At 43.3% G+C, this 121,256-nt stretch overlaps 4 protein-coding genes across 4 annotated transcripts; 2 read left to right on the forward strand and 2 right to left on the reverse strand.

The window, feature by feature from the left end:
- Positions 1–9,732: 9,732 nt before the first annotated feature.
- On the forward strand, positions 9,733–23,602 carry nme4 (NME/NM23 nucleoside diphosphate kinase 4). Its single transcript, XM_080524350.1, has 5 exons — positions 9,733–10,035; positions 11,082–11,203; positions 17,227–17,328; positions 18,817–18,929; positions 23,140–23,602. Exons 1-5 carry the CDS (start codon positions 9,888–9,890, stop codon positions 23,255–23,257), a joined length of 603 nt encoding a protein of 200 aa, XP_080380476.1. The 5' UTR covers positions 9,733–9,887; the 3' UTR covers positions 23,258–23,602.
- A 2,465-nt stretch (positions 23,603–26,067) lies between these two features.
- Positions 26,068–57,343, reverse strand: LOC308150160 (putative RNA-binding protein Luc7-like 1). Its single transcript, XM_080523021.1, has 10 exons — positions 57,134–57,343; positions 52,769–52,863; positions 46,676–46,774; positions 42,224–42,334; positions 30,283–30,426; positions 28,452–28,628; positions 28,170–28,262; positions 27,933–27,976; positions 27,695–27,889; positions 26,068–26,897 (listed from the first exon to the last, which is right to left on the reverse strand). The coding sequence occupies exons 1-10, from the start codon at positions 57,192–57,194 to the stop codon at positions 26,804–26,806; spliced, it is 1,113 nt and encodes a 370-aa protein (XP_080379147.1). The 5' UTR covers positions 57,195–57,343; the 3' UTR covers positions 26,068–26,803.
- Positions 57,344–57,955: 612 nt separating this feature from the next.
- LOC308149468 (piggyBac transposable element-derived protein 4-like) lies at positions 57,956–59,398 on the forward strand. Its single transcript, XM_080522325.1, has 3 exons — positions 57,956–58,068; positions 58,548–58,768; positions 58,929–59,398. The coding sequence occupies exons 2-3, from the start codon at positions 58,613–58,615 to the stop codon at positions 59,196–59,198; spliced, it is 426 nt and encodes a 141-aa protein (XP_080378451.1). The 5' UTR covers positions 57,956–58,068; positions 58,548–58,612; the 3' UTR covers positions 59,199–59,398.
- A 7,488-nt stretch (positions 59,399–66,886) lies between these two features.
- Positions 66,887–109,400, reverse strand: LOC308150162 (epidermal growth factor receptor kinase substrate 8-like protein 1; the record flags this gene model as incomplete). The annotated part of the gene is made up of 14 exons (XM_080523022.1): positions 66,887–66,955; positions 70,682–70,814; positions 74,159–74,324; positions 78,762–78,885; positions 78,959–79,099; positions 79,722–79,830; positions 80,546–80,598; positions 82,711–82,855; positions 83,002–83,150; positions 96,091–96,165; positions 97,796–97,884; positions 107,947–108,094; positions 108,567–108,625; positions 109,298–109,400. The coding sequence occupies 14 exons, from the start codon at positions 109,398–109,400 to the stop codon at positions 66,887–66,889; spliced, it is 1,563 nt and encodes a 520-aa protein (XP_080379148.1).
- Positions 109,401–121,256: the final 11,856 nt, after the last annotated feature.

A 121,256-nucleotide genomic window follows, 5' to 3' on the forward strand; every position in this document is an offset into this window, starting at 1 on the left:
TACGAACGACAGACGTCGAATCCTGACGTCTGCCGTGTGAGACCAGGTTGTGCTATGACACTCTTAAAGTGTGCTCAAATGCAAAAATGGCTTCATCATGACAATGATGTTGTCCCATCCACTGCTTTTTCCACTCCGCCATTCAACTTTTTAGATTTCTGTAAGTCTCCCCAGGCCCCAGGGTAGCATTTCTGAACAGTTCTGTTCTCTTTGTGAGAATTGTATGGGTTTCTATTGGACAAATCACCAATACTATGAATCCTTGGGCATTTAGAGGGACAGAGTGTCACAGAGTGGCAAGGGAGGCAGCCAGGGGGGGTAGTTCATTGGTTGATTATGATGTTATTGGCCTAGTTTGCATGTGTAACAGAGTTGGGAATGTATGTTTAGTTGTGGTGAATGTAGATGAGTTTCGCCGTGCTTGAGCAGCCCTGGTTGTTGTTGGAGCCCCCCATTGGAGTTTGGGTGTACTGCAGGTCTGCGCGTTCTTTTGTCCTTCTCTTGTTGCCGTACTTACGGTGGTACTAGAACATGGCCGCCATCTTCATGGGTATGTGCGCTATGTAAAATGCTCCTCGTGTTTTGTTGTTTGTATGGAGAATCTTGTAATGTAGGGTGAAAATGTTGGTGTAGTACTGTGCTGTTTGTTTTTACATGTATTGTGATGATGTGAAACAGAACATTTATTGTATGTTATTTTGAACGCGCAGATTCACAAGAGTTGCAGAACAGAGAAGAATTGTGTTTTATATGTCTTCTCTGCAGGTATGTCGCTCCACATGTTGTTTGTAATTGTTATTTGTAATGTTTGAGGGAAATTTGTGTTCGTTCTGTAAACAAATTATCCTGACGTGAAATATACATAGACGGTGGTACTAGAACATGGCCGCCATCTTCATGGATTCACAAGAGTTGCAGAACAGAGAAGAATTGTGTTTTATATGTCTTCTCTGCAGGTCAAATAAAAGAATTGAATGAAAGAAGTTTGGCTGTTTGACCATCGTTACACTGGTGCCGTGACACGTCGATCTCAAGATCAGCTGAACGCCGATCTCCGTGGATGCTGCGTGGATGCCAGGTCTTAGTGTGATAGATCAAGTGTGGTCAGAGTATTATAGTAAATGGTCATTCAGTCTGAGGTCTGTGATTATATCAGTTTAAAAAGTGCTTTGATTGTTTTGGTTTTTATGTCCTGCTGTAACTTTATATTTTTTTTAAACATTATTATTATTATTATTTTTTTCATTCAGTAATATTACACAACGCAAGTCTGTACCACTATGGCTCAGAGGCCAGGTTTTAATGATGAGATTTTTGCCAGTCCAGTGTTGCCTATGGGGAGGGGTGCATGGGGGGCATGTCAGAGCAGAGCAGACAGTGCTGTCATAGACATTGACAGTGACAGTGACATTGACATTGACAGTGCTGTCAATAGTAGGGAGGTGGGGTGTTCCCAGTTGTTTATTGACAGTGGTAGAGGCACAGGGTCAGGTCAGGACCCAGGTTGTGCTGCTGTCGGACAGTTTACAGGGGAGGCTCCTCCCACATCCACACCCAGTGTTAATGACACTGAAGCTCTTCATCACCTTTCAGACATGATGGGTCAGCTAGGTGCTCAGATTGGCGAGTCCATTGTAACCAAGTTAATTTCAGCTGGTGTAGTTCACTCAAGTAGTATGAGCAGTGCACACCTCAACTGCACATCGCCTCCAGATCCTGTAACTGATCCTAATGTTGTTAGACAGGAGGTTCCGCGCGTTACTGTGAATGTAAAATCAGACAGGGAACCACCAATGTTCCGAGGTGATAGTTCTGATAAGTGTTCAGTCCAGGACTGGATTGACATGTCTAAAGCTTATCTGAGAAAGCAGAAATGTCCAATGCATGAACAGGCTGAGGAGATACTGGCAAGGCTGATGGGTAAGGCAAAGGATGTCGTGAGGGTTGGTTTGCGTAGCGATCAGACACTTGATGTGAAGCAGAACCCTGATCTCATCTATGATATCCTTCTCAAGTACTTCAGTGATGTGTCATCATGCCTCCCGTTGTCAGATTTCTATGCCACTCTACCCAGACCCAATGAGAACCCTGTAGACTACTGGTTGAGGATCAACAAAGCAGCTGATGTAGCTGGTGAGGGCCTTCGCAGACAAGGTAGGAGGATGGAGAACATAGGTGAAGAGGTAGCACGGATGTTTGTCAGGCATTGCCCGGACTCTGGACTATCCCGTATTCTGGAATGCAAGGCTATTGAGGAGTGGAGCTCACGAGACATACAGTTGAAGATTGATAATTACCAGAGAGAGCTGAGAGCCTCTGGCAGGACCGGTAGTTCTGTGCCATTGAAGAGCCATGCCACCGCCCTCCACACTGTGCAGTCTCATCCAGAGCCTTCGATTCAGTCTGTGTCTGAGCAGTGTTCCACCCAGTACCCCCCTGCTCCTGCCCATAGTCCAGTGTACCACACACAGTGTCTGCCTTCTACCCTCATTCCTTCCCAGGACCATGCTTTAGGCCAGCTTCCGTGCCCCTCCTCCGCGACTGCTGTGGCCCAGAACACTCAGCAATCTGAAGACAGGATTCTTGCTCGCATTATGGAGAGGCTGGAGCAGATGATGGGGAAAGTGCAGCAGCGTGACAGTGCTCCTCGTGGCGGAAGATACCAGGGTGGCGCCCGTGAGAAGGCCTGCCGAGTCTGTGATGACAGTAGACACACTACCATCTCACACTGCATGTCAGAGAGGCTGTGCTTTGTCTGTTTAGCCCCAGGTCACACAAAAGTTGAGTGTCCCACCAGGTCGTCCCGAGCACCTCAGCCTCAGGGAAACTAGGTGGCCTGTATTCAGAGGGAGAAAGTATAGGTCGCCAAGTAAACTCCCATTGTGAGGACGAATCTAGTGCTGAGACAGTGTATATAGCTCTCAAAAGCTCAAGTGATAACTCTGAAGATATTGTTTATCAGAATACGCATACAATTAGTGGTAGTGACAGCCTTTTCTACACACCTGTGACAGTTGGTAATACAGTGACTCTAAATGCTATGCTAGACAGTGGGTCTATGGCTTGTACAATGAGTAAGACGGCAGAGGGAAAGCTTAGAGAGGTTGGAGTTGCTACAGAGCATAACCAGTTCAGTTCAAATGTGGTGCTTGTTGGCTGTGGTGGTCGCCGTGTCAAGCCTGAGTCAGCTTTCAACGTGGAAATGGAGGTGTATGGCTGTAGGATTATGGTTCCCACTCTGGTAGTTGAAGGCCAGCATGATGAGTTGATACTAGGCACCAATGTTATTAAATATATCCTCCGGCAGTATAAGCAATGTGATGGCTACTGGAAGGCTGTGTCTACGCCCTGTCCTGCTGGCGATCCAGAATCTGAACAGTTTCTCTCGATGCTCGCTGGTCTGAACCGTTGGCGAGGTGACGTCATACCTGACAAGATAGGCACAGTCAGGTGCAACTCAGCCGTGTGTCTTGAGCCTGGTCGGGAGTACCTGATGTGGGGCAAGCTACCCAAGTCCACTATTGTGTCTCCTGGTAGCGCTGTGATGACAGAGCCCACATCGTGTCGCTCAGCTCCAAGAGGGGTTCTGGTGGCCAGAGTTGTTACTCCTTTGTGGGGAGACGGATGGGTTCCATTGAAGCTGATCAACTCGTCCGACAGGCCCGTCTTGGTAAGACGCAATGCTAAATTGGCCGACGTCTTCTCCTGCATTGCGCTCGAGGACATGGATGAGACCGGACCTGCTGAGGTCCCACTACTCAGTTGCTGTCAAGTAACCCCGTCCAGTGAAAATGCGGCCCGCACTGTTGATGAGGAACTGAAGTACATGGGATTGAGTGGGCTCGACATACACTCCTGTGACGTGTCTGAACAGTGTAGAAGCAAGATGGCTGACCTGGTTGTGCGCTACAAGGACATCTTCTCACGCCATCACCTGGATTGTGGAGAGGCAAAGGGCTTCATACATCGCATTCACCTCTCAGATCACAGGCCATTCCGGCTCCCATTCAGACGAGTGCCCCCCAGTCAGTATCAGAAGTTGCGCCAAGTACTGAGTGAGATGGAGGAGAAAGATATAATCAGGAAGTCAACCAGTGAATATGCATCTCCGTTGGTTCTTGTATGGAAAAAGAACGGAGATCTCCGTATCTGTACAGACTTTCGCTGGCTGAACAAGAGGACCCTGAAGGATGCTCACCCTCTCCCTCACCAGGCCGACTGCTTAGCTGCACTTGGAGGTAACTCCTTGTTTAGTACTATGGATCTAACCTCAGGGTTTTATAACATGCCACTACACGAGGATGACAGAAAGTACTCTGCCTTTACAACACCTATGGGCTTGTATGAGTATAATCGCCTCCCGCAGGGCCTCTGTAATAGTCCTGGGAGCTTCATGCGTATGATGACTAGCATTTTCGGAGACCAGAACTATCTGAGCTTACTGGTTTATCTGGATGATTTATTGGTGTACGCCCCTGATGAGAGGACAGCTCTGGAACGCTTGGAGATGGTGTTCAGTAGACTGCGTGGTCATAACCTGAAATTGGCCCCCAAGAAGTGTTTTTTTCTCCGGAAATCCGTCAAATTCCTCGGCCACATAATTAATGACAACGGTGTGTTGACTGATCCCAGCAAAGTTGAGAGCATCGCAAAGATGACAAGTGCTGACCTGATGGAAGCGGACGGTGTAACCCCCTCACAGAAACGAATCAGATCTTTCTTGGGGATGATCAATTATTACCAGCACTTTGTGCCTAGCTTCTCCGCTATTGCAAAGCCTCTCTTCTCTCTGTTGACGGGCCAGAAGAGAAAAGGGAAGGTGAAACAGTCCAAACAAAGGTCACAAAGCAGGAAGTTGAAGGTTACTGACTGGACCCCCGAAACGGAGCAGGCTTTCCAGAAGCTGAAAACGGCGCTGGTTGAGACGGCTGTCCTGGCTCACCCTGATTTCAGCCGTCCCTTCATGCTGTCAACGGACGCGTCCCTTGATGGCATCGGTGCTGTCCTGTCGCAGATCCAAGAGGGTGAAGACCGAGCGAGGCCAATCGCATTCGCCAGCAAGTCCCTCTCTCAGTCTCAGAGAAACTACCCAGCCCATCGGTTGGAATTCCTAGCCTTGAAGTGGAGTGTCTGTGACAAGTTTAGCCATTGGTTGAAGGGGCATGATTTCACTGTTTGGACGGACAATAATCCATTGACTCATATCATGACGAAGCCCAAGCTGGACTGCTGCGAGCAACGATGGGTGGCTAAGTTAGCGAGCTATAACTTCGACATCAAGTACGTGCCAGGCCCACAGAATGTTGTCGCTGATGCCTTGAGTCGTGTGCCTTTCGTCAAGCAGAGAGTCAGTCACAGATTACTTGAAGAGCCCTACAAGAATCTCCTCTCCGAAGTCCAGGATGTGTCGAGTGCTTCTGTACAGGACGCCTTCCGGTCGTCCAATGATAGTGGTGACACTCCACGCCAGGCAGAGAGTTACGCTCAAAGTGTCCCATCACCTCTGCATGTCCACGCTCAGTCTATGGAGATGGATGAAGTGTCTGTTGTTCTACAGTCGTATGACGATCTGTGGGAGGTCGGAGCAAGAACGCGTGCTGTAGCAGTCTTGCACCATTTGCCTCAGTTAGTCCCAGGTGGTCAGGACTCACTTCCTGCTTACAGTGAGAAGGAACTCCGGGATGAACAGCTCAGAGACAGAACTCTCTCTCGAGTCTTGTACTATGTGGAGAGACATCGGAGACCCTCCAGGAGAGAGAGAGATAAGGAATCAGTCACAGTCATGAGGTACCTGAAGCACTGGGAGAAACTTGTTGTGAGCAATGGGATACTCTACAGAGTCTCGAGGGATCAAGTCGTGAAGTCAAAACGCCGCCAGTATGTGGTTCCTGAGTCTAAGAAAGTTGAAGTTCTGAGAGGTGTTCATGACCATGCCGGCCATCAAGGTCAGTTCAGGAGTCTTGGCTTGGCCAGACAGAGGTTCTTCTGGCTCTGGCTCGACAGAGACGTAAGAGACTACGTCCGTAACTGCCAGCGGTGTATTGTCAGTAAGACTGTTGAACCTGCTGCGAGGGCGCCTTTGCAGAGTATCACATCAACCAGGCCACTTCAGCTGGTTTGCATTGATTTCTGGTCAGCGGAGGACTCAAGGAACAAGTCAGTTGATGTGTTAGTTGTTACTGACCATTTTACAAGAATGGCCCAGGCATTCCCCTGCAAAGATCAGTCAGCCAAACAGGTGGCGAGAGTTCTATGGGACAAGTTCTTCTGCGTCTTTGGGTTCCCAGAACGTATCCATAGCGACCAGGGAGCTAGCTTCGAGAGTCAACTAGTGAGTGAGCTGCTCAGAGTCTCCGGTGTCAGAAAGTCGCACACAACCCCGTATCACCCGATGGGTAACGGTAGTGTGGAACGTTTCAATAGAACTCTCGGTAACATGATCCGAGCGCTTGAACCAGAGGCAAAAATCAACTGGCCGAGCGTTTGCAAACTCTGACGTTCATGTACAATAGCACAGCGCATGAGTCAACTGGCTATGCACCTTTCTATCTGATGTTCGGGCGTACTCCTCGTCTCCCTGTCGATATACTCTTCCGGACAGTCCTGAATGATCCAGCTGTGGTCAGCTACGACAAGTATGTGATGTCTCTCACGAAGGATCTGAGAGAAGCTATGGTCATAGCCCAGGAACATGTCATAAAAGAACAGCACCGTCACACAGAGCTCTACAACAGACGAGTGAAAGGGCCCACCATTGATGTCGGAGACCGTGTGCTGTTGGCGAACAAGAGAGAGAGAGGAAAGAGAAAGGTGGCTGACCGTTGGGAGTCTACTGTATACACTGTGGTGGATAGGAACTCTGAGACTCACACATACAGGATACAAGACACTGTCACTGGACGAGAGAAGGTAGTCCACCGTAATCTATTGTTGTTGGTGAACTTTCTGCCGGTGTATGATACGAGTGTGATCTCTGACCCAGTTTCATCCCTGTCTGCTGTTCATACATCAAATGAGCCAAGTGACATGTCCGTGTCGGAAGTGGAACAGGATTCCTTGCCTGGGGAAGTGAGTAGAGGAACCGCGTTCGAGTCGGAGAGAGTGGATTCCTGTCCTGGGAGTGAGGGAGGGGAGGTTGAAGACATGGAGTATGGGGGAAGAGCTGTTCGGGAGAGGGATGTTCCCTTGACTGTTCCAGAGCCCAAGGATCCCAAGGGAAGAACCCTAGAGTGGGTCACCCAGTTACCATTCCCTGACCACTCACGGACAGAGGCTACTAACACTGTAGTGTCTTCAGTCTCGTTTGCCCCTCAGAGGGTCCCCGAGCAGATGGCTGAGGAGCAAATGGTAGATCAGTCCATTAACTCTGATTCTAGATTTGTGGTTAGCGCTGATGATTGTACTGATGTTTCTGGTAACACAAATCAGACAGATGATGCTAGTGACACACAGCGTACTGACACTCTAGCTTCTGTTACACAGTGTGAACATCCTAGTACAGTCACACAGGTCAAGTCCAAGTTTGGTCGCCTTATCAAACCAGTTGACAGATTGATTTATACTATGTCAGGACAAGACATTATCCAAGACACTAAGTCAAACATTCGAGCTGTTTGTAGGTCAGTGTTCCAGGCTTTCCACAGTTAGATAAGCCGAAGCTCAGTTCAGTGCATGTATACACTGTGCACACTGACATCCTATGACATATAGGTTTGTTCGGTATTCTGATTGTTTCATAAGAGGTTGTGGCCTCTTGAAGGCTAGTAATACACAGGAAAAAAAAAAATAGGGTCTTGTGGGGTGTAGAACGCATCCTACCGCCAGTAGTTGGTTGGAGAGGTAGTTTACCTCTCTTTCCACTTCATCCTTATAGGATACTTTTCAAGTTGGCTGTCCTGTCCTTTGGCGGCCCTATGTAATAGTGTAAAAAGTAAAAAGTAGTATTTAAATGTATAGTTGCTGCTCAAGGTTGGCGAAATTCAGGGGAGGTGGGTGTAACAGAGTTGGGAATGTATGTTTAGTTGTGGTGAATGTAGATGAGTTTCGCCGTGCTTGAGCAGCCCTGGTTGTTGTTGGAGCCCCCCATTGGAGTTTGGGTGTACTGCAGGTCTGCGCGTTCTTTTGTCCTTCTCTTGTTGCCGTACTTACGGTGGTACTAGAACATGGCCGCCATCTTCATGGGTATGTGCGCTATGTAAAATGCTCCTCGTGTTTTGTTGTTTGTATGGAGAATCTTGTAATGTAGGGTGAAAATGTTGGTGTAGTACTGTGCTGTTTGTTTTTACATGTATTGTGATGATGTGAAACAGAACATTTATTGTATGTTATTTTGAACGCGCAGATTCACAAGAGTTGCAGAACAGAGAAGAATTGTGTTTTATATGTCTTCTCTGCAGGTATGTCGCTCCACATGTTGTTTGTAATTGTTATTTGTAATGTTTGAGGGAAATTTGTGTTCGTTCTGTAAACAAATTATCCTGACGTGAAATATACATAGACGGTGGTACTAGAACATGGCCGCCATCTTCATGGATTCACAAGAGTTGCAGAACAGAGAAGAATTGTGTTTTATATGTCTTCTCTGCAGGTCAAATAAAAGAATTGAATGAAAGAAGTTTGGCTGTTTGACCATCGTTACACATGTATTTGAATGTCCACTCTCCACCCTTAAATGGCTGATAAATCTAGAGGATTAGGATTCCAATAAAGATTTTAAAACCTATATCTTATATGATCAAAATCTAATAGGATTCCAATAAAGATTTTAAAACCTATATCCTATATGATCAAAATCTAATAGGATTCCAATAAAGATTTTGGAACCGATATCCTGATAGGATAGGTTCCTAAATCTAACAGGATGTTTCACTCAAATTCATAACTGGTGCTATGGGTGCAGGGACTGGCAATCCATGACATTTTGAAGCTTTACATTGTTGTTTATAATAATTGTTATGTTTATTTTATAAGATGTAATTTCCAAACAATGGAGCAAAATAACCTTATTTGTTTGGTTATTTGTGTTAAGAATTTATAAATAATATTTTCAAGAACCATTTTTTTTTAAATTATTGTTGTTTTTGCTGTCATCTTAATGACCAGCTAGATAAGAAAGAACATTCTGGATTCTCTTTCAGGTACATGACCCTGCAAGTCTGATGAGGTGTATGCTGTTGTGTATTTGTTTAGCTTTCAAAAGGGGTGGGAACGGGACTCAAGGACAATTATTAACCTCATGAATTCTGCCTGTTGGTCTTCCTTATACATGTTTTGCTCACAATTACAGTATTAATAGTTAGTCATTTGACTTTCCCTCATCTCCTCTGATCTGATCTTGCTTTCACCTGTCCAGTTATTTCATTAGGGAAATGAAACCAGAAGAGATGAGAATAATGGTGGTGTATGGTTATACATAATAATAATAATAATAATAATAATAATAATACTTTACTAACTGCTGAATTATTCCCTGACTACATCGTTTTGAGACCCAACTCTTTAAAACGATCTTATCCGCAGTCCAGTGCTATTTTCAAACCATGCATATTAGATATAAATGTAATTACGTCCAACAGTGGCTATATTGCGTGATTCAGTCCTAAAACAGTGAAGGGTGAGGGCCGAGGTGATTTTGTATATAGGTTGGCAATACATTTTATAATGTAGCGCTAACATGAGAATCTAAAAAGAGGTGATCATGGAACTGTGTCCTATACTCGCCGGCATATTTGGAGTTAATCATGTTTGTTTCCTAAAATTGCGCTACACGCGGGGGTGGGACTCGTGATTGGTGTTGAAGATTTGACTCTATTAATGCTATACTACCGACTGATTTATCTCATTTCCAAAAAATCGACTTGCCCTCACCATTTTGGGGCGTTGAAATCATGGTACTCTATCAACGGTGTGTGTTTCAGAACTTTTTCCTACGGGGTCAAAAATATGCATTTCAGCCGACAAGGAAAACTCCTATACCACAGTTCGCGTTTACCCTGCGGCTTGGGTATCGAGGTGTTGGACACAATACCACATCAGGTATTTACATTCTTAAATGTTCCTAAATTGTTAATTGTATAGCCTAGGTCTTTGCGTTTATTAGAGGTGTTTGCACACCTTAGGTTTCTCGGTGCCTATAGAGAAGTAGCCTATTGTGGAGAATCAATAATATTGTTGTGTTCGTTGCCCCCATAAGATAAACCGTATGTGGCCAAAGGTCGCATTGGCTTACACTATTTGTTCAGCGGGTATCAGATCACCGTTTGATTTAATTCACAATAACCGCCAATAATCTGATTTGGCAAACATCGCTCAGACCAAACGCGATCATGTCTGGGTCATAGCGCCGCTGGAGACATACTATACTAGGACTTCACTTTTGCTTTAATTATTTAATCCAACAGACGCATTTGAATGAGTTATTATTAGACTACTTAAACGAGAGTTGATTAATTGTACGGAATCCAAGTCTTAAAGACGCTCATCTCAGTCTGTCCTCTAGGCGCTCCTACCGTGGGTGCATTTTTACGCACACGAGCCTTCACGTGCTCTTTAATGAGTTATGTTTAGTGAGTCGTCAGTCCATATATTAACTCAGACCATGTTCCCCAAATTAAAATATCATCTGGCCACTCCATATGGCCAGTTTGATGCATTAGGCCTAAACTGTGATATTATTTTACTGTCAGCATTCGATAGCGGTTTTTTTTAACTAACAGGATAAATGATGTATAAATTGGATGCATGGTAAAATCAAATGAACATATGACATCTCCAAAATAGTTGTGTGACTTGCTGGCCGGGCCGATGGCTATGAAATTCTGCGTATGAAAATTCTGATTGGAATTCATTTGCGCAAAATGAAACCAATCTGCTCCGTGTTTTTATGACTTGTTTAGATTAAGTAGTCTACCATCATGTGGTCACATGTGTTTAATTTCTCACGCTTGTACTGTATGTAGGTTGTGTATGGTATATCAGTGCTGAAGTGTGTGTTTGAGTGAGAGAGAGAGAGAGAGATTTATTTATTTATTTATTTATTCCATGGTTGTGTGATTGATGATGGGTCTATGTATGCATAATAGAGATAGGGGAACGGACTCTGATTGCTGTGAAACCAGATGGAGTCCAGCGCCGCCTAGTGGGGATAATCATGCAGCGTTTTGAGCAGAGAGGCTTCAAACTGGTGGGCCTGAAGATGCTACAGGTGAGAGAGTGCTTGTAAGGCACAAAGAAGAAATCTGCCCCAATTGGGTCAAGTGGCTAATATAACATTGTAGGGATGAATTGAAATACAAATTCAATTAGATCATTCAGGAATTCATCATGAATTGGAATTGAATTTTCAAGCAGCAGAATGTTATAGAGGGTAGATTCAGTTTACTAACAGATAAAACAAAACAAAACAGTTTTGCTCCATTTGCTGTGATTGTAAATTTCATTAATGTATGTTTATCGTTTGCCTCGAGGTTAACCACAGCTATCTCACTAGCTAAACATTCTAACATCTCCACTGAGTTGATGGACATTAACCCCTCTCCATGTATCATTGATTAATAGGCTTATTGGAATTGAATTAGAATGTAGACCTTGGTACTTGAATTACAGCCAGCCAGGAGCAGTAACAGGGGCCTTGCGGCCGAGTCATGAAGAAAAGGTACCCGATGCCTCCCACTCAGCATTGAGGGTTGGACTGGGGGGGGGTCACGTCTAGCCATGTCTAGTACAAAGTCATTTGGATTATGCATGTACAAGTTGGTACAGTAATATATATTAAAAAATATGTAATAGATTACAAGCTGCCCAAAATAAACGTATTAGAGTTGTTCTGAAGCTCCCCTCTCACACTGACCTGACGGCCCAACACTTTAAAACCCTTGGATGGCTCAAGGTGGAGGACAGAGTGGCCATGCTAAAACTCAGACTGGTCCATGGCATTTACCATGACTCTGCACCCAATTATTTTCGACGTTATTTTAAACGGACTTTGGACACCCATAACCATAGGACCAGGGCCAGTGTTCAAAATGTGAGCACCGTGGGTTTTAGGACATTGGTAGGGAAAAATACCTTTGCTTTCTCTTGAGCAGTGTGGTGTTATTGTTATTGTGTACAGGCCACCGTAGTGACATCAGGGCAGGTTGCCTAGGTTACGACAAGACAACAACAGACGGGTATTGTAGAGCTACGGAGCGAGTTAAAATAAAGACACTTACATTTAAATACAGAAGGACTCACGTGTATGTTTAGGAGAATAACACGACATGGTGTCAGAAGTCCTTTAAGTGAGTGTTAAGAGTTAGGTCGGCCGACAAGTGTCATTTGAGCTCGTGACGGTGAGAAGGGAGAAGAAAAGGATGGTTGATAATGCTAACGCGGGAGCAGCTGCAGCCCAGAGAGCGGCGCCAGTTTCAAGTGCTACGTTCAGCATCCAGCCTCCGGAGTCCTTCGACTTTTCAAAGCCGCAAGAGTGGGCCAAATGGATACGCAGGTTTGAAAGATTTCGTCTGGCAAGTAACCTGAATGTTAGCACTGAAGAGAATCAAGTCAACACACTAATATATTGTATGGGAGATGAGGCGGATGATATTTTACGTGGACTAAATCTGACTGATGCTCTAAGATGTACTTACCAAGGGGTGCGAGATGGATTACAGGGTTTCTTCGTAGTCAAGAAAAACGTTATCTACGAGCTTGCCAAATTTAACATGCGCAAGCAGGGAGAATGCGAGACGGTGGACTCATTTGTGACGGCACTATATGCGCTGGCGGAGCATTGTACATATGGAGTACTACATGACGAGCTGATTCGTGACAGGCTTGTCGTTGGACTGATGGATAAGCGGCTGTCCGAACGCATGCAGCTGGACCCGGACTTGACCCTGGAAAAGGCAATAAACATGGCGAGGCAGAGTGAAGAGGTGAAAAGACAGCAATCTTCTCTGCGAGGGGACACCAGGACAGAGGCAAGTGATGCTAAATCTGTAGACAGTGTTTAAGAGCAGTAGCAAGACATATGCTAAAAACAAACCTCAACAGGCTAACAGCTACCCAGCCAAGCCACACAGTGCCCAATACTCAAAGGGGAAAAATGTCCAGTGTCATAAATGCGGCAGCTCTCTGCCCCATTCACAGCGCTAATGAGGTGAAATGTCATTCATGTGGGAAGAAGGGGCATTACAAGCGTGTGTGTAAGTCATCCAAATCTGTACATGAGGTTGAAGAGGACTATTCCTGCTCCTGTGAAGAGGATGAGGACTGTATGTTCTTAGGCAGCATCACAGCTGATGGTGAGCCATGGATGGTCAACATAAACATCGATGACAGACGTGTGCCATTCAAAATAGACACCGGTGCTGATGTTACAGTGATGCCTCACACTGTTTTTCAAGAGATCTACAGAGACAAGGATCCACCTACCCTCCGGAAGTCAACTAAGCCACTGATGGGACCTGGGAGGAGTCCACTAGATGTTGTGGGCGTCGCCACTGATGGACAAGGTCAAGCAAGAACTGTCCCGCATGGAAAGCCTTGGAGTGATCAGCCGAATCGAGGAGCCAACTGACTGGTGTGCCGGCATCGTGGTGGTTCCCAAGAAGACAGGTGCTGTTCGCATCTGTGTTGATCTCACGAACCTCAATGAGTCAGTGTGCCGGGAAAAGTACACCCAACAGTGGAGGAAACACTGGGAATGCTGGCTGGAACCAGAATATTCAGCAAGTTGGACGCAAATATGGGATTTTGGCAAATACCTCTGACTGAAGATTCATCAAAGTACACCACCTTCATCACGCCCTTTGGCCGATATTACTTCAATCGTCTACCTTTCGGCATCGCCTCCGCCCCCGAACACTTCCAAAACAGAATGGTGACGGAGGTCACGGAAGGGCTGTAGGGTGTCGTCTGCCACATGGACGATGTGCTGGTGTGGGGCCGAACACAAGAGGAGCATGATGCTCTTCTGCACGTCGTGCTGGGGAGGATCGAGAAGGCCGGAATCACCCTGAACATCGATAAGTGCGACCTGTCGAAAGAAGAGGTGACCTTTCTAGGCCATATAATCTTCACCAGTGGCATTAGCCCCGACCCAAGTAAGACAGAGGCTGTGAGGAGGATGGAGGAGCCGACGAATGTGAGTGAGCTGAGAAGCTTTCTCGGCATGGTAAACCAGCTGGGGAAGTTTATCCCACAGCTGGTGGAGAGAGACAAGCCTCTGCGAGACCTTCTGTCAAAGAAGAACTGCTGGCTGTGGGGCTTCGAGCAGGCCAGGGCCTTTCAAGATTTGAAGGATGCACTAATATCCCCACCAGTGTTGGCCATGTACGACTCCAACAGGGAGTGCAAAGTCTTACGGCTTAGGGAGTGTGCTTCTCCAAAAATGGGATGGAGTGTGGAGACCTGTAGCCTACGTGTCGCGGTCTCTCACCCAAACTGAGCAGAGATACGCACAGGTTGAGAAGGAGGCCTTAGGCCTGACCTGGGCTTGCGAGCGGTTTCGCAACTTTCTCATCGGCAGACACTTCCAGCTAGAGACAGACCACAAGCCTCTCCTGAGTCTCCTGGGGTCTCAGCCGCTGGACACTCTCCCTCCACGGATTCTGCGCTTCCGGATGCGCCTGATGCGCTATTCCTACTCCATTGCTCATGTGCCAGGAAAGTGCCTGTGGACTGCCGATACACTCTCACGTGCTCCTGTGAAGAGGAGAGAGACACCGGATGAGGAGTTATTCGAGAATACTAACATCTACGTGGACATGATAATGGAGAACCTGCCAGCGAGCACCGCCTATCTGGACGAGCTGAGAGAGCAGCTGAAGGGGGACAGTGTGTGCACACGGGTGATGCAGCTGAGTGCAGAGGGATGGCCAGCACACAACAACAGTGAACCGGCTCTTAGGCTGTACTGGGCGGAACAGGCGCTACTCACAGTAGAGGATGGACTTTTGCTGAGGGGAAGCAGGCTCGTCATCCCTTCAACAATGAGAAATTAGGTGCTTGCCAGGCTGCATGAAGGCCACCAGGGGGTGGTAAAGTGCAGGGAGCGCGCAAGACAGTCTGTATGGTGGCCCGGGCTGAGCCAGCAGCTGAATGAATTAGTCCTCAACTGCCGAACATGCAGCGAAGAGAGACAGAACCAAAAGGAGCCGCTGATGCCATCTCAATACCCAGGGCGACCATGGCAGAAATTGGGAGCAGACCTGTTCATGCTGGAGAGCAAGACATACCTGCTGGTTGTGGATTATGCATCAAGATACGTGGAGATCGCTCTGCTGACCCCCACAAAATCAACTGATGTCATCCACCACCTCAAATCGATCTATGCACGGCACGGCATCCCAGAGGAACTGGTGACGGACAACGGGCCGCAGTTCTCCGGAATGGCCTTTGCGGCATTTGCAGCGTCCTACAGATGTCACAAGCAGCCCGAAATATCCTCAAAGTAATGGGGAAGCAGAACGGGCTGTCAAGACAGTAAAAGGTCTCCTGAAGAAGGCAGCCGACCCATACCGCGCTCTGCTGGCGTACAGAGCCACCCCGTTGCATAACGAATACAGTCCAGCTCAACTTCTGATGAGGAGGAGACTCCGCACGACGGTGCCTACGCTTCCTGCTCTACTGGTCCCTGCTCTTCCCGACAGTGAGGCGGTGGTCCTGAAAGAAGAGTTAAAGAGGAGGAGAGACACACAAAGCTACAACCGGCGTCATCGTGCAAGAAGTCTCGACAGACTCACTCCTGGAAAGGAAGTGTGGGTCACCGATCAAAATGCAACTCGAGTCGTGGTCAGGAACCACCCTACTCCGCGGTCGTACATCGTGGATGGACCTCATGGGACAGTACGGCGAAACCGGCGCCATCTCATCCCCATGGAGCCCTCACCGGCGCAGAGTGGCGGTGGTGCTACTGAGCAACCTCTGGGATGTGTCCCAAAGCAGAATTCGGCAGAACCAACGGACCGGAATGTCCCAGAACCACCAGCTACTCCTAGAACCAGGTCTGGGAGAGTTTTGGTGAAACCAAGTAGGTTGGACAAAAAAAAAAGAGAGAGACATTTCTGAAAGAGAATGAAGATGTTGAAAAAAAAGGTTATGTTTAAGAGATGTGTTCATGCTTTTTTTATGTTTGTATATATATATATATAGGGTTGTTAGTAGAATTGTTTATTTGATCAGGTTCAGATCAGACCTTTTAGTTATAGAGGCAGAATAATCCTCTAAGGTCTGATGAATCAATGGCAGTCTACCCATTGATTCTAGAAAGAGAGATGTGGTGTTATTGTTATTGTGTACAGGCTACCGTAGTGACATCAGGGCAGGTTGCCTAGGTTACGACGAGACAACAACAGACGGGTATTGTAGAGCTACGGAGCGAGTTAAAATAAAGACACTTCCATTTAAATACAGAAGGACTCACGTGTATGTTTAGGAGAATAACACGACAAGCAGTAGCATGGAATAATCTCCCAGCTTCTCTTAAATCTATTAGCCCTCTAAATCAGTTTAAAGTGGCAGTGAAAAGGTGGCTGTTGGCACACCTGGAGCAGTAGAGACCTTCCATGGCCTGCTTTTGTTTTCTGGATGCCCTGTTTAAAGTGCTTCATAATGTTTTATAGTGTTTTATAATGTTTCACATTGTGTTTTATATTGTTGTCTTGATTGTTGCCACTGTGTATGTTGATGCCTTGTCTGTCAGGTCTGTCATGTGGAAGAGGACCACAGTGGAAATAAGTCTCTGACTTTTCTGTGTTTTATCCTTGTAAGTTATTGAGTGTCACACTGTGATTTTATGTATGTGTCTCTTTTTAACTTTCAAATAAATCAAATCAAATCAAAATCAAAATGTCCAGGGAATGTACTTGTACATCAAGCCACCTCGAGCTATGGAAACAGGAGATAGGCTCCTGCCCCCTAAGGCCATTAGGCTCGATAGAACCATCGGTTCTCAAGGCTACTTATTTTACTTGAATTACACCAGTGATCTCTATTCTTACACTAAACTAGTTTTTTGTAATAAGGAGTTGGGACAGATACTCATTAATTTCCATGTAGGTCCATTCGTTTGGTACATTTTAGATGAGTTTATTAAAAGGTATACTCAACTGGTATTTATTAACTTACATAGTAGTATATTTTGCACTATTAATTAATAGGAAATTATGTTGAAATGACCTTTACTTATGTCATTTCCATAGCAACACCAGAAAAGTGAGTTGAGGGTTGTTTTCTGTGCAGGCCCCGGAGGAGTTACTCTCCCAACACTACCAGGACCTGAGGAAGAAGACCTTCTACCCAGGTCTGGTGCGTTACATGACCTCTGGCCCTGTGGTTGCCATGGTGAGTTCTCCTGCCCCAACTTAGAGAACCTGCCCAGTTTCTTACTTATTTGTATTTCCCGTTAAGATACCTACATAATGTTAAAAATCTTACAGGTGGATAACCTTTCACATTACAAAACGAGTAAAGGGTTCTATTACAATGTGCATGGCTTTCTCATTTGAGAGTTGACATTTACAAAACATACAGGGCCGGTTTCAGAGACAAGGCTTAAGCCTAGTCCTGGACTAAATCACACTTTCAATGTAAAATCTCCATTGAAGATGTTTTTTAGTCTAGGATTAGGCTTAAGCCTTGTCTGTGAAACCGGCCCACAGAGTAGTTAAAAAGCTAAGATTTAAGGTGGGCTTATTTTATAGGAATAGATTGTGCAATCAACTTTCATGCCAGTGCTTGATGATGGTGATGTCATCTATGGAAGTGCAGCAGCCGCTACTCTTAAACCTTTGGATGCCATCTACCATAGTGGCCTTCGCTTCATCACAGGTGATAGTTATAGCTTATTGCAAAAAGTTGTCTGGACCAAGATCTCTTCATTACTCGTAGGTCTATTCATCATAGAAAAGGTCCCCTTTTAAGCCCTACTGCATAAACCGCCGGCTTGCCTAACCTCATTATTGAAAAAACTAAAATAAATCTTTCTCAGGGTTGGTTAACTTTTGAGGTTCCTCAGGTTTCCACCGAACTGTGTAAAGCCGCTTTTATTTGGGTGCACCTCACTGCTGGAACAATACACAAAGTACAAGTGGTTGTTCAATTTAAAATATTGATTGAGGACTCAGAAAAAAAACGTGGTTGGTTTTCTTGATTGTGTTTTATAATGTTGCAATTTTGTATGATGCTTGGTTGTAAATTGTATGTATGCAGGGCTCCCTTGTAAAAGAGACCAGTTGTCCTCAATTTGTGATATACAGTTAGGTCCATATATATTTGGACACAGACAGAATGTTTATTATGTATGTAGCTCCCTCTTTTTCAAGGGATCAAAAGTAATTGGACAATTGACTCAAAAGCTGTTTCATGGGCCAGTGTGTGCTTTTCCTTCATTATTTCTTTATCAATTAAGCAGGTAAAAGGTCTGAGTTGATTCCAAGTGTGGCATTTGCATTTGGAAGCTGTTGCTGTATACGCACAACGTGCAGTCAACGGAGCTCTCAATGCAAGTGAAACAGGCCATCCTTAGGCTGCAAAAACAACCAAAATATCCATCAGAGAGATAGTGAGAACATTAGGAGTGGCCAAATGAACAGTTTGATATACAGTACATTCGCACAGTATGATATGAACTTCATTGCCTACATGTTTATTTGAGTTGCCTTATCATTTCAGCGTGCTTTTAAGTAATGACATGGCTTCAGTATATCCACCACCATGGCATGGATGAACTCTTAATTAATAAAAAATAAATAAATAAATAAAATAAAAATCGGAATATTTATTCCTGGGTTTGTGACATAGCCCTGTATTGTTCATCCTTCCGTTGTTAAGGTGTGGGAGGGGCCTGATGTTGTCCAGACATGTCGGATCATGGTGGGAGCCACCAACCCTGCCAAGGCCCAGCCAGGAACTGTCAGAGGGGACTTCAGCACTCATGTCAGCAGGTAAACATGAAGCAGAAGCAACACTGACCCAAATGAAAAGAAAGATGTAAAAACATAGTTGTAAAGGCTTAAGCATTATCATACATTCATGTTCAATGCTTGAAGCTGCCACCCTCGAGTGGGAATTACCTGGCAATGGGAATTGCAGTGACAATTGAAATTGTGTTGTCGTCTCTTTCCCTCCTTTGCTCAATGCAAACTGAAACAATCTGTCAATGATGTTCATCTTTTTATCCAGCGAATGTCTTGAATCTTGAAACTAGCAAAGGACTATGCGTGGTTGAATTGCAGTCTTATTTAGTTTGAAAATGATCCAGCCCGAATTTTCGAACAAATTCCCTCATTCTCCAAACAAAACTCAGACCGGAAGTTAACTATGAAAAATCATCAAAAGACATGTTACAAACCTATCTGCACACAAAGGCTTCCGTTACTTAGTTCGTCTTCCAGCACTGAGAAATGCAGCTCCTAGGGCAGTAGTAATAGGCAGTAAAGTAGGTAGCCAATGAGCCAGACACACAAGTCACAGATTATACTCCTCCAGCAAGTGGAATACGCTCAGAAACGTCCCGAACATAAAAAAAAAAAAATCTAGCTATCAATGAAAGAACTCCATGCTGCTATTGGCAAACAACAAACTGCACACCCGGGTGGAGCCTTTATTGTTGGAGGGGATTTCAACCACTCCAACCTGAGAACTGTACTCCCAAAATACCACCGACATGTCTCCTGCCCCGACTAGAGGAGACAACACTCTAGATCAAGTTTATACGAACATTGCTGACGCTTATAAAGCCATTCCCCTCCGCCACCTGGGACAGTCTGATCACCTCTTGTTGTTCCTACTCCTCAAGTACACACCACTCATCAAACGTGTAAAACCAACAGTGAGGACAGCCAAAGTCTGGACAGAGGGAGTGGACTCTACACTACAGCACCAGTTTCAACACACTGACTGGAGTATGTTCGTCAATCAGGCCACCCTGGACTCCCACACTGACATTGATTCATATGCTTCTTCCATTCTGGATTACATCAATACATATGTCAACAATGTCACCACCCACAAACAGAGAAGAACTTTCCCCAACCAGAAGCCTTGGGTGAGCAGTGAGGTCCGCTTACTGCTGGAGGCGCGTGATGCCGCTTTCAGATCTGTCGATGCAGAGGCCTACAGCTCATCCTGAGGCCTACAGCTCATCCTGAGGCCTACAGCTCATCCAGGGCTAACCTGAGGCCTACAGCTCATCCAGGGCTAACCTGAAGAGGGGCATCAGGGAGGTCAAACACAACCCCAAACTGCAGATTGAGGAGCACTTTCAGAACACCTCTGATCTCTGACGCCTGTGGCAGGGCATCCAGGCCATCACGGGCTACAAGCCCAAAAACACAGTCTCCCCAACCAGCCCTGCCTTCCTCCCCAACCAACCAACATGTCTAACCTGTCACTGGCCCAGGCAGCTGTCCCCACGGGAGGCTGTACAGGAGTCTAGGCTCACGAACAGCTTCTTCCCTGTAGCTGTCAAGCTGCTGAACTCAAAATCCCGGCGGTAGCCTTGCCCCCCAGCCCCCCCCCCCCGGTGGTAGCCTTCATGGGTGTTGTTTTAGTGATTTTTGTACAGTATATTAACATCATTCCTTCATTAGTAGAATTCTGTTTTAGCACTCCGTTAACACTTATGTATGGAATATGCTTAGAATTACTATTATCAATATTACCACTGAATGTCATAAATAACCATAATCCTACTCCTCCGCTTGTTCTTTCCCTTAGAGGAAGAGGAGGAGGAGGAGGAAGTAGAAGTGGAGGAGGGGTTTTTAAAAGTCATCTTTGTGTTCCCCTGACTTCTCTGACCTGACAGTGTTTTAGGACTAAACCAAACTCTGCTGTCAATCAAATCAAGCTATTGTAAAAAAAACAAATACAGATTCACATCAATGTGTTTGTTGGGGCACCAATACCAGAGGAAGGAGCCACTATCAAAGCCTAGTCCCACATCTAGACAGGATAGACATTTACATTTACATTTTTGGCATTTAGCAGACGCCTTATTCCAAAGCGACTTACAATCAATACATTTGAATACTAAGCATGTGAATCAGCAGTCCACTATTCGTTGCAGGAAGAGTACTCTAGCTCAGGCCCGGGGCCACTGATAGAAGGAAAAACCTTCTCCCTATTATCGCCTTCTACTACTTATTTTTATTTTTTTTTACTGGAGAAACTGAGAAACAGTACAAGGGGGGCAGTAGAAGTTCTTAGGGACACAGTAAAGGGGAAAGCGGGTGTCTTTAGGAGACGTAGTGGTGAGGGTCGGAAGATGTCTCAGGAGGAGCAGTTAAGATGTAACCTGAAGAGATGGGTCTTCAGTCTACGACGGAAGATGGGTAGTGACTCTGCCGTTCTGACAGTCGTGGGGAGCTCATTCCACCAGCGGGGAGCCAGTGTTGTGAAGAGACGTGATCGGGCAGCCCGACTGCTGTGTAGAGGAGGTGGGGCCAGTCGGCCAGCCGAGGTGGAGGAACGGAGTGAGCGGGCAGGGGTTTGGGGGGTTACCATTTCCTTCAGGTAGGCAGGGGCTGTCCCTTTAGCTGCCTGGTATGCAAGCACCAGGGTCTTGAATCTGATGCGAGCTGCTATCGGGAGCCAGTGCAGGGTGCGAAGGAGAGGGGTGACATGCGAGTATTTGGGGAGGTTGAATACCAGCCGGGCAGCAGCATTCTGGATGAGCTGCAGAGGTCTAATGGCTGAAGCGGGGAGCCCAGCCAGGAGTACATTGCAGTAATCCAGGCGGGAGATGACCAGTGCCTGGGTCAAGAGTTGCGCTGCCTCTCTAGTAAGGAATGGTCGTATCCTTCTGATGTTGTAGAGGAGGAATTTTCAGGAGCGAGCCGTTGCTGCAATGTTCTCCGCACAGGATAGTCGGTTATCCAGGATCACTCCAAGGTTCTTGGCTGTCAGGGAGGGGGTTACAGTAGAGTTCTCCACTGTGATGGAGAAGTCTTGGAGAGGGCAGGCTTTCCCGGGGATGAAGAGGAGCTCGGTCTTGTTAAGATTGAGCTTGAGATGGTGGTCAGCCATCCAAGTTGAAATGTCAGCGAGACATGCTGAGATACGGGTTGCCACGTGTACATCAGACGGGGGGAAGGACAGGAAGAGTTGAGTGTCATCTGCGTAGCTGTGGTAGGAGAGCCCATGTGAAGAGATTACCTAGACATCAGGCGCCATCATCAATCAAATAACATCGTTGGATTCAATCAAGCTACTAAATTTAATTGTTATCAAGACATCAGGGTAGGCTGGTGGTAGAGGCAGAAATTGGGGGACGGGCTCTTTGTAATGCATGGAATGGAATGAGGAATGGTGTTTCATCTAACCCATCCATTACAAAGAGCCCATCCTCCAGTTTCTACCTCCACCAGCCTCCCCCGGTTCACATCCCCATCCCCTTCACCGGCAGCTCAGAGCTGTACAAAAATACACTAACCGAGGTTGATCACACCCCATGGAGGTCTATTGTAATAATAATAATAATAATAATAATAATAATAATATTTTTGTTATTATTATTTAAATAAAGATGTAATTTAATAGCTCCTTTCTAGAACTTAAGGACACTGTACAGGAAAGAAGAAGAAAAAACAACAACAACATACATATACACTCACTTCACTGGCCACTTTATCAGGTACACCTTTTCAACTGCACGTTAACGCAAATATCTAATCAGCCAATCATGTATTGCTGACTCAATGCATTTAGGCATGTAGACATGGTCAAAATCTGAAGTTCAAACCAAGCATCAGAATGGGAAAGTGACTTTGAACGTGGCATGGGTGTTGGTGCCAGAAGGGCTGTTTTGAGTATTTCAGAAAGTGCTGATCTACTGGGAGGGGGAATGGTCAGAAAAAGAGAAAATATCCAGCGAGCGGCAGTTCTCTGGGCGAAAGTGTTGGTGGTGGTGTAATGGTGTGGGGGATATATTCTTGGCACAAATCTTCAGCAACTGTGTGATGTTATAATGTCAATATGGACCAAAATCTCTGAGGAATGTTTCCAGCACCTTGTTGAATCTATGCCACGAAGAGTTAAGGCAGTTCTGAAGGCAAAAAAGGGGGTCCAACCCGGTACTAGTAAGGTGTACATACAGTATAGAAGTGTTATTACCTAGAGTAAATGCCTTAAGAATTGTGTGCTTGTTTTCTTTAGAAATGTGGTCCATGCCAGTGATTCAGTGGAGGGGGCGCAGAGGGAAATCCAGCTGTGGTTTAATCGAAAGGAATTGATGGTTTGGACTGCTGCAACAGGACAGGACAGTAGCACCTAACCAGACGTAAGAGAGAGAATGGACTGAGTGTGCAAGGTAGAGCAATGGACAGGAAGTGCACTTTGCATAAAAACCTCACCATCCTCTACTGCTGTTGAGTTTGCACACTCACCACCTCGTCACTGTGATACTCTGTCTGCCCCTTAGCCCCATCTTGTGGGTCAACATCATATTGCTGTTATCCTCATATGTGACAGGGTCTGGTGAAAAAGTTCTCAATTAGGGAAAGGTAATTTTTCAGTTTCTTTCCAGATTAAAAAAAAGTGCAGATTGGAAGGAAGATAGGCTTATTTAAAAAAAAAAAAATACCAGAGAATCTCGCTCTGAATCAAAACACACGCAAAACAGTTGCTAGTAGCTAGCAGGTAAAAAGGAACATCAGTATGAACATCTAACTGCATGTTTAGCACATCACAACATGCTGATAGAACATCAACATGCTAAAAACACATAACTACACATAATTAGATGATTTTTTTTACATGCCATGTATCACTTACCCAGTAGAGTACGGCAGACGACACATAATTCACACATTATTAAGTATTTAGTGATCCTAAAACTGTTGTTTGTTATATCGAGTGGGCTCTTCAACACTTCAACTTTCGTAGCATGACTTGCGCGCCTTGAGAATTGCCGACATGCAGACCGTGTCACATATGCATGGTATTTTCAGCTGCTTTATATGAATGTCATGTATAGGCCTAGGTTTACTGTATACTGATGGATATAATTTGAACATAATTTATAACAGGGTTAGGGTTAGATGTGTAGAATATGTATTCTATCCCTATGGCCAAAGCCAGTTCTGCTTCCAGTGCACAGCACAAGGGATTGTTCATTTATTACAATGCAATTTATTACAAAATAACGGTTATTGCAAAAGATCCAATCCTGACAACCGAACATACTCTTGCTCCACACTTTCCATCTTCATTACATTTATATTTTAGGCATTTAACAGACGTCTTATTCCAAAGCGACTTACAACAAATACATTTGACTCAGTAAGTGAATCATCTATCCACCAGTGATTGCAGGAAACAGTAATCTATGCAGTATCCTTATAGTTATACCCTATAGCTATCCTTCTACCTGCCATAGTTTCTTTATTTTTTCATTAGACATTCACTCATATCCAACAAGGCACAGTAATCATCTCCATTTACCTTTCTGTCGAACATCTAGCCACCAATTCAACATTTGTTTTAGAGGTCCAAAAATCTGGAACACCTTGAGTTTGCCACTGAGATTAACATCTCGGTCGGTTTGAGAAAGCAACTGAAAGATTATTTAATTTCGTCATGAGCCGTTCATTTCATGTTGGTCCTGCGTAATATTCTTAACAGATTGTTTTTCTTTTCTTTCCTGTTTATTGCTCTTATTTTTGTCTTTCTTTTCTTGAAGTGTTCTGAGCAAGCCTATCCTTGTATCTTTTTCAGTTTTGTGCTATCCTACCGTTTTTCTGCATGGACCTGATTTTGTTTGTGTTTTCTCGTCTCATTTACATGTATTAAGTGTTTCTCTTGTCTCATTTACATGTATTAAGTGTTTCTCTTGTCTTATTTACATGTATTAAGTGTTCTTTGTGGTATATTGAACCTTGGCTATTGACGGGAGTGGAACTATGTACAAGCCTGAAGGGCTTCGTTCCGTCCTTGCAGTTTTTAAAAAATCATGTGCTAAATAAATCAACTAAACTAAACTATGCTCAGGCCAGGGGCCATTGGCAGTCATCGTGCTAGAAGAAGGACGATTTTTTCTTATTAAGAATCACCTGAATTGAATCAAGAAGCCTCAATACAACTTGTTAGATTGTTGTCAATTCATGAGTTTACATGCAATACAATAATAATAATAATAATACAATATGAGGGGATAAGGATTAGCCTGTGTACACAAACGCTGAAATAATAACTATGAAATAAAGCTACTGTCCTGAGCAGCGACAGTACAGCTGCTGCAATATTGAACAAGAAATGTTTCATGATTTCTTTGCCTACCAACATTCTCAATGGTGATGACAACTTCCTCCTGTTAAATGTGAACCTAATTTTCCTCATTGAGGACAATAAATTATCTGCCACCAAATGTTACTGCTGAAGAGAACACATTATACTGCTGAGAAAGTGTTTACACGTTCCAGTTACGTTGTCCTCTTCTGTACGTAACAGGCATAACACTGCACAACAGTTTGACATGTATTTGTAGATATTTGAAATGGACATCGACAGCCCTACTGCACATGCAGTTCTTTTGCTTGATCGATGATGAGCCCTTTGTGTGGGTCTGCTTCTTATCTGAGATTCCAAATGGCTAATCTGAATTAATTAATATCAGACCTGACAAAACACTGTTTGTAAATGCATTTATACAGGACAATAGCCAGATTTCCTATGTACATATTATTCATATAATATAGAATATATGCCATTTAGCTGACGCTTTTATCCAAAGCGACATGCATTGAAGTGAGTGCATACATTTTTCTGTATATTAAATGATTCCCAGCAGGAATCTAACCCACAACCTAAGTGTTGTTAGCGCCATGCTCTACCGACTGAGCTACAGAGGACCACAAAACTAAAACCTAAAATTCCTCTGACTTAGATTGAATCATGTAAATGTATCTGGGCTGAAACTGTGACCCAGCCAAGTGATTCAGTGTCCTTGATTTGGATTGAGGGGCAACCTTGACAAGTGATTTAAAAATAATTGTTTCGATAGCTGTGGGAACCCTGATGGACAGCAAATAACCCCAAAGACACACAGCATAAGTGATCCGATATCCAATCAGTTGATCTGTACTGTTATTTTATTCATTTCAGGTCAGTTACATAATAAAACCACTACATTTTACACTTTAAATACATGACAGTGTATAAATGTACAAACCAAAAAGAAATCAATGCTTGCAGACTTTGACATGGAGTTCCCTTGTGGTGATGTGACTACATAAGCGTGGAACAGAACTTTCTTTTTCATTATTTCGGATTGAATGAAGAAAAATATGGGATCAAAGTGGTGTTTCACTAGGCAGGATAAGGGAGTTAGGTAGTGGACTAACTTTGGTCAACATTCAGCCACAACTCAGGATAACCCATGTCACAAAGACTGTTCACCTTTTAGACAGATAAATGACTATAGCAACACATCCTGAAGCTAACATTATCCTGAAGGTTGTGCCTACCGCTACCCTACCGCATAGGACCTATGAAAATCCCTCCCATCCTTCCTTCTTGCAAAGAATGGTATATCCATTGCCATTCCCCTGCTTGCACAACATATTCCTAATAAAATAGCATACGGATCAAATATTATTATGTAAGCCAAAACATGATCAAATTCTCACTGATGCATCCTGAATTCGCAGCAGGTGGTGGGTCAGTGTCCAGATGTGTGATGTGGATGAAGCTCAAGTTATGAATATGGAGCTTTATGATGTGACATACCCACAAGAGCATCTCAACAGGCTTAAAACACAGGTCAATTTGAGTGGGGCAAAAAGAACATTCTAGCATCCTCCTTTTAAGCTGGGAAGCGTGGTTAGGCCTCTCCCCTCTCCCTGTCCTCTGAGCGACGAGGCCCTGATCTTCTGTTCCGCCAGTCGGAGGACGATGAGGACCTCTCCCGAGAGGAGCTGGGGCGGAGCGAGGGAGCGGCGTGGAGAGAGCAGGAAGCGGGGGAGAGAAAGAAATTGAGTTTTTAGTGCAACCGTCGACTTCCTTTCAAACTGTTATTGGGATGTAGCCATGCTCGTGTCGGGGGTGTCTGTTGTGGGTGTGATAGCTACGATTGAGGAGAGCAGGATCTGCTTTGAGGTGTTAAGATGTTTTTATTGTGTGGGCTAAGTAGTAGCTGTGTCTAGCTTTGCAAGATTAGATTCTGGGTTCCGAGATTAGCTCTTCACCAAACTTCTCTTCAGGCGTTTAGCTGTTAGCTGTTGCTAATCGTTTAGCTGTTGTTGCTAATCGTTTAGCTGCTGTTGCTAATCGTTTAGCTGTTGTTGCTAATCGTTTAGCTGTTGTTGCTAATCGTTTTGCTGCTGTTGCTAATCGTTTAGCTGTTGTTGCTAATCGTTTAGCTGTTGTTGTTATTCGTTTAGCTGCTGTTGCTAATAATTTTGCTGCTGTTGCTAATCGTTTAGCAGTTGTTGCTAATCGTTTTTGTTTGAACATGAATGCAGAGCACCTTAGAAATCACTCAGTTTTTCCAAACATAATAAAGTGTTAATCCGTCAGGAGGCAGACATGACCCTTTTTCTTTGCATACCGACGGAGGCGAAAGTGTTGAACATGATAATCAATCATGATAATCAATCTGATGTAATTGATGCAATGGAGACGACGTGACACACACAAGCCGTTGACTCATTTGAGCAGTGTGACCACTGACTAGAACTCAACCATCTTAAGGAGAGGGTATACACACTGATACCTGTGTTTGGAGCGACTCTCCTGCTCTCTGCTGCGTTCCCGGCTGTGCTGGTGGCTCTTGCTAGAGGAGCGGCTGCTCTTTCGCTCCCGCTCCCTCTCCCTTTCCCTCTCGCGATCCCGGGAGCGAGAACGGGAGCGGCACCTCTCGCGGGAGGGCGACTGGGAACGGCGCCTCCTGCGTTCTCCAGAGCGAGACCTGATGGGGGACCATGGGGGAGAGGACGGTCAACAACACAGACGCTTTTTTGGAACATGCCTTTTTAACCCTGGAGCCAGGGTTAGACTAAAATATTTTAGCACAATAATGAAAAAAGCTAATAGCCATTATTAATGGAAGCACTGCATTTGCTAGTAGATATTTTGACTGATAAGGACTTTTGATGATGTTAGATTTTGGATCTTAAACATTTAAAATCATTTTTATTAAGTGTATGTTATGCAATGTCCTTTGCTGATTAATTTTTGCTGAAATATACTTTCCTTTTCCTCATCTTCTCTTCCCTCTCCCTCTCCTCCCTCCTCTTCAGCCGATCCTGGTTTCTTTTCTCTTGCTTCGCCAAAACTGTTTTCTGAACATATTATTATATTATTATTTTTTTTTAAATCCTCAGAACATTTCAATACCAAATATAGAAAATCACAGCTTTTGGAAAAAGAACATAAACATATTCACACCAGACCTTGTTGTGACCAGGTACGTTGAGACACCCAGGTCTGCTTCACACACCCAGTTACACCGTTAATACAAACTAACACACCTTGAGCTGTTCCAACTTCTCTCTGATCTGAATGAATCCAAGGTGGAGCTTCCCTCCAAAGTGGTCGGCCAGGCGTCGGTCGTTGTCATGGAGCCCCAGGTAGGCCGAGCACACCTCACACACACGCAGCTTCTGCTGCTGAAAACTGGAGGCAGGCATCGAGTTCCTGTACTCATCCTGACAGAAAGATATTTAAAAAAGGTTTAAAGAAATGATTTTTATTAACTACCAAAATGAGGAAAGGGAAGGTTGTTAATCATCTGGATACTAAGCTGTGGTTTTCTTTGTCTTTTTCTTTTGTATTACATTGCGGATACTGACGGATGTTATTTATTTATTTTGTGTTGTTTCAGTATTAAGAATGGCAAATTATGTTTATTTATTTATTTTGTGTTGTTTCAATATTAAGAATGAAAAATTACTAGTACTGTTGATACTGTAATTTATGAATTAATTAACTGGATTATATAATGTAAGTATTATTGTTCTCACTTGAGAGTGACGGATAGGGGTAGGACATGATAAGCTTAGGCCTCATCCTACTCCCTTTCGAACAGTGATAGGTCTGTACTCTTCATATTAGTTATTTGTTATTTTATTATTTTAAATAAAAATAAGATTCATTCATTCAAAGAGAAAGAGAAACAGAGAGAGGGGGGGAATACGTTTTCTCATCCATTTTCTCCACCTTCTTTGCTCCTAAATGAGCTCAAATGCAAAATGTCCCTCGACAACTTCAACAAAAAGCCTAAAATGAGTCCATTCGAGTGCAATAATAATAGTTTGACACAATTTCAGAATGAATACCACTTCAATGAGCTGTGCGTAAGCCTGTTGGATATCTGACACGAAGTGAAATTCAGGTTGAAGTTCCAAACAACCCTGTGACGGGGCGTTGAAAGATAAACTAAAACAGGCTCCTAAATATATCCTGTGTTAAGAGACGAGACAATATTGTTTAAGAATCAAGATTAATTCCATTTTAGCCTTTTACTACTCCAAATGACTCCAATGCATTTCTATAGCATAGTACTACTTGAAACTTTGAGCATCCCAGCGATAAAATAGTGCCCTGCGTAAGTAATGGGACACCGAAGCATTTGTCTTCTTTTGGTTCTCCACCTCTGAAATCAAACAATTACTATGAGGTATTTACCAGGTTATATATAGAGAGTTATAGAGATATATAAAGATTATCAGGTATTTGACAGTATTATGATATGAATGACGAATGACAACCTACAGGATCGTTTCCCCAACTGTGGGGTAGCAGGAGGTGGTTGAAAACAATGAAAATAGCATACGGTTGGTCTACCAAAAACATACTCAAATGTATAAATCTGTTCAATAGGCAACACTGTATCAAAAGGTTGGATTTTGCACATAATTCTTTCTTTTTAAAGTATTCAAAAGATATCACCACCTTCTCCTCTTCCTTATTGGGATATACAGCATCTCTGTCCCCTCTGTGTTTCAAATTAACGTCACTACACTGGGTATATTTTCTGCTTTATAATAGATGTTAAGCTGAGTGGTAAATGTAAGCATATATGACAGGTTGTCTGTTTTGCTGGGGCAAGGCAGAGGGAACGCCGCCACGACCTGGCTCTTTTGGTCAATGATGATTTGCCATGGTTGCCATGGTTACCACTGGCCTGGATTAATGTGCTGTAGCCCTGGCCGAATCCAATGTCACATATGTTGAGAGCAAAACTATGTTGTGGCTTGAGTAGAAACCTTTTGAAACTGTAAGCCTGCAATACAGAGATCATATTGTCTGATAAAGTAATTTTTTATGACATGTTATAATGTGTTTCTGCCTTTTGGGTACCTCAGCATCTCTCTTCCTGTTGCGCACTTTCTCCACTTCCTGTAGCACCGTCTGAGCCTCGTCCACGTTGCCTTCTGCACCCAGCTGCTCCGCGTTCGCCAGCAGCTTCCCAATGTCCTCGTTGAGCTCATGCACCTTCTCTGCCTGTGTGGATGCGCACAAACAACATGAAACCTTCTCTGCCTGTGTGGACGCACACAAACAACATGAAACTCATGCACCTTCTCTGCCTGTGTGGACGCACACAAACAACATGAAACTCATGCACCTTCTCTGCCTGTGTGGACGCACACAAACAACATGAAACTCATGCACCTTCTCTGCCTGTGTGGACGCGCACAAACAACATGAAACTCATGCACCTTCTCTGCCTGTGTGGACGCACACAAACAACATGAAACTCATGCACCTTCTCTGCCTGTGTGGACGCGCACAAACATCATGAAACCTTCTCTGCCTGTGTGGACACGCACAAACAACATGAAACGGATCCAAATAAAATAAGACAAGATCATAATAAGGTTCATTCACACAAAGTCATGTGAAGAAATTAGGACACCCCATGAAATATTTGGTTATTTTTTTAAGAAATGTGGACATATTTGATCTTATTTCAAACAATATCTATAGATAACGGTGATGTAATTGAACCAAAAACAATGTAGTTCTGTTATCATTTATTTAACAAAGAAATTAACAAAGATGCCAATTCCTACCAAGGAAAAAGTTAGGATACCCTAGACCAGTTCTCAACCTTTTTTGGGCCAGCACCCCCCTGTCCATTATCCAGGTGTCTTACCGTCCCCCATCAAAAAAAAGTAGGCTTATTTTCTTCCCTGAATATTAATGTTGACTAATATTCTGTGTTATATCACAGAACAACAATAACACAGCAGCGATTTCACACATGTCCGGTGCAGAACAAACAGTAGGCTACAAAACGGTATATTACAACTAACATAGTTTGTTTTTTAAGTGTGCTGGTGTTGCATTTCGACAAATTGCTGTTTTATGATGCTAATATTTATTCATTTTTGATTGGACTTTGGGGGGGGGGGGGTGTGTGTCACAATATGGCGGCAAACGCTAGGGGGCTATTATTTTAATATTTTATTTAGTATTCTATGGTATTATTTTCATAAACTGACCACTTAGTTCGAATTTCTCATATCAAAACATAACAAAGTTCCAAAGTTCAGAGCTCTGCGCTCTGGGACCGCTCAGAGATGGGTGCTCTGACTGAAAACACTGACTGGTTTTGTCCGAGCGAACTGACCGTTCATGCATTTACGAACGTACCTGTAATAACACTGCTGACAGCTGATCAATCGCAAGCAGAGTAGTGGTTTCCTATAGCAACAAAAGACGCTGACAGCTGTTCGGAGTGCTTATGTGTTCGTTTCCAGGACATCAGAGGAGCAACATATCACAAAAAGTGATCGTATATTTTAGTTTGTAAACGTTAAGACGAACACATCGCAATGCTAACCTCAGAATGGCACTAGGGATAACATCCACAACAACACTTAACAGTAATACATTTATGTAATATACTGTAATGAACCTGCGAGGGGAGGGGACATTCGTAGCTGATTTCTCCAGGTTAGATTATTGGTAGGCTAAGCGACAGAGCCCTTTCCGGACTGGTTTATTACAATACGATCGCTTTTTTGAGATAGGTTGTTCCTGCTGTGATGTTCTGGTATGGTGGTATGGTATAAGGCAGGGGTGCCCACACTTTTTTGAACCAAGATCTACTTTTCAAGTAGCCAGTCTGCCAAGATCTACCAGTCTAGTTTAAACATCGCAAACGTACACGCACGTACTACAAACACACACACACACACACACACACACACACACACACACACACACACACACACAGTTCCCAGCCTGCATAGTACAATACACTTTCTCTCTCTCTGTCACACAGCCACACAGGAGAAGACCATCACAAACCCTCCCTCTTTGCTATTCTCACTCACACACACACACACACACACATTTTAATCATTTATTTCTGTCCACATAGAAACAAGTATACAGGGACACAAATACTGAAGGCACAGATGGGATGCATTCACAAACAGACATGGACAATGTCTTTCACATACAACAGGACAAGACTCACGGGTACAAGTAACACAGTCTCCGCCATATTTGGCGGCTGCCAATAATCGCAGAGACAGAGCAATACTTGCTGAGCCTTTTTGCTTCTCCCTTGGACATTCCCAGTAGACGTAGTCCTCTGACAACCAATCTGTGCACATGTCCAAGACTGCCAAATATAAAGACTAATAGCGTACACCTATAGCCTAGCTCTGAGATGGTGTCTACAAGCTGCTGGTATTTCATGACCTTAGTCATGAAGGCTTCCTCTAGGCTTATATCAAAGTTGCATGCTACCTCTAATACAGACACCTCTCTGGACTCTTCATTAACAACAACAACATCTGGTGTGTTAGCAGACAACTGTGAAAAGTGACATTGGTCATTACAGAAATTGAACATGGATGCATTGACACAAGCATGTGTATCAGGGTTTCCGTTAACCGGTAATTCCCGGACTTTGTCCGGTAAAAGTTGTTGAAGTCCGACAAATTGAAAACTCGTCGGACATAAATGTCCGGTGAAAATAATTCCCTCTAAGCACAATTTGAATACAATTCGCTAAAGTTCACATTCTGATTCCTTCTATTTTAAAAAAGACGAATATATAGGCTATGTATTTATTTTATTATGATATGATTTGACACCGGCATGATGATGACTCCTAATGTGTAGGCTGCCTATGCGAAACAGCGGTTGTTTCCGGTGTGCGCTATAACTCGTGCACAATCGAGTCGAGGCAGAGAGGAGGATAGCGATGTTTCTCTCTGTGATAGTGTGATTATGCAAGCCTTTTCTGAAAGGGATGAGAACCCGATTGTTTCAGCTTCTCCCAGGGAGAAAGTGGTAGAGTTACCATCCTCCCCGAGTCCTACCATACCATCCGCTGACAGCCTATCTCTGCCTGTAACCGGCGAGCGATTGCGTGTCGCTCAAGTAGCTGATCAGTCATTAAACAAATGTTTTTTACATGCAGCTAGTGAGGAATCTGAAATAGGGGGCAACGTAGTTTATTTCCTTAACGATGGGATATTAATGCGTAAATGGTCTCCTCCTAATGCAAATGGTTGTGAGTGGAATACTGTAAAACAAGTGGTTGTGCCTGTGGGTTATAGACAACAGGTGTTATCTGTAGCACATGAGAGCCAGTGGTCAGGACATTTAGGTATAACTAAAACTTATCAGCTGATATTGAAACATTTCTTTTGGCCCGGACTGAAGGCGGATGTTGCCAAGCACTGCCGCTGTTGCCATACTTGTCAGATGGCGGGTAAGCCTAATCAATCCATTCCACCCGCACCATTGCATCCCATTCCTGCTATAGGGGAGCCATTTGAACGTGTAATAATTGATTGTGTTGGACCTTTGCCTAGGACTAAAAGTGGAAGTCAGTATTTGCTTACTATTATGTGCGCTGCTACTCGTTTTCCCGAAGCTGTTCCGTTGCGTAACATATCAGCCAGCTCAGTGGTGAAAGCTTTAACAACGTTTTTTTCCACATTCGGTCTTCCTCTTGTTATACAATCTGACCAGGGCACTAACTTTCAGTCTAAGCTTTTCAAACAAACCCTAAGAACGTTAGGGGTACGATGTCACGCCAGAAGCCTACATGCTTGCACTGTTCAATAAAATGCGAAATGCCTTCCCAACCAGCGAGACCTGGTTATAGAAATGACGTTGTTTTATTGATTAAAAAAAAGGGTAAAACTGGAAAGAGAAAATAGAAAATTCACATTAATCCCAAACAATTTAACAAACTTCAGTTAACGTAATGTGGAGTCTGTTCATTGATCGATGCTGTCTGTTCAGTTCCCAGTGAGGCGCCCGTTCAGCGCTGGACATAATGGCATAGCGCGCATGCGAATCATGTTATATTATTATATATTATATAGCTCGCATCTAATCGTATCGGATGAGAAATAGACATTAAATGGCATATATAGGCCGCTACACAACAGTAATCACCGCGACAAACAGCTATATTAGTTTTTTTTTTTTTTTTTTTTTTTATATTTTAATATGATGACCGGAATATATCACGTTTGTCCGGTAAATCGGAATCTTCCCGGACACGATGTCCGGCGGCAATTTTTTCTAACGGAAACCCTGATGTGTATACATTTTCACTGTAACTGGGAAGTGGAGTGATATGTCCTTTACTATTAGGCTCACAATTCTGTCATGACGTGCTATATACATTCCTTTGTAAACATAACAGCCATTCAAGATATGTGAAAGTGTTTCTGTAACCTGTTCTGTGGTGTGGTGCAAGCAATGAGGAACCTGAGTGGAGGGAAACCAAATAGAGAGGTTGAGTCTGGTAGGAAGGACTTGTAATATGGCCTTGGTTGTGAATATGACAGTCCTCATCGAGTGCAGTGTTTTTTAGAAAAGAATGGGAAACAGAGTGATCAGCTGTGGGAAGACATGCCAGTTTTCCCTGGAGTTTCAGACCAGTCCAGTGTTGTTGTTGTTGATGTTGATGAAGGTCCATGAGAGTCCGTCTGGCCCCTCTAGATGTTAGCTGGTGGCTCTGTCCAGCAAAGGAGGCTGTTGCCCTGACCTGTGTGAGAGGGTCAGATATACAGTTCTCTGAGACCCGAACAGTCTCAGAGTCAGACCGCACCCACTCCAGGGACACCCCGGCTCGGACACAGAGGTCATTCAGGTCTGGCCAATCAGACCAGACTCCAAAACCAGCGGAATGAGTGTCCAATTTTCCGCTGGGTTTCCTCTTGAACCCAAGGAAGTGGGGCTCCGCCCCCCTGGCAACTGGGACCTTCCTTCTCCTCAGGTCCAGGAACATGGAGGAGCGGGCCAGCTCCCTGACGTCCTTGTCGTCGTTGTTAAGCATCCTGAGAAGATGGGAAATTCTCATGCTGGTGTAGATCCATTCTACATTGGGGACCCCTAGCCCTCCCTCCCATTGGGGATGAAAGATGATGTCACGGGTGCTGTGTGAATTGAGTCCAAGCCACCTGCGCACTACGCTCACAGTCTTGTTGTTCATTTCACACAGCACTTTCTGGGGGATGTGGACATTGGAGAAGAGGTGCTGAACTTTGGACAGGGCCACCTGCCTGATGGCTTCTAACTTCATAGTTAGTGGCAGAGGACAACTGTCTATCAAGTCCAGCCTGGAAGTGAACTCAGTCAGGATGTTATTGACTTGCTCCTTCCACTCTCCTGCGATGTTAATTTTATGTCCAAGATATGGGTGTCTCATGAAGAGAATTTACATGAATGGGCTGTGTTGCTAAAGAGATGCTAAAGAGAACACAGGGGGTGTGTCTGTTTTTGAGTGGTACCACCTGTTCCCCCCACTCCGCCTCTCATACAGGACAGCACATTTGCTGGCTTTGACCTCCAGGCCAGACCATTCCAGAAAACGATCCGTCCTGCAGAGCATGTTCTTGATGACGCTCTCTTCCCTGGAGGCCAGGACAACATCATCTGCGTAGCCCTGCACTGGGTTGGGGGAGATGACACCCTCAGGGGCACACTGACACAGCCACTTAATCCACTGGTTGATGGCAATTATGAAATTAACCGCGCTCCATGGACAGCCAGTTTTAATGCCTGTCTGAAGTGGTGTTGGGCGAGTGAGCTGCTTCCCACAGATTACTTGGATGGTGGAGCTTCGGTACACATCTCTCACAATGTCAATGAATAGCTGGGGTAGCTGTATCTCTTCCAGTGATCTAATCATTATATTGTGAGCTAATGTCCCAAAAGCATCTCTAAAATCAAGAAAGACTGTAAAGAGTTTACATGACTGATGTTTACATGACTGATGTTTAAAGTCATCTATCCCTGTCTTAAGGCAGAACACATGCTCATCCATACCCATCCTGCTGATGTAAGCCTTCTGTTTGGTGGACAAGATGTTAGCATCCTCCAACCAGGGCAGGACTCGGGCCAGTATGCACTTCATGAACACCTTATAGATGGTAGGGAGAAGAGAGATGTCCCTCCATGTTGTTGGATCTTCAGGGATATTGCCTTTCTTTGGGATGCGATGTATCAATGCTCCTTTCCATGAATCTGGAACTCGCTTATTCTCCAAACAGACATTAAAAACAGTTGTTAATGTCTGACAAGACTGTGTGGATTTCAGTGCCTCGTATGTCACCCCATCTGAGCCACTGGCCTTGTTGTTGGGAAGGCTGTGCAAAACACACTCCACCTCCTGGGCGGTGAAGTGTGAGGTGTCAGGGAGGAAAGGTGGATTGGGTGACGTCACCTCCCCATGCCAAGGCGGTGGTGGGAGGTCGCCACCTGACCGGTTGTTTTGACACTTTGTATCGTAATAGTTCTGTATGGCTGAACACACACACACACACACACACACACACAGTCACTTTCTCTCACTCACACACTGACAGCCAGTCTGCAGTACCATAGCCAACTACTGACCCAACAAACAGAAAAGTAAACCAGATACAAAACAGGTAGTTCCCTAGTTTGAAAGGAGGAAATAAATGCATTTCTCTACCTTAGTGGGAGACCTGGCACTGGGAGGAGGCAGCTAGTTTCTAGAAGTCAGGGCTGTAGGAGCTGGTTGCAAGGTGTAGGCAGGCTGCAAGGTGTCATCAGCCACTGTGGATCCAACCAGGGCAGGACTCGGGCCAGTATGCACTTCATGAACACCTTATAGATGGTAGGGAGAAGAGAGATGTCCCTCCATGTTGTTGGATCTTCAGGGATATTGCCTTTCTTTGGGATGCGATGCATCAATGCTCCTTTCCATGAATCTGGAACTCGCTTATTCTCCAAACAGACATTAAAAACAGTTGTTAATGTCTGACAAGACTGTGTGGATTTCAGTGCCTCGTATGTCACCCCATCTGAGCCACTGGCCTTGTTGTTGGGAAGGCTGTGCAAAACACACTCCACCTCCTGGGCGGTGAAGTGTGAGGTGTCAGGGAGGAAAGGTGGATTGGGTGACGTCACCTCCCCATGCCAAGGCGGTGGTGGGAGGTCGCCACCTGACCGGTTGTTTTGACACTTTGTATCGTAATAGTTCTGTATGGCTGAACACACACACACACACACACACACACAGTCACTTTCTCTCACTCACACACTGACAGCCAGTCTGCAGTACCATAGCCAACTACTGACCCAACAAACAGAAAAGTAAACCAGATACAAAACAGGTAGTTCCCTAGTTTGAAAGGAGGAAATAAATGCATTTCTCTACCTTAGTGGGAGACCTGGCACTGGGAGGAGGCAGCTAGTTTCTAGAAGTCAGGGCTGTAGGAGCTGGTTGCAAGGTGTAGGCAGGCTGCAAGGTGTCATCAGCCACTGTGGATCCAACCAGGGCAGGACTCGGGCCAGTATGCACTTCATGAACACCTTATAGATGGTAGGGAGAAGAGAGATGTCCCTCCATGTTGTTGGATCTTCAGGGATATTGCCTTTCTTTGGGATGCGATGCATCAATGCTCCTTTCCATGAATCTGGAACTCGCTTATTCTCCAAACAGACATTAAAAACAGTTGTTAATGTCTGACAAGACTGTGTGGATTTCAGTGCCTCGTATGTCACCCCATCTGAGCCACTGGCCTTGTTGTTGGGAAGGCTGTGCAAAACACACTCCACCTCCTGGGCGGTGAAGTGTGAGGTGTCAGGGAGGAAAGGTGGATTGGGTGACGTCACCTCCCCATGCCAAGGCGGTGGTGGGAGGTCGCCACCTGACCGGTTGTTTTGACACTTTGTATCGTAATAGTTCTGTATGGCTGAACACACACACACACACACACACACACACACACAGTCACTTTCTCTCACTCACACACTGACAGCCAGTCTGCAGTACCATAGCCAACTACTGACCCAACAAACAGAAAAGTAAACCAGATACAAAACAGGTAGTTCCCTAGTTTGAAAGGAGGAAATAAATGCATTTCTCTACCTTAGTGGGAGACCTGGCACTGGGAGGAGGCAGCTAGTTTCTAGAAGTCAGGGCTGTAGGAGCTGGTTGCAAGGTGTAGGCAGGCTGCAAGGTGTCATCAGCCACTGTGGATCTGTCATCGAAAAGGCAATCTGCAGCCTCGAGAAACGCTTTTTTCACAATTTCGCCGTCTTTGTTTTCTTCTTGTGTTTAACAAGAACGTGACTGACGCGATAAGAAGCTATCGTTGCAGCCGTACGTTTTCACTCTTTTGCCACATTTCCCTTCTTCCAAACAGCCATCATAGAGAAACAGCCATCATAGATCTGCAGATCAGACAGACGCACTTCCAATATCACATCGTGTAAAAAAGTCCCCCTCCCATTCTGGATGGAAGTTGTACGTTATTGTTTTTTTACTTGGTCCAGCTTCCCCACTCATTATATATACCCTTTCTTTAGTATTATATAGTAAATAGTAGAAATTGGAAGGCTAACTAGTTAATTAGTCTCGCCGGTATTTAGTATTCTGTAATTGGTGCTGTTGACTGCGCATGCGTGGTTCTGGATCTCGGACTTTTTCCTCCTGAAGTCTACGATGAATTTCTGGGTCTTTGACTTGTTTAGCAGCAGGTTGTTAACCTTGCACAGCTTGCTCAGTTGCTCTACCTCATCCCTGTACGCCGCCTCGTCCCCCCCCGAGATACATCCCACCACGGTGGTGTCGTCTGCAAACTTTACGATGTAGTTGCTGGGGTGGACGGGGGTGAAGTCGTGGGTGTAGAGGTTGTAGAGGATGGGGCTTAGCACGCAGCCCTGGGGGGACCCAGTGCTGAGGCTGAGGGCTGTGGGGGCCCACCCGCACCCTCTGGGGGCGGTCGGTCAGGAAGTTTTTGATCCACGCACATATAGAGTGTGATAGACCCAGGTCTAGTAGTTTGGTCACTAGCCTGTCTGGAAGGATGGTGTTGAAGGCGGAGCTGAAGTCCACGAAGAGCAGTCTCGCGTAGCTGTTTCCCCTCTCCAGGTGGGATAGAGTGGCGTGGAGAGTCGTCGCTATGGCGTCCTCTGTGGGCTCTGTAGGCGAACTGGTATGGATCCAGGTTGGGCGGGAGGCGTGTGAGTATGTGGGCCCGGACTAGTTTCTCGAAGCACTTCATGATGATTGGTGTGAGTGCCACCGGGCGGTAGTCGTTTAGGCAGCTCACCGTGCTTTTCTTCGGGACTGGGATGATAGTTGAGGTTTTCAGGCAGGGTGGGACGGTGGCCTGGGACAGGGACTGGTTAAAGATGTTGGTGAAAACCCCGGCCAGCTGGTCGGCGCAGTCTCTCAGCACCCGTCCCAGGACGCCATCCGGCCCCGAGGCTTTCCTGGGGTCCACCGCCTTCAGTACGCGTCTCACCTCATGCTCTGTGAGGGTGAGGCTGCTGAGAGCTGGAGAGAGTGGTGTTTGTGTTGCGGTTACCTCCGTTCGCCCCTCGTCGAACCGGGCGTAGAAGGTGTTCAGCTTTCCCGCCAGCAGGGGGTCGTCCTTGGCTCTGAAGTTTGTCATCTGCTGAACCCCCTGCCACATCCGCCTGGAGTCGTTGCTCAGGAGGCATTCCTCAATCTTCTCTCTGTGCTCTGCCTTGGCCGCTTTGATGCCGCGCTTTAGGTTGGCCCTGGTGGAGCTGTACAGCGGTGTGCTCTTCCCTGCGAAGAAGGCGTTGTCCCTCTCGTTGATCAGTTTTTGGACCTTCCCAGTCATCCATGGCTTCGTGTTGGGGTAGACCCGGACCCGTTTGTCCACGGTGACTGAGTTGGTGCAGTTCACTATGTGGTTCAGAACCGACGACGTGTACTGTTCCAGGTCCTCATGCTCATATTCCTGCCATAGGGTGTCATTTAGGCAGATCTGCAGTGGAGCGGACCCTTCTGGCCAGGTTCTGACAGTCTTAGTGGTGATGGGAGCACTTTTCCCCATTGTAGTGTATGCAGGAATCATTATAGTATTATCAGACATAATACATTATAGTATTATCAGTACAGTGTATCAATGCAGTCTGAGGTTTGGCAGTTAAGTGCAATTCTGACTGCATAGCTTGAGACTTTTTTACTTTTACAAATTAAGAGATTCTAATCTTATTCAGAAATAATCAAAACTAAGTTAAACTATGTTATAATAAAGTAAAAAAAAAAAAAACACTGATTCCTCTAACCAGTTTGTCATGCATTTCTTTATTCCAACACCACACATGTTTTTGTTTTATCTCCTCCCCCCCCCCAAAAATACAAGTAAATACGATTAATCAGATTAATTTCAGAATATTATTGTGATTAACTTGATTAAAAATTGTAATCGATTGACAGCACTTATATCTAATTTAAAAAGTTCTATCACGTCCATCTCTCAATATTATTAAAATGAAAATCAAATGTTCATATGTTTAAATATGTTGGAAAAGACTGGTTTTCATGCGTAATCATAACTTTTTCACATGTCTATATATCACTCCACTGCGATGCACCCAATTACATGGTGGACATGCTCATAAGATACACACCAGCTAGACCCCTAAGGTCTAGTGGCACGGAACTTTTAATAGTGCCAAAGGGTAGGACAAAGAGATTTGGAGGATCAGCTTTTAGCATACAGTGCCTTGCAAAAGTATTCACCCCCCTTGGCTTTTGACCTATTTTATTACATTACAACCTGTAATTTAAAAAAAAAATAATCAGAATTTTATTTTATGAATCTGCACAAAATAGTGTTAGTTTTTAAATGAAATGAGAAATATATATTAAAAAAGAATTTAAAAAAATAAAGAACTGAAAATTGCCATGTGCATATGTATTCACCCCCTTTGTTATGAAGCCCCTAAAAACTTCTGGTGCAACCAATTACCTTCAGAAGTCACATAATTAGTGAAATGAAGTCCACTTGTATGCAATCAAAGTGTCACATGATCTGTCAGTATATACACACCTTTTCTGAAAGGCCCCAGAGGCTGCAACACCTAAGCAAGAGGCACCACCAACCAAACACTGCCATGAAGACCAAGGAACTCTCCAAACAAGTCAGAGACAAAGTTGTTGAGAAGTACTCCCAGTAGCACCTAGAGCAGTACTGGAACCGGTACAAGGGTGTACCAGGACCACCATCAGGTTGTATTGCTGTCATCTTTATTGTGTTGTTGCATCATAACTGTGCTTAAGATTCTCTTTTGGCAGGACCTGTGCCCATGCTGGATGCAGAACGATGCAAATATAACACTAAATTTATGGACAGTGTGTACGCCGATAATATGCAAGGAACTTTTCCTGGATACATGGTGTACAGGTTTTTCGCCCTTGCTTGCTTGCTTTGTGCCGGTGGTCCTTGGCCTCCCCTTGGGGGCCCCCGGCTGCCCCGTGTGCCTGGTCTGTTCCGCCGCCGGGGCACCTGCTTGGCCGTCCTTGTGCGGGGCCTCTTTGGTCTGTGCTTGCTTGGCTGGGCCGGGTGTGCTGGTGGTGGGGCGGGCTGGGTGTGTGGGGCGGCGGGGGCTCCCCGGGGGGAGGGTGTGGGGGCCCACCGCTGGGTGCTGGTAGGCAAACTGGCTAGTAGTCGCTCTATGTGTAGAGGGCTGCAAGGGAATTTTCCTTGCTACATAGTGTACAGGTTTTTACTTTTGCCTGCTCGCGGCTCTGTCAGTATTGATTGATTGATTGACTGATTGACTGAAAATTTTCATTGTGTGAAGCGCATTGAGTTGCATCTTGTAAGAAATGCGCTATACAAATAAAATTTGATTTGATTTGACATGTACTTCCCAATAAATACAGTCACACATGAACACAAGCACTCCCAAACACACACACCCACACATGAACACAAGCCCTCCCAAACACACACCCCCACACATGAACACAAGCCCTCCCAAACACACACACACCCACACAGACGTCCAGTCCTCTCACCTTCTCAGCCACCTCTGCACTGATCTCCTCTTGAGTTTCAACAAGCCGCTTCTTGGCCAGTTCTGTTCGCCTGTCACAGTCCGAGATGAAGGATTCTATGTGATCCACTGCCTGAGGACGGCCGATACAAACAGTTAGATGCAGATGGTTTAAAACGTTTGTTAGAAATCTGTCACCTCTGGCCACTGCGGCAAAATTCAGTTTGAATTTCCTAACAAATACGTCCTCCACCATTGATAATTTAATTTTGCCCAATCGATTGGAATGTAATTAGGCCCAAACCCATGTAGGGCAAAACCTTATTGTAATTAGGGAGCAAGCCCATGCAAGCCCTAACCCTATTGTAATTGACTCACAAATATTGACACGTAGAGGACCCCTGGCCACACCCTCACAACAACTTTGACACCGTGATTCCAGAAGGGGGCGCTATAACAACACGTTGAATTTTTTAACTTTTGAACCGTTTGTGGTAGACACCAAAACTGGCAGATCTGCTTCCTCAAGCCGAACAAAAAACCCTATTTGGATTGAAAAGATAAGAAGCATGTACTGGTCCCTTTTCCTAGTTTGAGAACGAAAAGTTCCCATGTGAAAATGCTACATGCTAATTAATCAGCACCATAATTAATGACATATGCAAATGAGGTTACCCATATTTATGCAAATGTATGTGAAACGTGGTGAGCCTCAAGACAGTAGTATGACAGATGTTTACCAAATTCCAACATGATCTGATGAAAAACATGGCTGCCACATGCCACTCAATATTCTGCATTTCCAGACAATTTTAAATAAACCCCTCAAAAAAAGTTCGGAAACGCTTTTTTGGTTGATTATTCCTCCCCTTTAATAATACCAATTGGTGTTGTATTTTATATCGTTGGAAAGCCTGATTAGTCACCTTTACAACGAGATACAACTTGTAAGGATCATGCATTCGTGGAATGAGCAACACAGCTAAACGTGTGGGTAGCGGCCCAAAAATATTAGCCAAAATCCCCTATATTCTTCTGTTGGTATTCACTCTCGTTTTGAGTTGCTTGGTGGATTGGATGATTGCACTCTCCCACAGTAATAAGGAAAAAACAACACATATTGGCAGGGGTGCACATAATTTTTTGGGGCCAGTGCTCAGAGGAGCACCTAGGGATGCTGCTTGGTGCTCCCCGAGCTCGCGAGTCACGACCCGTCCCACAGGATGGATGAAAAAGGGATACATGGATAACTTATATTAGCAAAACGACATTTATTCATAAATAAAGATGAACGAACAAATGATTGTGTGCAAAACAGAAGAAACACATGCAAAATCAAATGACTGCTCTTTAAGCATGAAAGTCTGTCAGACTCCTTTAAACACACTGAAATAAACAGACATCTCTTTAAGCACTGCTCTGTTCTGTAAACACTGAAATCAACTTTTCAACAAAAAGTTACAGCCTAAGCATTTATTTATGCTACAAGCTTAATCATCATCATCACTGCTCTCTTGACTGCTGTTATCACTGTCCTCAATTTCAACCATGGTAGAGGATGTCAGTGTTTCCTCCAGGAATTTTTACAATGGTGGCGGGTAGTGCTGAGCGCGCGCTCGCGATTTTTTCGCGTGCACGCGCGCTCAAAACAACGACGTAATTTCAGCCAAAACTCGAGAAAATAAAATGTTTTCCTGTACTTCTCCCGTGTGTCTCTTATTGTCTGTGTCTGCATGTTTTTCCAGCATGTAATTCCGTTGTCAATAAAAACAAAAACACTGATCTGACGTTTTTTTTCACAACGTTATTACTTGTCACTTTAAGCCCAGGAGGGAGTTAGCGATTAGCGATGTTTAGCTTAGCTTAGTTTAACAGAAGTATCTTCACTTTTAACATGACTTCCCGTGGTCGTAGAGGGCTGGTCGACGGCTTAAAATGACTGTGTAGACCTGTAGACCTTATCCAGCTATAGTCTTGTGTTTCTACCCCGGGCATAGCCGGTGTTATTCACGGACAAACACTCCTGTTAGAGTGGTTCTAGTACACTGGACATAGGTAACACATAGAGAGGCTTCTCCTCTCTCTCTCCATCCTACACTACACTACACTACGCATCCTATACTACACTACACTACGCTAGCTCGCGGTGTTCGGGTGACAGCCAGGGCGCGTTCGTAAATACGCTCTGGAAATCTGATCAGCACTCACGGAATGCCTCTTGTCCAATCAAATGACTTGGTCCCTTTATGACGTTGAACCCAGTGTGCGCTCCGGGGCTCTCAGAGCGAATTTACGAACGCAGCCTCAAGTTCAATACTCGCGACACACACGGACTGGTCCAGTTTCAGCGCTTGTGGGTGTGTCTAGCGCTGTGAAGGTCTGAAAAGCGGCCTAAATCTTTTTTTTTTTTTTGGGTTGAGAAATCTGAATGGTGGCGGAGGAAATTCCATCGTGGCGGTCCGCCACGATGAAATGCATGTAGAGGAAACACTGGATGTTGTAGGCTATCACTTTAAATAGCTCATTATTTTGATTGTGCAACAAATACTTTTTTTTTCTTTTGCTAATAGAATTCCCAACCATATTCCCTGGGTCAGGGGTCTAGGTGCGATAATGAAGCTGTAAAACAAACGTCTGAACGTTTGAAAGCTTCAGAGAAAAGAAACGTGAAGTCCCTTGGTGTTGTTTTTCCTTTTAGCGACGAGTCGTTCGGGACTGAATTTTCACGTGGCGGCGTGATAACCGTGCGATACGCGATACGCGGAATGAAAGTACGAGTTACGATACTTTCCGAATGTTTTCGTGAGGGGAGTCGCCGTGGTCGTCGTCGGTCGACTGTTGTGATGGATTACTCGTCGGGCCTTCGGCTGAGGGGACGGCAAATAGTTACTTAGTGGCCGCTTGCTTCTTGGACCTAGCTGTTGGTGCGCAAAAGCGCCTTCATGCGGCTAATCTTCCGCGCAGCATGCATTTTGGCGACGCATGCGCACCAGTTGTGTGCACCCCTGCATATTGGCCATTTTTACACTTTATTAATTTTACATTGTGAGGGACCTCAGTAGTGTGTGGAAGATCCATACGCAGTCACAACAGCTTGGCACCTCCTCCTCATGCTGGTCACCAGCCTGGTCACACACTGCTGTGGGACGGCATCCCATTCCTCAACTAGGATTTGCCGCAAGTCAGCCAACATGGTTGCGTTGGTCACTCTGGCACGTACAGCACGCCCAAGCTGATCCCACAAGTGTTCAATTGGGTTGAGGTCTGGACTCACGGCAGGCCATTCCACCCTCTCCACTCCCAAATACTGGAGGTGCTCTGTGATGATCCTGGCTCTGTGGGGGCGAGCGTTGTCATCATGGAGGATGGAGTTAGGTCCCAGATTCTGGAGATATGGGATCACCACTGGCCCCAGAATATCATTCCTGTCAATTAGGTGCCAGTCACACACCTGTGACTGACATACACCTGCCAGCACTTGAAGCTAAAAACGAGTGAATACCAACAGAAGAATATTGCAGGGGATTTTGGCAAACATTTTTGGGCCGCTACCCACACGTTTAGCTGTGTTACTCATTCCATGAATGTATGATCCTTACAAGTTGTACCTCATTGTAAAGGTGACCAATCAGGCTTTCCAACGATATAAAATACAATACCAATTGGTATTATTAAAGGGGAGGAATAATCAACAAAAAAAGCGTTTCCGAACTTTTTTTGAGGGGTTTATAAAAAAATAACACTTAAAAATCTTCTTCTCATGAACCGCAAGTCAGACTGACATGAATGTTAGTATGCTTTTACCGGTCCCTGCAAAGTCTGCGAAGTTCATACTTCTAAAATACGTACACAGATACCATAAATGATGACATATGCAAATAGGCTGTGTCAGTCATTGTTAGTCTAATACATCTCAGAGTGAATGTGCTTTGGGACAGAGCCATAACAGAGATATCTACCAAATGTGAGGAATTTTTACAACCGTAATTGCCACTTGCAGCTATATTTATTTATTTTATATTTATTATATACTGTAGTTTTGGGATTGTAATGTTATTTCTTTCTGCGATTCACAAGCAGCTCAAAGAAAAACACATGCACACTCAGGGAACAGAAGTGTGTTACCCACTAAAAAAAGGCAACATGAGATTTCACATGCAGGGATTCCTATAATTTTATTTTAAAAATAAATAGAAATACTTGGATGTATATTTAATTGAAAACAGCAAATCTAGTCAAATGATGTCCTGCAATCAACCCTAACCCATTTTTTGGAGCATTTAACCCCCCATACTTACATCCAGCTCAAAGAACAGGTCTCAGTCATATAACCCCCCATACTGACATCCAGCTCAAAGAACAGGTCTCTGTCATTTAACCCCCCATACTCCCATACTTACATCCAGCTCATTTAACCCCCCATACTCCCATACTTACATCCAGCTCATTTAACCCCCCATACTCCCATACTTACATCCAGCTCAAAAAACAGGTCTCTGTCCTTCGAGGCGATGTCGTAGTCAGCCCGGAGAGCCAGGTCGTGGGTCTTGGAGCATTCACCCAGGTCCATGCGCTGAAAGTTGGTTCAAATGTTTAGCATTTGGTCAACAATCCTTTGCATGTAATAACTGGCTGAAGCCTGTGAGCCAGTGGGAGGATCAGTGAAGCTAATCAGTGAAGCCTCTGTAGTTTGGCTGGTGACGTATTCTGTGGATGGTCGTCTCTGACAAATACACGCCTACCTCCTGGAGTGTTCCTGATCGGCGGGACAGTTATTTGGGGGGTTTCTCAATTGTGGTGAGCATTCTTCGAGTCTTCCTTGGCCTGTGTGTGATTGTTGGTGAGCTGTTTTTTGTAACAAAGTTCCAAACTTTAGATTTTTCTGCCTAATAATGGCTTCCTTGACTTTCATTGACCCTTTGATCCTCTTGATGACAGATTCCAAAGGCAAACGCAAAGGCTAGAATAAATACTAGACATTGAGAGCTCTCTTACGGCTGCCAAATGATGTGAACACACCTAACATACCAGAAACACCTGTAAAGCCAATTGTCCCATGACAGAAATAGGGGGACTATAAAAGTGTTGTCATTTCCAGCAAATACAATCAAATATGCTATAGTAACACTGTATATGCTATAGCAACACTGTATATGCTATAGTAACACTGTATATGCTAGAGTAACACTGTATATGCTAGAGTAACACTGTATATGCTATAGTAACACTGTATATGCTATAGTAACACTGTATATGCTAGAGTAACACTGTATATGCTATAGTAACACTGTATATGCTATAGTAACACTGTATATGCTATAGTAACACTGTATATACAGTTAGGGATGCGCCGATCTGGATTTTTGGGGCCGATACCGATCACCGATTTTTTCCCTCAAGATCTACCGATACCGATCTTTTTTTAAATACATAACTGTAGGCCTACTGACTGGATAATAGCCTACATATATTTTGCTTTTTAGACAAAAGTCTTGATCCATTAGGCACCAAGCAAACACAGACCCAAGTCAGTCGATATGGCTGTATAAAAGACATCATAAACGTGGCCTTCATGGTTTACATACGCAGGGGTGTTTCAACAACTCCACCAAGGACTTAGCCACCACACTGGGATGTTCATCCACGTTCTCCAGCTTCTGTCCCTTCACTCTACCAGCCCTATCCAAGATGGCCACTGTACTGAAGCCGGCCTCATCGCCTCTGGACCCCATCCCTACCCCCCTCCTCAAAGAGGTGTTCGACACAGTAGGGCCACACATCCCCTCAATAATCAACAGCTCGCTGGCCACTGGCATTGTTCCGCCCACCCTGAAACAAGCAGTGGTACAGCCTCTCCTTAAGAAACCCAACCTGGACCCTTCCAACCTCAGTAACTACAGACCCATCTCCAAGCTCCCAGTCGTGGCCAAGCTCCTGGAAAAGGCTGTCCTCAGCCAGCTATGGCCCTACCTCCAACAGAACAACATCCTGGAGAAGTTTCAATCTGGCTTCAGACCTGGCCACAGCACTGAGTCGGCACTTTTAAAGGTTTGGAACGACCTCCTCCTCATCGCAGACTCCAGGAAATGTGCTGCCCTGGACCTCAGCGCAGCTTTTGACACCATAGACCATGCCATCCTCTTTAATCGACTCCAGCAGGAGGTTGGCATCACCGACACCGCCTTGTCCTGGTTCAAGTCTTACATCAGCAATAGAACCTACGCCGTCCACATAGCAGACAGCTCCTCCAGACAAGCCAACCTCACCTGTGGGGTCCCTCAGGGCTCCATCCTCGGTCCCATCTTGTTCTCCCTCTACATGCTCCCCCTCTGTCTAATCCCTCAACCCTACCAGATCTCATTCCACTGCTATGCGGACGACACCCAGCTTTACTTATCAATCAACACTGACGACCCCGCCGATCTGATGCGCCTGATGGACTGCCTCCACGATGTGAAGGAGTGGATGGCCCAGAACTCCCTACAGCTGAATGAGAGCAAGGGGGAAATCCTCCTCATCGGCAACACCACCGCCATCACTCAGCTCAGCACCAACATGGGAAGCCTGTCCACCCTTGTCAGACCACATGTCAAGAACCTCGGTGTCATCTTTGACTCCGAGCTCAACCTTAACCGACAAGTGAGCTCCGTCGTGAAGTCATGTTTCTACCAACTACGTATCATAGCCAAGATCAAGTCCTTCCTCACCCCCAGTGACCTGAGGAGGGTCGTCCTCATGCTAATTTCATCTAGGCTCGACTACTGCAACTCACTCTATGCTGGACTTCCTGATAAGACCATCTACCGCCTGCAGCTAGTCCAAAATGCCGCTGCCAGGCTGGTGTCAGGCACTAAAATGAGGGACCACAGGGACCACCCTGTCCTCATCTCCCTTCACTGGCTCCCAGTAAAGAAGAGAGTGAAGTTCAAGATCTGCACCTTTGTCTACAAAGCTCTCAACAGTCTCGCCCCACCCTACATCAAGGACCTCCTGGACCTGTCTTCCACCTCAAGGCCCAGGCTCAGGTCCGACGCCCAACTCAGCCTGAGGGTCCCCCGCACCAACCTCAAGAGGAAGGGTGACCGTGCCTTTGCGGTGATAGCACCGACCCTGTGGAACGCGCTCCCTTCCGCCATCAAGTCTGCCCCCACTCTGGACTCCTTTAGAGCCAAGTTAAAAACCCACCTCTTCGTCAATGATGTTCCCTAAGTCTACTCCCTATTTGTTGTAAATTGTATCCCTTGAGATGTTCGTTTAAGTAGTCTGTGTCTGTTTGCTTTCTGCGTTCCTTGTCCTTGTCCTTGTCTTTATCTGTTCCTTTACCCGGGCTGCGCCCCGGGCCGATGTAAAAGTTGGATGGGGGGCGCATTATAAATAAAATTAACATTAACATTAACATAACAAGGGGTGCAAACTGGCGATGGACCAAAAAGGTGACACTTTTTTTTTTGTCCGTAGATGGTAAGCTCTATCATTAACAGTGGTCTAACAATGATGCGTGTGTAAGTAGCGATGGCCCTGACCGTAACACCCGCATAATTAATGTAAGCAACCTGTTCCTAAATTAATTATGCGGGTTCCTGCAGGTTTCAACAAGTTACATTTAAGACCTTTATAAGAACACTTTTAATATATTTTAAGACCTATTGAGCAAGTATTGGTATTAGACTCGCATTCATTGATTCTTTTCATTAGCAATGCTGGGTGATCTGTTCTGTTGCATATAGAACAATGATAATGTAAGTTAGCCTACTTTATCAATTCTTGATTCATTTCCATTGCTTCTCAACACAATACTAGATATAATAGCATAAATAACAGAATAAACTCACACACTTACTTACACTGCATAGCCTACATACTGAGATATGGCACACACACACACACCTCTCACAGGTACACACACCTCTCACAGGAGGTCCACACACACACACACACACACACACACACACACACACACACACACACTATATTTACTAAAACACACACACCGTTGCTACAACTGCAAGTTTGAAGAAATTCACATGCCTAGTCGAATCGCCTCCTACGGCGATTATCATATCGTGGCCTCTTGTCTTATCATTTCACGTGGCAAAATATCAGGGTTTTGGGCGCAGCTTAACGTTGTACATTTATTTTATTAGAATGCTCGTCCATTAACCAATGTCACACGAGCAATAAGTGCAAGTTTTGATGTCTCTCATCTGCACGCGTCGTATTCCCACGCAGTGGGTCTGGCGACAATAATACATTTTCCGGTCTGACTTTTTAAATAAAAATAAATCGATTCTACGCAAGTCTAAAGCACACAGAAGCCATTAAAAATGTTTATTTTGAAAGTCTCACCCTGTGTCTGATCCTGATGTTATAGAAGCAGCGTAGCAGCAGGGTAGAAGCGAGACAGTCTAGGGCTGCGTTCGTAAATTCGCTCTGAGAGCGCAGGAGGGCACACTGGGCTCAACGTCATAAAGGGACCAAGTAATTTGATTGGACAAGAGGCATTCCATGACTGCTGGTCAGATTTCCAGAGCGAATTTACGAACGCAGCCTAGAACTACACCACTCACCGACTCGTTGTTTTTTTGTTGTAAAGTACCCACTCAATATGATAAACAACAGTTTAACGATCACTAAATACTTTATGGATTGGATTCACCATTCTCGTTTGCCATAGACTACTGTTTGGTAAGGCTTTTGTAAATACTTTTGTTTTGGGGCTGTATGATAAAAAAATACCGCTTCTCTTGAAATCACTCTCCAGCTCCTATGACGCTTTGAGGTCATGAATGCATAATTTTTTTGGGTGAACTACCGTAATAACCCTAAATGGTTAGAGTGCAACGTATATCTGCTTTCAGAAACTGTTGGATTTTTTTCGATTGCACATATAGTTCAAGAATTACGATAGTTTGAACGAACCCTGTAAAATCCTGTTGAGAAGTTATCACAACATAGAAATAACGTTTTCCCACAATAAAATAACTTAAAAGATCGGCTTTTGCGATCGGCCATTTTTGCCGATCACCGATCGAGTCATTTGGAGTGAAATCGGCCGATTTAAATCGGTGGCCGATAAATCGGAGCATCCCTATACACAGTATATGCTATATACAGTATATATACAGTATATAGTATATATACAGTATATAGCAACACTGTATATGCTATAGCAACACTGTATATGCTTTAGCAACACTGTATATGCTTTAGCAACACTGTATATGCTATAGCAACACTGTATATGCTATAGCAACACTGTATATGCTATAGCAGTGTTTCCCCTACAATTGCCTTGGGAGGGCGGGCCGCATCTGGTTAGCTCGTTGGTTAGTCCGCCAGTAGTCTCGCATAGCCAGACCTATCTCCACACTTCGCTTCGCACTGGAGAATAATACAAGATTTTGCACGAGTGTGTGCGCGCGACGAGAGTTTTTGCTGGGTGAGATGTCTGCAGATGGAAAGTAAGCAAGTTGAAACGTTAGCAAATGTAATTGCTGAGTGTTCTGACAGAGAAAGTTGGTTAAAATTGGTCGTTATTATTGTGACTAGAAAGTGTCTGACTATAGCTTCATGGTGTAAATAGTGTCTAAGAACTAGCTAGCTAGCTAGCTCAGAGGTGATGAGATGAGTTAGTCTGCTTGCACACTTAACAGCTAAAGAGCTAACTGGATGCACTTTATTATTTTACTTAAAGTAGATATACAATCTTTCTTATTCTGCTAGAATTGGGCTTTATGGTAATACCATAATGGCATATTTACAGTACATGGCCAGTGGATTGAAGCATTGGAAATGCTTTTTTTTTTATAGTTGGACATACCATTTTTTTTCAGGTGAGAGAGTAAAGTCAAAATGACTTTCTCTGACTGCATTGCCCACAGCAATCCAATATTCACTTATAATTATGTTATAAATTGATATGGATAAATGTATACCTCTTATTAGATTATAAATACTCTAGTTGTTATGTTTGCCTTTTGGTTGACAGCAAAAGAGGGAGAGAGGAGGATAGAGAGGGAGAGAAGGAGAGAGAGCAGGATGGTGTCGGCACACCAGAGAGAGACAGCAAGAGGTGAGAAAGGTGGACAGGTAGTCAAGACCACATAAGTAAGTAGCCTTGAGAACCGATGGTTCTCGAGCCTAATGGCCCTTAGGGGGCAGGAGCCTATCTCCTGTTTCCGTAGCGTGAGGCGGCTTAATGTAGAAGTACACCCCCTGGACATGACGCTGGTATGTCTCAGGGTCTTACCCCTGGGGGGGGGGGGGGGGGGGGGGGTTCGTGCCACGGTCCATGCCACCCCCCCAAGGCAGCAAACCTAGGGGAAACACTGTATAGTAACACAGTATATGCTATAGTAACACTGTATAACACTGTATATGCTATAGTAACACTGTATATGCTATAGTAACACTGAAGTAACACTGTATATGCTAGAGCAACAGGAAAAAAACAAGGATACAGTAACTGTAAAGTAATAAAATGTTGGTGACTTGTTCCTTCTAAGTTCTCTTGAAGGAAAGGGGAATTAGAAATGGTGCTTTGAAGAAGTATGGTTGGGCTACTCACAGTTCCTGAGAGGATGTCATGGGGGCAGCAGTTCAGCAGGTGGCTCTTGCAGACACGCTCGTCTGTGAACTTGATCCTCTGCCGCGTCTCGTCACCTGCAGCGGGGATGAGGGGGACCACAGAGACAAGAAAATGTATCGACTGCAAACTGAGCTACTGGGCCCACTGGTAGAAGAGTATTACTATTATGCCATCAACCGAAACAACCCCGAACTGGTGGGATGAAACATGCGTCTGCTCTGAGGTAAACCGGAGCGTTCCGGGCCCCTGAATAAATGTATGCCACTCAAGCACATGAGAACATCTCAAGTAAAAAGTTTTTACTTTAAATGTTCTAAGATGATTGAAATCCTCCTCTGAACATTGTTAAAAGATAGGTTTAAAGGCATTCTCGTTAAAGTATTGTGAGTGGGTCTGCAACTTGTGTGACCAAACATGATTTCAGACAGAGCTATGTTGCCCTCTTTGCCCTTGGGAATGGAACTACGAGGTAAAAATTAAATCAAGAATTCAAGAATTTGCTTGTTGTTTTCAATGGGAAGGATGCGTTGTGGGGCCCCTCAACCAACATAGGGCGATATTGGCACGGATACCCTTCTCCCAACTTCGGCACGACACCAAAAATTCTGTTCTGTATAAACATACTTACGCATGCACAATGCCCAACAACAACCCGGCCTGGACTACTTCTGAGAAAATGTCTGGGAGCAGAAGGACCAGGAGGATGTGGATGAACACTGGGTAGTGGCCAATATAATCAACACATAGCTTGTATCTGGTATGTATTTACATGTCTATTCCTCGTCATCATTGCTTCACATTATTTTGTGCTGGTTTTCAGTTGTTATCAAGCGTTATTGGTGCTTCTATTTTCGCACTGGTCAGGTGAACTTGCATTTGGACTACTCTACTTTAAAAAAAGACGTAATTACTGTGATTAGTAACTGATAACGACACCTACAATGACCGCAAAATGGATATGGATATTTGAAAAACAGGCATTTGCTTGTACTCGAGCAGACACGGGTTGTGTCTCAATTAGGAAGTTACCATCAGCATTCTTAGGCATGTTCCATTCGGATGGTACTTTAAAATGATGGCTGCTAAGGTATCATGTGCATACGGTGCCTTTATTAGACCAATGTTGAAGGCACCATACCATGCATCCATAACTGCGAAATGTTCTTAAAAAAATAAAAAAATAAAAAAGGTTTAACGGTGGACAAAATCCACCGAAGCAGAGAAAATTTGGAATTATTCCACTACAATTTCTGAAAGACACTATTTCTGTATGAAAAGACACCCTCTTATGGCGCTTCTCCACTAGTGTCCTGTACCGGAACCTGTGCTCCCGCTTTGTTTTGCTTTCTCCACTACCAACTGGGCCGTACCAGGCCGTAGTACCCGTAGTGATTTTTTCTTGAGAACATTTCGTCCAATCAAATTACTTGGCCCCTGTATGATGTCGGACCCAGTGTGCTCTCCGGCGCTCTCAAAGCAAATTTATGAACGCGGCCCAAGTGTATCATGGCGAGTAGAGTAGAGTGCTAGTAATGTTGGCGGCGGAGAAGAACTCAAAATGCCTCCCTCGTCATTTAAATCCCATGTATGGGAGCACTTTGGCTTCTCTGTCAATTATAACAATGACGGACGAAGGGTGGTCGATAAAAAAGTTGCGGTGAGTAGGCATTGTGCAACGAGAAAGTCGTATGAGAGAGGCAATACGTCGAGCATGGCCACACATTTGACGCGACCTCACCCTGGTGTGTTGACGGAAGGCACGAAAAAGGTAGCGTGACAACTTCTGATAATGTAGGCATTTTTTTTCATATCATGTTTAAAACATGTTTATTTGTCTGCTTTAAAGAGCCCAGTGATTCACTGCTGCAATCAGGCGCCTCCTCCCTCTCTCCTATTGCATCATTTAAGTTGAATGTGTATTTCAGTATAATATGTAGCCTAATGTTTGAGTGTAGAATATGTTATATATCTTGAATGTTGTTGGGTTTTTTCACACGAAAAATGATCCGATCCGTGACTCAAAAACCGCGACACGATCCGATCCGTGAGTTAGGTGATCCGTTACACCCCTAGTGTGAACGGGTGAATGAGGCCGTTGTAAAGCGCTTTGGATAAAGGCGCTATATAAGTCAGTCCATTTACCATGTTATGCCTGTTTAATCATCCACTCTAAGTTGTGGATAATACAGTTAGTAAAGTGACTGAACAAAGCTATTCTCTCCATGACAAATTCACTGTTTACCTGGGACCCAAGCTTATGAAACCATGCAACTATAACTAAATCAGTGAGTTTCATTCCAATATGGATACATTCTTATTTAACTCATGTTTTTTTCTATATCAATGGTAAGCCTAATTGATATACAGTACAGGCCAAAAGTTTGGACACACCTTCTCATTCAATGTGTTTCCTTTATTTTCATGACTATTTACATTGTAGATTCTCACTGAAGGCATCAAAACTATGAATGAACACATGTGGAATGATGTACTTAACAAAAAAGTGTGAAATAACTCTAAATATGTCTTAGATTTTAGATTCCTCAAAGTAGCCACCCTTTGCTTTTTTGTTGTTAATAAAATAAAAAATGGTTGTTGTTAATAAAATATATAAAATATATATATATAATAACATATTATTATTAACACATATTACATTTAATATTATTATTATATATTTTATTAACAACAAAAAAGCAAAGGGTGGCTACTTTGAGGAATCTAAAATATAAGACATATTTAGAGTTATTTCACACTTTATTGTTAAATACATAATTCCTATGTGTTCATTCATAGTTTTGATGCCTTCAGTGAGAATCTACAATGTACCAAATAGTCATGAAAATAAAGGAAACGCATTGAATGAGAAGGTGTATCCAAACTTTTGGCCTGTACTGTATAGTAATATAAAAATATCAATGGATTCCATGTTCAACTGGAATTAAACATTTAAACACACACACATACACAGGTTCAGCAACCTTAAGTGCATATACAGATGAAAAGTGTGTTGTAACTGTTGTTGATAACATAGAATCAATGATATCCATTTTGAAGTGGAATGAAGCTATGGAACACACACACACACACATACATACCCCCTAATGAGAGGTGTGTGGCTGTTCGAGGTTGTCAACAAGCAGGTCTATTCTGGGCCATTGTTATGGACAGTGCTACCCTGAGACCTAGCTCAGCATCAAGACTGTTTCTGTCTGAGGTATGCCAGGGGTGAGAATCCTAACGCACACTGGGATTTGTTGCCAAACTGGATCAGAACATCAACTACTTTCTCAGCCAAGCAGGAGTCTCTTCCTTTCTGCAACCCATAACTGTCACATTCTTTGCCTCAAAAAGCATCTTGCTGCCATTGTTAGCTTGCAGTGTAACTAAGGCCTCCGTCTCTGGAAGACTGAGACCTAGGTCTGATGACGGGGTCAGAATACAGCCTTATCAACCCATTGGAGTCTCTGAGAACCCTAGGTGTAAGTGACCAAGTTCTTAAAGTTCTCCTGCAAGCTTCCCATGACCTCTGCCATGTGCTTTCTCAGTGCCTCTCACTGGGGTGATTCTGTCTGTCCATGTGAGCAGAGAAACAGAGAACAGGTAAAAAGGCAAATAAGTTCCAGCATTCAGCCGGGACTGCCACCGCCTGAGGCGTGCTGTAAAGCCCCTGATGCCATCTTCCAATTCCAAGATATGTAGGCAATATCGCCCAGCGTATAGTTGAATGACAGAGCTTTGACCCTGTCGTTTGATCCAATCTCATCATGATGCTCATCATAGCCTGTGAATGGGAAGAAATACGGCAGACAAATATTTTGAACAAAGTGTAGTCGTGTTGACTTTGTCGGCAGATATAGATATATTTTACATTGATCTTTTGTTTTTACATGAAGTAGGCTAGCAATCTGGCTGTTCGCGCTGCTTGCGAACGTGTTGCTCACTCCGCTGCTGCCGGGGTGAGGAGGAGGGTTCGTCTCCTGACTTCAGCGCACTAGTTCAGTCGCCATATATCATATCATATAACACCGGACACAATTGCTATCACTGTTACTATCAGAACACTCTTCCAAACCAACCACTGAGACAGGTCTAGACGACGACGTTAACTGAGGTGGCGGTCACATCCATGGTCGGAGGCTAGTTCTAGTTGTTGCTACAGACGACTGGTAGTAGTCGTGACGATGGTGATTGAGTGGGATTGTCCGCTCAAACAACACTTACCATGATGGTCCACAACAACAGTATTTGTTTACGGTCAGAGAGAACATTAGCGCATACATTCATGCATGTTCGTGTTTAGCCAACGTTATCTAGATAACTCCATGGTTGAGAAAGACTCACCGTCCCTTGAGGTTCCCATCAACTCGTCCAGCAACGCTCTCATCTGCGCCTGGGCCGACATAGCAGGTAGGGTCGAGTACAACAGTTCTGGGGAAATATATACGGACCAAACTCTGTATCTTTCAAATGCAGGACTATTTGGTTAGATTAGACGACAGTTCACGAGTTGTTCTTCTTGTGTCTGTCTAGAAGACGAGACGTTGTTCAGTTTACGAGTTGGGGGGAGGGGGGGCTGCGGCCGGATCTATGTGGTGGAACTCCGCCCACCTACTTCCGTCTTCTTCTTCTTTTGGATTTAACGGCAGCTTGCATTCTTAGCGTTGCACTACTGCCATCTTCTGGATTTATCCAATTCCTACATTGTCCATCTCGTCTCTCTATCAGCCCACTTCTCAGTTCCTCCATCATGCCTGTCTTTCTGACGCATTTCCTGCAGACCCTCCTACTTCCGATGAACGTAAACGTCTTTAAATGCGGATTTCTCCTTCTGCGCCGAAATGTACCTCCGCCAGCACAAATCCACACACAACATTGTAATTACCGTAATTTCTAAACGGTTTGTGCTATCGAAAAAATTCCAACTGTCCCTGAAAGCTGAGATGTTGCACTTCAACCAACATATAGGGTATTACGGTAAAATGTGACGTGACGACATTCTCAGAGTCCGTTTACTCACAATGGAGGCGGGGGAGGAGTTTACAAAATGGAGGAGGTTTACTAAATGTTTGCTAGCGTAAAAATTGTTCCCTAATAACCTATTCTGAAGCTTTGGAAACGATGAAATATTCTTTGCTATCTCTCGAGGGTAAACAAGTATTATTATTATTATTAAAAATGTCTCGGAAATCATTGAGGGTGTCAAAACCTCCATCTCGATTTATCGAGGAGTCAGGACGACAGTGAACACGGAAGTGAATACATCATTCATCATCAACGTGAGTAATTTTTGTATGTTATAGCCTAACACATTTGTAGCCTAACTTTTTGGGTAACTTGCATAATATTTTCCTTCGGGATGAAGTTATATTATTGTTATATTATCTACATTACTTTTAGCATGCCTCTAGTTCCATGTGCACCAATGTCCATCCAGTCTACACTGGCGAGACGGTACTGCGCTGGCAGAAGACAGGTATTGACATATGCTGTAATGTAACCTTTTGTCAGTTGATGAATAAATGCATGTTACAACACACTATACATGCATATTACAACACACTATACATGCATATTACAACACACTATACATGCATATTACAACACACTATACATGCATATTACAACACACTATACATGCATGTTACAACACACTATACATGCATATTACAACACACTATACATGCATATTACAACAAAACACATTGAATTACCATTGTGACAATGTGCACCCTCCTTTTCTCTCCTATCTATCTAGCTGATGGACAAAATGAGAGGGTCCCCATCCCCAGGCCCACAGCTGTCGGGGAGTATAATAAGTACATGGGGGGTGTTGATACATCTGACCAGATGCTGGGGACAAACTCTGTCCACCGCAAAACCAGGCGGTGGCCTATTACTGTGTTCCAGCACTTTGTGGACATTAGTTTGACAAACAGCTACATAGTCCACAAGGAGCTATGTAAAAGCAAGCAGGAGGTATGTAATTGTACTCTTCTGTATTTTGCACTGTCCTGTCTTGTCCTTGCACCTTTTGTATGCTTGTCTACTTATTGTTATGCACCAACATTCCAAAGCAAATTACATGTATGTGTGAAAACCCCCGGCAAGAGTAAATCTGATTCTGATTTTGTTTCAGGGACACATGACACGCCAGGACTTCCAGGAGCAGCTGACTGCCCAGCTCCTGGGAGTGCCACTGCATGGCAGGCCGGAGAGGACCCCCAGCCAGGGCCATTTCCCTGTCCCTGTGAGTGACGGTCAGGGGAAGGGCAAGACTGTGAGAGCCACCCTGGGGAGAAAGAGGTGCACTCTGTGCAAAAGAAACACTCCTTGGAGATGTAGAGAGTGTGGTGTGGGCCTCTGCCTTCAACTCGACAGGAACTGTTTCACTCTGTACCACGACTGAGTACAGTAGGCCTGTCTGTATATAGTTAGTTAGTTAGTCCTCTTCACCCCGTTGAGGGGCATAGGGCGTCCACCAGAGCTCTCCATCTCACTCTCTTTTGGGCCTGGGCCTTTGTTTCTTGCCAGCTCACCCCGATGTTCTTCAGGTCTTGGAGTGTGGAACGTCTCCAGGTGTTTTTCGGCCTTCCAGCTTTCCTCTTCCCCTGCGGGTTGTAGTCCAAGGCCTGCAGTGTTTCCTCCAGGAATTTTTACAATGGTGGCGGGTAGTGCTGACCGCACGCGCGCTCAAAACAACGACGTAATTTCAGCCAAAACTCGAGGATGGCCCAAAAAAAGAAAATGTTTTCCTGTACTTCTCCCGTGTGTCTCTTATTGTCTGTGTCTGCATGTTTTTCCAGCATGTAATTCCGTTGTCAATAAAAACAAAAACACTGATCTGACGTTTTTTTTCACAACGTTATTACTTGTCACTTTAAGCCCAGGAGGGAGTTAGCGATTAGCGATGTTTAGCTTAGCTTAGTTTAACAGAAGTATCTTCACTTTTAACATGACTTCCCGTGGTCGTAGAGGGCTGGTCGACGGCTTAAAATGACCGTGTAGACCTGTAGACCTTATCCAGCTATAGTCTTGTGTTTCTACCCCGGGCATAGCCGGTGTTATTCACGGACAAACACTCCTGTTAGAGTGGTTCTAGTACACTGGACATAGGTAACACATAGAGAGGCTTCTCCTCTCTCTCTCCATCCTACACTACACTACACTACGCATCCTATACTACACTACACTACGCTAGCTCGCGGTGTTCGGGTGACAGCCAGGGCGCGTTCGTAAATACGCTCTGGAAATCTGATCAGCACTCACGGAATGCCTCTTGTCCAATCAAATGACTTGGTCCCTTTATGACGTTGAACCCAGTGTGCGCTCCGGGGCTCTCAGAGCGAATTTACGAACGCAGCCTCAAGTTCAATACTCGCGACACACACGGACTGGTCCAGTTTCAGCGCTTGTGGGTGTGTCTAGCGCTGTGAAGGTCTGAAAAGCGGCCTAAATTTTTTTTTTTTTTGGGGTTGAGAAATCTGAATGGTGGCGGAGGAAATTCCATCGTGGCGGTCCGCCACGATGAAATGCATGTAGAGGAAACACTGGCCTGTCTAGTGATGTTGTTGGAGTCCTTCCTAAGGGTGTGCCCTATCCAGCTCCACTTTCTCCTTTTGATGGTGGTAGCTATGCTGTCCTGGTTTGTTATTCTCCACAGCTCTTCATTTGTGATTCTGATGGGCCACCACAGCTTGAGGATGTACCGCAGGCATTTGTTGACTAACACCTGGATCTTGCTTGTGAGGCATAGCTTGTGTATATAGTCTGTTCTTAATTATTTGTATATAGTCTGTTCTAAATCATTTGTATATAGTCTGTTCTTAATTATTTGTATATAGTCAATTTAATATTTCACTAAAAACCCTCTAAAATCAATTCCATTTTTGTGTTTTTTTCCCCTCAAAACATTTCAGTAATGTCAGATATTGAAAGCTGAAGTAATCCTGACAAAAGGAGCAAAGGCATTTACTCACAGGACATTATCTGACATTTTTACAGCCAAAACATTACAAAATACTTTTATTCTTGACTAAAAACCTATAAAACCCAATTCCGATTTTCTTTTTCCTCCATGTCACTAATCACTAGAATGGTCATTACTCTTGAACAATATAAGATATTTCTAACCTGTCTTCTATTCTGAATTGCCAACAGAATTGTGCATGCCTCATACCCTCTAACTTTCCTTCAAGCTTGTAAGTAAAATGGTTTAAAATGCAGTTTTCTGATGGAGTATGGCAGCCGGAGAAGATTTTTGTAAAGATTGCTGTGTGAAATCTGCTGGATAAAGGATAGTTATTCTCAAATAATAAAATAAACATTGATACCATTTAAAAGTACTAGCTCTTCTCTTTAAAATGGTCATATCATTTTGGCTCTGTGATGTAATATGAAAACACCGAAAATGTTCTTGTATCGGAATGCCATATTCCGGAATATGAACATATGAAAATATGAATATAAAATTAGGTCTAAAAGGGTTAAAATAAAAGTGTCCAAGTTAATCTTTTAGTATTTAAACAGTGGTAAATAGGCATCAGAAGAAATATCAATCATAACCATATTTTTATTATGTCAATAAAAACAGTCAGATTACAATGAATGAATGATTACAATGAAGCCACGCCCCAAAATAGAAATTGTCCAATCATATCACAGCAAAAGTCACTACAGGCAGAAAACTCGGACAAACAACTCGCTAATATCTGATGGTGAAAAGCTTCTAGACGAAATATTCTTGTCATCTTTTAAAAAAAACATGTCTATTACTTGCTGTGATAAATCAGAAATCAGAAATTTGCCAACTCCCGCCATTGTAAGTCATTGAATGTCATTCAGTCACGGTCGGTCAGTCAGTCAGTGAAGCGTTTGTTTGTCCGAGTTTTCAAAGGGGGCGTGACTTAGCGATAGGTCCATTCACAAAAGCATACAACATACAAATATATGAATACAATTACACAGAACAGAACATGGGGCCGATTCCTAGAAGCGCGATTAACTCTGATCCGGGTTTAAATCAGATATCTGCTGATATCACCACAGTAGTAAATATTCATTTATTAAAATATGAACATATAACAATAACTGGGGCTAGTATGAACTACACATTTAATCGGTCAGCAATTTCTTCCCAAACCATTTCCCTCGCCTTGTTAATTGCGGCAGTATTGCACTATTTTACATCTTATTTTTTGTCTTCATAAAGACCAATAAGTAGGTGTGCTGCGCAAAAAGTAGGACCGCTGCAGAGTGTAGTATCTTCATTTCGACAATTCGACTCTTCGGGGCTCTTTATGTCTGTTCGAGGAATCACCTGAGGCTTGAATCCCAATCATGAGTTCCCTGAACGCGGCTTTTATTTTAATCGCCGATATACTAATCAACGTTCGAGGAATCACCTGAGGCTTGAATCCCAATCATGAGTTCCCTGAACGCGGCTTTTATTTTAATCGCCGATATACTAATCAACGTACGTGGAATACCCACCTGGAGGGCATTAATGATATCATGTAAATAAAGCAAGTTCATTTTACAGAGAATGAACAAGTTGGTACTCTGAATCAACAGTCTGAGAGGGGGGTTAACCAGGCAAGCTGTGCTATCTATGCTGAGAACAAGAAGCACCTATTCCAAAGTTGAAGGGGCAATCTGTAATTGGTGCATATGTTACGGTACATGTGGGAAAACGGTTTATGCTGGCAAGTCCCGGGAAATGCCGACATAAACCGTCAGGATGGTTCATGTGGGAAATACATTCTTACTTTTAGCACCATGGACAGCGCCATGGACAGCGCCAGCAGAACGGACGGGATTTGCTTCACACTGTATTTAACTAAATAGCCTACGACTAAAGAAGCCTATATTACATCAATCAAAACATATGTCTAGCCTACATGCAGTGAACTCTAAAAGTAGGACCAACACATTTGTAAATGGGGAATGCGGAGTCTACTTACCAACGACATAATCTTGTGAGAGGCGACATGGTGGCTGCTCTCTGTGTCAGATGAATCTTCTCGACGTCTGACCATCATTATCAAAGCTAATATCTCCTCATATCCTTCTCAGTATCATACATGTTCTTTGCAATGGTGGAAATAAATAAAAAGAAAGAATCAAGCTCAACAGCTCAACTGTGTGTCAACAAGTTCCCGAAATGCGCTCCTCACTTTGATGCACGCACGCCTAAAGGCTTCCTGTGGCACGGGAGCGGATCACTGGCCTTGTTTTGTGAACATTACAGTCTAAACTTTAAGCAACAGTTGATGAGTTGGGGGGGCTATGAGTTGTGGGGGGGGGGGGGGGGTAGAATACGACGCAGTTTTTTCAGCTCACGCCGGGCTGCGTCCTAGCGATTCCCACCCGAGTTGGGGTAGACCACGCCAACTTCTGGAATATGTAGGGGTGTTATTTTATTTTTTTTCTCAAACACAAACACAATCACTGACACACAAGAATAGGCGCGCGTTCCAGGGCCCACAGGGCAATGAGAGCCGCGCCCGGCCGCTTGCGGCCGTGTCCGCGGCGAACATTGACCGTTGGCCCGCGGCACACTCAGCGCCGCCGAGTTGCATACAGAGATGGGTAGACTATATCTAATCGTGCACCAGGGGTGAAAGGGGTTTGAGTTTCTTACAGGAACTATAGGCTACTACCCCAACCTTCATCGTCTCATATTGTTCTCCTCCTGCCCCCAGCTTCATGCATCCCTGAACACACACATCGTGGTGTTGGTGTCGAAATTAGAAACACTTTAGGGCTGCCATGTTTCACCAAAAGTTTGGAGTGAGAGTTTTTGGTGGTGGAGCGACCCAAAACTGTGCACGTTTTGGTAGCGGCGGCCCGTCTCTCCCACACAATTATTTGTGCTAGTTTCCTGCAATTTTAAACCAGCACAAGAAATGAAAATAATTGGAACATTTGATAAAACAAGAGAAATTCAGATAATATATCTTAAGTCTTAATAAACAAATACAGTAGCCTACAGAGTCTAAAACAAAATTGGGCCTCATCAAGTGAACTCAACCCCTTGGTCAGCAGCAGAAAGACCCTTGGTCATCATCTTATACAGTGCATAGATGGCTATCATGTTATACAGTACATACCAGGGTTTTTCCTGGGTCAGAATCAAGCCTTGGAGGTTGATGTTGTGCGCGCGCAGTGCGCCCACATTTTCTTTGAGGGACCCCCAATTGTTGTATTTGTATTGTAAATTGTAATTATTATTATTAATAATAATAATAATAATACGATGCGATTTGAACGTACCAGTAGTCTATCAGATACGTATGCACATATTTTGCTACCAGGGTTGCCAGATGGAATTGACAATTTCCAGCCCAACCAGTCTAAAAGCTGCCGAATCCACCCGTCCAGTGTGACCAAAAGTAGCCCAATCTGGCAACACGGCTTGCTTATGGAAGCATATAGTGGACTAAATTCAAATGTTAATGCAATTTGAGATTGCATTTGCATGTTCCACTTTTGCATGCATTCTTTCAGACAATATTCAAATTCAAATGCAATTCTAATGAGGATGTGAGGATGTGTTTCCTAGAACATATAAATGCAATTGCTAATCACATTATTGCATTACAATTTGAATATTGACTCAAATAACGCAGGCAAAAGTGGCAAATGAATATGCTATTTTGGGATTGCATAGTAATTTTCACATTAGAATGAACTTTTGAATTTTGTCAGCTACAAAGCAGTGCATGACTTTGAAAATTAAATGTCAAATGGCTTTGCATTATCATTTTAATATTGACAGCGAATGTGCACATCAGGTACATGAAAATGAAAATGAAAATCATTAGAATTGCATTTGAATTTGAATATTGTCTGAAAGAATGCATGCAAAAGTGGAACATACAAATGCAATCTCAAATTGCATTAACATTTGAATAAAGTCCACTATATGCTTCCATACGGCGCGACTGTAATCCCGGTCGGACTGTCTCAGTGCCCAGTGCTGCCCACCCAACCACGTCGCGTTGCGTCGGGTCTACTGTAAAGCGGGTTAACATGTCCTTTTCAAAGGTATTAAAATAGACGCAACGAAACATAACGTCAGCCACGTGTTTCCTTGTTGGAAATTATGGATCGTGAATCGTGATTGCTTCTGCACTCTGCAGCAATCGGATTTTCATTGACAGGCAGCTGCATCTCTTCCCCCAACGGCGTTCCGGCACAGAAAGTCTTGCCGGAACGCAGCACCGGACCGTTCCGGCCCACTTTCACCTATGTCGTGCACCCCGTGTTACGTCACAAGCTAAAATCCAATGGGGTTGCGGAACGACCTGCGGGGCGGAAGAACAAGATACAGAGAACACCCCTACATATTCCAGAAGTTGGCGTGGTCTACCCCAACTCGGGGCGTGGTCTACCCCAACTCGGGTGGGAATCGTTAGGACGCGCCCGGGCTCATCGGGCCAAAGGAGAAATAACTCACCGGTAGAACAAGCGATTGTCCAATCAGAATCGAGTATTTTAGAGAGCCGTGTCATTGCCTAAAAAATAAAGAGAGCATTACAGTGATCTCGGAATCCATGACATAACCTGCCCTATCAACTGTTTTAAGCAGAATAAACACATAATAATATTTGACAAGCATTTATCCCATTAGAAAAACGCATTTATTGAGGATAAATTGTCTGTTAATTACTTCTCACATTCAGTTAATTCAGTGGCCTACCGGTGAGTTATTTCTCCTTTGGCCCGATGAGCCCGGGCGAGCTGAAAAAACTGCTTCGTATTCTACCCCCCCCCCCACACACACCAACTCATAGCCCCCCCAACTCATCAACTGTTGCTTAAAGTTTAGACCGTAATGTTCACAAAACAAGGCCAGTGATCCGCTCCCGTGCCACAGGAAGGATTTAGGCGTGCGTGCATCAAAGTGAGAGGAGCGCATTTCGGGAATTTGTTGACACACAGTTGAGCTGTTGAGCTTGATTCTTTCTTTTTATTTATTTCCACCATTGCAAAGAACATGTATGATACTGAGAAGGATATGAGGAGATTAGCTTTGATAATGATCGTCAGACGTCGAGAAGATTCATCTGACACGGAGAGCAGCCACCATGTCGCCTCTCACAAGATTATGTCGTTGGTAAGTAGACTCCGCATTCCCCATTTACAAATGTGTTGGTCCTACTTTTCACTGAGAGTTCACTGCATGTAGGCTAGACATATGTTTTGATTGATGTAATATAGGCTGCTTATTTAGTTAAATACAGTGTGAAGCAAATCCCGTCCGTTCCGCTGGCGCTGCATAGTGGCGCTGTCCATGGCGCTGTCCATGGTGCTAAAAGTAAGAATGTATTTCCCACATGAACCATCCTGATGGTTTATGTCGGCATTTCCCGGGACATGCCAGCATAAACCGTCGACTTGGTACATGCCGGCATGTCCCAGGACATGTTAGCATGTACCAAGCCAATGGTTCATGCTGGCATGTCCCGGGAAATGCCAACATAAACCGTTTTCCAACATGTACCGTAACACATGCATTGTTTTACTTTTAAAGCAATGATATATAGCCATTGATTCTTAAATTTATAAAAGCCTTATACGCTTAGTTCAACTGTCATACCCCAACATTTGCAGGAAAAGTGCTATACAAATAAAGGTTATTATATTATTACTATTATTATTATTATTATTATTATTCCATCAACGTCGCTAAAGGAAAATCCAGGCTTATTTTACTCAAGACACAAGCGTTAATGGAATACCCCACTGAACTCAAAATATCAGATTGTTTTACTCCTTTGTTTGTAAACAATGCAATTGTAAACAAATGCTGTATTGCTTTAAAACAAGGTTAAAACTATACTTTTTTGGTCTCATGGATGGTCAAGTCCTTGCATCCATAGCTGCATAAGGCACAGTTTAAGAGTGAGAACATTTTAATCATTTTCTGCGTATCATTAACAAAGTCTACCAAAGTTGGTGACATTCTTGAGAAAGCATGTGCAGATTGATGAATATTGGTGTTAGGTATCCAGAGTAATAACATCAGTGTGTATGTCAGTGTATGTTTGTGTATAGTTTGGAGATGTCGTGGTCTGTCACAGTGTTCCGCTCTCAAGCTTTGTCCACCTTAAGCTTTTGCTTCTCCATCACTGATTCTAACTCTGTGGCTTTGCTCACATCCTGAAAGAGAGAGAGAGAGAGAGAACGAGAGTGAGAGCACATCTTAAAAGAGAGAGAGAGAGGGTAAAGGACAGTGGAGTGAGAGCACATCCTGAAAGAGAGCAAGAGGGAGAGAAAGAGAGACAGAGAGAGAGGGTGAGAGAGAAGATGAGGGTGAGAATGAGGGTGAGGGAGACCGTGGAGTGAGAGCACAAAGCAAGGAGGTGAAGAGAAACACCAGTGTGTTGTTGTGTCTAGGCTAGGTTCCAAACAGAAAACCTGCTCTCTTCACTCAAAAGGTGAGGGTGAGGGAGACAGTGGAGTGAGAGCACATCCCGAAAGAGAGAGAGAGAGAGGGGGGGGGGGGGGGGGCAGAGGGGGGGGGGGGGGGGGGGGTGATATACACAAATTCTCATAATTGTTTATCGGATTGTTCTAAAAGATGAAGGGGTGGGGGGGTGCAGGTATAAAATAGGGCCAAGACTTGGAAACAAGCAACTCTCTACCCAAGGCTTATCCAATCTAACTGTTCAGCGCTTTGAGTTGCATTTCATGTACGAAAGGCGCTATATAAATAAAGCTTTACTTTACTTACTTACTTACTTACTTCATCTATCTATTCATTCATCAATAAAAATACCCCCCTGAAATAGGGGGACTATAAGTGTTGAAAATTCTCAATGGTGAAACCAACATTAGTAATTGTTTGATTTCAAATCTAAACATAATGGAGTATAGAGCCAAAAGAAGGAAAAATGTTTCACTTTACTGTCTCATTACTTATACAAGGCGCTGTAGATGAACCGGTCAATGTAAATCTTACACCAAGGTGGTACAATATGGTGAATTTGATAAGGAGAACCAATTCTACTGTAAGCGGGGGAGGCTGGTGGAGGTAGATGGGCTGATTGTAATGCATGGAAGGGATTGAGGAAGGTATGAAACATCTAGCATGCCATTCGTTATTCCATTCCGTGTATTACAATGAGCCCATCCTCCGATTTCTACCTCCACCAGCCTCCCCTGACCGCAAGGCACATTCTGATGTAAATTGAAGTCTAAACAGTAATGCACAGCGAAATTCGCTTTGAGAAATGATTGTTGCACAGGAGTTTCTCCCTGGCCTGTTTGACCAATATACATCATCTACTGTATACTCAGCAGTGGAGGCTGGTGACTTCCAGAATTGAGGAGGCCAATTTTTTTTCCGCTTGCTCGCTTCACTCGCGATGGAATGTTCCCTGTTCTTCTTATCTGTCTTTGTTAAAAAATATTAATTTGTGTTTGGCGGTACTGAAGGATTGGGACACTCTCAGGATGGTGGATGAAGCAGCTTTTATTGCCTGCACAATGGGTCATCAAATAAACAAAACAATTGGCATGAATCTCTGGTCCGCCTGCAGCAGCTATTATTCCTTCTGCTCAGGCTCACAACATTCACCACAACATACTACATACAATCAATGACATGTCAAAAGCACTCAAACACTATGTCAATCAGACACACAACATACAATTCAGAACAATACATCATCCATTTCTAATATTTATCCTGCAGAACAGCACTCATACGCGTGTGGCGGAAAAAGGTACTACACGGAGGCCAGGCCTCCTGTTCCCACCCATTTTCAGTGATTTGGCCAATCACATATTGCCATGAAAAAAATTGCATTACATTGACTTCTATGAGAAACCACTTTCCGACAGGAGGCCTGGCCTCCGTGTAGTACCCTTTTCCGCCACACGCGAGTATGAGTGCTGTTCTGCAGGATAAATATTAGAAATGGATGAAGTATTGTTCTGAATTGTATGTTGTGTGTCTGATAAAAAATATAATTATTGCTTTTTTAAATCTCTCTCTCTTCTCTCAAATTATTGGGGAGGCCAGGCCTCCTCCACCTCTATGGAGGAGCCTCCACTGATACTCAGTAAACCTCAAGTCCTTCAAACTCGACCCATACAACTTGAATCCTTTCTCCAGCTCTTTACCACTTTTATTGAACGTTTAGTAAGCCGATGGACATCATGTATGTCCAGTTTAGACAAATCCTGAAGACAGAAGAACATGTGGTCGAGACATTAACGACAGCCTGACCGGAAAACACATTTAAAGGGATAGGAAAGTGCTTAGTGCAAATAGCCCATTGGGAGCAGAGCAGCACACAGTAAAGCTAAGAATACTATATGACAAGGGCAGGAGAAGGTTAGGGTTAGGCATGGGCGTCACCACCATATATTTGGGGGGGGACGTGTCCCCCCCACCTTTGAAACAAGGTCGTTTGGACCCCCCCACATTTGCCATCAAAAATATGTTGCATGACTGGTCAGCGTTATTTTCATTGCTTCACAATCAAATCCGTTCCACTTTATGAGTAGGGGATTGCCCATATCCAGAAATCCACTCCGCGTTTTACTTCTGTTTTTAACACGGCAGCAGCAGCAGCATCGGACACGCACGCAGATTCAAAACATTCAGACTGAGGCAAGACGATATTTAGATCATCCACCAAGATGGATATAAGGATTTTTTTTTTTCTAAGAAGAGAAAAGTAAGTCAAAGTCATCCAAGTTTTCCCGTGAGTGGCCAAACAGCAACATTGCGTTCTCCCAAGGTCAAACACAGCCAGCTTTTCTGATAAGAATGTTAGCACCTTATGAGACATTCTCTGTATTAGCAATAGAATTAGCATAGCCTACTAGCAACCAAATACGAGCTAGATCAGCTATATGGCACTAGCAGTTTTGTTAGGCATTACTAGTGCGGTTAGACATGTTTAAATGCAGAACAGACACAGGCGAAATGTCATCAAAAGCACAGAATGGCGACAAACACCTCACAGTGCTTACCTGTCCTGTCATTATTGCATCTCCTGCCCGTGTTCATTGCCCTGAGCATTTGCACTATTTAATTTGGCCATTGCACCCACCCAAAGAATCAATTTTGCATCTGATTGCTTGAGCTAGGGTTAAAAAATAAGAAGAAAACACCTGTTCCATTTATTTTTCTATTTCTAAAATGCTTGTGATTGTATTTTTTGTATTGATGATTGTATTTCTATGTCAAATGTTCTATTAGAGAAAAACAATATGAACAAGTGCTCAATGCTCAAAGGCGCTTGAACATGTGGCTGTTTGCCACATCCACCAAGAGCATCTTGACAAACTTGACTTAAAGGAGATTTGCCAGTCATTTGTGTCTGCAAATGACAAAAGAGGTCACACTTTTGGAGCCTTTGTATGATGTCTTATGTTCTAATTGTAGAAATCCTGCTGTATGCATAGTACAGATAATAGAGGAGAAATATGATTATAGGAGGAGATATGGAACATTTAATGAAAGGACAAAAAAGGGGAATCTTTGAAATTTTGGGGAAAGAATGGAGTAAAAGCAAGTCTTTAACAGGTTGTATTGAGTTACCTCATTCTTTTCTAATTCACTCTTTGATTCTTTTTGAATCTTCATATTTAATAAAGTACCTAAAAAGTGCCAAGTGTCAGTGTCAGGCCTCTGTGAGTTAAACCAAAACATAATAGTAGTCAGTAATTGCAGACCATGCCATGCTCCAAGGAAAAACAAAGAAAGAGGGAGATTATTTTGGGTGTAAAACGCACCAGAATGCAGGAAATTGAATCTACTATTTAAAAAAATTCGGGGGGAGGACCCCCAGACCCCCGAAAAATAAGTGTCCCCCCCACATTCAAAAAGCTGCTGACGCCCATGGGGTTAGGGCATGACAGGGGCTGTACCTTCAGTTGGGCCGTCTGCACCATGATCTGGCTGTACACTCTGGCGCCCTCTGCTGGTGACGCAGCACGCAGCTCCTCCTTATTCAGGGACAGGAGTTCAGCACCGGTGAGGACACCGAGACTCTGAACTGTTCTGTGGAGGGGTGGAGTAAGGTGAGAGATTTAGCATTTTGCATTTTGCAATTTGATCATTTTTCTGGATAGGGTACCGGTACTGTCGGAGACTGAAGACCTATCTCTGGGGTCTGTTCCTCCTGAAACATCTACTACCCCCCAGCACTGCGTCTCCTGAGACACCTGCTTCCCCCTATACTGTGTCTCCTAAGACTTCTACTTCCCCCCCTTGTACTGTTTCTCCAGTGTCTATAAAAAAATGGAAAAAAATAAAGATATATACTGTATATATATAGTTCTTTCTTCTTCTATCACGATGACTGCCAATGGCCCCTGGCCTGAGCTAGATTACTCTTCCTGCTACGACTGGTGAATTGATGATTCACTTGCTTAGTCAAATGTATCGATTGTAAGTCGCTTTGGAATAAGGCATCTGCTAAATGCCAAAAATGTAAATGTCCTACTGCTTCTAGGTCATTTCCATTCATGACACATACACATCCAAAAAAGTCCTAAGATGTTTTTGCTTACATTTGAGAGTTTGTAAACAAACTATGTATGTAAGGACTGTCATTCCTGGTTTAAATTGATATCATTATTGTCTTTATTTTCTTACTCTTTCTCATTTTCATAAGATTTCTTAATGAAGAGTTTTGTGAACATTATTCAAGTTTCAAGTTTCAAATTTCAAGTTACATTACACACGTGTAAGAGAGTAAAAACCCTTAAGCCCAATGCACACGGCGTGCGATTTTGTCGCACGGCAACATTCGATTCTCCATTCACACCACCGAAGTGAGTGGGTGTGAATGGAGAATCGAATGTTGTCCTGCGACAATATCGCATCGCACGTCAATGCACACGCAAAGACATATTACTGAACGGGCCTACCGGGCCCAGGCCCAGGGGCCCCAGAGATCAGGGGGCCCTTTGCATTTCTTGTCGCAGGGATGCCGGTAGAAAATGTCCTACTGTAACTGGGACAAATGAGATTCCTTATATGAACGTAAAAAAACTATTTTTAATATACTTTTGAATATACTATTTAGACATTTTTTATTGTTAGGGGCCCACGTCTTGCAAAAAAAAAGAGAAGCTTGTGTGGGCTACATAGTTTCTATAGCCTACTCACATTCCCATTAGATTAATGAGTAGGCTATAGAAACTAGACACTAGAGGGCGCCATTAAAGTTTGTGTACCGGGGACAGGTCACGAGGTCACACTGGTGCAGGTCGCGAGGTCAATGTCAATAACAACGAACTTGAGACTGACAACGCACAGGTAAAATGGAGCACCTTCACACATTAAGTGGAGCAGCTAAACGAAAGATAAAAAAAGAAAAAGAAGCAAAACAATCTGATATTTTACATCATGTTCCTCGAATTTCAATTTTTTTCAAGAATATTAAAACAAATGAAGAGAACAACATTAGGGTTGCGGGGGAGGCTGACGAGCCCATCGTGGGAGATGAGCAACAGCCAGAGCCAGTCAGCAGCACTGCTAGTGCTAGTGCGAATGCTGCACCACCAGGGCAACTGTTGGTGCTGGCGAGTGAGGAAGAGGAGCAGGCCGGTGCTCAAGAGGCCAAACGGCGACGCGTGTCGCCTCCGCCGCCTACTAACATGGAGGATCAGTTACAGACTACTCAAAGAGAGGAGAGCGAGGCTTGGTTTGAAACCGTAACTGACCCAGCTTTGTGGGAGATCACTCAAAGTAAGCGGGCCAAAGCGGTTCTAATTGACAGAGGAGTTAAAGTGTTCCAGAATCGGCGTGCACATTATCTAGCGTCTGTAAGGGATAGTGGGATTGGTGGCAAATCCAGAGTATTAACAAATGAACAGCTGAAATGCATTTTGCCCAATAGCCAAGTGGTTGATAGAGAGTGGATTACGTATTCCCCATTCACAGGAAATATTTATTGTTTTGCATGCAAGCTGTTGTCCACTAAGTCACATGCTGCATTCGTTACTGGCTATTGTGACTGGAAACACCCAGAGCGAATCGGCGAGCACGAGAGAAGTGAAGAACATCGAGCCTGCATGCTTGCCCTGCATCAGAGAATCACATGTGCCACCGTGGACGCCGACCTTATGAAGCAAATCGATGGAGAGAGGCAATATTGGAGAGAGGTGCTTAGGAGAGTTGTCTCCGTCATCAAGTTCTTAGGGGAGAGGGGTCTCGCATTTAGGGGGCGTGAAGAATTGCTAGATTCCCCACACAATGGAAACTACTTGGGCATCTTATTGTGCTGTTGGCTTTGAGTGTTCCTCCGCTGTAAAATCTGTTGAGATGCAGGTAAACGTAGGCTACCGGTATGTCTTATATGCTGTTGGCATTGTGTTTACTTGCGCTCTAAAAAATAATGTGTTTGCGCTGGGGAGGGGGGGGGGGGGGCTTTCTACACGTCCAGGCCCAGGGGCCCATTTTTTCATGATCCGTCTATGTGCACACGGCGTGCAATATTGTTGCAGGACAACATTCGATTCTCCATTCACACCCACTCACTTCGGTGGTGTGAATGGAGAATCGAATGTTGCCGTGCAACAAAATCGCACACCGTGTGCATTGGGCTTTAGGCTTCGGTTCCTGACATTGCCCCATTGTGCTTAGGGATGGAAGTCAATTGTCTACAGAAGGATTGTTCATGTGCTTGATTGCCTGGGGTGCGATGACATAGTAGTTACTTAGTAGATTGAAGACTCCTTAAGTAACCTTAAGTTACCTAACAGTATATATCATTTATATACTTAAAGGTGCAATATGTAACTTTTCCCCCTTTGAACCCTTGTCATATCCTAAAGCTAACCTGCGCCTACCTCAAAGTCCTGGCACACTAACGTCCTTCTAATGCACCCCCAGCAGCCAGAAGTGCATTGGCACTATGTTGGCAAGACTCTGCTCTGGGTAGAGAAATTAAAGAACTTGTGATATTAGCTATCTTCCATATGGCTGTTTTAGTCAATGAAAATGCATTTGTAGGACTTTAGGAAATGTGTTATTTTGACAAAATTTGAGCAATTCAGCTTTTAAAAACAATTTTGGTTTCAGTTACTAAGCAATTTAATGACAGCCATGAACTCTTTTGTAGGGTTTATGTGAGTGTTCTGCACATTTTCAAGTTGGTTTGGAGTGTGTCACTTAAAAGGTGTACGAAAGGTGAAACATTAAATTGCTGTGCAATGCATTTTTTGTAGTAGTTAGTTTACAATAGATTGCAATTGTATTGAAGTTTCATAAATTCATTTCAATTGTATTGACATTGAATATGTTAATACTGTGTACAATTTCCATTAGTGAAGTTTCCCTAAATGAAACATTCCAAATGTTACACTGAATCAGATTTGATAGTCACGTCCACTCACTGCTCACTGAAACCCTTTGCCCTCAGCCAGCCCTCCACCTCAGCAGGGGAGGAGTGGTAGTCCAAGGCCCAGGTCTCTCTCTCCGTGCGGGGGATCACCAAGGGCCGTGTGAAGGCCGCCCTCCCATTGGCCAGCCGCTGGAGAAGCTCATCGTTCACCATCAGAACTGTGGATGTGGATAACGCACACATACACATGCACACACGCACGCACGCACGCACACAAACACACAAACACACACGCACGCATTCATGACACATAAACCGTAATAAGGACTGTCATTCCTGGTTTAAATTCATCTCATATTCTCTTTATTTTCTTCCTCTTTCTCATTTCTTTCACATATTTTGTATAGTTGTCCTCTTGGGCTCCTCACCTCGCCTGCAGAGGTACAGTGAGCTACACATCCCCGTTTGGAAAAGTACACATTATTGACATGCTTGATTTGAATTGGTTAATGTGTTATTTTAAAACACTTAGAATAAACGTTATGACCTGCAATACAATTCCAACCAGCAGAGGGAGTTTCAGTAGAAACTGTGTGTGTTGCTAAGATGGCTAAAAGTATTCTAATTATTTGTAGTGAAGGATGTTTAGTGACATAGTTCTATCTTTGAGATATCTTCAAGTAAGATATAAGCTTTTGATGACTATTGTTAATATGACAATGCCTATAAATGTCAATGTCAGGCTCAAGAGAAAATTGCATTTGAGCTAATTTTTGGAGAGTCACCGCAAGGGGGGTATAGATCTTTGCAAACAGGTCGTCTCTGTTTCACATTATTAAGATATTATTTAACTTTTTCAAATATATACACTACCGTTCAAAAGTTTGGGGTCACTTAAAAATGTCCTTATTTTGGAAAGAAAAGCACTGTTTTTTTCCCCCAATGAAGATAACATTAAATTAATCAGAAATACACTCTATACATCGTTAATGTGGAAAATGGCTATTCTAACTGCAAACATCTGTTTTTTAAAGGAATATCTACATAGGTGTATAGAGGCCCATTTCCAGCAACCGTCACTCCAGTGTTCTAATGGTACATTGTGTTTGCTAATCGCGTTAAAAAGCTAATGGATGATTAGAAAAACCTTGAAAACCCTTGTTAGCACAGCTGAAAACGGTTTTGCTGGTTAGAAAAGCTATACAAATGGCCTTCCTTTGAGCTAGTTGAGTATCTGGAGCATCACATTTGAGGGTTCGATTATACTCTCAAAATGGCCAGAAAAAGATAATTTTCATATGAAACTCGACAGTCTATTCTTGTTCTTAGAAATGAAGGCTATTCCATGTGAGAAATTGCCAAGAAACTGAACATTTCCTACAACGGTGTGTAGTACTCCCTTCAGAGAACAGCACAAACAGGCTCTAACCAGAGTAGAAAGAGAAGTGGGAGGCCCCGGTGCACAACTGAGCAAGAAAACAAGTACATTAGAGTCTCTAGTTTGAGAAATAGACGCCTCACAGGTCCTGAACTGGCAGCTTCATTAAATGGTACCCGCAAAACGCCAGTGTCAACGTCTACAGTGAAGAGGCGACTCCGGGATGCTGGCCTTCTAGGCAGAGTGGCAAAGAAAAAGCCATCTGAGACTGGCCAATAAAAGGAAAATATTAATATGGGCAAAAGAACACAGACATTGAACAGAGGAAGATTGGAAAAAAGTGTTATGGACAGACAAATCGAAGTTTGAGGTGTTTGGATCACACAGAAGAACATTTGTGAGACGCAGAACAAGTGAAAAGATGCTGGAAGTGCCTGACGCCATCTGTCAAGCATAGTGGAGATAATGTGATGGTCTGGGGCTGCTTTGGTGCTGGTAACGTGGGAAATTTGTACAAGGTAAAAGGGATTTTGAATAAGGAAGGCTATCACTCAATTTTGCAACGCCATGCCATACCCTGTGGACAGCGCTTGATTGGAGCCAATTTCCTCCTACAACAGGACAATGACCCAAAGCACACCTATGCAAAAACTATTTCGGGAAGAAGCAGGCAGCTAGTATTCTGTCTGTAATGGAGTGGCCAGCGGAGTCACCAGATTTCAACCCCATTGAGCTGTTGTGGGAGCAGCTTGACCGTATGGTACGCAAGAAGTGCCCATCAAGCCAATCCAACTTGTGGGAGGTGCTTCAGGAAGCGTGGGGTGAAATTTCTTCAGATTACCTCAACAAATTAACAGCTAGAATGCCAAAGGTCTGCAATGCTGTAATTGCTGCAAAGGGAGCATTCTTTGACGAAAGCAAAGTTTGAAGGACAAAATTATTATTTCAAATAAAAATCATTATTTCTAACATTGTCATGTCTTGACTATATTTTCTATTCATTTTGCAACTCATTTGATAAATAAAAGTGTTTTCATGGAAAACACGAAATTGTCTGGGTGACCCCAAACTTTTGAACGGTAGTGTATATCATTTCACTTTAAAAGTGTCCATTAGGTTGTGTAGATCAGTGGGGAAATGTGCTTCGATACCAGGCTATGGGGCAACAAAAGGTGAACATTTTGAAATGGACAGTAGTACATACTGTGTCTATAGAAAGTCTACTGTCCCTTTATATATACTGTATATGTATATATATACATATATATATATATATATATATATATATATATATATATGTTACGGTACATGTGGGAATACGGTACATGTGGGAAAACTAACCCTAACCCTAACCTTAACCCTAACCCTAACCCTAGCATCCTAGCACCTAACCCTAACCCTAGTTTTCCCACATGTACCGTATTCCCACATGTACCGTAACATATACATACAGTGGGTTAAGTGTCCCACTCTCAGATCAGAGATTGCCTTTCTCAGGGCCGGCACATTTAGATGTGATGCCAACTACCCTCCAATCAACAGCTCACATCCACCTCACCTCCAGCTCACATCCAGCTCACCTCCAGCTCACCTCCAGCTCACCTCCACCTCACCTCCAGCTCACCTCCACCTCACCTCCACCTCACATCCACCTCACTTCCACCTCACCTCCACCTCACCTCCACCTCACATCCACCTCACATCCACCTCACCTCCACCTTACATCCACCTCACCTCCAGCTCACCTCCAGCTCACATCTACCTCACCTCCACCTCACATCCACCTCACCTCCACCTCACATCCACCTCACTTCCACCTCACCTCCACCTCACCTCCACCTCACATCCACCTCACATCCACCTCACCTCCACCTCACATCCACCTCACCTCCACCTCACCTCCACCTCACATCCACCTCACATCCACCTCACCTCCACCTCACATCCACCTCACCTCCACCTTACATCCACCTCACCTCCAGCTCACCTCCAGCTCACATCTACCTCACCTCCACCTCACATCCACCTCACCTCCACCTCACATCCACCTCACCTCCACCTCACCTCCACCTCACCTCCACCTCACCTCCACCTCACATCCACCTCACCTCCAGCTCACCTCCACCTCCACCTCACATCTACCTCACATCCACCTCATATCCACCTCACCTCCACCTCACATCTACCTCACATCCACCTCACATCCACCTCACCTCCACCTCACATCCACCTCACCTCCACCTCACATCCACCTCACCTCCAGCTCACCTCCACCTCACATCCACCTCACATCTACCTCACATCCACCTCATATCCACCTCACCTCCACCTCACATCTACCTCACATCCACCTCACATCCACCTCACCTCCACCTCACATCCACCTCACCTCCAGCTCACCTCCACCTCACATCCACCTCACATCTACCTCACATCCACCTCATATCCACCTCACCTCCAGCTCACATCTACCTCACCTCCACCTCACATCCACCTCACCTCCACCTCACCTCCACCTCACATCCACCTCACCTCCACCTCACATCCACCTCACCTCCACCTCACATCCACCTCACCTCCACCTCACATCCACCTCACCTCCACCTCACATCCACCTCACATCCACCTCACCTCCACCTCACCTCCACCTCACCTCCACCTCACATCCACCTCACCTCCACCTCACATCCACCTCACCTCCAGCTCACCTCCACCTCACATCCACCTCACATCTACCTCACATCCACCTCACATCCACCTCACCTCCACCTCACCTCCACCTCACCTCCACCTCACCTCCACCTCACATCCACCTCACCTCCACCTCACATCCACCTCACCTCCAGCTCACCTCCACCTCACATCCACCTCACATCTACCTCACATCCACCTCACATCCACCTCACCTCCACCTCACCTCCACCTCACCTCCACCTCACATCCACCTCACCTCCACCTCACATCCACCTCACCTCCAGCTCACCTCCACCTCACATCCACCTCACCTCCACCTCACATCCACCTCACCTCCAGCTCACCTCCACCTCACATCCACCTCACATCTACCTCACATCCACCTCATATCCACCTCACCTCCACCTCACATCTACCTCACATCCACCTCACATCTACCTCACATCCACCTCACATCTACCTCACATCCACCTCACATCCACCTTACATCCACCTCACATCTACCTCACATCCACCTCACATCCACCTCATACCCACCTCACATCCAGCTCAGCACGGGGAATCAGTGAATCTGTTACTGTACCTTTGTCTCCCCCATCTCCCTGTAGGGTGGAGGGGGTCATCCTCTGAGGGCGGGGGGCCGTGGCGGGGGGGCTTGTTGGGGCGTAGGAAGAGTGGTTATTGATTGGAGGGGAGAGAGGCACCTTCTGTAAAAGAAAGAAGGGATCTCGATTATGAGTCACTCAGGGTCAGGGTGTGTGTGTGTGTGTGTGTGTTTACCTTTGACTGTCTCAGTACACCTGGGCTGTCTCTCTGTGAATGGTTGAGAGCCGACAGAGGCTCCAGTATATTGGAGGGGACAAAGCCGATCTGATCAAAGCGATTTCGACACTTCCACCAGCGCTTTGATGACTCTACCACCTGAGGGAGAGATGGAAGCAGCACATGGAGAAACAGTGGCCTAGACTCATGGCCTAGACCTTATCCTATGCAGCAGATCTGAAAGGATTGGATGCAGGAATAAGCAATGTGGCATTAATGTGAACCTGAGAAGTAAGGGCCTTGTCATGGCAAATACTGTCCGGGCGGCCAAAATGTGTCCGGGTACATCATTAGGTCTTTCGAACGCCCTTGCTATGCCGATGCTAGCATTCCGGACAGATTCCGGACATTCCTGAGTAAACTCTTCTACAAATTAAAGTTCGGATTGTGTGCGAGGCAACTCAGCTACATCGCAGCGAGCGGTAAGAGTTTAGTCAGGAATGTCCGGAAAGCTAATGCCAGCGATTACGTCACCTGGACACATTCTGGCAGCCCGGACAAATATAGCTAGCTAGCTAAGTAGTTAGCTAGGTAGGTAGTTTCAGGTAGATTCTAAAACACTAGCTACTTCGCAATAAATCTGTCCAGGACGCTATAGCATCGGCATAGCAAGGGCGTTCGAAAGACCTGATGGTGTCACCCGGACAGATTTTGGCCGTCCCCGGACATTATTTGCAATGACAGCCTTTCTAGACAGGCCCCATCCACCTCCAGTTTGTACCTCCAGGGTTTCTCCATGCAGCACAGAAAGTTCACTGCTGTTCCTCGCCACAATGTCATAACTACAGGTGTACAGCCTCTCCTCTCCTGGTGGAGGCTCACTGCCGTCTCTGGGGGTAAAACAAGATGCATCAGTGGAAGAAGGCTTGTGGTGTGGTTAGGGTCATTACATGATGCTATAAACTATCTACAAAGGGTCACTCTTCAACTCTTCTGTTGATAATGATATGCTCGGGTTAGATTTAGGGTAAGGGTTAGGATAGAAGAAGATAGGAAGAGCTTGAGGTTAGAGTGCTGAATAATTTGTTGTTGTTGTCGATAGTTGTACATTTTAATGATTAATTATGAAGTACTTTAGTATACTTCCAAATAGTATACTACTTGATTGTCATGTAATTGAATCTGTACTTAAGTATACTTAATTATTATGTACTTAAATATGTACCTGCATTTTCTGGGGGGGGGGGGGGGGGAATGATGTGTGTGCGTGTGTGTGTGTGTGTTTGTGAGCATGTTTTCAATCAAGTGTTTTCTTAGAAAATGATCAAAACCATTATTTTCATATCCAGTCCAGTAATTTGTATTGGTTTGATTCATTGCCCGAAAACAAATGGGAGTCCCAAAAGTGCATGTAATTGAAAAGTAACTAGATGAGCCATTGTTTTCCAATGGAGGAATCAGCTGTGCTTTCCTAAACAGCTGTGTTTTCTAACCAGCTGTGCTTTCCTAACTGGATAGTAGATGTTTGGGTTAGCAAAGCGAATGTTTGGGTTAGCAGAAGCGCAGGTCAGAGTTTAACGTCAGCTTCTCTGCATGTAAACTTACAATTCAGCAGTGGGTTGGACAGAGTGCCTTTCCGATGTCTGATCAGCAGAGTCCTATGTTAGGGGACGGGATAATGACGCATTTAACTCCATTAATTAACTCAACATTAGTTAATGGTATGCAACTGAGTTGTTTGCCATTGGTGCTTCTAAAGCCAACCACACATGTAAAGCGTCCAACAATTCTGTTCCTTCCATCTATTCTAATGCACGACAAAAGCTTGTGCACCTAGCCTCAGGTAATACTATCGTCAATGCCAAGGGACAGACCATCTTGCATATTACATGTCTAGAATACATGTCTTGCATGTCTAGAATGTTTTTAGTTGCCATGCCATCAACTTGTCAGTCAATTGTTGGAATTTAGTATTTTTTGCTCTAGGCACAGGGTCAGCCATAGTCCTGGAGCAATTAGGGGTTGAGTGCCTTGCTCAAGGGCACATGCAGCTCCCTCCTGAGGGGGTGATTGAACCAGCGACCTTCCGATAGCTAGCGGCCTCCCTAACCCCTAGGCTACCGGCGCCCATATACCAGGTATGGTGTAACCTTTGCTAGCAAACTATTTTCTCTCCCTCTTCCGTCTGACAGTAACACCGCATAAATCGTGCCACCAGGTTAAATACTGCATTAATCAAGCTGCGAAAAACTGGATCTCACGAGCGTCCTCTGTCTTTAATCATATCTGTCTTATGGACACACTGTGTTATTAGTTATTAACATCACTGCTGCTTTTGTATCACGGTGTATTGTAATGTTACTATATTATTGTGTTACTGCATTCTGTGCTACTTACAGTGACACTTATGTAGCTGTAGCTTTCTCCGTAAAGGAACTTTTTTATTTGACAATTAATGCCATACACATGTATACATCATCGTCACATCCTGCCAATGCCCTACCATCTCCCATTATACTTTTTTAGTTGACACTTTTTAGTTGACAACTTCTGCACCTAATGTGCGTTGAAGGTCATCAGGTGACAGTCATTTTTGTGCTTGTTTTGTCGCGGCACATTTCCTGTGCGGACGACTTCAGAAGAAGCTTGCTTCTTCCTGCCTTGTAAGAGACTGCTACTAGATGTACATGTAAGAGACTGCTACTCAATGTATTTAAGATGTTTGTGTTTGTTGGTGTTAAGGCTTTATGGACCCAATCCCATTTCACATTTTTACCCCTCCCCCTCGTTTTGGAGTCCCACTCGCTTTTCGGCTTTCCCCTTGGAACAGAGTTACAAGGGATAGTGGTTGAAATCTTCCCCTATGAAATGGGATAACCCTTCAAGACCCTGATACGTCATCAGTAGCATCATAGAAAAACATGGACACTTGCGATTCGTTCACAACTTATAAGCTTCAAACATCAATATCAAACAAAGTCATCAAATATGCCATCTAGTTATTGATTGATTGATTGATTGACTGATTGACTGAGAATGTTTATTATGTGAAGCGCATTGAGTTGCATCTTGTAAGAAATGCGCTATACAAATACAATTTGATTTCATTTCATTTGATCTAAGGGGGGAAATGTCAAAATACGGGACTATCATGCACAAATCAGCCTTAAAACATTGTTGTAATGTTAGCTAGCTAGCTGGAGACATCTGCATACTACCGTTTCTTTTGTTATGCTTGTTATAAAGAAAAGGTCTATAATACATTGAAATGACATTAAACTAAGATAATTTGATGAATATCATGATTGTATTATTCTTTATTAACTATAAACTTAACTATTAACTTTATGAATTATTTTAAAATAATTACATTTGTGCTTCACTTTTGTCGCTTGTGCGTTCCCCCACTATCTTGCAGACGATTCGCAAGGCGTTCTGGGAGATTTCACTACTTGTTTTTAATGCTCGGTTTGGAGTGTGCCTCTGAACAAACTCAGTTTGGAGGACCAAATAGCCCTACCACTTGGTCCTACCCCTCCATGCCAACAACAATTGGGACACCTTACCCCTACACGTGAACGTGCAAAACAGAGGAGTAGGGCTAAGTGGTAGGGCCAAGGGGGGGAATTGGGATTGGGCCATGTTGTGTATATTGTAATACGGTGTACTGTATATTGAGTACAACTGTGCTCCCTCCTCTATCCTGTAGCTGTATGTATAATGTGTCTGTACATCATAATGCACTTTGTCACGAGATAGACTATGTGTACCTCTTCACTGTCAGTGGGAGCGTCCTGCTTATGGTCAGACTCAATTGGGTCCTCCAGAGGTTGACCTTCTGAGTCAAAGGCCTCAGGCTGCCAGCTGTCCAGGAAGACAGGTGTATATGGAGGAACCGACTCACTGATCTGAGAGCTGCCAGAAAGTGTGAAAAGATAAACGCGCACAAACCAATTGTTGTGTTAGGGAAATACATACATTCAGCACAAAGCAATAAGCAGAGTCATATTTGTATGCAATATACTGTACACACACACACACACACACACACACACACACACCGATGTAAGTTCCAGTTGTGCCCAAGTGAGGTCCAGAGCTCCTTCTCCTCCTGGGCCAGGTGCTCCTGCAGTAGAGCCACAGCCCCTCTGGTCAGAGCTGGGCTGACCACTGTCGCCCCCAACTCTGGACCACCTGTGGTTTTAACCATCTGAGACAAGATAACATAACATTACAACTCTGGACCATCAGTGGTTTTAACTATCTGAGACAAGATCAACTTTCAACTTTCAAGTTTATTGTTATGTCATAACATTACACAAGTGTAAAAGAGTAAAATTCTTAGGCTTCGGTTCCTGACATTGCAGCACAAGACAATAGGCAAAAGACAATAGAAAACAGTGACAATAGTACAGGACATCAGTGACGAATAAGTCAGGATACAATTAGCAGAATCCAGACAATTTGCAGACAATAAGGCACTAGGCATAATTCAATAAAATAGTTTTTATTAGTACAGATAGAAAGGCAGACAGTAATATATGGATAACAAATAAGATTAAGATTAATCAGAACAACTTGATACATTTTGTGCACAATTATTGATCTATATGGCTTGATTCACTTGAAGCACTACTACATAGTTATAAAAAACACTTACATAATAATGTAATACTTTTTCCAGCATGAATTAAACCTTTTTCTGTTTGGGTTTGTTCCTTGGCTGTCCTTGTCCATCATAAACCTGAGGTCTATGACTCCATACATAGTTTTTTCTTGATTGATTGTTTCAATGTAATGCTGATAATGGTGCAATTTATTTGAATAGAGTGGATTAAGTGGATTAAATTAGACCTATTCAATGATTTATGAATTTATGAGTCATCAAAATGACCTCACTGACAAATGCAGGATATTGATGACTTATTATTGATTACTGGATAAAAGACTTTAAAGTCAATCTCGATGGCTTGAAATAGAAAAGTGCAGTGGTGGAGAATAGCCACTAGCAGTCAGACCTTCTCTGGGAAAGAGGACAGACAGGGATAGTGAGAACCTGTGATCCAAGCATACCACTCCATATTTAGAGGAAGGTACAGATCCCCCCCCCCCCCCCCCCCCCCCCCTATTATTATTACATTCAGGTTTTCAAATGTAGTCCCTTTCATTAGCAATATGTACACAAAGTACTGAAGTACAATCAAGTTAAATAATTCAGTGAACCAAATTCAGGCTTCTATTTGCCCAAATCAGCTTAGAACCTCACTAATCTTAAACACGGGTAATTCCTGGGTTGTTTGGTTTACATCTAGAGTCATTTATCTGTATAGACCCTTTATTAGCTACTGCTAGAAAACTATTTAGTACATACTGTACATACAGTAGGGGAAATAAGTATTCAACACTTTTTAAATTCAACATATTTCCATTGCAGCTATTCACATGACATTTAGACCAGACATCGATATTACAGTTTTTCTCAGTCGCTTTGGTGCATTTCTCACATCACTATTAACATTTGCACAACAGTTAGTGCATTTCTCAGAACAATTAGTACAAACTGCAAAACCTAGGTGTTAACCTGCAAAAGCGTGTCACTTGCTCAAAATGGATAGTTCATTCCTCAAAAGCAAGTATTCATGTCAATGAAAGTGTCAGTGTCATCAAAATGAAAAGTCCTGACACCATTGTTTATGAACAAGATAGTCAAATGGCTTTGTCATGTTTTCATTATGACAGTTCACTCTGTAAGTGTTTTCCAATGCAAAAAAAGTCAGATCTTGGTGACACTACCTGAAAATGCTCAAGACAGTACTATACACTATTTGCACAGCCATTTGAAATCTACAGTGGGTTACACATTACTGTATTTAGTGAGGTAAATGAGTACAAGACGCTGAATAGTTATGTTTCACATTTTTACTGCATATGCTCTTTGCAATTCTAATTTGTTCACAGCATTGTGCAAAAGAAAAATACAAACTTGTTTACCACAAACATAAGAAACACCCTTTGGGTAGAGCTGTGCACAACTGTAAACAATATTGCAGTACATATTGGAACTGAATTGGAACATCCAACATACTGTAAATCATTCATTGACATCCAGACGTTCCTGTCTGTCTGGCTACATATTTTCATCGACATCACAGCGAATATCATCCCTGGTAATGCAGCGAGGAAAGTATCTCCCTGAGTGGCGAATCCACCCTCTGCTAGCAAGGCCATTTGGGTATGTGGATGCCGGTCATTTGCCTTCCACCTCCAGGCAGAGAAAAACTCCTCTATTGGATTCAGGAATGGGGAGTAGGGAGGGAGATATTCCACCAGCATCCTTTCATGTGCTGCAAACCACTGTCTGACCAGATCTGAGTGGTGAAAACGCACATTATCCCATACAACAACATACTTGTTTAGATGGTCTCCATTTAGACCCCTCTCATTCTCAGGGATTATGTCCCTGTAAAGAGTGTCTAAAAAAGTCAGCAGATGTTGTGTTGTGTGGACCAAGACAGGGTATATGGGTGAGGACGCCGTTTTCTGAGACGGCTGCACACATTGTAATATTCCCTCCTCGTTGGCCTGGGACATCAATGGTTGCTCTCTGTCCAATGTGATTTCTGCCACGCCTTCTACCTTTTGCCAGATTAACGCCTCATCAACGTATATGAATGTGTGCAGCGGTTCCCTGGCCTCCAGCTCCAGTACACACTTTATCCCAGAATAGAGAGAGAGAGAAAAAAACTCATTTTGGACAACATATTGTACAGTATGAATTGTCATGTAAGTGTACTGCATGGCACTACACAAAGTAACCAGTTTACAGCACTGGACATTAGAGTATGCATAGAACACATAAATGTTTTACCTGTACATACTGGTGACGGATCTCCTTCACTCTGTCGCTGTTCCGTTCAAATGGCACATTGTACAATTGTTTCATGCGCATTTCATTTCTCCTGAGCAGTCAATTGTAGCGATTGAAACGGATTCAATATTCCCAAAGATATTGTCATCCTCTATAACAGCGCTTTGTATCTCTCTCAACCTTATGGCATTGTTTGCAATCACCATTGCACAAATGGCTTCCTCTTGTTGTGGAGTAAAAAGGGGCCCTTTTCCACCTCTGCAAGGTTGTCTTGCCTTGTCTTGTCTATGTGGTGCAGAGTAAAATTACAGTAATGTACAGTAAACATGAGATATACGGCTTTAACCCATATTACTGTAGTGAACAATAACAGAGAGAAATTGTTCAATTTGGGAGACATTTTCAGGAAAAATGATAAAGAAATGTATACAATTTGCTTGACAGATTTTGACAACTTGTTCAACATTTTTGGATGTAATGACTCAAGCAATGAAATGAGGACTATTAGTTTTATAGGGAATGACTATTAAGCATCCAAAAGTATAGTTCATTTTGACTGACATGACATAAGCAAATGATAATGTTATAAAACAGCAGAGAATTGTATGACAGCAATTGATGCATGTCCAAAAGCATTTGCAATGTGTTTGAAGGAATGAGAAACTGCTACTATGATGTGCACAAATGACTAAATGTTGTGGAGGTTGAACTAACAGTTATGAGAATTTCAATTCTGATCAGAGAAATGCACCAAAGCAATTGAGAAAAACTGTAACTCAATAAAACTACACAGCTAAAGAAATTGTCACATTCCAATCCAATCCACTAATGAGTTCTCCTACCTGTGCTAATTAAAATCAGCTGGGTTATTGTATGTTGGTGGGTACATACTAGGTGAATCAATCTATGGAAAAAAAGCACTTAACCCAAAAAAAATTGATACAAAAGGTTTTTCGATGGATTCCGATAGTATTGGGCGTGCTAAATAACATACTAAAAGTCGACCAAAATCGACCCCAAGATGGCGTCCCAGATGGCGGTGGAGATATTAAAATGGCTATATCTCAAATTGAGAATATGGTGCAAAGGATTTCTCAACTGATTCTGGTACCTCTGGGCATGTTCACTAACATACTAAAAATCTAGGAAAATACACCTTCCAGAAAGGCTTAATTTTCAAGATGGCGTCCAAAATGGCGGCAGACCAAGCTTAAAATGGCTATATATCTCAATAGAAAAAAATATATAACTATGATTTTTCCCTTGATTCTGGTACCTCTAGACATGCTTGTGAACATACTACAAATCTAGGAAAATACACCTTCCGGAAAGGCATCATTTTCAAGATGGCGTCCAAACTGGCGCCCAGGAGCTTAAAATGACTATACAAATACAAATAGCTTACTAAAAAAGGTGTTTGCACTCTCCAGCTCTCAAACTACCATACTTGAAGCCTTCTTTTTGACCATTATAGTTGTTATAGTTAGAGGTGTTTGCACTCTCCAGCTCCCAAACTACCATCGTTGAAGCCTTCTTTTTCTGAATCAGTTTATTTTAATTTTTTAGTTTCTGACCAAGTCCTGTGTTTGGGCATGTCTGGGCGTGTCTGACCTGGCAGTGTTATTTAAGCCCCAGTTTCATTCTAGTCTTTGACAGAGGTGTTTGCACTCTCAGCTCTCAAGCTAGCATAGTTGAAGCCTTCTTTTTTACCATTATAGTCAGGGGTGCACATAACTTTTTGGGGCCAGTGCTCAGAGGAGCACCTAGGGATGCTGCTTGGTGCTCCCCGAGCTCGCGAGTCACGACCCGTCCCACAGGATGGATAAAAAAGGGATACATGGATAACTTATATTAGCAAAACGACATTTATTCATAAATAAAGATGAATGAACAAATGATTGTGTGCAAAACAAAAGAAACAAATGCAAAATCAAATGACTGCTCTTTAAGCATGAAAGTCTGTCAGACACCTTTAAACACATTGAAATCAACTGACATCTCTTTAAGCACTAACTGAATGTCTGTTCTTTAAACACAATGAAATCAACTGACATCTCTTTAAGCACTGCTCTGTTCTGTAAACACTGAAATCAACTTTTCAACAAAAAGTTACAGCCTAAGCATTTATTTATGCTACAAGCTAATCATCATCATCACTGCTCTCTTGACTGCTGTAAGTTATCACTGTCCTCAATTTCAACCATGGTAGAGGATGGTGTAGGCTATCACTTTAAATAGCTCATTATTTTGATTGTGCAACAAAGTCTTTTTTTCTTCTAATAGAATTCCCAACCATATTCCCTGGGTCAGGGGTCTAGGTGCGATAATGAAGCTGTAAAACAAACGTCTGAACGTTTGAAAGCTTCAGAGAAAAGAAACATGAAGTTCCTTGGTGTTGTTTTTCCTTTTAGCTACGAGTCGTTCGGGACTGAATTGTCACGTGTCGGCGTGATAACCGTGCGATACGCGATACGCGGAAGGAAAGTACAAGTTACGATACTTTCCGAATGTTTTCGTGAGGGGAGTCGCCGTGGTCGTTGTGATGGCGTTACGGGGCTTGCAGTGATGCAGCAGTCAGCAGTCAGCAGGTGGATTTTGAGGAAGTAAATTCCTCTCCCAGCGCTCCCAGCTGTTGGTGCGCAAGAGCGCGTTCATGCCGCTGATCTTCCGCGCAGCATGCATTTTGGCGACGCATGCGCACTGGCGCACCAGTTATGTGCACCCCTGATTATAGTTGTTATAGTTAGAGGTGTTTGCACTCTCCAGCTCCCAAACTACCATAGTTGAAGCCTTCTTTTTCTGAATCAGTTTCTTTCTTTCTTTTCTGACCTAGTCCTGTGTTTGGGCATGCCTGGGCGTGTCTGGCCTGGCAGTGTTATTTAAGCCCCAGTTTCATCCTAGTCTTTGCCAGAGGTGTTTGCACTCTCCAGCTCTCAAGCTAGCATAGTTGAATCCTTCTTTTTGACCATTATCTGATTTCTAAAGTGATGAGTGAATTCAGTGCCCAGATCTGTCCCATTTGTAAATTGGAAGATGGAAGTGATTTTGTTGAGATTCGTCAGAAAGGTGCTGATGGGATCAATAAAGCTAGTGTTAAAAGAGGTGACACTGTTCATGTGACTGCTGGCATGAAAGTACATTCAGAATGCCGCAAAATGTACATACATAGCCGAGATATTGATTTACATTTACAGAGGAAACAGAGCGGTGAATCAAGTACCACTAATAAAAGGACTAGTACTAGGCAGTCTGAAGCTCCATTCAATAGCCAAACTGATTGCCTTTTCTGCGGCACAAATGTTCATGAAGGACGTGCCGACTATAGTTACGTGAAAACAGACAACTTTGCAAAGTCTATATTGCAAAGCTGTGATAAACGAAATGATGAGTGGTCATTCAAAGTCAAAGGTAGAATTGAATACTATAATAGTGATCTACATGCTGCAGACTGTGTGTATCATAATGCTTGTAGCACACATTTCCGGTGTGACCGTGATGTTCCCATGGAATTTCAGCCTGATTGTAATCCAAAGCGGAGAAAGTCTGGAAGGCCAAAGAATGAGGACCAAGAACAAGCCTTCTCAAAAATGTGTGCTTACTTTGAAACGAATGATGATGGACAGCTGACCGTTTCTGCACTTAGGTGTAAAAGGCAAGAGTATTTGTCTAAGGCCGATTCCATCCCATATAGTAATCAATACCTAAAAACATTGCTGATGCAACGATATGCAAATAGCATATTTATTGCAGAAGGAGATGGCTTGGATTGTATTGTTACAATAAGAGAGAAAACATCAGACATACTCAGATCCTACTATAACAACACAAAACAAAACAGTGATGAAGAGTCTGAGAAGAGACACTTACTTGAAACAGCTGCAAAACACATAAAAAGTGACATAATGACTAATGTTCCACCTGTTAATGAGTACCCAACTACAGAGACACTAAAACTACAGAATGCCCTTGATTATATTCCACAATCACTCCACATTGTGTTAAAAGCTTTGTTTGTCGGTAAAGAGACAGAGCAGAAAATTGCTAGTATTGGCCACGCAATCATACAGGCAGTCCGACCACGAGCTGTCCTTGCCCCTTTGCAAATTGGCCTAGCAGTGCAAATGCACCACTTAAACCGGTCTTGGTTCATTGTAGATATGCTGAATAAGATGGGATTCTGCTCTTCCTATTCTGAACTGCAGAGATTTGAAATGAATGCTGCAAATTGTACTGCACCAAACATGCTTGGTAAGGATATTGATGTGTTGAACACGACCGTCTTATTTGCTGCAGACAATGTAGATCATAATATTCTAACAATTGATGGGAAAGGGACATTTCATGGGATGGGCATGATAGCTGCCTTGACACCAGGACAGAAGACAGACCAAATCATTCCGAGGTTCAGAATTCATTAACTGAATCTTGTGCAGAGGTCAAAAGTTGTGATAATAGATTATCACTTTGCCAAACACTTTTGCAGAGACACCACATTTAAAGAACGTCCAAGACTCGCAGAATGTAACAAGATGGTTGATCTGCTTTGGGAGTTATCGTTCAATTTCAAACAGCCTGCACCTGGTTGGCAGGGGATGATGCACATTATTCATAAGGGAGATGAACATCCAGGGCAGTCTTCAGTGAGATACTTACCAATGATAGACATGTACTCCGGAGACAAAACATGCATTCTGTCAACACTGGAGTTCATTTGTGGTCTGGCATCCAAACACCACCTTGCCCCAGTAGTTACATTTGACCAACCCCTATATTGGAAAGCAGCAGAGATAATCCTAGATTCACCACAGTGCAGTCACCTCAAGTCCATTGTCCTGCTCCTAGGAGGATTTCACACATTTATGAATTTGCTAGGAGCAATTGGTACACTGATGGACGGTAAAGGACTTAAGGACATTCTAGGGGTAGTCTATGGGGAGAACTCAGTAGCCCATATGATGACAGGCAAATCGGTTCAGAGAGCATTCCGTGGCCATCTTCTGGTTGACAAATGTCTTAACCGCATGATAATATCAGAAATGGTAGATGATAGTCATGAATTTGCAGCAATGGTTGAACAGTCTGAAGCAATGTATACCTCAATAGTTAAGGGTGAAATGCCATTGGAAACAGTGTTCACATCAGAGACCCTCATTACAATAAATGAAGAGCTGGGAAAAAGGAAGATGGAACTGTGTGCTAGATCCAAAACTAGTCAGTTGTGGCTAAATTACCAACACATGTTAGAAGTTGCTAGGTCACTGATAACAGCAGATCGCACAGGTTCCTGGCTTTTGCACCTACGCGCTGTTTCTGAATGCATGCCGATATTCGCTGCGGCTGGGCATTACAATTACTTGAAATCGGCACACTTTTATGTCCAAGAGATGAGTCAGCTTCACATCAACCACCCAGATGTCTTCAGACAATTTGAAAAGGGTTTTCATGTTATCCGTCGCAGCAGCCAATCATGGGCAGGCCTCAGCTCAGATCTTGTAATCGAAACAACATTGATGAGGTCATTGAAGACTACAGGGGGGATGACACATGGAAGTGGAATGACCGACAATCAGAGATCCCTTTGGACAATGTCAAAGGGCATAACATCAGAGTATAACACCGCAATGCAGGAGTTCTCAAACCAGACATACACAACATCAGAACAGCACAAGGATTCAACAGAGGCAAGGATGAAAAGGGATGCTGCTGACCTGGAGAAGATCACTTCAAAACTTGCTATATGTTCACCTTTCTCTCCAGACTCTTCTTTAAGGAATGTTGTTACAGGTGTTGTCGCTGAGGATGGAGTGAACGTGCATGATTATGACTCTGTTGGACGCAACATCATGCACAAAATGATCGGACAGCCGGCATTCACATTTTCATTTAGTAGAAAGGATAAAGCCATAACCCTTGGACAAAAATCGTCTATCAAGGTTGCTCCTGATCGAATCATTGATTCTGCACTTCTTTTTCAACGTTTCCTTATTGTCTCCCAAACTGGAGAGCTGTCATTGGAGGAGGTTATGCGTTACGAACTCAGTCCTTTCCCTCCTGCCCTCTTTGAAGCCGGAAACGTCTTCCGCAAAGCTGATAAACCACAACTAGCGCACGCGATCTGTGATCATGCAAGTGATGCAATCCTAGATTCTGTACCAGAAACGGAGCATTATGTTCTTGATGGTGGTTCACTCCTTCACCGAATACAATGGAAGCACGGACAAAGCTATGGTAAAATTGCACAGTCATATGCAGACTTCACCATCCAACATTATGGCTCAGCTACAACCATTGTGTTTGATGGCTATGAGGATGGGCCATCCATTAAAGACAACACACATCAAAGAAGAGGAAACAATATTCATCCCATTGTCAACTTCACTGCTGAGACAGAGTTCTCAGGTAAGAAGGAGGAGTTCCTGTCAAGAGATCTGAATAAACAGAAACTGATCCACATGATAAGTGATGAACTGAAAGAACGGGATTGCACTGTGGTCAATTCACTTGGAGATGCTGATGTAGACATAGTAAGGGCCGCAGTGGGATCATCTCTTCTTCACACCACGACGCTGATTGGAGAAGATACTGATCTCCTCGTCTTACTTCTTTACTATGCACAGAGAGATAGCAAGGGCCTTTATTTCAGATCAGACAAGTCGAAAGCTGATGGCAGTTTTAAAGTGTACGCCATAAACCATTTGAAAGAAGTACTCGGACAGGATGTGTGTTCTCAGTTGCTGTTCATCCATGCTGTGACTGGCTGTGACACAACTTCCCGGATCTTCGGAGTTGGCAAAAAGACAGCATTCCAAAAACGTGTAAAAGGGGATCCTGTCCTTCAGGCTTGTGCCAATGCATTCACTGTACCAAACCAGACAACAGATGTGATCGATGACCTTGGGTGCCAAGCAATGGCTGTCTTTTTTGGTGGAAAGTGCACAGATTCGCTTGCAAAAATGAGATATAACATTTTCAGCAAGAAGGTTGTCTCAGCTTCATCAACGGTAACGCCTGAACGTCTACCACCAACTGAATCTGCTACCAAATTCCACTGTCGTAGAGCATACTACCAGGTCATGGTCTGGATGGGAACAGATGATGGTATAGATGCTCTAGACTGGGGCTGGAACCTGCAGGACAATAGATTTGTCCCACTCATGTCAACAATGAATGCTGCTCCAGACAGTCTCTTGAAGGTCATTCATTGTAACTGTACCACTGCCTGCAAGACACTTCGCTGCTCATGCAGAAAATATGGACTACCTTGTACTACTGTCTGTGGACCATGTCAACTTCATGAATGTGACAATCCACATAACAAGTTTCTCCCAGAGGATCCTGAAGATGATGATGAGTAGGCCTAAAGACCACAATAAGTGGGTCATTTATTTTGTGTTCAACACCAAAGCCAGCTTTCTAGGTTGAATATAATAACCAATTTTAATTTTAGCCAAAATAAGCTACAGGCAGCCATTTTGATGATGCAAATGATGCATTCCTAGCAGATATATTTAGCTAGATATTTTGCTCGTTATTAATGTATAGAGGTGCCAGAATCAGTTTATAAATCCTTTAGAAATTGTTTCCCATTTGAGATACAGGCATTCTAAGCTCCCAGTCGTCATTTTGGACACCATTTTGAAAATTAAGCCTCTTCGGAAGGTGTATTTCCCTAAAACTTTAGTATGTTCCTAAGTATGTCTAGGGGTACTTGAGGTACCAGAATCAAATGACAAAATCATTTATATATTTTTTCTATTGACATATATATATAGCCATTTTAAGCTTGGCCGGCCGCAATTTTGGACGCCATCTTGAAAATGAAGCCTTTCTGGAAGGTGTATTTTGCTAGATTTTTAGTATGTTAGTGAGCATGCCCAGAGGTACCAGAATCAGTTGAGAAATACTTTGCACCATTTTCTTAATTTGAGATATTGCCATTTTAATCGCCCCGGCGCCATCTGGGACGCCATCTTGGAAATGACGGCTTTCGGAGGGGTCGATTTTGGTCGACTTTTAGTATGTTATTTAGCACGCCCAATACTACCAGAATCCATTGAAAAACCTTTTGTATCAATTTTTTTGGGGTTAAACCATATATTGACTCGCCTATACATCTATTCTTTAAAAAAGGGTGTCCCACTCCTGAATGCAAGTAAACAAATAATTTGTCACCAAGCTTTCCTGCAAGACTCAGCTAGTAGCATCATAGCTCTCCCAAGACTTTCGCAAACAAGATTGTTGAGAAGCATAATAATGGCACTGGTTACCGACGAATTTCTCAACTCCTAAATGTTCCTATAAGCACCATTGGGTAAGGTGACCAGATTTCTGAGATGCAATCTGGGGACATTTCCCACCTTTTAGGAAAAATGTATACATTTTATCATGATGAAATACAGAAACGGGGACAATTGCTGTTTCATTTATTTTGACCTTATTTTGACCAATGTATACACATTCAAGCAAGAATACTCAAGTGTAACAACTGGAATGTGCCTCTCAACATTAGTGTCAGTGTACTGTAAGTGGTATTAAAAGCAATTCTTAGAACTGTTCAGGTTTACGAGCCAACCATCAACCAAGCGGGGGGTCTGGGGGTCCTCCCCCAGAAAAAATGAGGATTTAACACTTAATTTCCTGCATTCTGGTGAATTTGTACACACTATTGTGCTTTTTATGCCAATTTTTATCTCCACTACCCTACTCATACTTTAAGCCTAACATAATGTTTAAGCCTAACATAAGACTAATGATGTTGTCAAAATTCTGTATATTGTATTGTATTTTTATTAATAATTTAAAACAACTTTATACACCCACTGCATATATTTCATTGTATTATCTTATTAATAATAATAGCCACCCACCCCATAAGCTCTTCTCCACTAGTCTGATTAGATTGAACTATTCCAATTCCAGGACTGCAGCACAGAGCATAGGTGTTAAATATTAATGTTATGACAAACCCCAGAATTGGGACAGCAAATTGAGGTTCCAGCAGCTTTATTATAATAATAGTAATTCACTGAGTGGTGAAGAATGACCTTGTTATTGCTCCATTCAATCATAATGAGCTCGTTAATGGGGAACAATCGGGGCTGAAATGCTTTCTATTGAATGTAACGATCGTCCATTAACGGGTAATATGCATACATTGACGTTATAAATGGGTGGAGGACCCCATGGGTAGGACCCTTGGCAGCAGGTTCGGTGACAATACAAGCCAAGATTAAAAAAAAAATGGGGGGAAAAATGAAATGCTTGAAACGGGGACTTTTCCGGGGACAGTTTGTTGCCGGGGACAGGTCACCGGAAATCGGGGACGTCTGGTCACCGTGCCATTGGGGCCATCAACCGCAAGTGGAAGGAACATCACTCAACCATAAACCGGCCACGCACAGGAGCCCTCACAAGATTTCTGACTGGGGAGTCAGAAAGTTAGTTAGAAGACTAGACCAAGAGCCAAGGACTCCAGCAGAGCTTCAGAAAGACCTGGAAGCAGCGGGTACAGCTGTAAGAAAATTAAAAAAACAATAGGCAATGCATTCCACCGCCACGGTCTCGATTCGCAATCACCCCTGTATAGAATCCATTACTGAAGAAAAGGCATGCTGAAGCTCATTTGAAGTTTGCTACAGAACATTTGGAGAAGCCTGTAGATTACTGGAAGAATGTTGTCTGGTCAGACGAGACAAAGATCTAACTTTTCGGGAACAATACAATGTACCATGTTTAGAGGAGAAATGGCTCTGTTAATACCAATATCTGGTCTAAATTTAATGCGAATAGCTAGAATGGAAATACGTATGTTGAATTAAAAAGATTGTTGATGCGTTGATCCGTTGAATACTTTTCCCCTCTGTATGTAAGCAACACACTGTTAGCCTGCACTGCTAGACAACACTGTTAGCCTGCACTGCTAGACAACACTGTTAGCCTGCACTGCTAGACAACACTGTTAGCCAGCACTGCTAGACAACACTGTTAGCCAGCACTGCTAGACAACACTGTTAGCCTGCACTGCTAGACAACACTGTTAGCCAGCACTGCTAGACAACACTGTTAGCCAGCTGAGTCTTCAGGTGTCAGCAGTGCCGTGTCTTCCTGTCTGTGGAGGACATGTTGTGTGTACGGCCCCCGACAACCCCAACAACAGTTTGGGATCTTTTAAAAAAAATCTGAAGACTTTTCATATGATATTATTATAATATAAATAATAATAATAATAATAATAATAATGTATGTACAAACTATATCTGTTATACTGGGGAGAAAAACTCACCAGGCCTAGAGGGATGAAGACATGATGAAGCAGCTCCACTGAGTCTGGCTCTGTAATGAACGTCTTCAGACGGTCCTAAAAGTTTCAAGTTGATCCAGTTTCAAGTTTATAACTGAATGTTTAAACGTGGATTTTAGCCAAGGTAAGAACAACATGTACATAGACATAAAAACACACATGATACAACAATTGTAAAAGATGTGATATATCAAACAAATAGAAGGGTTAGTATACAATGCCTTTCATAATTACTGGGACAGTGAAGCATTTTTTCTTCTTTTAGCTCTATATGCCAAAAGTTTGGATTTGAAATAAACAATTATTATGACATGAATGTATAGATTGTCAGCTTGTATTTGAGGGTATTGGGGTCTGTTTATATGTAATATTCGTGTTCATATTGCTGTCACCATTTGGAAACAACAATACTTTTTATACAGTACATAGTTACCCTAAGTATTGGGACAATTGGCTTGACGGGCATTTCTGGTAAGTCAGGTGTGTTCCTCACATCATTTGGGCAGGCATAAGGGAGCATTCAATGTATAGTTTGATTCTAGGTTTGGCATTTGTCTTTGGAGTCTGCTATTGGTGTCTGTCAACATGAGGACCAAAGAGTTAAGAAAGCCATTATGAGGCTGGAAAAAACAGACAAAATCAATCAGGAACATTGCCAAAACATTAACAACAGTTTAAAAAAGAAAGAAAGCACTGGTGAGCTCAGCAATTGCAAGCAATTGCAAAAGGAAGACATCTACAGTGAATGACCAAGAAATGCTCACCATAATTAAGAAAAAAACGTATATACAACTTTCCGACAGATCAGGAACAGTCTTCAAGAGGTAGACGTGGATGTGTCAGAGACTGCCATCATAGAAACAGCAGGAGCCAGAGGGTTCTCTCAGCATCCATCTCCATCCACAGTCAGTGTCTGCCACTAGAAATGGCTCACTTGTTTTAATTGATGATGTAACTTCTGATAGCAGGAGCAGAATGAATTCTGAACAGAAACATCTTGTCTGTACAAGTAAATGCCTCCAAATTCATTGGATGGCGCTTCATCATAGAGTAAGACAATGACCCCAAACATACTGCCATAGCAACGTTTTTCAGGGCCAAAAAGTGGAAGGTTCTTGACAGGCTAAGTCAGATTTAAACCCAACTGAACATGCATTTCATTTGCGGAAGATGAGACTTAAGATGAGACTTCAAAACAAACAACAACTAAAGATGGCTGCAGTACAGGCCTGGCAGAGCATCACCAGAGAAGATACCAAGCGTCTGGTGGGGTCAATGAGTCACAGACTTAAGGAAGGTATTGCAGGCAAAGAATATGAGACCAAATACTAAACATGAGTGCTTAATTTGGACATAATCTGTCCAAATACTTTTGAAGGCCTGAAATAGAGCGACTACTGTATGTATAAAAAGTGTTGTTTTTTCTAAATGGTGAAACCAATATTTATACAAATACCCTCAAATAGAGGTGGACCCTCTGGATTTTCTTTTTATTTGAGGTGAACCACTATTGTATGGAAGTCACAGCATTGGTAAGAAGCAAGCTAACAATAACTGGAATAGACAGCTCAAGCCTTACCAGTGAGTGAGTGAGTGAGTGAGTGAGTGAGAGATTAAGATAGGGAGACAGTTTATTAGATTAAGAGATTAAGATAGGGAGACAGTTTATTTCACTGAAGTGTCTCACCAGAAGACTGAGGGAGTACTTGACTTTTTGAAAAATGTTGACAAACTCCTCTTCAGATGGAGGGCAGGCTTTCAGGGTCAGCAAATCATCTGCATTCAAAACAAAACAAACTCAGGTAACACATACAATATTACAATATTGATACTATTACTTTTTTATTAGTGGGCTTGCATCAGCAAGTCCTACTCTTCCTATTAGACCTAAAATCTTCGGGCTGGGACACATTTTCGGACAATTGATTTGGGCTGGGCCGAGCTTGGTTTTGCGATAGAGATGTGTTTATTAGATTTTTTTTAGATAATCTTGCGTGGCTGTAAACGATAACAAGCAGCTACTGGTCACTCTCCATCTCTGCCTCGGCTCTAGTCAGTGATAGATGCACACCTGTTAGGGATGTCCCGATCCCACTTTTTCACTACCGATACGATACCTGGGCTTCAGGTATCTGCGATACCGTTACCGATACGATATTTACATTTATTTTTTTTACCGCTGAATAATAACAAATACTTAGTATATAGTCCACAACAACAGTTGGCTATTAAAGACTGCCAGCCTTTATTCAAGCAACAAAAACAGTACTCTGCAGTACTCAGTGACCAACTGGTTTTAAGTTAAAACTATTTAGCAGCATTCAGCATTGTAGATGCTGTCTGATTTCTAGTTTTAGTGCCTTCAGGTTTTTATTCTATTTATCTTCTCTTACAAATGGCAAAGCAATTATAGCACAATTTGTTTTAAGTGTAGCCTGGTGACACCCGCTGGTGAGACCATAAACCAGTCACAGAATCGAAGGGGTCAAAAAGTGAAACTTATTGTGTCAACAACATCTGGTTTTCGTTTTTTTTCATAACAGGCAACTTGAAGTTTTAAAGTAGCCACTCGATATAATATACAACAGTTTAACGATCACTACAGGATCACTACATTTGTGGATTGGATTCACTGTTCTCATTTGCCGCAGGCTACCGGTAAGTGATAATGACTTGTAAACATACTCTCGTTTTAAGACGTGTTCAAAAGCAAGGACAGTGTGTTAATCTAATTATGTGTAGTTATGTGTTTTTAGCATGTCCATGTTCTCTCAGAATGTTGTGATGTTATAAAAAGATCATATAATAATATAATATAAGTATAGCCGCTAGCTGTTAGCAGTGTTTGTTGTTGTGGTTTGATCAGTCACTTTTCTCCTGTTGCATTCCCATTCTTGAGGTGCACCAACATTCAAATACTCGTGTCGTCTTTACTTTTTATCCGATTTCAATGTATGATGCATCATTTGAAAGCTTACAATCTGTAGTTTCAGAATATGTAAAAAAACAAAAACGAAAGATTACTTAAGCAAATGGTTTATGATTTCACCAGCTGGTGTCAGAGTCATTACACACAGGTAGCTACTAGCCAGCTGTCATGCACGTGACCACTGACTACTAGGGGAAGGGGCTGGCTGCAGATGGAAAATGGACTGCACTTATATAGCGCCTTTATCCAAAGCACTTTACAATGGCCTCTCATTCACCCATTCACACACCAATGGCATGCTCATCAATTAATCAATTAATTAATGGCATGCTCATTAAGCGTCTTTGAGTATCTAGAAAAGCACTATATAAGTCTAATGTATTATTATTATTATCATGCTGAAGGGACTCTGAAATGGAGGCAAAGGATTGCCATTCCTGTGATGTGTACACAACATTTGTGTGTATAGTTGCCTGCTTACAGGTGACACGCATCATTTTCAGAAAAGTCCATGTGGTTTACAACCTTATGTTCGTTAAGTGTGTCTCTTTTGGCACTGCTCCATTTGGTGCAGGTAGTTAAACTGGTGCCTTGCAAGAGCATACAGTTTCTTGTAGAAGTTTTTAACCAGATCGAGCCATTATGCCCATCTCTGGGGTTTTCTTTCACAAAATGTGTGACAACTGACAATGAAACGCACTACCTGTAGGCGAAATCATTTTTCAGTTTTTACATGTGCTTAAACTACAGATTGTAAGCTTTCAAATGATGCGTCATACATTGAAATCGGAAACAAATTGAAGACAACATGAGTATTTGAAAGTTGCTACACCTGAAATCACTAAGCAGAGAAAAATCCCCATCAAAGATTTTGTTTTTTCTCACCTTCACAGCCAGGTAATGGGCGGTAACAATGTCTGGTTAACCCCACCCCCAACCACTCAGCTGTCAATATCTGTCAGTGTTTAGTCACTGGGTCAGATAGCTATAGCTAACATTATTACCTAGCAAGGTATTACCTAAGCTAATTAGCCAGCTTATCATTATGGAGGCTTTATGGTTGTTGTAACTATTATTCTTTTAATGATACAAAAAAGTCTTGAATCAGAATCAGAATTTATTTTACAGTACACAATAATACAAATCTTTGGCTGTGGTTCTTCAACATTAGCTTTGCAGCAAGGTACATAATCACAACAATACCATCACAATAATCACAAGTAAATAAGTAAAGTAAGTAATGATAAGTAATAAAGTGATAAGTGATGGTAGTCGCACTACAGCAGAATTAAAGTGCAATTAATAGTGTAACATGCTGTGCAAAGTTCAACAAGATGAAAATGAAAGTGTTCAGGTATTTCTCAAGTAGTCAGGTAGTGTGCAATTCCTGTGTCCTAATGTTTTCAACATTAGCATTGCAGCAAGGTACATAATCACAATAATGAGTAAATGAGTAAAGTAAGTATTGATAAGTAATACAGTTTTCTGAGGTGCTGTGGAGTCTGGTGGGCATGTGGTGTCTTTTGCCTCATCTGAACAGAATTCTCTGATCAAAAAGATACTTCTGTCTGGCCATTCTGAGTGGGGCTCCGGGGGGCTTGACATCAGTGATTTTCAGCCACAACCACGCCAGGTTCCTTAGCATCAAAGCTGAAACAGACGGATAAATAAAAATAAACACAGTTAGCTAGCTGTACACGGTATCAACAACACAACTTATAAGAACAGCATAATGTGCTATGCGATTGTTTTAGAAAGTCTTACGCAATACCACACATAACTTACTAGCTAATGCTAGCTAGCTAACACGGCTAGCCCAACCCAAGTAACAAAAGACAAACAGTTAACTAACTGTACACAGTAGCAACAACACAACTTATAAGAACAGCATGTGCTATGCGATTGTTTTAGAAAGTCTTTAAAAGGCAATACGACGACACAGAACGTACTAGCTAATGTTCGCTAGCTAACGCGGCTAGCCCAACACAAACAAACAAAGGACTGTATGCTACTTACCCAAAAGCAGAACGTGTTGTGGTATGTTGATCCCGTGAAATCCGTATGTTGTCCTAGTAAAGTTTCGTTTCTTGGGGACTTTCTTTGTGCCTTCAGTCATTATAGTGCGGTGGCTTAAGACCATATTTGAACATAATGGGGACGCGCCGGACAAAAGCACCAAATTTTTTCCATGTGCTCTACATCACCATAGCTTTCAATTTTTGGTGGGAGCCACTTCATCAAGATGGCCGATGGCGGCCATTTTGGATTTCCAAGGTGGCCGCCATGTAAAATCTATAAGTGCAAATATCTCGGCTTCCAAGCCACTTAGAAGGTCAATCTTGGTGTCAAAATATACATGTTCTGGGTCAGGGAATGCATTAAAGCTATTGAGAATATCATTATGTGATTTTCTTTTTTTGGACCACTGCACTGACTGAGGCTGGTATCGCATCCTCTGGCACAGCTGACTCTTTCCTCAAAGCATCCCACCTCACTAGGACAAGACATGCCCACCAAGTGAGCGCTCTGGCACTGGGGAAGCTGCAGCAGGATGCCTTCTTGGACATGGTGACTGAGGGACCACGTGATGAGAAGATCAAAGAAGCTTGGAGACAAGATATGATCACCAAGAGTCCAACATTCCAGTACTGGGATACCATCCTCAACTTGGAAATAATGGGTCTGATATTTGTACGTGTCCACAGAGAACAGGATTTCCCCCTCTATGTGGAGTCACTGAAGGCTCTCGTCCCATGGTTCTTCGCCCTTGATCACCAGAACTATGCCAGATGGATTCCTGTCCACATCCGCGACATGGAAAGCTTGCCCATGTCCATTCACAATGAATTTGAAGAACATGGTCACTGGGTTATTCCCAAGACCACAAACAGATTCTCAAGCATACCGATAGACCAGGCTCATGAGCAGAATAATGATCTGGTGAAGGGTTCTGGGGGTGCAGTGGGACTCACCGAGAATCCCTCAGCATTCAAGAAGTGGATGATCGCAGGGCCTGAACAAGCATGACTCCTAAAAGAGTTTGAGCAGGAGTTCAGAAGAAGGCAATAAACAACAACACCATGAAGAAGGAATGTCTACACAGAAGACATTCAAAGAACAAGCACTAGCTCTGGTGCACACCATCACTGGGATGAGCAATCCATTCCTAGATGATACCCCCGAGCTTCTAATGCTGGACACACGAAATATAACTGACGAGTCTGTGGTTAACACAGTCCGCAATGTGGAATCAGTGGGCAGAGATCAGTACAACAAGTACCATGAGAGAGTGATCAGGAACCGCACACACTCCATTCACGAGCCCATCAAAAATAACTCACTGCCTCTCTTCAGATGCCCAACACCCAAGACCAAGACCAAGCAGGCAGGGCAGACCTCAATGTTGAAGGATGATGTTGCACTCTTCTCCCAATTATATATAGCCATGCAACACAGAGAGGGTGACATGAGCACCTTTTTTAAGCACGAAAACCATCCATACCCTCCCTCCCTATCTGACAGAGGGAAACTACGCTTGGGAAAGAAGTCAGATCTGCTAATTGTTCTGACAGAGAAGACACAACAGGAACCTCCAGGTACTTTTTTTTTTTTTACAAACAAGTTGTAATCAGTCAGTGGCATTAAGTAGTATCAGTAATAATCAGAAAAAAGTGCATATCATTCTCTTCAAGGTCTGTAGAGAGTCCTTATTTAAAGTTTGTTTTTCGTTTTTTAACTAACTTTCTTTTTTACCTCCAGGGACTTTTGATGTCAAAGTACTCGACGGTGCTGCTGTTGTGCACTTCCTGTCCACCACCAACATTACCACATTCGACGAATATGCCAGTTGTGTCTTTGTTCCCACCCACATCATGAAGCACTTGGAGACCTCTGCAAGAGTTGATGTGGTCTGGGATACTTACATCACCAGCAGCATAAAAGAGTCAACAAGGGAGAAGCAAGGCAAAGGGATACGACGGAAGGTGGCTGGTCAGAACAAGCTGCCAGGGAATTGGCCAGATTTCCTGCGTGACCCGATGAACAAGCAGGAACTCTTCACCTTCCTCTCCAGGAAGATTGCATCCATTGCCTGGCCAGATGGTAAGCAGGTCTTCATTACATCTGGCACCAGAGTGGTCGGCACAGACACCAGCCACTTCATACTGCCATGTAACCATGAAGAGGCCGACACCAGGATACTGATTCATCTGCTTGATGCCCTGGAGCATCGCTCTTCTACCTGCTTGGTACGCACTGTGGATACAGATGTTGTCGTTATCCTCATCGGCAAGTTCCATGCCCTGCCCTCCAAGTATCCAGCTGCAGACATCTGGGTCGCTTTTGGCACTGGCAAGAACTACAGATATCTTCATATCAATAACATCTGCCATACTCTGGGCAAAGGTAAGTCCACAGCACTTCCAGTCTTCCACTGTTTCACAGGCTGTGACACAACCTCAGCATTCTGTGGGAAGGGGAAGAAGTCAGCATTGGAGGCTTGGGAAGTCCTACCCCGAGGTCACCCAGGCCTTCAACTACATGGCAGCGAATCCGCACACTCCCGTGACCATAGATGCCCAGCAATTTCAACTTCTGGAGCGCTACACAATCGTCCTTTACGACAAGATGAGTGATGTGGAATCTATTAATGAAGCACGGAGAGAGTTGTTCTGCCAGAAGAACAGAACCATGGAACACATTCCACCAACACAAGATTCCCTTCTGCAGCACTTGAAGCGAGTTGCCTACCAGTCTGGGATCTGGGCAACATCTGAACTGGCTCAGCAGCCGACACCCAGTCCAGAAGGATGTGGATGGACATTGGATAGAGACAGCCAGGTCTGGCTTCCTGTGTGGAGCATTCTACCAATGGCTTTTGAAAGCTGCACTGAACTGGTCAAATGTGGCTGTAAAAGCGCAAGTGGCTGTGGTGCAAAGTGCTCATGCAAGAAAGCACACTGGAAATGCACAGAGCTTTGCAGTTGTAAATGTGACCGATAATTTGATGATATAAAATGCTTTGTTATGTTAAAAAGTGAAGCACATAAAGTTCAATTCAATTAATGCATGTTGTCCATTTTTCAATATACATGCCATTGAAAACATACATATTAATATATGTCCAGCTGCTTAGGAACCGAGTTGAAACTTATGGATACATTGCCAGAATGAACATATTTATTTGATCTCGGCACAAATAATCATCTAGTGATATTCTCAATAGCTTTAATGCATTCCTTGACCCAGAAAATGTATATTTTGACACCAAGATTGACCTTGTATGTGGCTTGGAAGCCGAGATATTTGCACTTATAGATTTTACATGGCGGCCACCTTGGAAATCCAAGATGGCCGCCATCGGCCATCTTGATGAAGTGGCTCCCACCAAAAATTGAAAGCTATGGTGATGTAGAGCACATGGAAAAAGTTTGGTGCTTTTGTCCGGCGCGTCCCCATTATTTTGCTAAGCTGCCGCACTATTACTGAACAATTGATGAGCTAAGCAGTGTTCATTCTAAGCTCAATGAAAACAAACACGGCGCCCTTTGTGTCCCTCCCCCTTGAGCGAGCTCAACAGCCAATCACACCCAAGTGAAAGCATAATGTTATTTCATGACAAACAAGCCTATTTTGTTGATAGATTATACTTATTTAATGAACGTAAAACTGTAAAACTGAAAAATAATGAGTGGGTACTTCACATCTTCAAGTTGAATGTTAGCTAAAAAAACGAAAATCTGAGTTTTAGGTCAGAAATAGTTTGAAGACTGATTTGACGTATTTCTGTTTTCCGAGAGGTAGCTTATTACACCGTCAGTCAGGGGCGGACTGGGATCAAAAAACAGCCCTGGCATTTGCGACACAACAGCCCTATTTCCAAACGCAACATCAACACGGATTGTTAACATAAAAAGCTTGAGATAACCAGACTGACTAGAATCGAATGTAGACATTTGGAACACAAATGTAACACACACACGCACACGCAACTGACACACTACAATCGCTGATGAATTCAGAGTGCCGACAACAATCCACACAACGTTATTGAGAGCATAGTATAACCAGTAGTATGCTATAAGGCACATTCAGGACAAATAGGCCAGACAAAAACATGAGAAACAATGCCAACTGCTAAATTCTGAAATCAAACTCACAACAAGTAGGCTAATTCTTTAGATCTTATATTGAACTCCATTTCCCAAGCATAGCCCCTACCTAGTGGGGGCCCCTGGGCTTGAGTCATTGTTCGGGCCCCTACCTACACCAATAAAGGTTAGAAGTCATAAGGAAACATGTTTATTGACTGGGCAACACAGTGTAAATACAGTACTAGCCTGACCTTGGTCATGTGAACCAGCTTCATAAAATAAACCAGAAACACTCATTCTGCAGTCTGCACGTTTTATTCTGATATTAACCAGCTTGTTAACATTCAATTTGTCACATTGTATACCCACAAACCATATTACTGTGTTGACGCAACTTCAGGGGAGTGTGTTCATTTTCTGCTGTGCACCGCTCCCCTCTTTCACTTTCCCATAGTCATGCTCCCTCCGGACTCTTCAGAAGCAACACTGAGTCATCTAATAAAGTAACACTATTTAGGAGCAGTAACTAGTCTGCAGACTTCAACCATACTCAACTATCATCACTTCTATTCAACACATGGACAACGCATTATTGGATAACGTTTACGTTAGCCCAATATTGCTAGCTTATAGCAAGGAGTCTGGCTAATTAGATGGTAGACTCGCCAGCCAATGAGGGGGCTCTTCACGAGTGCTTCGCCAACCAATCAGGTAGCGGTATTGCTCTACCATCCCCTACCATCCTAGGTTCCGCAAATCCGCGGCCCGGGCCGATATAATATATGTTTTGGGCCGCGGTCTGCTGAAATAAGTTATTTTCAATGAAAATCACCAGAGACAAAATTACAAATAATATATATATATACAGTATATATATATTTTAAAAAGATAATACATTCTGAGCGGCCCAGAGTCTCGCGGCCCTCCTGGCATTTGCCAGGCATGCCCGGTGGCCAGTCCGCCACTGCCGTCAGTCGACACATTTGTCAATGATCTTTTTCCATTGCTTGATTTCTCCCTTTTCCACTGTTGCCACTGTTGTAACCCTGACTTGTACTTCTCAACAACTTTGTCTCGGACTTGTTTGGAGAGTTCCTTGGTCTTCATGGCAGTGTTTGGTTGGTGGTGCCTCTTGCTTAGGTGTTGCAGCCTCTGGGGCCTTTCAGAAAAGGTGTGTATATACTGACAGATCATGTGACACTTAGATTGCATACAAGTGGACTTCATTTCACTAATTATGTGACTTCTGAAGGTAATTGGTTGCACCAGAAGTTTTTAGGGGCTTCATAACAAAGGGGGTGAATACATATGCACATGCCAATTTTCAGTTCTTTATTTTTTTAAATTCTTTTTTTATATATATATTTCTCATTTCATTTAAAAACTAACACGATTCTGTGCAGATTCATCAAATACAATTCTGATTAAAAAAATGTTTAAATTACAGGTTGTAATGTAATAAAATAGGTAAAAAGCCAAGGGGGTGAATACTTTTGCAAGGCACTGTAGATAGACAGACAGACAGACAGACAGACAGACACATAGACAGACAGACAGACAGACAGACAGACAGACAGACAGACAGACAGACAGACAGACAGATAGATAGATAGATAGGTAGATAGATAAACAGACAGACAGACAGACAGAGAGACAGACAGACAGATACTGTAGATAGACAGACAGACAGACAGACAGACAGACAGACAGACAGACAGACAGACAGACAGACAGACAGACAGAATGCTGGCCTATGAATGCTGGCCAGAATGCTGAAAGTACACAAATAATAATGTAACATATTTTGACATTTCTAATTGAAAAAGTGAAGCAATTAATTAATGTCTCTATCCAAAGCAACTTACAACAAGTATTTGTTTAAGTAAGGGAATCATCTATCCATCAGTCATCATAAGAAAAACACATCTATGCTAGGACCAGGGGCCACTGGCAGTCACAATGCTAGAAGGAAGATTTGTATTTTTATAAAAAATAATAATATATATATTCATAGTAGAGAAACTGTATTATAACCATTGTTGGGCTACAGTCACTTTATACTGTTGTCAAGACCTTTCTGAGTATTTGGTTCTCAATTCAATCCTATTGTTATGTTTATGGTATTCCATTCACATGGAATTGCACATTGGTGATGGAGATGTGTCTGCCTTTATATATTATATATATATTTATATTCTATTTGTTATTTCGAATTTCGAATAATGCAAACCAAATGTTGGTGTGGCCTGGGGTGGCCCAGTGGTCTAGCACCCCGGTCTACAGTGCACACATATGCCCATGTCGGCATTGGGTTCAAATCTGGCTTATGCCCTGCTGACATGCCCTCTCTCCTTACTTTCCTGTCTGTCTTCACATCTGTCCAATAAAATGAAGAATATGAGTGGGCCTGCCCACAAACAAACAAAACAAACATTTAGGAAAAGTCAGGTTTACGTTTTGTTGTACGCCACTGGTGTTAAGCAATTCATAGGTAGGCCTACTTCTTGTGTACCTCTCTCCCCCTCTCCCTCTCTCTCTCACCCTCTCTCTCTCCCCCCCCCTCTCTCTCCCCCCCTCTCCCTCTCTCTCTCTCTCTCTCTCTCTCTCGCTCTCTCCCCCCCCCTCTCTCTCTCCTCTCTCACCCTCTCTCTCTCTCTCCCCCCCTCTCTCTCTCCCTCTCTCTCTCTCTCCCCCCCTCGCTCTCTCTCTCTCTCTCCCCCCCCCTCTCTCTCTCTCTCCCACCCTCTCTCTCACCTTCTCTCTCTCTCCCCCCTCACTCTCTCTCTCTCTCTCTCTCTCTCTCTCTCTCTCTCTCACCGTCTTGGTCCTGGAGACCGCCCTTCTTCTTCTTCTTCTTCTTTTTCGTCTTCCTCTGGTTCTGGTTCAGGATGCTCTGTGCTTCAGCGGTCTGCTGCAAACGCCCCATGAAGCGTTCCACGTCATCAAAGCAGTGGTTCAGGATCTCCTGGCAGACAGACATCAGACACCCCCAGAAAAGCAGTCCATCAGTACCAGGCCAGTGCCATGGGGCTGTGAGAGCAGGGTTACACAAGAAACCAGAAAATACACGTACCACATATGAAGGTGTGTACAAGTGAACAACTGGGGAACTGAACGTGTGTTGTATGCTGGTCTCAAGACTGTGTTAGCCCACAGAGTTAAGGCCTAGGGCTAGGCATTAGTTCCTACGACCGATACAAGTTCTTAGGTGTCAAGGTTAGTCATCACATTTTTGTACCACACACACACACACACACACACACAGACAGACATACACACACATACACACACACACACACACACACACACACGCGCGCGCACACACACACACACACACACACACACACACACACACACACACACACACTCACACACACACACACACACACACACACACACACACACACACACACACACACACACACATTGATACATACCACTTCTCTCTCTGCATTTACGGGGGATTTGTATCTCTGCTCACTACTGGCACCATTCACTGAGGAGAACGACAAAATATACACACAATCTTATAAATACTTAACATCACTCTCTCTCAGGCCACACACACATGGCAGGTTGCTCTCTCTCAGGCCACACACACATGGCAGGTTGTGTGTATTTGGTTGTGTTCAGAATCAGCCTCCATAACAAACGTCTCAATGAGTCACATATTCAGATATCCTCAATGAGTCACATATTCAGATAACTTGTGGTTGTGGCGATGGCTCCTACATTTGTAAATGTATTTTCAACCTGAAAATGTACCTTATGCAAGTTATCACTAATATCATTAATGCTTGATATTTTTGCTCCGTGAAAAGTTAGTTACAACACCAAAATGCCTAATGAGAAGAACATCTTAGAAAACACATACAGTACGTTTTAGATGAGAAATTGGTGTTTTTGCTCAGTCATATTTAAACAAATTAAATATTTTCCAATTAGTGGTGTACCAAGCTGTCTATTTTTGATGGACCCCAAAAGTCGCAAGTTAGCAGCAAGGGGTGGTGTACTTTGAAGTACTTGTAATGTACTTCACATTTCATGTCCCATATCACATTCGACAGTGAATACAGTATGACATCCTAATCTTTCAAGGATACTTAGCAGCCACTCACACTTGTTATAAATAGCATGGAAGTATGACATTTCAACACAGAGCCTTTACCTCTGAGGCCTGAAGAGGCAGTCCCCCTGAGGTCCCCCTGAGGCATCATGACTCGGATACCTGATGGTTTCCTGGGGGCCACCAGAGGGGGCATCGCAGACATCTGTGTGTGTGTGTGTGTGTTAGAGGGAGAGCGAGAGAGAGAGGGGCTGAGGTGAGAGGGACAGTTGAATAACAACAACCAAACAAATTCCAGAGACTTAAATGTAAACAATCCAAACTAAACTAAACTGCTACAAAATCAAAAGGTGTGTCAATCAACAGGTCACGCCCTCCAATTCCTTCTAGTCTGCTAGAAGCTCCTCCCACTCTATCCTGTCTGTCCGTGTGGGCATGGCCAGCCTCTGGTTCTCTGGTTCTCTGTCTCGTTATCTGTTATCAGTTCCACCTGTTTGTTCTGCACACCTGAGGATCCTGTCTCCCTGGCTGTCTGCCCTGCCTGCTCCGCTTACCAGCCTCCCCCACCGGCTAATTGACATAATTTGAGTCAATTGGGCTACGTTCACATGGCAGGTCTTGATGCTCAATTCCGATTTTTTACACAGATCCGATTTTTTGGTTTGGCAGTTCACATTACTTTTAAAATGTGACCTATATTTGACCTACATTAATTTAATTAATTCTTAATTTTGCCATTTAGCAGACGCTTTTAATCCAAAGCGATTTACAATTACGAATTACAGGGACATTCCCCCTGGAGTAACTGAGGGCTCAAGGCCTTACTCAAGGGCACACTAGTAGTGGTGTGGTTTCAGGCAGGATTTGAACTCACAACCGATCACAAGTCCAACTCACTATCCACTAGAGTCCTACCACCTACATTGACGTGTGAACATTCCACGGCCCTGAACAGACTCGCAAGTGCAGAAGGACAATAACAATGACGTCAGGCTGTCACGCACAGCAATAATAATAAATGATACATTAGACTTATATAGCGCTTTTCTAGACACTCAAAGTCGCTTTACAAACTGAAAAGATTGAGTAGTAAAATAAAAAGAAACAAAAAAATAAATAAAAGAAAGTATAGGGGTTTAATTAATTTTTAGATTACTAAATCTAAGTGTCTTTGTAGGATACAGGTCTACTCTGTATACTGCAAGTATATCTAGATTTATGATATATAATATTGTAGCGAACGGGAACTGGTAGTGTAACTCGCCCCATGCGGGAGTCGAACCCCGATCTCCCGCATAACCGCCGGCCGCGCTAACCACAACACCAAGAGAGTTAACTCCCTTGGTGGAGCTGCTAACGGGCCTCATACAGGATCGTTACACTATCCTCACCGTTCGGGAGAGCGTGCCCTCACGCTTCACTATGTCAAGTCCCTCACGTGGACACGGCTCTCCGATGGCCTTCCTTCCATCCCAACTTTCTGACACCAGTGTAGCGAACGGGAACTGGTAGTGTAACTCGCCCCATGCATAACCACAACCACAAGCTATGGTTAGCGCGGCCGGCGGTTATGCGGGAGATCGGGGTTCGACTCCCGCATGGGGCGAGTTACACTACCAGTTCCCGTTCGCTACACTGGTGTCAGAAGTGGGATGGAAGGAAGGCCATCGGAGAGCCGTGTCCACGTGAGGGACTTGACATAGTGAAGCGTGAGGGCACGCTCTCCCGAACGGTGAGGATAGTGTAACGAACCTGTATAAGGTCCGTTAGCAACTCCACCAAGGGAGTTAACTCTCTTGGTGTTGTGGTTAGCACGGCCGGCGGTTATGCGGGAGATCGGGGTTCGATTCCCGCATGGGGCGAGTTACACTACCAGTTCTCGTTCGCTACAATAGTGTAACGATCCTGTATGAGCGCTATTACTCCCGTGAGGAATCAAATATTAGTCAGGAGACATGTAAAACTGTCCCTAAGCCGGTAGTCACTGGCAGCTGTGCATTAATTGTGACAGAGTCTCTGTGCGCGACCGATGAGGATTTGATGGCACGTCATTCCTCTAATCAGAGTACTCGATTGGTCAACTCGGAAATGTTAAAAGTGTTGCCCACTCAGTTAACTAATTTGTCAGCTGGACAGCAAGTTGAGGTAATGGAGTTGATCAAGCGTTTTCCGTGTATATTTGGTGATGTGCCGAGTCAAACTACGGTAATTCGACATGACATTGATGTTAAGGGGGTGCGGCCTATCAAACAACATCCCTATCGTGTTAACCCGACAAAAAGGGCCTTGATGAGACAGGAAGCGGAGTATTTATTGCGTAATGGGTTAGCAATCCCTAGCTCTAGTGCTTGGAGTTCTCCCTGTTTACTAGAGATGAAACCTGACGGTTCTCCTCGTTTTATAACCGATTTCCGAAAGGTAAATGCGGTTACTGTTACTGATTCATATCCTCTCCCACGGATGGAGGATTGTGTTGACAATTTGGGTACGGCAAAGTATGTTAGTAAATTAGATCTGCTCAAAGGTTATTGGCAAGTGCCCTTGACTGACCGCGCCTCCCAAATTTCTGCATTTGTGACACCTGATCATTTTTTACAGTACACTGTGATGGCTTTTGGTATGTGCAATGCTCCCGCCACCTTTCAAAGGTTGGTAAACACCGTTTTAACAGGGGTGTCTAATTGTAATGCTTACCTTGATGATTTAATTGTGTACACGTCTATGTGGGAAGAGCATTTACACATTTTGGAGGAAGTGTTAAAACGACTTGCAAAAGCTTCGCTAACAGTAAATCTGGCGAAATGCGAATTTGGACAAGCTACTGTCATTTATCTGGGCCGACAAGTGGGTCAAGGGCAGGTGTTACCTGTGGAGGCAAAAGTAGTGGCCATAGCCGAGTGTCCCATCCCTAACACTCGGAGGGCACTGCGCAGATTTCTGGGAATGGCAGGATACTACAGGAGTTTTTGCAGAAATGTTTCGACTGTTGTACACCCATTGACCAGTATACTCAGTCCTAAAGTAAACTTTGTGTGGAGCAAGGAGTGTCAACATGCGTTTGACAGTGTTAAATCACTGCTAAGTCATGCTCCCGTGCTCGCGGCTCCTGATCTTGGTAGACCATTTAAGTTAGAGGTGGATGCTAGTGGAGTTGGAGCTGGGGCTGTGCTATTGCAAGAGGACAAGGATGGGGTTGACCATCCTGTGGGATATTTCTCTAGAAAATTTAACAAACATCAATTAAATTACTCTACAATTGAGAAAGAAACGCTTGCTTTGCTATTAGCTCTACAACATTTTGAAGTATATGTGGGGTCCAGTTCCTTGCCGGTGGTGGTGTTCACCGATCATAATCCCATTGTTTTCCTATCTCGGATGTATAATCACAATCAACGTTTGATGAGATGGGCTTTGATAGTACAAGATTACAAATGAGAAATAAGACATAAAAAGGGGATAGACAATGTGCTAGCAGATACTCTCTCTAGAGTATTGGAGGAGTAGGCGGGCAGGTTGGTTTGTGGTGGTAATAGCAGTTGTAACCTGTCCGAATCCTTGGGTTTGTGTCTTAAGGGGGGGAGTGTGACGGCTATGAGTAGCCTGGTTGTCTGTGTCTGTGTATTTGTGTGTATGTCTTTTTAACAGCCATAAGTCCAGTCCAGGGGATCCACCCCCCCCCCCCGTGATAATTACCAATCAACTCCAGCAGTGGTCAATCAACTCCAGCCAATCATCACCAGCCAATAATCAACCCCAACCAATCATCAGATGCCACACCCTACAAAAGACCTTGAGAGAGAACCAGCAGGAGCTGTGTGATCCATTCACACAGTTCCCACCATTTTGTTATGCCATGCTGGTGGTTTAATTTGTTAGTTGTGTTCTTTGGTTTAGTGAATTATTTGATACTTGTTTAGTGAATTATTTGATACTTGTTTAGTGAATTCATTGATACTTGTGTAGTGTTTATTTTGTGCTTTAATAGTCACCGTTTATACTTTATGACTCTTTTATTTGATTGAAGAAAAACCATCCTTGGTGGATGTAGTTGTGTTCTTTTATTTGGTGACTTATTTTGTTTATGATTAATAGGAGGCATTTGTTAGTTCTAATTCTGTTTTATTTGTACCATTATGACGTTAATTAATCCTAGCAGTAATAAATATCTTTATATTACTCATAACACCTGAATTTTGTTACTTCTTATTCTCCCTAGCGAATGTAGAACGTAACAAGTGGTGAGTTAACTCCCTTGGTGGAGCTGCTAACGGGCCTCATACAGGATCGTTACAATATATATGATAACATGATAACATAACATGATAACATAACATGATAACGTTACAACCGGTTTCATTTTCAAGTTTTTGTGCAGCGGAAGCCGACAAAGATATGAGCAAGTGCGCCTAGAGTGCAGGGTTGCCAGATGGGGCGGGTTAACGCCGAATGGGTTACTGGATTTAGCGGTTTGGACTGGTTAGGCTGTAAATTGTCAATCCCATCTGGCAACCCTGCTAGAGTGACGTAAAAGTCGGATTAAACGCGACTTGACAGTTCAGACGGAGGGCGCGTTGCTAAATATCTGATATGTATCCAATGTAATACCACCTCTGAACGAGACCCTGGTCGGATTTTAAAAAGTCAGATTTCGTGTGACTTGCGCTGTTCACACAGTCATGCATAAATCAGACATGAGTCGCGTGTCGGCAAAAAAATCGGATTCGGGTCACATTTCACTGCAGTGTGAACGTAGCCTTGGAGACCTACCTGTGGATGTATTTTAAGGCCTACCTTCAAACTCAGTGCCTCTTTGCATTTACATTTACATTTTTGGCATTTAGCAGACGTTTTATTCCAAAGCGACTTACACTCAATACATTTGACTGAGCAAGTGAATCATCAATCCACCAGTCGTAGCAGGAAGAATAATCCAGCTCAGGCCCGGGGCCATTGGCAGTCTCTGTGATAGAACGAAAAATCTACTTCTATCACCATCTTCTAAACCTAGAATATAATCTAAACCTATATTTTTTTATTATATAGACACTGGATAAACAGTACAAGGGGGGGCCAATATAAGTTTTAGGGGACACAGTAAAGGGGAAAAAGCGGGTGTCTTCAGGAGACGCAGTGCTGGGGGACTTGTCTTTGCTTGACATCATGGGAAAATCAAAACTAATCAGTCCTCAGAAAATAACATTGTGCTCCCACACAAGTCTGGTTAATCCTTAGGAGAAATTTGCAACCCCTGAAGGTACCACGTCTATCTGAAGGTACCACTTCATCTGAAGGTAACACGTTCATCTGAAGGTACCACGTCCATCTGAAGGTAACACGTTCATCTGAAGGTAACACGTTCATCTGAAGGTAACACGTTCATCTGAAGGTAACACGTTCATCTGAAGGTAACACGTTCATCTGAAGGTAACACGTTCATCTGCACAAACAATAGTGCGCAAGTATAAACACCACGCAGCCGCCATACCGCTCAGGATGGAGATGCGTTCTGCCTCGTAGAGATGAACGTATTTTGGTGCGAAAAGTGCAAATCAATCCCAGAACGACAGGAAAGGACCTTGTGAAGATGCTGGAGGAAACAGGTACAAAAGTATCTACTGTATATCCACAGTAAAACTAGTACCATATCGACATAACCTGAAAGACCGCTCAGTAAGGAAGAAGCCACAGCTCCAAAACTGCCATAAAAAAAGGCAGACAACGGTTTGCAACTGCACAAGGGGACAAAGATTTTACATTTTTGGCATTTAGCAGACGCCTTTATCTAAAGCGACTTACAACACAAATACATTTGTGTTAGACAAATACATTTGTCTAAATAAGTGAATCATCTGTCCATCAGTCATCGCAAGAAAAAGTAATCTATGCTAGGGCCAGGGGCCATTTGGCACTCTTAACTGTACAGGGGGGTAGAGGGGATGAAGAGATCTTAGGAGGGACAGTTAAGGTGAAGAGATGGGTCTTTAGTCTATGGTGGAAGATACAGTATGTTCCACTAGTAGGGCGCCAGGACAGTGAAAAGCCGTGATCGAGTAACAAGCCTGCTGCATCCACGTAGAGGCGGTGGCGCCAGTCGGCCAGCCGAGGTGGAAGATGGGAGTCAGCGGACAGGTGTTTGGGGGCTGACTAGTAAGCCTGCAAGTAGAGAGGGGCTGTGCTGCCTGGGAGTCGAATCTGACGTGGGCTGCTACCAGGAGCCAGTGAAGGGTGAGAAGGAAGGGTTGAGATGAGAGAATTTGGGGAGATTGAAAACCAGACAGACGGCAGCATTCTGGATGAGCTGGGGAGGTCTGGTGGCGGAGCCAGAGAGCTCGGCCACGAGGGAGGTCTGATGGCGGAGGCAGAGAGCCCAGAGGCCCCGTGGCCACGAGTGCGTTGAAGAAGTCAAGGTGGGAGATGACAACACTATAACACTGATTAGCGTAAATAAAATGTTCGATGCAATTCAACGCAACTTGACCTGATTAGTTCATTCATATACTTACATTAGGTTATTCTGGTAAAGAAAATGATAGTTTCACCTTAAGTTATTGCAAAATAGAGAATTAGTTATGCTAACTGTAACTATCTTGAGTCAGCTATTTTGTATACTCATGTATTTTTTTTCTGTATGTTTAATTCAGTTTCACACTTCTTTGCATTCAATCCTGTCCATCTGCAACACTCGTCTGTTCCTTGGAGGATATGATGCAAGCGAGTTTAGCTGACTGTGAAAACCTGATATAGGACAGGAGTCACGTTGGGTGTAGCAGTACACACCCCATGTATACGGGCTACCTAACCTTAAGCACACAGTCACTTTACTCAATACTGCCTCTTACACCCACTGCCACCCAGTGGAATACTCATGACATTTCTACTTTATTTTATTTGACTAGCTGTACTGCTAAATATATCCTGTCTTATTTGTCTCCCACAACTTGTCACTTAACGTAAGTCCAATTGTCTCACTTATGTCTTGTACTATTGTCACTATTTATCTTGAGTTATCTTGCCTATCACCTTATTGTCTTGTGCTGCAATGTCAGGAACCTAAAGCCCTAAGAATGTTACTCTCACACTTGTGTAATAGGATGTAACAATACAACTTGAAACTTGAATTGGAAACAAAGGCTTCTCCACCAAGTATTAAATACATTTCAGTTAGCGTGTTCAATAATTCTTTCCTGTGTCATTTCCCTTTATTGCACATAATGTTGTTACAATTTCCTTAGCTGTGCTGTTTTATTGAGTTAATATTAATGTCTGGTCTGAATTTCAGGTGAATAGCTGCAATGCATGTTGAATTTAGAAATTGTTGATGTGTTGAATACTTATTATCCCCACGGTATATCTGTTAAAGGTAAACTTGTGGAATGTTGTGACAAATAATTAAGAATGTGTAATTCAATCTGCAAATTATTATTATTATTATTAATTTTATTTATGTTATTATAATTTTTTATATGATGATAAATAAATCTAAAAGTGAAGTATGATCATTATTGTGTATGGAATGTTTGGAACTTTTGTTTTTATTTTGATTATGTTATTTTTTTAAGAACTCAAGTTTGGAGGATTCTCTCACCAAAATGTTTAATACATCAATTCATAACGGCTAATTTGGATAACATTTTTGTATTTTAGCTCATTTTAAGTGTGTCATAGCAAAGGGTCTGAATACTTATGTACATGAGGTATTTCTGTATTTCAATTGTTTTTCGCCTTGTCATTCTAGGGCTTTGTATGTGGATTGATGGCAAATTCCATTTTAAATTGAGTCTATAACACAACAAAATGTGGAACAAGTGAAGGGGTCTGAATACTTCCTGAAGGCACTGTATGTTTCATCTGCTAAAAAACATCCCAGGCTGTTTAGAATGGTCGTATCTGTGGTTTGTACTAGAACACCTACATGTAGGACTTGGCCCCAAACATTATACTCCAACCCCATAGCTATTATTATAAGAGGAAATACATGTTCTGTCCTGTTTAAAATATCAATAACCACCTGACAAGGTGGAGCCTCTGGCCCAAGCAATTAGCATGTTGAATCACTGAATCAATCAATTCTAAAAAGTACCAGGGACAACCAGATTAGAAGATGTTGAGAATCACAAGGAACATTATGAAAAATGCAAAGACGTGAAAAAGGGATAGTGGCAGGAAATGACTGCGACATTGACACATTCCCTCAGCTGACAGTGAGAATGTGGCTTAGCATTCCTGTGTGTGTGTGTGTGTGTGTGTGTGTGTGTGTGTGTGTGTGTGTGTGTGTTGTGTGTGTGTGTTGTGTGTGTGTCTCCATGACAGGTGCAGTTCAGAGTACGTGGTTCAAGTTGAGCAAGATAGGGGGTGGTGGTGGTCTAGTGGATAGTGAGTTGGACTTGTGATCGGAAGGTTGTGAGTTCAAATCCCGCCTGAAACCACACCACTACTAGTGTGCCCTTGAGTAAGGCACTTAGCCCTCAGTTACTCCAGGGGGAATGTCCCTGTAATTCGTAATTGTAAGTCGCTTTGGATAAAGGCGTCTGCTAAATGGCAAAAATTAAATTAAGATAGGCTTCTGCACATCATCATCTTCAAAGATCAAAACAATACATAAAGGGGCAATGGGTCTTACATTGGTAATTAGATTAAATCAGCAGCAGCTGTAATCTGATACTCTGACTGATCTGCATGTACAGTATATACACACAAGTCTCTCTCTCTCTCTCTCTCTCTCTCTCTCTCTCTCTCTCTCTCATGCAAGGTAGAAACAACAAATGACAGTACCTTTTGTGTGTCCAGTACTCCAGCAGACTCCAGTAGATTCTATTATATTAGATTATATTAAATTAGATTCAATAACATTCAGTACCTTGTGCTCACACAGCCCTGTCTGTCTACTGTCCCGTCCTGTGCTGTTTACGCCTGTCCTACCTTCTGGAGATATGCAGGAACGAGAAAAACAAGTCTTGCCCTCCTCTCGCGGGAAATCTTTCTTTCTTGCCCTCACCCTCCCTCCCCCTCTGCCACTCTCCCTACTCCTCTCTCTCATTCTCTCTCCCATACATCTCTCTCTATACCTTCCTGTTACTGTACATGTCTAACATTATCTCTCTCTCTCTCTGAGATAGTTCTCTTAGTGGTTGTCTTTGCCACAGGGCTGATTTGACCTAAATCACTGTCATCTCAGCATTGTAAGGCAGTCTCTGCATTATGTCCCCTAACCAGCCAGAAAACCAGAGAACCTGAGGTATTCTGTTCAATTCAGTCATGCAATTCATGCAATTCAGTCATTGGGTAGAATACTTAATTGAAACTGAAATTGTAATCAGTATTGTTTTCAGGTAGATCACTGAAAATAGGTAACACATTCATAAGATTACTTTTAGAATACTTTTTTGTACATTTGAGCATAAAAAAACTGAAAATATTAGTTCAAAGTATCATGGACACGAACATAATTGATTTTACTAGGACGCACGTTCTTGTGGGGCAAATCATATGGGTTGGCAATAAAATGCTTGTGAAAGATGAACAGATTTTTCCTGATTTAAAATGACCAAAAAGAAAAAGAGTGAACAGCACTGAACATTTTTTTTTTTTTTTGTAATACCCTAACCCTAACCCATTCCAATGAGGAAAATCATAAGGTTGACAGAGATATTTTTGCCCAGATCTCATTTGAGTTTAAAGCCACAATCTGTATTTCATAGACCCATTTTTGGACAGAAAAATGTATGATATCCATTAATTTAAAAAAAACATATTACCTATACATGGCTTATGAGGTTAATACAACTATTGTATTAGCCATTATTTAGGCCTAGGCCTACTTGTAAGGTGTTGCATAGCAACAGCTATAGCAACAGCTATGTTATGTCACGTAGCTGTCAATTTGTGAATTAAATCTGACTTAAATTCACCTTCTGTTTAAGGTTGACCAATGATGAGTATGTTAGACTTGTATTAATTCATTCATGTTCATCTTATTTCGTCCTAATGAATTACTTCAACATGGATTATATTACTTTCGTAGACAGTATGAACTTCATCAAAGGCCATATAGGCCTATGCTTGGCAGGGTGTGGCTGTGGCGCAGGAGCTAGAGCTGGCATCTAATGAGCGCAAGGTTGGCAGATCAGCGGTTCAAGCCCTGGTTGGCCACATGTCGAAGTGTCCTTGGGCAAGACACTTAACCCCGAATTGCTCCCAATGAGCGGGCCGGCACCTTGCTTGTTGCCATTGGTGTGTGAATGAGAGGAATAAAGCGCTTTGGAATAAGGCGCTATATAAGTCAGTCCATTTACCATTATATCCCGCTCTGACTTCATTCATCTTCAGCCAGATAACCTCTTTGTGATTTCTGATTGGGTGAGAATTCAGATGGGCGGGGAGGGCCTCATGACAGTGTTTCCTGCCGTCTGCTGTGAAAGCAACCTTTCTTTCATTATGTTTGTAACAGGTTTAAAAACTGGTTTATAATTAGTTAATAAATCACTTAGTATATTATTCAATTATGAACCATTTACAAATAGTCATTAGTATAGACTAATCGATATTCACTTTGTACTTGACAAATAAGGAACTTACAATCAGGAGCCAGTTATTAAGGCTTTATGAATGCACGTATACATACTTCAAAAACAAACCCTGATGTGAAATAATGCAACATTATTTGTAATTGTTGCATAGTGCCAAAGACAGTTGGGAAATTGTATTTGGTAGTATTTATGGGTGTAATTACTCTTAATTAAAGTACTAAACTTTTAAATATGTTTTATTACAATTGCCACCAGGACTACCGTCATCACATTGAAACTGAGAAACCTCAACATATTGATTAATTTCTGGTATGGCAAGACCACCTGGACCACAGCAATAGCAGACCGGTTCTCTAAGCCTCTGTGGGTAAACAACAACAATAATATTTAATGACAATTATCGAATACTGTAATAATGTTTCTATAAAATGTCTGTATAGTCCAATGAGTGCACTGTGTTGTCTAAATGGTAGGCTACAATGGTATTATGAAAGAGATATTATGCACAGTCAACACTGTGTCATAGTGTTGACTGAATCATAGTCTGAAGCAATGCTGGTCAAGGTCTGTAGGTTTGGGTTTAATGGCTGCTTTTTGGACTGAATACAGTTCACTCTGTATGTTACAGAGGGTTATCTGGTTACACTTCAGTAGACAGGTATTTAAACCGTTTATAGGGCTCTTCTTTTGTAAAAGTAAATATATCTTCAAGTGACACTTACATTGGAATAGCTGAACCCTACTAGCTCGATGATAATTCATCAGGTTATTATTATAACTTTTTAGGTCCCACATATATCACTTGGACGGTCAGCTAACAAAGTAACTTGTTCTCTCTGGACAGCTGAGCCCTTCAGTAGATTTGACAAGAACATTTGTGACACGTTCTAATGCATAGGTCCTTATGTCGGGATCTAATGTAATGATCTGAGTTTTCTTTCCAAAAATGTGATACATTTCTGTGTTGTTGAAAATCAATGACACAACGCTAGTCAACTAACACAGCTTGTTTTGTGAGCCTGCTACAAACTAGGTAGCAGTGAGGATTACTCACCGAATCCATTGCGTTGCAGTATTTTGGCTTGACTAGCGAGTGTGTGTTGTGATTCTCAACAACATTGAAACGTAGTTCTGTGTTTCAAAATAAAAGTCTGAACATTTTGATTGGTTGCCGACATGTGGACCAAATGATCAAACTGTGTCACATTTGTTCTCACCTGTGGGAAATATTACCGCCCTGTTCACAGGAGGATTGGCTATATCATGCTGCAGCTCTCGGGTCCTAACCCTAACCCTGACACCAACCCTTCAGGAGGAAATAGTATCCTCTCTGTTGGCCTCAAACGGGTTTTGCAATTTTGTGGCTTTGGAATGTGACTTTGTGGCTTTGGAATGTGACTTTGTGGCTTTGGAATGTGACTTTGTGGCAGTGGAATCTACATGCTCCAGGGCATTTAGCAGACGCTATCATCCAAAGCAACTTACAACAAATACATTAAGTAAGTGAATCATCTATCCATCAGTCATCACAAGAA

The sequence above is a fragment of the Nansenia antarctica genome (genome assembly GCF_963989245.1).
Source record: "Nansenia antarctica genome assembly, chromosome: 2".
Classification (NCBI taxonomy): domain Eukaryota; kingdom Metazoa; phylum Chordata; class Actinopteri; order Argentiniformes; family Microstomatidae; genus Nansenia; species Nansenia antarctica.

Excerpts from the sequence above, each read along its gene's own strand:
- nme4 (XM_080524350.1), top strand. The coding sequence starts at position 9,888 with ATGGTACTCTATCAACGGTGTGTGTTTCAGAACTTTTTCCTACGGGGT. Across the intron at positions 11,204-17,226 it reads TGGGCCTGAAGATGCTACAG|GCCCCGGAGGAGTTACTCTC; the intron begins GTGAGAGAGTGC and ends TTTTCTGTGCAG. Across the intron at positions 18,930-23,139 it reads TTCAGCACTCATGTCAGCAG|AAATGTGGTCCATGCCAGTG; the intron begins GTAAACATGAAG and ends TGTTTTCTTTAG.
- LOC308150160 (XM_080523021.1), bottom strand. The coding sequence starts at position 57,194 with ATGTCGGCCCAGGCGCAGATGAGAGCGTTGCTGGACGAGTTGATGGGA. Across the intron at positions 46,775-52,768 it reads ATGACATCCTCTCAGGAACT|CGCATGGACCTGGGTGAATG; the intron begins GTGAGTAGCCCA and ends ACCAACTTTCAG. Across the intron at positions 42,335-46,675 it reads ACCTGTTTTTTGAGCTGGAT|GCAGTGGATCACATAGAATC; the intron begins GTAAGTATGGGA and ends GGCCGTCCTCAG.
- LOC308149468 (XM_080522325.1), top strand. The coding sequence starts at position 58,613 with ATGGGGGGTGTTGATACATCTGACCAGATGCTGGGGACAAACTCTGTC. Across the intron at positions 58,769-58,928 it reads TATGTAAAAGCAAGCAGGAG|GGACACATGACACGCCAGGA; the intron begins GTATGTAATTGT and ends ATTTTGTTTCAG.